General features: G+C 41.0%; 1 protein-coding gene and 1 long non-coding RNA gene across 4 annotated transcripts in view; one reads left to right on the forward strand and one right to left on the reverse strand.

The window, feature by feature from the left end:
• LOC142141199 (uncharacterized) overlaps positions 1–11,310 on the reverse strand; it is a 48,300-nt gene extending 36,990 nt beyond the window's left edge. Inside the window, exons 1-2 of the long non-coding RNA XR_012688627.1 lie at positions 11,235–11,310; positions 10,376–10,462 (exon numbers count right to left, since the gene is read on the reverse strand). This is a non-coding gene — a long non-coding RNA (uncharacterized LOC142141199). The remainder of the gene's footprint in view (positions 1–10,375; positions 10,463–11,234) is intronic.
• Positions 11,311–62,833: 51,523 nt separating this feature from the next.
• TBC1D9 (TBC1 domain family member 9) lies at positions 62,834–111,352 on the forward strand. Of its 3 annotated transcripts, XM_075199432.1 has the most exons (21): positions 62,834–63,712; positions 71,286–71,396; positions 72,791–72,909; positions 76,725–76,953; positions 77,997–78,258; positions 79,609–79,816; positions 81,710–81,916; positions 83,811–83,981; positions 85,402–85,552; positions 85,638–85,852; positions 93,788–93,905; positions 94,618–94,903; positions 95,059–95,188; positions 95,522–95,620; positions 98,166–98,234; positions 98,656–98,896; positions 104,837–104,902; positions 105,149–105,235; positions 107,815–107,889; positions 107,996–108,096; positions 109,459–111,352. In XM_075199432.1, the coding sequence occupies exons 1-21, from the start codon at positions 63,589–63,591 to the stop codon at positions 110,164–110,166; spliced, it is 3,777 nt and encodes a 1,258-aa protein (XP_075055533.1). In that variant the 5' UTR covers positions 62,834–63,588; the 3' UTR covers positions 110,167–111,352. The 3 variants fall into 3 exon arrangements, with proteins under 3 accessions (XP_075055533.1, XP_075055542.1, XP_075055550.1); XM_075199441.1 differs by lacking the exon at positions 107,815–107,889; XM_075199449.1 differs by lacking the exons at positions 71,286–71,396; positions 72,791–72,909.
• Positions 111,353–144,179: the final 32,827 nt, after the last annotated feature.

Consider the following 144,179-nt stretch of genomic DNA (forward strand, 5'->3'; position numbering starts at 1 on the left):
TGTCTAAACACAATTTTTGCGGCTACTTTGTGGCCACATTTTAGAGATCAACTGTTCAAATGTAACATAGGCGTCATACTTATATACAGTCTTACCAATGAGAACCACGTCTAAATATTTTGTGTCTTTTTGTGTGGATTTCTATATAATTTGTAAACTGACAAATAATAAATTATATTGTTTTCATGGATTCCATGGCACAAAACCAGCATTGCAGTTTATGAAAAACTGCTGATGTGCGGTTTTTATTTTGATAAAGTGCGCGGTTTGAAAAAAAACACACAATTTAAATTGTGGTTTAATAAAACCTTGATACACCCCTGTCCCTGTGTTTATGGGGATTTATATAATACTGATTTGTGTTAAAGGCTTCATTTCCCTCACCACCTCAGGCAGGAACATTATCCTCACTTTATTAGGTACAGGTTAGCGGGAGAATGGTCTTGCCACTACAACAATGTATGAAGAAGAACCTGTCGCTCATCACTAAAATGATATTCAAGGACTGGGTGCTCTATTGCAGGAACTATGTCCTGGATGACATATTAAAGATGAATGATTTCCAGCAGAATTGATGGAAAGACCATCATCATCTTTAGTAACTCTGGAGCACCAGACAATCTGTATAACAAATCATACAAAAAATAAATCATACATAGAAAAAGAACAAGAGCATATGAGGTTGACGGAGAAGGTGTAGACCTGAGACAGAGGGTAGAGAGGATCCTGCTTATGAGAGCTCACAATTTTGAGGGATCATGGTGATCAAACTCTACTGAGGAGCTTCTGGTGCCATATTTAATGCCTCTAATGACTGAGCTACTATGTTCATATATATCTGTCACACATTGCACCAGTTAACCTGCATTTTGGTCACTGTTCTTACCTGTTTCCCTTGGTTCTCACTCTCTGCATTCACTTGCTGGTCTGAACTGAGTATACGCACACCTGGTCTTTTCAAAACATCCTGCATTCTCTTGATTGGCTAATGCCTGTCAGCTCGGTCTGTTTAAAGCACCTGCTTCTCTACCAAGTTGCCAGATCTTCAGGTCTCCTTACCTGTTAGGACGCTGTTGTCTCTGGCTCCTGTCTGCACATCAGTATCCTGTGTTACCTGTTACACAATCAAGAACTGTGGTATTATTGCAAGAACCTCGTGCCTCATCATCAGTTCCATCCTTGAGGATAGGTCTGATGATGAGGCATGAGGTTCTTGCAATAATACCACACTCTTTCCAGGGATCTCAGTGCATCACTTCTCTGCAGTTCACCACTTCTCAGTTGGTATTCTGTGCTACCTGTTCCATGATCAAGATCTGTGGTATTGTTACAGGAACCTCATGCCTCATAATCAGTCCTGTTCTCAGCTATTCGTTTTCTAAAGAACCACTCCACAGTTCCATCTCATCCTGCTCTAATCCCCCTTAGAGTACCTCGATCTGTGGCTAGAGAGCAGCTAAGTCCATATTCCCTTGCAGGCATCCCTGGCGAGTACCTCTCTACCATTAGACTCCGCACCTCTCTGGGGGTAAGTCTGTCTAGAGCTGGGCTTCAAGGTCTACTCCAAACTCAGGCTCTGCAACAATATCCTTTGTGGCTCGCAATGAAAGCAAATAACTGTGTGGGGATCTAAAGTATCAGCAGGTAGAGAGACAATTTTACAGGCCCCCATCTATACACCAGCTAAAAAATAATTGAAGACGTAGAAACACTTTCCCAGGTTAAGTAATCATATATACTATAAGTAATCCATATATACTATCACATAATTATTGTCCATTGCATTTTGATTTGTTTGTAAATAGAAAATATACATGTAACCCCCTGTCACTGTGTGGTGGATGGTGCAAAGACAACCTCCTTCAAGCCACAATAATTTGGGCACCAGACCATCTCTATCACAAACTGAACTCTTTATTTACACTTCTTTTCCTCCAGCACGATAATCATAAGGGTTGCAGCAATAAACATATACAGCTCCTTACTCTCTCCAGCCCAGTACTTAATGAGCAATATGAATATGGTTGCAAGTATATCTTCTTCACAGTTCTTTATGTTATCTAAGACAGTTCATATGTTTCCTACACTTCAGCACTACATACTTCACTGTAGTTCCCCCTTCTCTGCAGGGGCATTCATATGGATGCTAACAGGTAAACATTTCCCATGAGCGGGCAGCTTCTCCTCAATGCAGTTCTGGCACACGCTGTGTAACTCTCAGCTGCAGCTCACCCCTCCTCTGCGAGGATGATTTCTTCCTCGGGCTTTGACACTTCTCTCTGCGTACTCTCAGCCCCTGGCTCTGACACTGCCGCTACACTGCCTCTTGCCGCAAACCTCTCTCTAGGGTCTCTTCTATGCCCCCCCTCTCTCTTGAGGTTCTCTTTATTGAAATGGGATTCTCCCACTCACTGGGATTGGGGACTCCTCCCCTCTGTAGATGCAGCCACACTGCTGGTTTTATCACACTACATAGCGGGTTATCCTTGTCACAGTAGTTCCACAGTTACAGTTCAGCCTCTGTTTTCAGTATACACATGCATGAATCACCGTAAAGCTTATCTCCAACACACATGCAGCTCTTATATCCCATAATGTATGCATGCTGCCACTTACAGCAATCCCCCCTTCTGTCCAGGGGTCTCTGCTCTGGGGACTCTCCCCCTATTCAGGGCACACATTACTTGCCCTTGTGCAGTCACTATAGCAACCAGCCTGAGTCAATTCTCTCACACTTGCCAACTCTCCTGGAATGTCCTGGAGACTCCCAAATCAGTTCTGCATATTACAAGCACATTAATGTTTAACAAATTAATTTCAGTCAACTTATTTACGCTTCAATGTCAGGGAACATTTACAGAATAAATCAAGTTTTAGTTGATCTCTACAATCAAGTGAGTTAGGTCCCCCCCACTAAAACCAGATATTTAAGATGATAATGTGTGCAAAATATGTAAAACACATCTACCATTACAAACTGTCTCTGACCATTTCACCCTAACTTTGCATAGGATTGAGCACCACCTGCTTCTCTCTTCTTAGCTAAATTCATATGGACAAGTAATTGTGTATAATTTGCCTCTTGCAGACAGTGCTCCAGGTACGTTCCAAGGAATTCAAAGACTTGTGGATCCTTCACACATATCCACATTTCTCAAGCGTTAACACCAAAGTCACTTGGAAAACATGTTAAAAATGCATCACTAAAGTCCATCCAAATTGTCGGATTGTTCCACTGCAGAGTAACCTAAATGTTTCCCTATTTATTTAATTTGTCATCAAAACGCTTCATTAATAAAGCTGAGGGTGTGAATACTTAAAGGATGTGTACACATTATGTGAAATGTATTTCATTAAGCTCAATTAGAGCCAAATAATACGTTATACAATACATTAATCCTTACTTTAGACCCCAATTTCTGCTCTGTTTACATTTAAATACATAATGTGCTCTGACAACAACCTAGCCCCTGTCATCTGCTAGATATCAATAGTCAATTTGCGATTGAGCTACAATTGTTGGACATGCTACTGTATACATTAGGTACACTCTACTAGAGAGTATCTAACACACTATAGCAACGAGACAGGGCCTACCATTAAAAATATTGATTGATTGATTGAAGTTCACAAAAGGAGATAAATCAAGAGTGATAAATATATTTATTTACTGTTTTCTCTATTTCATTGCTCTTTGTTAAAAAAAATGTATTTTAATAATGTCTCACTGATTTGAAAACATGGGTATCTTACATGTCTGTGCTGGTGCTCTTAAACCCCTGAAGAGCTGAAATTCAAATCACAAGCTGCATCTTCTAAAAATAGTCCAGAGAAATGTCAGCTGAATCAGCCAGGATGTGATTAATAAAGAGCCTTCTATGTGTTCTCAAAACGGCAAACACTGGGGACTTCTGTCCTGTGTGTTAATAGTAATTTATGTCAGTGTCAAAACGCAGTCCAATTATTTACTCACTTAAGTCACAAAACTGTATGCTTTAATCCTTTGCCACAGTAGTTATGAATGCATATTACTGTGATGACAAGTTCGCATGACTATAAAAACATGTTTTTAATAAAAGAACAACAAAACATGTTTATTTCATAATAGTAATGCAGTGGCTAGCAGTTTACACCCATCAAGCACATAACAAGCCTCTGCATTTTGTCCTAGACTGATATTTTTAACTGCTTTATGAAACCACAACCTTTAAGTGCATATACACTGCTAATGTCATGAACACAGACACTATTTTAGATACTTATGTCATACAAAATATTTGCTTCTTGAAAACGATGCTACTCATGCAAGTGTCATAAGAGATTATTTTTGCTGGTAGGTGCGTTCAAAATGCCTCTATAATATAAAATGGAAGAAATAATTTGTCAAACAAAACTGCTCTGCATACTTTATAAAAACATTCATACAGACCAGAGGTGCAAACCCTGTGAGTTGAGGACCAAAGTGTGGTCCCAGATTCAGTTTTAAGGGTCCCCTGTGTGTTAGATATGCAATACACACTAAATGGAACTGCATCTTTTTAGATTCTGGAACAGTAACACTTGAGCAGAGATGAACAAAATGTTTAAAACTGTTCTGCAGAATATTCATTCCGCATCTGTCCTCAACATTTTGCATGTTTTGTGACAGAAACTGCTCATAATTGTTCAGTGTGGAATTCCCTCTTTCATTTTTGTTCTATCTGGACCTTTCCCGTATTGGTTCCGAGCCGTATCATGACGCATCACCTTTCAACATCCTGCCATCGTATTTGCTTTTCGCTTCTACCTGTGTTACTCCACCTGGGTTTAAGTCAAAGGGCTAGATTTACTAAGCTGCCGAGTTTGAAAAAGTGGGGATGTTGCCTATAGCAACCAATCAGATTCTAGCTTTCATTTATTTAGTACCTTCTACAAAATGATAGCTAGAATCTGATTGGTTGCTATAGGCAATATCTCCACTTTTCCAAACCCGTAAATACACCCCAAAGTCTTTTCTCAGTCTAACCCACATTCTAGTTAACCATCCCATGTTGATATCATTTTAAGATTTTTTCTTTGTTTGTTTTCTTTGTTTGCATCTTAGACAAATAGATGCTGTAGTAGATTTCCTACAAATACAAGCAGATGTAAACAAGAGATGCAGTTTCTGTAAAGGGAATAGATTTGTTGCCAATTCAGAACCAATGTTAAGATCTGTGGGTTTATTTGACCTGAGTAGATTGCTCAAGCCTTGTACAAAAGCATCCTCTTCCTAACCTGAAGTGTAGGTATCATGTTGCGGGCACAATTAAAGGGAGTGCAGCTTTTGCATGCCAGCAAAAAGATACTTTACACATTAAAACCACTTAATGAGTGAAAAACTGGGGGACAGTGTAATGGAGTGAGGGAAAGATTTGCAGAGAAGAAAAGCTACACTGGGAAATTCCTATAGATGCGTCTCTTGGTAACAAGAGAGGTGCTGAGCAACAGGTCTTGGCATGAGAGTAATAGTGAGCGCTGGAAGAGTACTTAGAGACTAAAGGACCAGTTTGTGACGCAAAATGGCGGCATTTGCAAAATATATGGAGCCAGTGCGCTTAGTTTTGCAGAGCTGTGTAAACAGGAGATTCACTTTGCAGAGTGTATTTATTGAAATGAAATACAGGGGTGCAGAGGGCACAATTTTAGGAGTATTCTTTGTTGTGCACAGGCGTGGATGGTCATTACTACTCTACAAAAGGGCGATCAGTTAGCACCTAGCTCAGAGCTAGGGGTCTTCAGGGCCTGTCGTATACTTTTGATTGGTCTAATTTTGTGCCCCCAGGTTGCACTTCATTAGGCAAGAGCATTTCAGGGTGCACTCCAACCAACGTGATAATAAGCTTTACAAACACAAAAGTGACACAATTAATTAAAATAGGCTAATATCCCCTCACTCATATGCTTCATGTAAGCCATAAAATAAGGCTAAACTAAGCAGTTATTCTAGAAAAATAGAACCGGTTTATTTAGTGAAAGGTGCGGATGTAAGGTGGAAAGAGGCTGGACTTTGATGTGATGTTAACACTTTTGCACTCTCAGATTTTTCTGACCCTTCACACCTAGACGCATTTGTAGTTTGCAGAGGCATCTCCGAGAGCAGAGGGTAACCATGCATCCTGACGTGCTGAGCGGTTTATACAAACGTACAGATGCAAAACCAAGGTGCTTTGCTGCGCGCACCGAGCGTGCTTTGTAAATAGGGCCCAGTGCATATCATATAAGAAGCAAATCCACACTATTTCTGCACAAATTTCTATAAATCTTGGGTGAGCAAACAGGAAGTTTTAAAGATGAGCAGGTGAGCTTTACCTACCGCACTCACTATAAGTTACTTAATGACAAAACCTGAACTGCAAACTAACCACTTCCCTAACCAAAAACTGTAGTCCTAGTATTGATTTGGAGAAAACAACATATATTGAACAATAGACTTTAAAAAGTGTTTTACAGCTTGGAGTCAGATCTTTTTGTAATTATTATTTCCAATTATACATTCTGGATTATTTTACTATCACTTGTTGTGTGTGTCACTTACATATTTTTTTTTACAAATTTATAAATAAAAATAAAAATGGGTGGTCAAAATGCTGAATACAACAAAATGTACGAATTTGGGGCAAATAGCAGATAGTAGATACATTTTGTCTGGTTGAAAATAAAATGGGTTTGAAACACCGTTGGGAGAAGATTAATGTTATGCTGGTAAAAGTATAACTTGGTCTTATTTTAGAGAATAGTGCAAATTGGCTATGCAGAGAAAAGAAAGTTGACTTTGAGCATATAGGGCCTGAGTCATTAAGGAGAGCAAAGCATAAAAAGGAGTAACTTTGCACCTGGGCAAAACCATGTTGCATTGGAGGGGGAGGTAATGGAGGGGGTGGTAAATTTAAAATGTGGGGATGGATTTATAGTTGGGGTAGAGCATGTCCTAGATCAATTTTAAATTTCAGTGTGAAAATAAAGCTATCAAATATTTGTGTGCTACATTAAAAAACGCCAGTATTTATGTGCAAAATAATAAACTAATTTGCACCCCCTGCATTATAACATGGTTTGTGCAGAAGCAAACTTACTACTTTTTTTGTTTGTTGTGCTCTTCTTAATGGCTCAGGCCCATAAACTTTATCGAAAGGTGCACCAATGCCTTTTGGACCGTGTCCTTCAAAAGTCATAAAGACCCATAAAAAGATACATTGTTTCAGCACAGATTGGGACTGGCCAGAATCTACTTCTAAAGCAGAAAAGCTAAGGCTATTAACGTTAATTCAGGAAGAATTACAAATTGAAGGAGGTTATTTCCCATGAGAGATCAGTACTCTCATCAACTGAGGTCAATGTAAGGAGCAATATTATGTAATGTGGAGAAGGAGACTACTGGTGCTTATTTACAAACTTTTGAGAAATTAAGCTTTAAAAAATATATTAAAGGAAATAATGGTAAACCCATAGTGGACTTAACACATCTTTTCTGGAAGGAACAATTTGTAAACTGACGTGTCTGGGATGTGAAGAAGTGGGTGCTGTTGGACTTTCGAGGATACTATTCGCAAGATAGATACAAATGCTATAATCTTCCTTGTATAGCTTTATTTTTCATTTCTGAACAGTAGACCTGATTGTCTGAGTCATGTGCCTTGAGGATTAGAAATAATTCTACTTTCAAGCAATAAACCTCAAAAAGTTAATGTCAGCTGGTTATCTTCTGCACAAGTTTAAAGGGCTGCTAGTACCAGCAAAGAGCCAGAAATGTGGACACAGACATTGGGTTTTATTTGGTTAGGTCAACTTCAGGTGAACAGAGATTAATCCGTTTCTGAGAAAAGCACACCCTTCTGAGGATAGAGAAATTTTTTAGTAAGGCAGATTTGCTCCTATACAGAAATAGATAATTTCTCTGCCCATATATTTAAGTTCTTAATGATAGTAAAAATGGTCTTTCCTGCAAAAACAAATTGGTCTAAGAAAAACACTTGTAAATAAAACAGAGTAAGCAGCAGATTAATTTGAGATATTATGAGAAATATTTGTTAGACATTTGGGAATTGAAGACCCAATGGCATTTGCGAATGGTCATTTACCGTATGTCCAGACTCGATTTAAAGCTATTGCTGTGGACTGGGAAAAGATGCATGTTAATGAGATTGTAAATATAGTCACATATTGCATGGATAAACGAGTCTAAAGAAACAGATGCTGAAAAGAAACTCATGGATCTACAATGCAGTGAGTGACCATGCACATGAGGGCTGGGGAAGGGAGGGGAAAAGGCAAGGTAGGGGAAGGTAATACAGCACAGACAGACAGCACTTGGCTAAATAAAGGCAGGCTATTAATGGAACTTTTTTTTGTGGTGAAGCCAGTCATTGGATGGCTCAATACCCTCACCACTAGAATGAACAGCAAGGGAGATTCTTTTCCTGTTTTCCATCTCTGATACAATACTAGTACTGACTAGATCGTGAGAAATAGGATATCCTATCTGCCCCATCAATTCCTGTAGATCAGTCAGGTCCTTACAGGAGTTAATGATCTTTGAAAATAGACTCTAACAGAAGTGCCTCTTTGTGGTCACAACATACTATTAGGTGTGAGAAATTCTCATAGCTACGCATGTAATGATAACTATTAATCTAGCTAGACCCTTGTTGAGGGAGACACATCCCTTATTTACTTATGCAATTATTGTCCTAGTACAAATTACTTCTAACTCACCTTTTCTTCCAAACAAGAAGCCAGGTAAAAACACCTACTGGTTTGTCCAGGACCTTAGAGCGATCAGTAATATTATGTTACCCATTTTTCCTGTAGTACCTAACCTACCATTTTTCATAGTACTCTCCCAGAAGCTAAATATGTTATGATTCCTCTGCTATGCTTCCTTTCTTGCCCACCCTGATAATTATTCCATTTTGCTTTGACATTGTGAAAGAACCATTCTTTTTTTCCATATCTTACAGATTTCGATTATTTTGTCCTTCAAAAATGTTCTCTGCTGATCCACTATGAGGATGATTTACTTCTCACTTCACCCTCTCTTTCAGCATGCAAATTTTATTCCCTGTAATTGCTTACAAACCTTGTTCCAAAGGGTCATAACCATTGTAAGCGAAAGTTGCAATTGTGCTTACCTAATATTTATGATTCAGCACAAGATAAAAGTGTATGCCGTTCTCTTACCCAGGTATAACCACTTTACTCATGACCACTCATTTGCCTGTTGAAAGCTGCTGATCCGTGTTCTTCTTTGTGTATTGAACATCCACATATCTGAGAAGCTTTAGAAAATTCTCTAGTAAGTACTGCCTGCCTGTATCCAATGTTACCACCACCTCATTAAATGAAAATTATCATAGTTACAATATACCAAGTTCCCAAGGTAGTATTTAGTATGCTCATTCCAGTATACTGCATGTCCCATCTTGTTCTTTTTACTTACCATTCCTGGGTGAAGTTTGGGCCACACCATTTGTTGGAGTTACATGCAACCTAAAGGGGTGTGGGATGAGTTATGGTTGCTTCTCTTTAGAAAACTCATGCCTATCATATATACTGTAATGTCTAACACATATATCCACTTGCCCACCACATAAAATCCCAATGACCCCCATTTACTGCTCTATGTTCAGAATTAAAAATCCCATGCTACAATATTTATGCAATAGTTGCCTACTCTCCCAGAATGTCAGAGAGACTCCTGAATTTTTGGGAGCTCTCCTGGACTCCCGGGAAAGCAGGGCAACCTCCCGAATCCTGCCAGCTTCATTGGTGAAGTGGGTGGGGGTGGGGGTAATTGTGTATTGTATAACAGGGGGGTGGGGCCTAATGACACTATTATTGTGCCCACGCCCGCAAGACACTGCCAACGTTAGAAATCTCCTAGAGGGGTGATCTCCAAAGTTGGCAAGTATGATTTATCCCCATGCCACAATGTATATTTCCATATTATCATACAGCTGCATGCCACATAGTATAGCTGCATTCCACATTAACAGCTCCAGGACAGTTCAATGCCACAAAAGATACAGGTATGCCACCATGTATAGCTCCACCATATAACCACATGCCAGAACAGCCCCACAACATATTATAAAACATTACGCCAGTATAAAATATACCCACTATACAGTATGCTCTAATGCCAGAATAAAGTATATTCCAATAACAACATAGTATTCTAAATGCCAGTGTAGAATATGCTCAAAGCAAGTATACTTTTTTAGATCAAGTTAAATACTTAGTATGCTCCATGCCAGTATACAGTATAATTAATTCCAATTAGTATTCCTCTATGCCAGCATACAGTATTCAGGCTTGCCAGTCAACATTTTGCCTCAGCGGCCATAATTATACTCACTGTATCTTTGTGAAGATCGGGCTGCTCACACTCGGCAGAAATTTAATTTCACCTAACTTAAATAAACGCTGATATGTCTAAATGTGCCTGTGAAAAAAATAGATTTAATTTTGGGGAGTGAGATGACTGAAATGAGTTAAAGGGATGACATTCCTTGGTTTGTGGAAGGGTGAAAGCTATTTTCACCCTGCAAAAACACAATTTTGCACCAGGTCAAAGCTGGTGGAACCTGGTTGTTATTCTTTTCTTTTTAGGCGCACTTTGACAAATAAACATTAAAAACACACAAATACTACATATTAAAAACACAGTAGCGACATCCCTTCACTCTTGTGTTTAATTTAAGACATAAATGAGGCCAAATCGAACAATATTTTAAGAGAAAAACTGATTTTTTTTTAAAGTGTAGTGGTTGTAAAGTGAGAGGAGGTTGGGCTATAATATTACACATTGAGGTAACACCTTTTGCACATTGCACCCCTAAACCTAAGTGCAATTCCAGTTTGCCTAGGCCTCTCCAAAGACTAATAACTAGGGGGTTCAATTGAAGTGTGCTGGGCAGACTATAGGAGCACCAGTGCAAAACCAAATTCATATATTAACATTATGTGAATGCCCCACGCTAAGCATGGTGCACTAAATAGTTACACCATTTTGAGCAGAAATGTATGATAGAAATAGTCCAAAAATACCATACAAACATATAAGGTCCTCTGTTCATATTGCTATATATTTTTCAAACCTATTATAGTCATGTTCATGCTTTACCTTGTTATTTTGGGATAGGCATCATATTGTTTATTCAGTACTTTCGGTAAGGGATGTAAGTACAGCACTATGAAGAAATGACAGCTTTTACCTGAAGTATACAGTTCTCTTCAAATGTCTTAGTTTTAAATGGGACAGTTCCTATTTTTTGTGGAAAATCCCTTCTTCCTCTTTCCATTCAAAAAGTCCCATCCGATTTATGCATGTTGTCAAAGTCGTATAATTGGATGAAAGAAAGTATATTGATTAATATTGTTTTACAGTGCGATTGCGAAGCGTACGCCACGTGTTATGGCGCAATCGCACGATAAGTCACGCACGCATACACTCGCACTTACACAGATTTCATATTTATAATAGTTTCAATCCACAGTTGTTTATGAGCAATTGTTATTTAGTTTATAGTTACATATTGTAATGTTATATGTACATATTAGTGATATTTAGAGTTCAGGTCACAGGAAGCATGCCATGTTTGGTATCATTCTAATCCCCTATTTATCCGCAGTTGTCCGGTTCATTCGCCGAACGGATCGCACATTGCGTGCGCTAGTTATCGATGATAGGGAATAAATGATTACAATGATATTGTCGGTGTAATGCTAATAGACCAGTTTGAACCAGTTCTTGGCGGGAAAACTAAGTATGCATCATCTGGAGAGCTGACTGTTACACGCCGGTCCCATAGCTAGGTACTGGCGTTGTGACTTGCCCTTTAAGACCTATGTTGGTGCTTGCTTTCGCTTCAGAGTCTCTACCTGTCCATAGGTGTTTCTCGTTAAATTGATTGGGACCTCCTTCTGAAGCCTATTGGTCCTAGAGGACTATTTCAAGTTCCCGTAATCATGGACTCATTGTCTGATCTTCGTGTTACTCACACTGCCGTGGGTTCTGGCTGCATATCTGACCTTTTGCCTATCTGCTGGATACTATCAGTGGCCGAAGTTACCTGTCATTATTGCTCTCCATCGGCTCCGCTGTATGCCAGTTCATGGTTCATCTACAAGCTGAAGTTACGTGGTGTCATTCATCTGCACACAGAACTATTCGTGAGTTGTCTGCTACACCTGCACTCATGTTGATTGGCTCCAGTACTATTCTACTCAGCTGCCTATGTTGCGGTATGCTTTGTTGAACTACAATCAAGTTCTCTTGTCATCTGTGGTTCTATGTCTGGCACGGCTATTATTATTCTGCTAATTATTATTGCTGGACTGTTTATATGAATATACTGCTAAGCCGGGAGCCTCTACTTCAATACAAGTTTTGTGCATTACTAGCTGTCATCTAATTGTGATGAACTCTTGCTTACCTGTTAACCGGATCTCCTGTGACCTGTAGTTCTACGCTCAGTTTGGATTTTGTTATCACGCTGTACTTCTAGGCAACACCTTCTTGCTTACCCAAGTTCCTGGATAGCATATAAAGTTCTTTGTTCCGCTATATGAACTATTGTGATACCTATCACCACCTGCTAAAGTGAATCATATTATACGTTTGGATCAGCCAAGTCTACATACTATTCTCATCGGACTTTTAGCTGTGTCAGTGGTCACCTTCATCTGCTGTGTGTTTCGTGTGGGATCCAAGTGTTCTATTACCATCTAGCGTTGAACTGTTATATTGTCTATTTTGCATGCTGTTGCCATTGGTTATCAACTGAAGTGCATCTGTGATTACGATTGTATTTTATTATAACTGCTGTTGTATCTTCTATCAATATATCAAGTTGCAACACACTACCATCGTTTCTGTTATTGTTCCTTGTGATGCTCTCAAGTTAAGAACTTCAATTCCACTGTGTTCAGTCTCCACCACCCTCTGCTATCACCAACTTAGTAGAGGCTGGGGATCCATAATTATCCTTAGCCGTGACATTGATCCCCACCCTTGGAATGCTGACCCCCACCCTTAGAGGGGTTGTTTGAACTGACCTATGGACTGCATTACACTGGACGTTCCTGGAGTCTGAACCTATGGAAACATGCCAAGTCATCTGTTTTGTATTTACTGTAACACCAAATGTGTATATATACTGCTCCCTAGAATCAGCTAAGCAGTTACTCTGAACACAGTCTTCAGGACTGAAAGACTGTAGCTGGACCCAGCAGAGCGCAGCATCCGAGGCATATGTATGTATGTATGTATGTATCATGTATCGGCTGTACTGTACTTACTTATTGAACTGCTAAACTTTTGCTTTTGCTAAATAAATTGCTTGTGCTTTGGAACCACACAAATTGCATAGACAATGATTATTGGAAAACGATGAAATTACTTTAATAATGTGTAAGCAAAATAAATTTGCTCTATTGACTCCCAAACATTTTTATAATGTAAATTAGTACTTGAGTATCTATCAATCTATAGTTAATATTGGGTAAAGTTTACTAATTTAACATTAATTTTTTACTTACCTGCGATGCATCATCTAGTTTTTGGGTCCCCAAAGCCTCCAATTGCCTCACATTGATCTACTGTACACACAGGCATGCACATCCCTGATTCATCAAGGAACGCAAAAGGAACATAATGTGTGTGTTTTTAAAACAATACGCAGATCCATATTCAAGGTTAAGCGTATGCAGTTAATAGGTTCCGTAACTAATCAGTCCCAGGGTCTTTCAGGCACTGCTCTCCTCTGTGTCACGTGCACGGATCAGGTGATCCGGGCTATGGGCATTAGGGGCCTCGGGCCTGATTCATTAAGGATCTTAAATGAAGAGGATCCTTATTTCAGTCTCCTGGACAAAACCATGTTACAATACAAGGGGTGCAAATGAGTGTTCTGTTTTGCACAGAAGTTAAATACTGACTGTTTTTTCATGTAACACACAAATATCAGCTTTAAATGCCAGTGTACAAATAAGCTATCAAGTATTTGTGTGTTACATGGAAAAACAGTCACTATTTAACTTATGTGCAAAACAGAACACTCATTTGCACCCCTTCCATTGTAACATAGTTTTGTCCAGGAGACTGAAATAAGGATCCTCTTCATTTAAGATCCTTAATGAATCAGGCCCCTCATTTACATTTAGAAGCAAAGCAAAAAAAAAAAAGGAGCAATTTTGCTCTTTGACCAACCATGTTGCAATGCAAGGGGTGCAAATGGATTGATGTTGTTTTTTTTGCAAGCAAGGAAATTACTGTCTGCTTTTGCATGTAGCACACAAATAACGGACAACTTTATTTTGGCAATTGAGAGCTGATATAGGACACTCCCTTCCCAATTCTAAATCTGTTTGCATATTTTAAATTTGCCTCCTCTGCAGAGCAACATGGTTTTGCCAATGTGCAAATTTGCTCCTTCTTTTTGCTTGGCTTCTGTTTTGTCTGTGTATATCGTTTGCAATAAAGATTCTCAGATGTGATCGCAGTAGTTCCAAAGCACATGGGTTTTATTTGCAAAGTATTACAAGGCAGAGTTTGGCATACATACGTTTACATCTGCTGGCACTAACACAAGCTTTTATCAGAACAGTCTGGTTTCCAAAACCAGAGGTGAACAATTTATTCCCTGTAAAGTTGTAACAAGCAGTAACATCACAAAGATACACAGTTACTGTATTAAGGTCCACATTCAAAGGTCAATGGGTCATGACCTCCCAAGAACTCGACGTGCCATTGGTTGATTCCTCTGGTCATTGTTCCTTGAAGTGGCTAGGTGTCCTTCCTCAGGCTCCCGCCTCTAGACCTGTTTATAGTGGTTCTTTTACGACATCTGTGAGCTTGCTATTTGGTGTATGAAAAGTGATATAATTTATAACTAGCGTTCGCAATGTGCGGAGCTACATAAATAATACCGGAAATGTTCTCATGTAGTTGCGAACAGAATGATACCAAACTTGAGGTCATTTAGATGTAGGAAACATTAATTAGCCTCTTCACCACTTAAAATTTTATATTAAAAGATAGAAAAATACTTGAAACATATTTGAATGCTATGAAAATAATTACGTTGGGTATAAATCGCATCGCAACTGATTGTAGCGTACAGAAGTGATTGATTACCACCTTTGTCCATTTATTAAACTTTAACACTCCCCACAGTAAATGAGTACCTAGATACACTCATGCTATCACAGTGACAGGATGTCAGTGCTGAGTGAGTGCAGTAGTGTTGCCTCCAGTGCAGATGGGACCCCACTCACATGCTAGTTACAGCAGAAAAGAAGGAGCGTTATGGGGAGTGAGAACCGTGTTAGTGACGTTATGTGATAGTGATGTCACATATGTAGCGGAGAAAAAGAGTACCAACTGTTTAGAGTCTCCTCTGCAAGCTGCCCTTTTAAGGACACATATTCAGCACAGCACCAGTTTGTGTCCTGAGAGAACAGACTCCGTGATGACGTGGGTGGTTTCTGCCTGACTAGCTGAATGGCTGGTTAAGTGTCATAGCTAATACTCACATGATTTTCATGTGGGTGGCACATGTTAAATAAGATGGCTGACATGTGTGGGCAGTAGCAGGTGACATGTGAGGCTACTTGGTACAGTGTATAGCATGGGCAGGTCACTTACACCATGGATGTGATTAATTATATGTGTGGGGTCAATGAGTAGTGGTGTACAAAGTGGGCACCCAGTCAGTGGTGAAAATATGGGGTCAAACAGTGAGTGGTGGCATAACGGGAGGTATACAGTAATGTAACAGAGCACACAGTCAGTGTTAGTGTAATGGGGATGAATATTGAGTGGTAGCACGTGTTCGGTGCACAGTTAGTGGTGACATAATGTGGGCACAGTGAGCAGTGGCTATAATATCAGGTACACAGTGAGTGGTGGCATACTGTTAGGAGGACACATTAAGTGGTGACAATGTAGGGAACACAATGAGTGGCAGCATGTCTGGGGTGTGCTATGAGTGGTAATATAATGTGGGCACAGTGAGCCAAAGCTATAATGTCAAGCACAGTATGTAGTAGTGTACTGTTATGGGTAGTGAGTGGTGACAATGTGGCAGGATACATTAAATGGCAGCATGTGTGGGTTACAATTAGGGATGAGCGCACTCGGATTTATGAAATCCGAGCCCACCCGAACGTTGCGGATCCGAGTCGGATCCGAGACAGATCCGGGTATTGGCGCCAAATTCAAAAGTGAAACTGAGGCTCTGACTCATAATCCCGTTGTCGGATCTCGCGATACTCGGATCCTATAAATTCCCCACTAGTCGCCGCCATCTTCACTCGGGCATTGATCAGGGTAGAGGGAGGGTGTGTTAGGTGGTCCTCTGTGCTGTTTAGTTCTGTGCTGTTTAGTTCTGTGCTGTTTAGTTCTGTGCTGTTTAGTTCTGTGCTGTTTAGTTCTGTGCTGTGCTGTGCTGTGCTGTGTTCTGCAGTATCAGTCCAGTGGTGCTGTGTGCTGTGCTCTGTCCTTCTGAGGTCAGTGGTGCTGCTGGGTCCTGTGCTGTGTCCTGTTCAGTCCAGTGGTGCTGTGTCCTGTGCTCTGTGCTTCTAAGGGCATAGTTATTTCCCCAATATTCCCCTGTGTTTAAAAAAATAAAAAAAAGTTTTTTTAAAAAATACCAAAAACTACTTTAATATTTTTTAATTACCACAAAATTTGCACAACCAATCCTGCAGTATAAGCCCATTGGTACTGCAATATTACCAAGTTCACACATTCAGCAGTAAAAGTCCAGTGGTACTGCAATATTACAAAGTTTACACATTCTGCAGTATCAGTCCAGTGGTGCTGTGTCCTGTGCTCTGTCCTGCTGAGTTCCGTAGTGCTGCTGGGTCCTGTGCCGTGTCCTGTTCAGTCCAGTGGTGCTGTGTCCTGTGCTCTGTGCTTCTAAGGGCATAGTTATTTCCCCATTATTCCCAAGTTTTTAAAAAATAAAAAAAAAGTAAAAAAAAATAAAAAATTTTAAAAAAAAAAATATATATAATAATTATAACCAAATTTGCAAAACCAATCCAGCATTATAAGTCCATTGGTACTGCAATATTACCAAGTTCACACATTCTGCAGTATCAGTCCAGTGGTGCTGTGTCCTGTGCTCTGTCCTGCTGAGTTCCGTAGTGCTGCTGGGTCCTGTGCCGTGTCCTGTTCAGTCCAGTGGTGCTGTGTCCTGTGCTCTGTGCTTCTAAGGGCATAGTTATTTCCCCACTATTCCCAAGTTTTTTAAAAATAAAAAAAAAGTAAAAAAAAATAAAAAATTTTTTAAAAAAAAAAATATATAATAATTATAACCAAATTTGCAAAACCAATCCAGCAGTATAAGTCCATTGGTACTGCAATATTACCAAGTTCACACATTCTGCAGTATCTTGTGCTACATATAATGGAGACCAAAAATTTGGAGGATAAAGTAGGGAAAGATCAAGACCCACTTCCTCCTAATGCTGAAGCTGCTGCCACTAGTCATGACATAGACGATGAAATGCCATCAACGTCGTCTTCCAAGCCCGATGCCCAATCTCGTAGTACCGGGCATGTAAAATCCAAAAAGCCCAAGTTAAGAAAAAGTAGCAAAAAGAGAAACTTAAAATCATCTGAGGAGAAACGTAAAGTTGCCAATATGCCATTTACGACACGGAGTGGCAAGGAACGGCTTAGGCCCTGGCCCGTGTTCATGACTAGTGGTTCAGCTTCACCCACGGATCTTAGCCCTCCTCCTCCTCCCCCCCCCTACAAAAAATTGAAGAGAGTTATGCTGTCAGCAACAAAACAGCAAACAACTCTGCCTTCTAAAGAGAAATTATCACAAATCCCCAAGGCGAGTCCAAGGGTGTTGGTGGTTGTCAAGCCTGACCTTCCCATCACTGTACGGGAAGAGGTGGCTCGGGAGGAGGCTATTGATGATGTAGCTGGCGCTGTGGAGGAACTTGATGATGAGGATGGTGATGTGGTTATTGTAAATGAGGCACCAGGGGGGGAAACAGCTGATGTCCATGGGATGAAAAAGCCCATCGTCATGCCTGGTCAGAAGACCAAAAAATGCACCTCTTCGGTCTGGAGTTATTTTTATCCAAATCCAGACAACCAATGTATGGCAATATGTAGCTTATGTAAAGCTCAAATAAGCAGGGGTAAGGATCTTGCCCACCTAGGAACATCCTCCCTTATACGTCACCTGAATAACCTTCATAGTTCAGTGGTTAGTTCAGGAACTGGGGCTAGGACCCTCATCGGTACAGGGACACCTAAATCCCGTGGTCCAGTTGGATACACACCAGCAACACCCTCCTCGTCAACTTCCTCCACAATCTCCATCAGATTCAGTCCTGCAGCCCAAGTCAGCAGCCAGACTGAGTCCTCCTCAATACGGGATTCATCCAAAGAATCCTGCAGCGGTACGCCTACTACTGCCACTGCTGCTGTTGCTGCTGTTAGTCGGTCATCTTCCCAGAGGGGAAGTCGTAAGACCGCTAAGTCTTTCACAAAACAATTGACCGTCCAACAGTCGTTTGCCATGACCACCAAATACGATAGTAGTCACCCTATTGCAAAGCGTATAACTGCGGCTGTAACTGCAATGTTGGTGTTAGACGTGCGCCCGGTGTCCGCCATCAGTGGAGTGGGATTTAGAGGGTTGATGGAGGTATTGTGTCCCCGGTACCAAATCCCCTCGAGATTCCACTTCACTAGGCAGGCGATACCAAAAATGTACAGAGAAGTACGATCAAGTGTCCTCAGTGCTCTTAAAAATGCGGTTGTACCCACTGTCCACTTAACCACGGACATGTGGACAAGTGGTTCTGGGCAAACGAAGGACTATATGACTGTGACAGCCCACTGGGTAGATGCATCCCCTTCCGCAGCAACAGCAACAGCTGCATCAGTAGCAGCATCTACAAAATGGCTGCTCATGCAAAGGCAGGCAACATTGTGCATTACAGGCTTTAATAAGAGGCACAACGCTGACAACATATTAGAGAAAATGAGGGAAATTATCTCCCAGTGGCTTACCCCACTTAGACTCTCATGGGGATTTGTGGTGTCAGACAATGCCAGTAACATTGTGCGGGCATTAAATATGGGCAATTTCCAGCACGTCCCATGTTTTGCCCACACCATTAATTTGGTGGTGCAGCATTACCTCAAGAGTGACAGGGGTGTGCAGGAGATGCTTGCGGTGGCGCGCAAAATTGCTGGACACTTTCGGCATTCAGCCAGTGCCTACCGCAGACTAGAGGCACATCAAAAAAGCATGAACCTGCCCTGCCATCACCTCAAACAAGAGGTTGTGACGCGCTGGAACTCCACCCTCTATATGCTGCAGAGGATGGAGGAGCAGCAAAAGGCCATTCAGGCCTACACAGCCACCTACGACATAGGCAAAGGAGTGGGGATGCGCCTCAGTCAAGCGCAGTGGAGACTGATTTCCGTGTTGTGCAAGGTTCTGCAGCCAATTGAACTTGCCACACGAGAAGTCAGTTCCGACACTGCCAGCTTGAGTCAGGTCATTCCCCTGATCAGGCTGTTGCAGAAGCAGCTGGAGAAAGTGAGGGAGGAGCTGGTAAGCCATTGCGATTACACCAAGCATGTAGCTCTTGTGGATGTAGCCCTTCGTACGCTTTGCCAGGATCCGAGGGTGGTCACTCTTTTAAAGTCAGAGGAATACATTCTGGCCACCGTGCTCGATCCTCGGTTTAAAGCGTATGTTGTGTCTCTGTTTCCGGCGGACACAAGTCTACAGCGGTGCAAAGACCTGCTGGTCAGGAGATTGTCCTCTGAAGAGGACCGTGACATGCCAACAGCTCCACCCTCATTTTCTTCCACATCTATGGCTGCGAGGAAAAAGCTCAGTTTTCCCAAAAGAGGCACTGGCGGGGATGCTGATAACATCTGGTCCGGACTGAAGGACCTGCCAACCATTGCAGACATGTCTACTCTCGCTGCATTGGATGCTGTCACAATAGAAAAAATTGTGGATGATTACTTTGCTGACACCATCCAAGTAGACATGTCAGACAGTCCATATTGTTACTGGCAGGAAAAAAAGGCAGTTTGGAAGCCCCTGTACAAACTGGCTCTATTTTACCTGAGTTGTCCCCCCTCCAGTGTGTACTCGGAAAGAGTTTTTAGTGCAGCGGGGAACCTGGTCAGTGAGCGGCGAAGGAGGTTGCTTCCTCACAACGTTGAAAAAATGATGTTTATAAAAATGAATAATCAATTCCTCAATGAAGTACAGCACTGCCCTCCAGATACTACAGAGGGACCTGTGGTTGTGGAGTCCAGCGGGGACGAATTGATAATGTGTGATGAGGAGGAAGTACACACTGTAGGGGGAGAGGAATCAGAGGTTGAGGATGAGGACGACATCTTGCCTCAGTAGAGCCTGTTTAGTCTGTACAGGGAGAGATGAATAGCTTTTTTGGTGTGGGGGCCCAAACAAACCAATCATTTCAGCCAAAGTTGTTTGGTAGGCCCTGTCGCTGAAATGATTGGTTTGTTAAAGTGTGCATGTCCTATTTCAACAACATAAGGGTGGGTGTGAGGGCCCAAGGACAATTCCATCTTGGAACTTTTTTTTTTGCATTATATGACCAAGCAACAGTTGTTTGCCATGTTCAAAAAGTAAAACCAAATGTAAAAAAATTCAAGAAATTAAACCAAAAGTAAAATGCCGTGTCATAATTTAAAACAAGAGGTATTGACGTGCTCTAAAACTACTGTATTGTTGTTTATATTTTATAAACACTACACTTGAAAGCTTGAGTCTTTCAATAGAAAAGTAACTGTCCATTGCACGAATATTTGCAACAGGGACAATTTTAGGGTTAAGAAAGTCAACTAATAATAACACTTCGACGCTGTGTGTCTTTATAAACACTACACTTGGAAGTTGGAGGAGGTATTGTGGCCCCGGCACCAAATTTACTACCGGGGCCACTCCACTGTGCAGTCCATATTTAGGTGTATCAGATATTAAACAACGGTGACAGTTGATGCCCAATTTTTTAATTATATTGTGGCCTCGGTACCAAATTGTGTACCGGGGCCACCCCACTACGCAGTCCAGATACTTGTTTGGTGGAATTCAGACCAGTTGAGGGTTTTATTATTATATTGTGTGGACCACTCTATCTATACCACACTACAACTCTATACCACTCTATTTCCTACTTTAATTCTATTTCATACTTTAATTCTATTTCCTACTTTAATTCTATTTCATACTTTAATTCTATTTCCTACTTTAATTCTATTACTAATTAATTACCATAAAGAGGAACAAAATAAACCAATTTTACCAAAAGTATAATATGACTTAGACTTACAAACACTACACTTTAAAGATCGTGCCTTTAAATGAAAAAGTCAGTCTTCATTGCACGACTATGTGCAACAGGGACATTTTTTTGGGTTTACAAAGTCAAACAATAACACTTCGACCCTGTCTGTCTGGGGTCTCTCAATGACGAATTGTCTGTACCATGTTTGGAGGAGGTATTGTGGCCCCGGTACCAAATTGTGTACCGGGGCCACCCCACTACGCAGTCCAGATACTTGTTTGGTGGAATTCAGACCAGTTGAGGGTTTTATTATTATATTGTGTGGACCACTCTATCTATACCACACTACAACTCTATACCACTCTATTTCCTACTTTAATTCTATTTCATACTTTAATTCTATTTCCTACTTTAATTCTATTTCATACTTTAATTCTATTTCCTACTTTAATTCTATTACTAATTAATTACCATAAAGAGGAACAAAATAAACCAATTTTACCAAAAGTATAATATGACTTAGACTTACAAACACTACACTTTAAAGATCGTGCCTTTAAATGAAAAAGTCAGTCTTCATTGCACGACTATGTGCAACAGGGACATTTTTTTGGGTTTACAAAGTCAAACAATAACACTTCGACCCTGTCTGTCTGGGGTCTCTCAATGACGAATTGTCTGTACCATGTTTGGAGGAGGTATTGTGGCCCCGGTACCAAATTGTGTACCGGGGCCACCCCACTACGCAGTCCAGATACTTGTTTGGTGGAATTCAGACCAGTTGAGGGTTTTATTATTATATTGTGTGGACCACTCTATCTATACCACACTACAACTCTATACCACTCTATTTCCTACTTTAATTCTATTTCATACTTTAATTCTATTTCCTACTTTAATTCTATTTCATACTTTAATTCTATTTCCTACTTTAATTCTATTACTAATTAATTACCATAAAGAGGAACAAAATAAACCAATTTTACCAAAAGTATAATATGACTTAGACTTACAAACACTACACTTTAAAGATCGTGCCTTTAAATGAAAAAGTCAGTCTTCATTGCACGACTATGTGCAACAGGGACATTTTTTTGGGTTTACAAAGTCAAACAATAACACTTCGACCCTGTCTGTCTGGGGTCTCTCAATGACGAATTGTCTGTACCATGTTTGGAGGAGGTATTGTGGCCCCGGTATCAAATTGGGTACCGGGGCCACCCCACTATGCAGTCCAGATACTTGTTTGGTGGAATTCAGACACGTGGAGGGTTTTTTAATTATATTGTGGCCTCGGTACCAAATTGTGTACCGGGGCCACCACACTACGCAGTCAAGATAGATAGATGCGTATTGCGTATCATAGATAAAGTACATTCAGTGGTGTGGGGCAAATTGAAAAATATTCAAAATGCACTGACATTATCAAAAACAAGAGGTTGTCACACGCTAAAACTCCAACATGTATATGATGGAGAGGATGGAGGAGCAGCCGTATGTGTAGTGTAATGCAGATCTGTTGAAGGTTTTTTATATATTTTATTGTGGTGCCCAGTGCCCACTCCTCTACGCAGTCCAGGTACAATTATTGGTGCGAATCATAAAAGTTCAGGGTTTTTAAGATATTGTGGTGACCCACTCCTCTACGCAGTCCAGGTACAATTATTGGTGCGAATCATAAAAGTTCAGGGTTTTTAAGATATTGTGGTGACCCACTCCTCTACGCAGTCCAGGTACAATTATTGGTGCGAATCATAAAAGTTCAGGGTTTTTAAGATATTGTGGTGACCCACTCCTCTACGCAGTCCAGGTACAATTATTGGTGCGAATCATAAAAGTTCAGGGTTTTTAAGATATTGTGGTGACCCACTCCTCTACGCAGTCCAGGTACAATTATTGGTGCGAATCATAAAAGTTCAGGGTTTTTAAGATATTGTGGTGACCCACTCCTCTACGCAGTCCAGGTACAATTATTGGTGCGAATCATAAAAGTTCAGGGTTTTTAAGATATTGTGGTGACCCACTCCTCTACGCAGTCCAGGTACAATTATTGGTGCGAATCATAAAAGTTCAGGGTTTTTAAGATATTGTGGTGACCCACTCCTCTACGCAGTCCAGGTACAATTATTGGTGCGAATCATAAAAGTTCAGGGTTTTTAAGATATTGTGGTGACCCACTCCTCTACGCAGTCCAGGTACAATTATTGGTGCGAATCATAAAAGTTTAGGGTTTTTAAGATATTGTGGTGACCCACTCCTCTACGCAGTCCAGGTACAATTATTGGTGCGAATCATAAAAGTTCAGGGTTTTTAAGATATTGTGGTGACCCACTCCTCTACGCAGTCCAGGTACAATTATTGGTGCGAATCATAAAAGTTCAGGGTTTTTAATATATATTGTGGTGACCCACTCCTCTACGCAGTCCAGGTACAATTATTGGTGCGAATCATAAAAGTTCAGGGTTTATAATATATTGTGGTGACCCACTCCTCTACGCAGTCCAGAAAGATACCTTGTTGCAACGTTTTGGACTAATAACTATATTGTGAGGTGTTCAGAATACACTGTAAATTAGTGGAAATGCTTGTTATTGAATGTTATTGAGGTTAATAATAGCCTAGGAGTGAAAATAAGCCCAAAAACTTGATTTTTAAACTTTTTATGTTTTTTTCAAAAAAAATCCGAATCCAATACCTTAAATCCGAACAGAGACCTTTCCTCAAGTGTTTTACGAGACAAATCCGAACCTCAAAAATAACGAAAATCCGGATCCAAAACACAAAACACGAGACCTCAAAAGTCGCCGGTGCACATCCCTAGTTACAATATACAATACAGAGGTGACATAGGGATTTATATAGAAGTGGACACATTTGCACTTCAAACATACATAGGAAACAATGTACATAAAAAAGCATATGTACCTGCAAATATTGAGACAAAAACTAATTATTGTTCCATTTGTAGAACTATAAACATATATATAAAAGCAAATAGAGCCAGAGAGCTCTCTATATAATAGATAGATAATAGACTCATTGTCGGTGACTTGCCTGCTCATCACAAGCAGAAATGCAGTCTTATCTCATGATGAGAATGCCCCCCCCCCCCCCCCCTCAAACACACTTTTGCTAAATTTGTAAAAGTGTGTGGCTACAGTATGCAATGTTAGAGTAAGAAAAAATCAGGCCATATTCCATAACCTTTATTATGACAATAGTTTCCTTTTCATACACTGGTTCACTACGATGGAGCTACAGATTACATGCCCTTTGTTTTAGATTAGTCAAATTGTGGTACACTAGTATTTAAAAAAAACAAAAACCCAACCATAACGGAACCACTAAGGAAAGTTAAAGCAATATAAGGTTATTTATTATTCTTTCCACTGTAAAGGTTACGGGTCCTCTCTTTACTATTATACGCGCATATGTCATCTTGTGGCTTTTTACCACATGCATAGAGCACCAGAACTCAAAACAAAAACAATCGATGTACAAGACTAACAAAATTAAAGGGCACTTTCCAGGGCTTTTCACTTTGAGGTATACCTCACCTCAATAACATGTTTCTGTTTTTTACTCTTTTCCTGTTAGGTTAGAGGTAGGAATCTGTGTATTAATATATATAGAAAAACATCTAACATTGCTGGGGATGGGGAAGTGGAACAAACATGTAACTATAGCAAATGTTTCAATCATTTTAAATAGAACAGGAGATGTTGTTTTTCTGATTAAATAATGCATTCAATGTACCCACATGTCATGCAAAATATTTTGTCACAGATATTTAGCTATGTTAAGAAAATAGTATTCTTAATCATTAAAAATTGTGTATATTTCACAAATTAAATGCCTGTTATAGTCTACAATATATGACGAAATAAGTAATAAGTGTATTAATCAGTAAGAGAGAAAGAAGCAGTGGCATGGTGCCAGTTATTAGTCCTTTATCCCCTTGTCTTATGCTTTGTGAGGTTTAAGTGTAAAAGGAACCTTACACATGGGAGTTTAATAACCAGTTTTAATGGAGGTTACTGGTGCAGTAACATATACAGATGACGTACCAGGGGACATAAGGAGCCCATAGCAATATTTTTTTGGGTCCAAATCCCCACTTCCACAAACCATCCTGTAAGGAGATTTGTGATCAGACCCGCACCCCATTGAGTAGAAAACGCTGCGCTTATATGTTGTTTCCCTGACTTAGCAAGTTCCTGACAAGCAAACGCTGATTTGTTCTGTGAGTGTTGTCAACTGCATTCACAGAGCAAAGACGAGCTTGTGTGCCAGACTATTAGTACTTATGCTCCCTGCTGTGTGCAGAAAAAAAAGCACAAAGTTTCCTAGTCTATTGTACATTGGCGTGCAAAGTACCCAAATGCCCATAGCCTTAGGGACTTGAATCTCACTGGTCCTCTGCACCTCTGTACCCTATGGATTGCTATGGCCCTTGATGTTGAATAATCGGTCGCCCGACCATTTGGAATCACACTCCTTTATTAACTCCTGCATCACACCACTGGGTTCCAGCTCTCAAATATAACAGATATGTATATTTCAAGCTGACCCTCACTTGCCTTGGAAACTGTCACTGAAATTGCACTGTCTTTGCTAGGACTCTTGTATCTCCATTTGGGTATCCTGTCCCAGTGGTCTGTCAGTAGTCAAACAGGCAGTAACGGTCTTAGTGCATTTCTGCCATAACTCTCATTCTATACATAGCTCCACACAGCAGTCACCGAAACCCGAAGCCCCCTCTCTTGTCTCAGGCTAGTTGTACACTGCATCCAGCTCACTACCTCTACAGTCTTCATGTAGTTCAGTGCTCAAAGTGAAATGTGCAGTTGACTCGAACAGAACTCCTGAAGGAAACTCAAATAGTAACTGTCTGAAATGTATACCAGACTTGGACAGACTCTTAATTAAGCTAACCATAGGGCCCATGTTCACTAAATAGCAGCCAGTCAAAAGGGTGCCACATATGTTTTTTGTTATTTTTATATTGTACCTCAAAAAAAATATCTCCTACATGAGACATTAAGCAGTCTATTAATTGAAAAGAAAGCTGTTCTATTGTCAATGATAAAGGAATGGAAAGATAAATAAATAGGTTCCATTCTGAATTAAACAGACAGCCCCCAGCTCTGTGTTATAAACAGATCTGCAGTGAATAGTTTAAATGATGTAGCAGGATACAGGATTTGCACTATGCAATAAAACTTGAATAGGGTAAAAATGTCTGGACATGCCTAGTGTTGGCCACATAGGGCCTAGGGGCTATCCTACAAAAACCATATGTCTGTGTGGCATGTGGAAGTAGACAAGATACATGAATGAGCAGATGCATGGAAGAAAGCAAGACATGTTATGGAAGACTTTGAGAGGTAAGCAACAAACACGGGGATAACATATGAAAGAAATGAGGTTTGGGGAGAGCAGGCTAAATGTATATTCAGACAATAGCTTTTGTGGAAGCAGATAAGGGTTAAGGGGGAATAAACAAGAGACATGGACAGCATGGAGAGACAGGGCACATGGGGAAGCAGACATGGCACGTTAAGTGGCAGAAAGAGGACATGTGGAAGCACATATGGCAAACAAGGGACCCGGGGAGACATATATGAGTGGACAGACAAGGAGCAAGGAGGAAAAGACAATGGGGAGGAGATAATGCACATAAGAGAGCAGATGAGGGACGTGAGTATACTTACAATTACAGAACATTTCTTTCAGTCATTCAACACAATCCTGCCCTGAGTTGCCCCACACTAACCCCACCCACTAATTTATACTCCAGTGTTAGTGTGGCATTATTAGGTGTAAGAATGTGACAGGATATCAAGCGCGTACTTTTTCTAATTTAATTTTTCTCCTCTTTATGAGAAAACAAACCAGGAGCATGGGTACATATACAGTAGAGCAGGCAAGGACATTGGAGAGAAGCCAATGGACATGGTATATCAAACATTGCAAGACAGACATATTATTATGTCAGCCCACAGTCAAGAAAGCTAAGATGGTAGAACTCATAGAGCATTGTACATATAACCCATTTATCTTTGTTGAGGTCTGAGTCTATCTTTGTTACGAGTTAAAGAGTAAAGACAAAGTTAACACAGGGTTTAAAAAAGTGTTTATTGTTACTTCCAATTTTCATGTAAATAAAGCAAACATACAAACCCTTAACTAAAACCATTCAATATCCATTAAATATTAATAGAACAAAAAATCTTAATTAAAACCTTAGTTATCGGATATGCCTGCATACATAACATATAAACCAGTATATAATAGTCATGATCTGCCTATAACAGTACCTGACACTGAACAAATAGATAGTAAACTTATGAGCCTGTTCCGAGCTTCATATTTATTCATAAAGTAGAAGTTTGTGGTTCTTTTTGGATCCCAGATATCTATGAAAGCAATTCATATGTACCCAGAACTAGATAGCTTGTCGGCAGGAGCACCAGATGCAAAAATATTCCAAGTAATACCCCATTTGCACTGCCTAAAAAACCCAGGTTTTAGCCGGAGCGAGCTCCAACGACCCAGGTCTAGATTCAGTGTGAAAGCGGGCCAGTGCCAAATCCCGTGTCTGATGACCCAGGAATTAGACCCGGGACTTTTGCATGGTTATTTCCGTGTCAGTCCCGGGTTGCCTGCAGTGTGAAGGGTGCGACCTGGGTTTTTCAACTTGAGTTTCACCGAACACTATTGAAGAGTTAAACAAAAAAAACCCAAGAAAAATCATTGTCACAAGAAGAGCCAATCAACTCCTCTTGTGATGTTGCTAGGGAGACCCGGGCAGACCCGTGTTCAGTGTGAACACGGTCTACCCAGTAAATTTCCGGGTCCAAGGTGCAGTGTGACCTCTGAGCTGGGATGCTCTGTGACATGGCAAAAACCCAGCTTGAAAAACCGGGGAAATTGCAGGGGTTGCAATGTGAAAGTGGTATAACAGGATGAAAGAAATGTGCCCACAAAATACAGAGGATACAACACTTTACCCTGGATTGTTTTGTGTGTTATCCTTATTAGACCTTACTTCTTATCTTTTGGATATGTACTTACAAACATGGAACATACAGACTTACATGAAAACATGGGACACACACAGGAGACACACAGAGAGACACATAGCATACTTGCCAACTCTCCCTGAATGCCAGGGAGACTCCTTGAAATAGGGGTGATCTCCCTCACTCCCTGAAGAGTCTGGCATTGTCCCTGATGCTGAACCAGTACAAGATGTGGTTGGGTTTGCCATCTGTGGCATGATGACACAGTTCAGAAATTGTGTCCTATGTCCATGTATTGATGCCTATGGAGGTGGCCATTTTCATGGAGACCAAGATTTAATCAAAGACTGACAGGTAAGACAACATGACTTCAGTAATGGAGCCAGAAATGTAAAAGACACTTCAGTCTCTAGAGATTCATTAGCTGCTTTTCTTTAACACATAGTTGCCTACTCTTCCAAGAATGTCTGGGAGACTTCCATATTTCTGGGAGACCTCCTGGGCTCTCGGGAGAGCAGGGCAACCTTCCGGTTCTCAGTCCTGCGATAGATAAGTGGTGGGGGGCAGGGCTTAATAGTGCAAATGTTGTGTCATCTTAGCCTCGCCCCCTGTTGTAATTGGCCAAAATTATGACAGTCGTCTAGGGGGCGGTGCAGAAAGGATGCAATTTGTCAAGTCCCGCCACCGCACGCCCACCTCCCCCGGGATCTCCCTGAAGCCAACGAGGAAAAGTTGGCAAGTACGACACATAGACCTGCCTATGTTCTAAGATATAAGCTGAGAATGGTGTTCAGGAATGAAGAAATAAACAGTAGAACTCCTGGTTTGTTCATTCTGCTGAGGGGAAGTTCCTAAATAATGTTTTGTCAGAACATCAGTTTCCGATGAATTAACTATTGTACAGTGTATTTCTATATAGTGTTAAGTTGTAAGTTATATATGTGAAAGCCAATTTGCATCGGAGACAAATTTGATTGTGACAATTGATCACCAAGTGGTAATTTAAAATGAGCAGTAAAAAGTGCCGGTATATGATAGGATTGTATACTGGCCCAGTTCGACCATTTGTACCACCAAACAGCTGCAATGTTATTGTTGTTATTATTATTATTATTATTATTATTATTATTAACATTTATTTATACAATGCCGGCATGCTCATCAGCATTTTACAATTCTGAACAAGCAATGTAATAAAACTGGACTGGGTATTAAGCATTAAGAGAGCCCTTTCTGTAAACGTCTAAAACAAAATAGGAGTTAGTTACAGTGCCACATAGTGGTCCTGCCAGACGGCAATGGGGGCTATGTGTGATCCAGTCATACAGCAATGCTAGTTAAGAGGTCAGAGGATCAAGAAGTTTTGAGTGAACTTTTTAGAGTGGTGGTAATCAATAAAGTTGCTTAGGGAGTTTAAAAAGATGGCTCAGGAATTTAAAAATTTGACAAAAGCTTTTTCAGGGAACACTTGAAGGTGTGTAGGCTACGGGCATCCAAGATGAAATGACAGAAGGAAATACAGTAATATGGCCAACACAGATGTTAAGAGATTCTGAGGAGGTAAATACATTTTGTCCTCATAGGAACTTCTTAGGTTTCCAAGATAAGTGGTATAGATAGAGAAGAGGAGAAGGCCGCTTTCATGAAAGCCAGATAATGGGAATGGTCTTGATCTCCGCTAGAAACACAGCTTACCCCCAGAGAGGTGCGAAGTCTAACGGGGGAGAGGTATTCACCAGGGATTCCCGCAAGGGAATATGGTCTTAGCTGCTCTCAACCGCAGGTCGCGGTCCTGTAGAGGGCGCAGAGCAGATAATGCGCAGAACCAGCAAGTAGCTGTTAGGCAGAATAGAAATTGTAGTGAAGAGATGAACTGCAGAGAGCTGGAGCACTGAGGTCCACACAGATGTATAACTCTGGAACAGGACCGCTGATGAGCGATGCTCTGCAGTGAATCCACAGGTCTTGATTGTGAGGAAAGCTGAACCAATAAGGCGTTGAAATGATGAGCTGCAGAGAGCAAGAGCACTGAGATTTACACAGGTTATAATGCTGGAACAGGATCAATGATGAGCCATGCCCTGCAGTAAAGCCACAGGTCTTGACTGTGAAATAAGCTGAGCCAATAAGGTGGTGAAGCGATGAGCTGCAGTGAGCAAAAACACTGAGATCCACACAGGTGTTATAACGCTGGAACAGGATCAATGATGAGCAATGATCTGCGGCGATAATGCTGGGAAGCAATGAGCTGAACAGGTAATACTGGGAAGCGATGAGATGCACAGGTAATTCTGAGGACCGCTGATCTGTACAGGTATTTGCCGAGTAGCGATGAGCTGCACAGCAACTTGCTGAGAAGCAGTGAGCAGCACAGGTATTGCTGATTAGCGATGAACTGCACAGGTAATGCTGAGTAGCGATGAACTGCACAGGTAATGCTGAGTAGCGATGAACTGCACAGGTAATGCTGAGTAGCGATGAACTGCACAGGTAATGCTGAGTAGCGATGAACTGCACAGGTAATGCTGAGTAGCGATGAACTGCACAGGTAATGCTGAGTAGCGATGAACTTAACAGGTAATGCTGAGAAGTGGTGAGCTGCACAGGTGTTGCTGAGTAGTGATGAGCTGCACAGTAATTCAGGTAAAGGTTCCCAGGGTAGCGCATGCGCAGACCACTGGGCAAAATGGTGTCCGATGATAGAGGGATGCCAGGCTGAACAGCAGACAGCGGTAACCAAGGGAAACCAAAGCTCACAATGATCAACATGGAGCAAACTGGTGAGATGCGTGATGGTACCCTCCCCCCCTGAAAACGGTGGGCACTGAACCCCTAAGATTTTGATTTCCTGGGATTTTTCTTATGAAATTTTTTCATCAGAGCTGGAGCATGAACATCGAAGGCGTCGATCCAAGAACGCTCCTCGGGACCGTATCCCTTCCAGTCAACTAGATATTTTATTTTGCCTCGCAAGATCTTAGAATCCAATATCTGAATACTGTACAACCGGAGGAGCTAAAGTTGCCGAAGTAGAGGAAAACTGATTAATAATAAGAGACTTAATGAGAGAAACATGGAAGGAATTAGCAACCCGAAGTAAATCTGGTCATTTCAGCTTGACACTGGATTAATCACTTGGAGGATTTTATATGGACCGATATAACGGGGTGCAAATTTCATGAATGGGACTCGAAGACGAATGTTCTTGGTTGATAACCAAACTTTGTCTCCCACTTTCAGTGGAGGTACTGCTCGGCGTCTTCTATCCATGGCCTTATCTGTGTGGAGTTTGTATGTTCTCCCTGTGTTTGCGTGGGTTTCCTCCGGGTGCTCCGGTTTCCTCCCACACTCCAAAAACATACTGGTAGATTAATTGGCTGCAATCAAATTGACCCTAGTCTCTCCCTCTCTGTCTGTCTCTCTGTGTGTGTGTGAGTGTCTATAGTAGGGAATTTAGACTGTAAGCTCCAATGGGGCAGGGACTGATGTGAATGAGTTCTCTGTACAGCGCTGCGGAATTAGTGGCGCTATATAAATAAATGATGATGATGATGATGATGATGATGATAACCAAACTTTGTCTCCCACTTTCAGTGGAGGTACTGCTCGGCGTCTTCTATCTGCAAACCGTATATATCAATGAGATGCCTTCCTAAGACATTTGAGAGTCCGTTCCCATATGGACAAGAAATCTCGGTGGAGTTCGTTGACAGCTGGAACTTGAGTTGGAGAAACGGTCTTGAAGCTGGGTAGATTAGGACGTAACCCATACACAATAGAAAACGGAGTGAAGCAGATGAGTGTAAGCAAATAAAAGTCTCTAGGGGCCTGATTCATTAAGGATCTTAAATTAAGAGGTATCTTATTTCAGTCTCCTGGACAAAACCATGTTATAATGCAAGGGGTGAAAACTAGTTTTCTGTTTTGCACATAAGTTAAATACTGACTGTTTTTTCAATATCTCTTTGAGAAATAATTGAGCAAGCAGCGGAGCTGAAGGCAAACCAGTCAGCAGAATAAAATGTGCAATTTTCGAAAAGCGGTCAACAACCACCCATACAGTATTAAATTTCTTGCATGGCGGAAGGTCTGTCACAAAATCCAAGGAGATATGTGTCCAGGGTTTGGAAGGAATTGAAAGTGGCACAAGGGAACCAACTGGAGACTGACGAGGAGTTTTTTATGTTGCGTACAGATTTGATAGGCTGTCACAAATTGTTCAACATCTGCTCTAATAGTAGGCCAACAATAGTTTCGGGAAACTATTTCAAAAACTTTGGCCGTGCCCACGTGACCCATAAATCGGGAACAATGATACCAGTGTAGAAGTTTTTGTGTTGGTTAGGAGGTACAAAGCTTTTCCCCGTAGGAGGCGTTAGAGAAGGAGACACTGATGAAGCTGGCAAAAATGTTGGTTCCAAGATGGGACGATTAGTGATATCGGATAGTCCTGGTTCACATGAAAAAGCTCTGCACAACGCATCTGCCTTCTTATTTTTTGATCCTGGTCGAAATGTAACATGCAAGTTAAAACGTGAAAAGAAGAGAGACCAACGAACCTGTCTGGGATTCATGCATTGAGCTGTCTGAAGGTAAAGTATATTTTTGTGGTTAGTAAAAACCATCACAGGGAACAATGCTCCTTCCAACAGATATCTCCATTCAGTCAAAGCCAACTTCATCGCTAAATGTTCCTTATCCCCAATTGAATAATTCTTCTCGGCCGGTAGAACTTTACGAGAGAAGAAGGCACATGGCTGAAGTTGTTTTTCTGGAGGAAACCTCTGAGATAATACTGCGCGGACTCCAACCGCTGAAGCATCCACTTCAACAAATAATCGTAACAAAGTATTGGGTTGTCTTAATACTGGAGCTGTGGAAAAAGTCTCTTTGAGGGCATGGAATGCAGATAATGCTGAAGTTGGCCATGTCTTGGTATCTGTCCCTTTCTTAGTGAGGGCAACAATCGGTGCCACAATCGAGGATTAATTCTGGATGAACTGCATGTAATAGTTGGCAAATATCAATATTACATTTCAGTGTACAAATAAGCTATCAAGTATTTGTGTGATACATGAAAAAACAGCCAGTATTTAACTTATGTGCAAAATAGAAAACTAATTTTCACCCCTTTCATTTTAACATGGTTTTGTCCAGGAGACTTAAGGAAGACATTTCTTGCCTAAGTTCCTTAATGAATCTGGCCCAATGAGTAGAAGTCCACTGAACGAAGAGTGGCTGTGTCAGGAACACACAGGAACTCCAAAAATCGAACAATCAGCTGGTTTGACACTACCCATCGTGGAGGTGCAGAATCTAACATGACTTTTGTATTCACCAGGAACCCCTGCAAGAAGGTATGGGCTTCATTCCTATAACTTGTTAAAATAAGTCGCTGTCCACCAGGCCTATTGCCTAGCAATGGCAACCAACATTCTGATCCTATCAGGGGCAGTTGGTGTTGCCTCATACTGAACTAGTTGTGAAGTAATGGCAACCAGCGTCTTTTCGTGCTACTGCCGACGTCTAGCATGTTGAGTGGCAGCATCAGCTGCTAAGCAGTTTTTATAATGTAGGTGCTGCTTGTAAGGGTTCATTCGGGCTTTCTCTCTCTCTCAATGGTCCCCAAACAAATAAAAACCCCTTTCTGTCTGTCACTTGTGCTGGTGATAGTTTATCCGAAGTTAGGGTGCTGTGAATACTAAATTGTTTTGACTTGCTGTTGTAACGGTCTGTACCTAGGATTTGTTAAGGGCAGAATAGTGTGAGATGCTCAAATGTTAGAACCACTTCACGAGATGTTCACCATTAGCAGCCCCCTTTCCGAGAAACTAGTTATATTCCACAGTTGTTGATCTAGCACTTGCCCGGTGGAGTGGACAGAACATGGTAGGAGGTAGTGAGCAACCAGCATGTAATTAGCAGAACTCAGAGCAAGACAGGCAGGGGTTAATGTAGAATAATCTGGCACTTGCCCGGTGGAGTGGACAGCTCATGGTAGGAGGTAGTGAGCAACCAGGATGTTAATAGCAGAACTCAGAACCAAACAGACAGGGGTTACAGATAGGCCTAGGTCAGGAGCAGAAGAAGACAGCAGTTCCTTTAAACAAGCCAGAGGTCAGGGCAGGTAGAGATATGTGAGCAAATTCGTTTAACAAGCCAAGGGTCAGAGTGGCGAAGAAAGCAGAATTCTATAAACATTCCAGGGGTCAGGGCAGATAGAGCTATACATGCAGATCTGTTTAACATGCTGGCTGAGTATATGGATAATGACAGCAAGAGATCAAACATGCAGCGGTGCTACTGCACAATTACACACTTGAGAGCCCCAGGCATTGTTAACTGACAGGGAAGGAATACAGATAACGGATCAGGTATGCAGATGAGATCTTATTTCTTAACAGGATTCTGCTGTTTTCTCCTGCCCTTGACCACTGCCTGTTTTTTGGGATCTGTTATTGACCTCTTCCTGCTCTGACCTTGGCCTGTTTACTGGATTTTTCCCTGAACTCTGTCAGCTCTGACCTTAGTCCTCATTACCAATATTTCTATTATATGCAGTTAGCCCTGAACTCAGCTTGTTTATTGACCCTACTATTCTAGACTGGATCACACTGTTCTCACTACCATCTCCTACCTCATTCCATGATCTGTCCTCCTCATTTAACAATATTGTGTTTAATAAGCCTTTACTACCATGAGTTAAGACCTGGTAGGATATGAGTACTTGGAACATATTGCATTCCTTGGAAAGGTAGCTGTTATAGGCAAAGACTTCATGAAGAAGGTTCTAGGGTTTTATTATCCCAACCAATTTTGCCATAACAGGATGACTGTAGGTACCAGGAATACACTGGAACATATGGAATTACCAGGAACACACTAGAGCAGATGTAATAATCAGGAAAGCACTGGACCACATGGCATTTCCAGGAACAGGAGACTATTTCCAGCATCACACTGGATCAATAATCACCAGGAGTACACTGGTTCAGGAGCCAAGTCTGCTAGCACAGCAAAAAAAAACTCATTAACTGGCACCTTATTGCAATCCCAGCTAATTTAAATAGAGTGGAGATAATTGGGGGGGCAGAAGGCTGAAGATAGTAGATGGAAAGGAAAGGGTTTATAAGGAATGGGCATGCGCGCACACATGTCCGAACAAACAAGATGATGGCCGCCATTCACAAGGGGTATCAGTGTCACTGAGGAAGGAGCAAGCCTTTGGCACCACCTGGGGAGACTCAGGTAGCGCGCCGAACTCCGGTAAGTTCACCTGAAGGTCTGGCAGATAGAGTAGTTTGTAAGCACAAAGAGACTGCAGATAATCAATAGGGATTTTGAAATCAATAAATGCACTTTTTTGGGTTATGCCTTTTACTATTTATACTGTTTAAAGGTGTTTGGGGAGACAGGCAGTGGTTCTCCTGGGTCAAACATCTCTGTTCCCTGTAATAAGGACAGAATCATTTGGGTGGGGGCCCTTAAAATGACAAATGTGAGTTAAATACAGTTAGCATATTACACAGTTGGGAGTTACACATTCCCAGAGTAAACAGTAAGTTAAGGTTAATATAATTCTCAAAGTGTTTTTATTATTAAGTTTTAGGGCTAGATTTACTAAGCTGTGGGTTTGAAAAAGTGGGGATGTTGCCTATAGCAACCAATCAGATTCTAGCTGTCATTTTGTAGAAAGTACTAAATAAATGAAAGCTAGAATCTGATTGGTTGCTATAGGCAACATCCCCACTTTTTCAAACCCGCAGCTTAGTAAATCTAGCCCTTAGTATCACTTTAATCTATCAAGATAAGAGTAACAGCTGTACTTTTAAATAGGCTTTATGCAGCATAATGTATATAGGCATTTATATAACACACCAACTAACCATGTAGAGTATCTCATTAATACGTTTGATTTGTTGTGATTTTTCTAATCAAACAAAAAATGGCAGCAACAGCTGGTAGCCACCCCACACATGTCTGAGACAGGATCACAAGACACTAAAAACCAGCTTTCCTTCTGAGTTTGGCCAAGATCCAAATAAAATCATGATGTTCTATGTAAACAGAAGCTGCCACCTTGCTCCGTCTCCATGACTACAGGACAGCACAGTAAAAGCTCAGCAGAGGAGAGACACAGGAAAGACAACACTGTGGAATATATTTAATTAAATCCTTCAAAAGAACTAGGAAAATCCTTACTATTTGCAGAATCATTGGCAGTTTCTCAAAAGTAATAAATACAGATCTTAACAATCTGTCTAGTTTATTCTGTATTAGAAGAGACATTATATAAACAACAATTTTCAAATTGCCATAGGTGATTTTTATTATAAGGGGTACCACAGGAGGAAGGGCTGGTGAGAGGACTGTGATTATATCCGGGATTTTTGCCTGCTCTCTCGGGAGTCCGGGAGAACTCACAAAAATTCGGGAGCTCCCGGACATTCCGGGAGAGTAGGCAACTATGATATATATATATATTTCTTTATTTATATGGCGCCACAAGGTATCCGCAGCACTGTACAAAATACAAAAATACAGTACAGACAGTATACCAGGGTACAACAGTACAGAGTAAAACCAAGACTTCAATATCTCCAAGCACAGCAAAAACAATGGTGTAGGAGAAGAAGAAATGGTATTGAGACAGACGGGAAGAGAGCCCTGCTCGTAAGAGCTTACATTCTAAGGGGAGGGGAAACAGATAGCAGGCACAATAGGAGTCAGCAAAAGGGATCATGCGCAAGAGGAGTGTCATAACGAGAAGCCACTGCATGCACTGAGAACACCCACTGGTATTTGCGCCACTGAACCAGAAGGTGCAGAGTCTAACGTACCCCTGGTTTTCACCAGGGACCCCCGCAAGGAGGTATGGGCTTGGCTGCAAGGGGTACGCAGGTCGCGGTCACCTAGACAGTTACCAGCGAGGTGAAGAAGGGTCAAGAGGGTCCGGGTGGTACAACGGGGAGATCCAGAAGCGAAGCCAAACAGGCCGAGGTCAGGGGTCACAAGAATCCAGAGAATAGTCAGCAAGCCAGAACACAGGAACTAGGAGAATAGTCAGGATAGCTGGGTCAAACCAATAGAATATGAAAACCAGGAACGCTGGAGGAAACAGGCAGACCATTATGGAGACCTGATACTCTGGCACTCTAATGGTGCCAGAGTGAAGTTAAATAGAGGCAGGTTGCAGCTGAAAGGAAGGAGGGGTAACATAGCGTCCCGCTGCCTAGCGACAGGACGAGGCACACATGCGCCCGACACCAGGAAGCCGGCCAGGGACACTGCATGCCTGTTGCCTAGCAACAGGACGCCCCCAGCCGGAAACGTCATGTGACTCTCCCCGCTCTGTGGGAGAACAGTGGGGATGGCGCCTGACAAGGAGACAGGGAAGTGGGAGGAAAACAAGGAAGGAGAAGGTTATGTGGATGGCTGGTAGGCCTTGAGAAACAGATGGGTTTTGAGAGCCTGTTTGATGGTGCTAAGATTAGGGACAGACCGATGGAGGGAGGGAGAATTGTTTGAATCATGTTATATACATATTAAGGATGAGCGGGCTCGTATTACCGAAATCCGAGCCCACCCGAACAGTGCGGATCCGACGGGATCTGAGCACTGTTCGGGTACTTCCGGCCGCCAAACAAATCCAAAATGAGGCTATGACATCCAAGTCTCGCGTCGGATCTCGCGAGACTCAGATGGCATAAATGCCCCGCTCGCGGCCTCCATCTTCATTCTCCCTGCGCTCACTGTCGAGGGAGGTTGATATCCTGTGCTCTGTTATTATACTAATTTACTATAGTCAAGTGGTCCTTTGTCCAGTGCTCTGTCCTGCTGAGTCCAGTAGTACTTTGTCCAGTGCTCTGTCCTGCTGAGTCCAGTAGTACTTTGTCCAGTGCTCTGTCCTGCTGAGTCCAGTAGTACTTTGTCCAGTGCTCTGTCCTGCTGAGTCCAGTGGTGCTTTGGCCAGTGTCTGTCCTGCTGAGTCCAGTGGTGCTTTTCTCCTGAGTTTTTTTGGGCTAAGTCCATAGTAATTTTATAATTATAATAAAATCTTCTAAAAATTTAAAAAAAATAAAAATAATAAAAAAATAATTAAAAAAAATAATTAAAAAAATTATTTAAAAAGTATAAAAAATATTCTAAAGCAATATATTCCTGCAGTCCCAAAAAATAGGAACTGCAATCTATATTACTACATTTACTCTTTCAGCAGTCCAAAAAATAGGAACTGCAATCTATATTTATACGTTCACTGTTTCTGCAGTCCAAAAAATAGGAACTGCAATCTATATTTATACGTTCACTGTTTCTGCAGTCCAAAAAATAGGAACTGCAATCAATATTACTACGTTCACTGTTTCTGCAGTCCAAAAAAATAGGAACTGCAATCTATATTACTACGTTCACTGTTTCAGCAGTCCCAAAGTGTGTGTGGTTTAGGGGTACGCTCTATTGTGCTGCATATAATGGAGTACAAAAATTTGGAGGATAAAGTAGGGAAAGATCAAGACCCACTTCCTCCTAATGCTGAAGCTGCTGCCACTAGTCATGACATAGACGATGAAATGCCATCAACGTCGTCTGCCAAGGGCGATGCCCAATCTTCAACACCTGTGGCTGCGAGGAAAAAGCTAATTTTTTCTAAAAGACCCGCTGGCGGGGATGCTGAGAACATCTGGTCCGGACTGAAGGACCTGCCAACCATTGCAGACATGTCTACTGTCGCTGCATTGGATGCTGTCACAATTGAAAAAATGGTGGAGGATTACTTTGCTGACACCATCCAAGTAGACATGTCAGACAGTCCATATTCTTACTGGCCGGAAAAAAAGCCAGTTTGGAAGCCCCTGTACAAACTGGCTCTATTTTACCTGAGTTGTCCCCCCTCCAGTGTGTACTCGGAAAGAGTTTTTAGTGCAGCGGGAAACCTGGTCAGTGAGCGCCGAAGGAGGTTGCTTCCGCAAAACGTTGAAAAAATGATGCTCATAAAAATGAATTATCAATTCCTCAATCAAGAACAGAACTGCCCTCCAGAGACTACAGAGGGACCTGTGGTTGTGGAGTCCAGCGGGGACGAATTGATAATGTGTGAGGATGAGGAAGTACACACTGAAGGGGGCGAGGAATCAGAGGATGAGGACGACATCTTGCCTCAGTAGAGCCAGTTTAGTTTGTACAGGGAGAGATGAATAGCTTTTTTTGTGTGGGGGCCCAAACAAACCAATCATTTCAGCTACAGTTTTGTAGGCCCTGTCGTTGAAATGATTGGTTTGTTAAAGTGTGCATGTCCTATTTCAACAACATAAGGGTGGGTGGGAGGGCCCAAGGACAATTCCATCTTGCACCTTTTTTTTTTCTTTGCCAGCTCGTTTTGTGGGGGTCCAAACAAACCAATCATTTCAGCCACAGTTTGGTAGGCCCTTTCGCTGAAATGATTGGTTTGTTAAAGTGCGCATGTCCTATTTCAACAACATCAGGGTGGGTGGGAGGGCCCAAGGACAATTCCATCTTGCAACTCTTTTTTTGGCATTATGTGACCGTCCAACAGTCGTTTGCCATGAGCACGAAGTACGACAGTAGTCATCCTATGGCAAAACGGATAACTGCGGCCTTAACAGCTATGTTGGTGTTAGACGTGCATGCGGTGTCCGCCATCTGTGCAGTTGAATTTAGACAGTTGAAGGAGGTATTGTGGCCCCGGTACCAAATTGGGTACCGGGGCCACTCCACTACGCAGTCCAGAAATCTTAGAATCAGATATTAAACTACGTTCACTGTTCCTGCTACATCAAAAAAGCATGAACATGCCCTGCCATCAACAAAAACAAGAGGTAGTGACGCGCTTGAACTCCACCCTCTATATGCTGCAGAGGATGGAGGAGCATTAAAAAGGCCATTCAAGCCTACACAGCCACCTACAATGGGCCATGAGTTTGTGCCGCCCACTTGTGTCGCTTAGCTTAGACATCCAGCTACCTCGGTGCAACCTTTTGGCCTAAAAACAATAGTGTGAGGTGTTCAGAATAGACTGTAAATTAGTGGAAATGATTGTTATTGAATGTTATTGAGGTTAATAATAGCGTAGGAGTGAAAAAAAAACAAAAAACTGGATTTTAGCACTTTTTAAATCAGAACCCAAAACCCTAAATCAGAACCAAAACCTTTCGCCGGGTGTTTTGGCAAAACAAATGAGAACCCAAAACCTCAAGCTAATCAGAACCCAAAACCCAAAACACTAAAAGTGGCCGGTGCACACCCCTAATACACATATATATATATATATATATATATATATATATATATAGAGAGAGAGAGAGAGAGAGAGAGAGAGAGAGAGAGAGAGAGAGAGAGAGAGAGAGAGAGCGAGAGAGAGAGAGATAGAGAAGGAGATTCCAGAAGACCACTGAAGGTGTCCAGTGCTATCTGGCACCAAAGTTCTAAAAGTCAACTGGGATTAGGGGCTAGATTTACTAAGCTGCGGGTTTGAAAAAGTGGGGATGTTGCCTATAGCAACCAATCAGATTCTAGCTTTCATTTAGTTAGTGCTTTCTACAAAATGACAGATAGAATCTGATTGGTTGCTATCGGCAACATCCACACTTTTTCAAACCCGCAGCTTAGTAAATCTAGCCCTACGTCTCATTCAGGGGTGTACCTATAATGAAGCAACCTAAGGCAGCTGTATAATGCAGTATATTGATGTGAAATAACTAAAAAATGCCAATTTTCTTGATGCAAAAGTCTGAATTATTCATCACATTGCTGATAAATCGAAGAAAGCTTAAATATTAAAATATGCGTCTTGTAATGTTTATAGTAGTTGTATTAAGAAGGACATCATTTTAGTTGCCACTCCCAGCTGCAGAATAGCTAATCACACCCCTGGTCACATTATACAGGCAGAACATAAATGATATAATAGAGTGATACTGGGTATCTGTGGAAGGAGCATACACCACAATAGTCTGCTCCTGGTCTTCCAACGTATTTTTTAATTGCGTTTTCAATAGCAACCTGAAAGCAAGACCAGAATGCAGAAAAAAAGAAAGAGCACTTAAAAAAAAAGAAATATGCTTTATCAGACACTTTTGCAAAACTGCATGCAAGAAAAATCTCTTTATATGGACACATCCTATGGCTGAGTACAATACAATATTGCTTCAGCATCTATGTTATAGTAAGGTTGAGCTGCATAAAGGTTTCATCTTTCAGATAATATACATTGTGTATGTGCCTCCCCACAGAGATCAATTAACCTATTTAATATGGTATCTAAGCTGGATTCAGAAGGTAGCTGAATCGGGGTCTGATCAAGGGTCCTAGCTGACCTAGGCTAATACTCTCGTAGCGCCCCCTCGCATTCCAACCAGGCTAATACACAATAGTTTAGATCTAATGTTTATGTTTCAGTGTTTTCATAACGCTGCTCCACTTGGCTTTTTAAAAGGGTCACAGTAATTTTTGTCACTCATTTCATTTTCATCGAAATCAGAACTGTTTAGCAGAACGAAGGCGTGAAACGGAGACGTTCCTACTCACTTATCCTCAAGCACCCCCCCAGGGAAGACTCATGGGGCTAGATTTACTAAGCTGCGGGTTTGAAAAAGTGGGGATGTTGCCTATAGCAACCAATCAGATTCTAGCTTTCATTTATTTAGTACTTTCTACAAAATGACAGCTAGAATCTGATTGGTTGCCATAGGCAACATCCCCACTTTTTCAAACCCGCAGCTTATTAAATCTAGCCCATGGTCTTCAGACTTAACCATGGGAAAACTTCAAGATTAAATCCTTACTATATTTTTCTTTCATGTTTTCTTTTTACTTTGGTGAACATCTATTATCTTATGTTATATATTAATTTAAGTTTAGTCATCTCCCTGTCACAAATTTGAACCCCCAAAAATGTTGCAATCCCCAAGAGCCTCACGCCCTAGGCTGCTGCCAAGTCAGGCTATTGGATAATCAGGTCCTGGAGTGAATTCTAAGCAGCATAAAGATGCTAAATAGATGAAGGACGTTACAGTGTTGTTATCCATTAAATGGCACTGCTAGTATTGTGGGCATATCTTATAATCAAAATACCCCTTCAGCAAAAAATAAATACAGTATTGAATAGACCTATGTATATGAAATGAGCGTGCTGGATAAATGTAAACAAATCCAAGAAAATATCTTAACCTTACTATGCTGTCAGTTTATGACTCAATATAGAACAGACCTAAATGATCTGTTTGAACAATTGAACAACAGCATTTGTGTGGAAACAGAAGCCAAGGGGATGAGTTGTGTGGCATGAGGACATGTTGCACATTGACAAAGAAGTGCTTCTCTAGGCGCACAATGGGCATACTCACCTACTCTCCCAGAATCTTTGGGAGGTTCACAAAATTTGGGAGTCCTCCCGGTCTCGTGGAATAGTGGGCATCCTCCCAGGCCTTGGTGGAGGTAGCGCAATTCATGGCATTGCACAGTGGGAGACGGGGCTTGATCATACATCATTAAATGCATGATCAAGCCCCGTCTCCTACTGTGTAATGCCATGAATTTTGGAATTTCATAGCAGGGGGTGAGGCCATAGTGAAGCAATGCTTCTGCACCTGTCACCTGATCTCCCCTCTGAGTTCTAAAAGTCAGACTATGGGTAATGTGATAAAAAGTGTCACACACAAAATATGTGAAGTCTGATATCCCTTTATTCTCATGATATGATAATGTATGCCATGTGAGAGGCTGAAGCGAGTAGTATTTAGGAAAGAGAAAGTAGACGTACACCTTGATGTACGATGGGTGGACCATCCAGTTGCAACAATGCAAAATCAAGTTGTTTTGCCATGCGCATCCAATGCGCCTTATAAATGAGACACAGTTTTTTTGTAGAAGTGTAATAGTTACTACTATTTTTATCTCAGTATCTTAAATATATGGTTTATATAAAAAATGGACTATATCACTAGTTTACAGAATAACACAAAACAGACTACTGGCTCACCTCTCTGTCCCCTATCCTTCCATTCACCTCCCACCTTTCCCACTACATTCCCCCACACCCACATTGTCTTTTGGCAATTCACTATATGGTATTTCAGAAAACAGGCCACAAGAACCATACAAGACATGTTTTGAATGCTATATAAAGCCTATTTTTTTTAGTCTGTCTTTAAAATGTTACAATTCTATACAAACTTTGTAAACTGTTTTCTATTGTATTGTTTCCTGATTCTTTGTATAACTTGTACCCTCTTGTGTTTGCAATCTCCTAATTCCTGTACCCTGTAAACCATAAATAAATATATTAAAAAAGTATCATAAATTACTGAATGCTGCATTTTGTTTCATTGCTCAAGTATTTCTCTTCAGAAAACCTTGGTGTGAACTACCCCATAGAGAAGAATGTGTTCTAAATGTCAGAAAAATCATTTTAAAAAAAAAGCAACAAGACATATGCTTAGATTAGCCACAGGTGAATTGATTGAGTCATGTGTTCACACAGGAAGATCCTTACAATAGAGTCTGGTGTGATCAGAGGCTTTTTTTTTTTTTATACACCCCCTTCAAGTACTCGCTTCATGTCCTTCCCATTCTCCCATTTTAATTGATTCAGTAACTTATGTTTTATGCCCCAACACTAAAATGATTGTATATCCAAAAAGAGCATTCTTGCCCAATTTTTTGTGGGACACTGAGAGAGCAAATCCTTACTTTCTGCTGCAGAGAAGAAAAGGACATGTACGGATGGATGGGGTTATTGGTAAGAAAGATTAATAGCTACTAATAACATGAGAAAAGCGCATCATCTATAACCACATTATATAGGTAGCTCATCTGGCTATCACCAATACGGTGATTCGGTTATGTCATAGATTATGTATCTGTAAGAAGATACTTCTATTGCAGTAAGCAATGCGAAAAAAAACATTGTGTGGCTTGAAAATATTTAAAGAAATGTCCAGGTATTGTAAACCTGTTCATTGTATGGAAGATTAATTGGTATATAAGGACTTGCTGATTGGGCAGTAACCTAGCCACATTATATATATATATATATATATATATATATATATATATATATATATATATTAATTATTTATTATACCTTTGTGCTCAGGGGGAACATTGTTTGCTTGTCAGACTTTGTTAATTAGATCCGTGTGAAGCATATTATAAATTCAGTATAGTGTGTGATGTTAATGTTTGTATTCCAACAAGTAATGTGGTAATCAAGCTTGCCAATATGACCAACTTTGACAATGTGATAATGTTCTGCTCATGTTTCTCCCCCCCATATATTTATTTTACAAATGCAGTAACATTGACTGAATTAATTTGTGTTCCTTAATTCAGCTCATGTCATTATAGTTGGAAAATAGGTGGAGAAAAAACAGCAGGAGACCATTATGTAATGGGTCATGTTGGTGGATCTTCTCATTGCCCATCTTCAAGGGTACTGTTTTAGAATGTGACTCTTTGCCTTACCTGTAAATCTATTTGAATTGTCATGTTTTAAGGGCCTGAATCTTAGCTCAATGCATTTACACACATGAATTAGTTAATGGCTGTCGGAAAGAATCATGAACAAATTGCTCTAAAAATGATGGTCCTTGTTAATTATAGTGGCACCATTTGACTCTGCCCACTTGTCAATTTGCTTATCACTGTGTTCCCACCATCTCTGTAGCATCTACTCTGTCTGCAATCATTGTGGTAATCCTGCAGACACAGCCTGTTAAGTTAGCTCCCCCATCCCCTGCCTGTTCATAATATTCACCCTGTGTATCTCGTCCTGGTAGTGGCCAGCAAGGGGCTCTCTGGCAGAAAGGAGAGGGGGGGAGTTGGGATTTGGTTCAAGATAACCAAACCCTCCTTGGAATTACAGGTTGGTGGAGACAGGGGGCACTCATATAACAGGTATTGGGAATTGCATAAAGGCATTGCGATCATAGATCCTGGTGCAGGAGTCAGTGTGACTCTAGGTCAGTGTGAAAAAAAAACCAAAATACAAAAAACAGACCCCAGAAGATTGTACATGCATGATTTCCAAGTCTTGCTCAGACCCACAATTTACACTGCCAAATACTTGCACAAGTGTACATTGATATCTGTGATATAAAAACATATAACCATGACATTTGCTGACTTTACTTATTTTAGATTTTTTTGGGGAAGTATACTATGCTTGGCAAGACAGTGGATAAGAAATAAAGACTTCTAAACTATAAAAGCAAAATTGAGAGGGGGTGAAGTTTCGAGTTTAAAAGTAAATAGCCCAAATGTAGTTACATTTTTTTATATATATTATTATTTTGAATCTATAATTTTATTTTTATTTATGTATAATGTAGCAGTGCAACAAACATGTACACCACACTGTGTACCATTGCTGCAGCCTTTCGTTGCATTACTAGGCTGCCTGCGCAACTCCCTCACAGAGGAGAGGTGGCTTTTTGTATGGGATAGGAAGACAAGGGAGGTACTGTAAATAGCTGCAGTACTTCATTATTACAACATGCTGCTTCCAAGGTGAATAGAGAACACATTTAAATAAAATTTGTATTAAATAACAGGTGTTTTAGCTTCACTGGAGAAAAAGGTGATTGTTTTACATAGTGTGTATGAGGCCTCCTGGTCATATAATCGGTTACACTCCTCATATTACTTTTCTTTCACAGTGAAAGTCAGACTGAAAATGTAGCTGGTGTGTACGGGTAATGTTATTGCTAGAACCCTATTAGGGCACTTGTGCTATGTAAGCGGTGTCAGCGACGTTGGTGGTTAATATTAAACTACAAGAAGCTTTAAGACTTTACCAATTTGTTGGTTTTATTTCAGAACTTGTAAGATGATATATGCATATATACATGCAGCTCCAGTTATACACATCTTTACAGTTCACCCGTCACTGGAAGAACCTGCTGAGCCTATCTGGGCATGCTCAGTGCAACGATGCTGGAGGTTGCCCCACTTCTAGTCTTCACTAGATCACACGGGACACCATTATTGAGATGGGAGACAGTGTAGCGCTCCATATCAGTGGCGCAAGCAGGGGGGGTTTCTGGGTCTCCAGAAACCCCCCCCCCTCCGCTAAAAAGTGCCCTACATATCCGCACTGTAGTATACAGCAGCCACGGCGCTGTCTAAGAAGCGTCCGCGGCGGTGCTGTACTGTATACAGCACCGCCGCGGACACTTCTTTGACAGCGCCGCGGCTGCTGTATACTACAGTGCAGCCGAAACGGAGCTGCGTGGAATGGTCTCTAGGATTTTTATTTTTTTTCGGAGGTGGAGGAAACCCTCCCCAGAAAAATCCTCTGTGCGCCCCTGCATATTAACATAATGTAACATTAAGTTAAGTCATTGTTGACCCCAACATGGTTTAAGGGAGATGCCTCTTAGTGAGGATCTTACTGAGAGAAAGTATCATTATTACAATACCGAGGCACTTTTTGGTGGTCCTATACATTACATTTACATAAACGCAAAATATCATACATCATACCTGCCTACTTTTATTTCCAGGAGAATAGGCAAGTATGGTATACATAATATCATGACTGAACTGGTATTTTGATTTTGGCACTTAGCAGTGTGGAAGCCACTGGGACAGTGTTGGCTAACCTGTGAAACTACAAGTCCCAGCATAACTTTCCATCAATAAGCTGCTATATATTGGCTAAGCATGCTGGGACTTGTAGTTTCACAACACCTGGGGGGTAAATGTATCAAGCTGAGAGTTTTCTGGCGGGTTTGAAAAACCAATCAGAGTTTAGCTATCATTCATTTAGTACATTCTACAAAATGATAGCTAGAATCTGATTGGTTGCTATAGGCAACATCTCCACTTTTCAATCCCGCCAGAAAACTCACAGCTTGATACATTTACCCTCTGGAGTGTCACAGGTTAGCCAACACTGCACTGGGATGTAATATAGTGTTTTAAATAGAAATCTAATTTGCATGTTTAAAAGACCATACTGAATAAATCACAGGTAGCCAGTAAAACTACTGCTGGTATCTTAACTTTTTTGTTTTGTTTATTGTCAGTTGAAGAACATTTTCCTTGAAAAAAATCCAGTTAGTTAAAAACCATGTGAATTGTACTTCAGTATTTTCCCTTTATATTCTCTCCTCATTATTATATCTACTTAAGGTCTACTGAATCTGTCTTCTACCCTTCTTTGCACTGAATAGCAGACAATAGTTATATAAGCACACTGCACCTGGAAATTATCTCATGACTGACAGCCTCGTTAACAAATCCAATCCATTTATAAAAACAAGGGCATTCACTAGTCACCCATGACCTGACAATTATAACCTTGTCCAATACCAATAGGTTGGTGAGATATTGGACCGAACATTTATTGAGAAACAAATCTATGCAAGTCCAAACATACAAGTTTTAGGGGGGAGCAGGGGAATATTAATACTAAGGATGAGCGGACTCCGCAAATCCGAGCCCACCCGAACAGTGCGGATCCGACAGGATCCGAGCACTGTTCGGGAACTTCCGGGCGCCAAACCGATGACGCGAGACTCGGATGTCATAAATACTCACCTTGCGGGCGCCATCTTCATTCTGGCTGTGATCACTCGTGAGGGAGGTTGTAGTTAGGGAGCTCCTGATCAGTTTAGTGGTTCTTTGTGCTTTGTCCAGTGCTCTGTCCTGCTGAGTCCAGTGGTGCTTTTGTCCTGGGCCACTCCACTACGCAGTCCAGATAGCTGTGAGGTGTTCAGAATAGACTGGAAATTTGTGGAAATGATTCTTATTGAATGTTATTGAGGTTAATAATAGCGTAGGAGTAAAAAAAAAAAAACAAACGGGATTTTAACACTTTTTATGCTTTTTTTAAAAATGAATCAGAACCCAAAACCCTAAATCAGAACCAAAACCTTTCGTCGGGTGTTTTGGCAAAACAAATCAGAACCCAAAACCCGAAACAATAAAAGTGGCCGGTGCACACCCCTAATTAATACCCATATTTTAAATAGCATACACCACTTCCAACCAAAAAAGCTGAGCACCCCAGGCAGTTAGAAAGAAGTAGATTGCATGACACATTTAGAGCCGGTGAGGATAGCCGTATACCCTATGCAGAATATATTATTTAATTTGGCGGTATCTAGTACAGGAGGTGGCCTCTTTGACACTGTTCATTGCATGCCCCCACTCCTAATCATCCAAGTGTCCAAGGTCTTCCTCCCATTTAACTTTAAGGTCCGTTAAGTCTTCAAAAGTAAGACAAAGAAGAACTTTGGTGCAAAGAATATTGTTTCTGTGGCCTATCTGACAGCGCCAGACTTTGAGAGGGGCCTGATTACATATAATGGTGAGGCCCCATACGGAGTCTGCAGAGGATGTCGGGGCCCTCTTTCTCACTTTTATTTTTTTATTTTTATATCATTTTAGAAACTTTTCTCACTTAGCCATACATAAAGCATGTACCTATTCCACCTCCAACACCTCTTTAAATTGTTGCCAAAATGACAACTGCCAAATCCTTTTTGCTCAGCATAATATCTGCTACACCTAGCCCCCAGACCTCTTTATTAGGCTGGGTACACGCTACAGGGTTTTCAGCGATTATCGGGCCTATCACCCGATAAATGACAGTTCAGCCACATATTGCGTTCGTGTGTACACTGCAATGATGAACGATTATCCTTCCAAAGCACATCATATCATTTCATTCCATTTTAAACTGAACTAAAAATCTGGTTCAACGATGGAACAATGTTGTTCCAGTTCTGCAGTGTTTGCACTCGCGATCAGGATTTAACAGGGGCATATTTACTAAACTGTGGGTTTGAGATGTTTCCTATAGCAACTAATCAGATTCTAGCTGTCATTTTGCAGACTGTACTAAATAAATGACAGCTAGAATCTGATTGGTTGCTATAGGCAACATCTCCACTTTTTCAAACCCACAGCTTAGTAAATATACCTCTTGATCTTTTCAGCCAATGGTTATAACAGATGAAGAGCACAGATCTAAAGGTAAACCTTGTAAAACGTGTATAGCGTGTACACATGAATTGGCATGCTGATCAGGGACACTTTTTTTTATTTTCTTAAATCGGTTATTGGTAACATCATGTTATACATAACGCATTGGGATAAAATTTCTGTAGTTTGTACCCAGCCTTAGTTACTCACTTATCTTCATGACTCTGAAGAACGCCAGTGCATGAGCTGCCTGATATATTGTTACTTCGAAGCCAGACAAGCAAACTTTAGACAGGCTTTCCTAAATCTTTCCCAGTACCTCTGGTGTACTTGGACGATTGCTATCTAGGGCCATAGTAAGTCTTTTCTATCTTGCACCCACTCTCCTTACATTAAACTGCCTAATTACATCTGGCCAGTCTAATGACTGTAAAAATAAACTACCTGTCATCCTAACAAATGAGGATGTCTGGGTTCCTCGACCCCTCCTCAAGGGGGAGTACTGTCACGAGCCGCGGCTTTACTACGAGCCGCCGCGTCTCGCTTGTTCTCTCTGCCACTCGTCCTGACCGTCGTCATGACGACCGGGACGTCACTTCCACCTCTACCCAGCCGTTGCCACAGCAACGGTCGGGACGCTTCTCCAGTCCCTGTACGTGTCCCGGCAAGACACAAACAGCCGGGCGTGTGAGTTAATTAAATTCTATTAGCTGCGCACATGGGTAGTTTTGTTATTTTGCAGCTGGGTTCCATTATCTGTTTATGGAGCTTGCTAATAAAGGGCCACTGTCAGTATTTAAGGCAGGGAGGGCTTAGCGTCTCTGCTGGTTATAGCATTCAGTTTCCTGATTGCTGACCTGCTGCTATTCTATGTTCCTGTAATCCTGGATAGACCTTTCTGTGTATGACCTTTTGGCTTGTTTATTGGTTTGTGATTCTCTGCTGGTGACCCTGACTTCTGACTGTGAGTCGGATATCCTGTCTTTCTGCCGGACCTGGACCTCACTTCGCTGCCTGCTTGTGCCCTTTCACCTCGGCCTGTCCCTGATTCGTTTATCTCCTGCTGCCGTTCCCTTGCTGCACTACGGTTTTAAACCATGAGCTTGTATTACGCAGATCATAAGACCTGGGGGCATCTGAGTACCTGTGAGCACATCAAGCTCTACGGGAAAGGCGGTTGCTATAGGCGAAGACCTCTACCACCTGTTCTACAAGCTTATGACAACAACCGTTAGCCATGACATTATAAGCGGCCAGTGACGATTTCCATGAATGAAACCAGGACGAATCCATTTCCAGCTCAGGTGCTGGCTGGCCAGACTCAAACTTTATCCCAAATGGTCCAAAGTCTGTCGCACCGCTTATCTGCGCAAGAAGAAGCCGCCCGAACCTCACGGGTCACTCCGGCACCTACTGTGGAGCCCAAGCTGAATTTACCGGACTGATTTTAGGGGGACAGAAGCTTGTTCCGTAACTATAAGGAGAGCTGCGAACTTTATTTTCGTCTATGGCCTCGCTCCTCCGGCTCTGAGCACCAGAGAGTGGGTATAGTAATATCGCTCCTTCAGGGTGTACTTGAAGCACCTACTTCAAGTACACTCCTTTCTGTGTCTTCTCCTACTATGGAAGCTGCGGAACCTAAGCAGCTAGGGGCCTATCGCCTCTCTCATGAGGAAAAAGTTAGGAGACGTACCTTAGGCCTTTGTTTATACTTTAAAACCAAAGGTCACCTTCTATGTTCCTGTCCCAACAAGTCGGGAAAAGAACAGGCCTAGAAAATGTGGAAGAGGTTCATCTAGGTCTGCTGTTTATATCTTCCAAAAATGCTTTGCTAGTTCCTGCTCATATTATTTTCAGACCACATTCCATCGCCATCTCAGATATCTGTTTTGCCAAGTCTCTTGGGATCCCTCTCATGAAAATTAACACTACAATCACTGTTTGTGGTCTGGTTGGAGGCCCTTTACCCAGGGGCAGGATTTCCTATAGAACTCTGCCATTACAACTAACGGTGGCTTCTCTTCATTCCGAAAACCTGTCCTTTCATCTCATTAAATGCCCTTTCATTCCACTAATTCCAGGTCATGCCTGGCTCCATCTTCATAACCCAGTTATTGATTGGCGTCCAGGAGAGATTGTTCGCTGGAGTTCCCATTGTTCTCAAAATTGTTTGATATTATCTCTTCGGTTTCTGCAGCCCCTACCTGAACAACTTGCTCTTCCTTATCGTGAGTTTCAGGATGTTTTCCAAAAAGGCAGCTGACTCTTTGCCTCCACATCGTGACTTTGATTGCGCATTTGATCTAATTCCTGGATCCAGGGCTGCCAAGAGGAATTCAGGGCCCCGGTACAAAATGTTCATGGGGCCCCCCTTATAGTCGAGTATGCTAAAAAAAATTGCGCCACCTTACGGCGGTGCAAAATTTTTCTTAGGTGTGGTCATGCATTTGGGGGCGTATCAAATGTGCCATTGGGGCATGGCTAACACATCAAAATCACTAGGCTCTGAATTCGCCGTAGCGTCACATATGTCCAAGCACTTCTGACTTTCAGGACATCTAGCATCACAGTGTAGTATAGAAAGAATGCAGTGTGTACACAAAGAGTTCAGTCTTGGCCTGCACCTTACATTGGGCAGAACACTCACCAAAAATTGGCATTGTCCCTACTAGAATCACAACATTTCACATACTGTCCTGCTCTCTCCTACCTGTTCTTCTCACTTTCACCACCTGTGGCTGCAGGTTTCTTTTAGTTGCGGCTTGTCTGGATCCTGGAATGCTGGGGGCCATATTTGGAAAAAAATGGCTACATTTAGATAATTCCAAACAACCCTGGCGTTAAATCAATACCGCCCACGATTAATAATTTGGCCTTCCTCCAGCTCAAAAATTACAATAATGTGCCCCTTCATCATCGCCATGCCTTATGATCACACTGCGCCCTCCTTGCTCCTTTTGCCCCCTTCACCTGGCTCCCCTTCATTACACTATTCTATGCTGCTCCGCCCCCCCCTTTTTTCAATCCCACTGTGCCATGCCTCCCCCCCCCTTTTTTACCCCACTGTGCCATGCTGCCCCCCGTTTTTTTACCCCACTGTGCCATGCTGCCCCCCGTTTTTGAACCCCACTGTGCCATGCTGCCCCCCGTTTTTGAACCCCACTGTGCCATGCTGCCCCCCGTTTTTGAACCCCACTGTGCCATGCTGCCCCTGTTTTTTTTGAACCCCACTGTGCCATGCTGCCCCTGTTTTTTTTGAACCCCACTGTGCCATGCTGCCCCTGTTTTTTTTGAACCCCACTGTGCCATGCTGCCCCCCCACTGTTTTCCTCCCTTCACTTACCTTTTCTTCTCTCTTCTTTCCTGGTCCTCTCTGCTCCTCTCTGCTCCATTCAGACTGAATGTCGAGCGTGACATGATGACGTCACGCCCGGCATTCAGTCTGAATGGAGCAGAGAGGAGGGACGCCGGTGCCGCGATCACGTATGTTTATTTTTATTTTTTTAACTACCCTGCTCCCCCCACCAACGACCGAGCGCCCCCCCCCCTGCAAAAAAACAAAATAAAGAAACCAAAAAAAAAATCGTTTTGAAAAAATAAAACTTTTTTTTAAAAAAAATACCATCGGCGCGAGGGCCCGGGCCGGGCTCCCTGGCATGCCCGGGTCCGGGTAATTAGTACACGCTCTCCCCCCGTCTCGGCGGCCCTGCCTGGATCTAAATTGCCCATAAGAAGGTTATACTCTGTATACTCTATACTCTCTGGTCCTGAGACTAAATCTATGCAGGAATATGTGGAGGAAAATTTATAGAAAGGATTTATTAGACCGTGTAAATCTCCAGTGGGAGCTGGTTGTTTTTTTCATATCTAAAAAGAATGGTAGTCTACGCCCGTGCATTGATTTTCATGGCTTAAACAAGATCACCATTAAAACCACTTATCCGCTCCCACTCATCTCAGTACTGTTTGACCAACTTAGAAACGCTACTGTCTACACCAAGATTGATCTACGCGGTGCATCAGGAATTGCGATCAGTGGGAGACGGCATTCAACACTCAATCTGGCCATTATGAGTACTTGGTCATGCCTTTCGGCCTGTGTAATGCGCCCGCTGTCTTTCAAGATCTTTTCAATGAGGTTCTCTGTGATATCCTTGGACAGTTCGTTGTAGTATATTTGGATGATATCATGATTTATGCTCAGTCTCTGCCACAGCATCGACTCCTTGTCAAACAGGTCCTTCTAAGACTTAGAGAGCATCACCTCTTTGCCAAACTTGAAAAATGTGAGTTTGAAGTTCAGAAGGTGTCCTTTCTTGGATATGTAATCTCCCCCGACAGATTCTCTAAGGATCCTAGCGAGGTTCAAGCCATTCTGGAATGGGTACGTCCCACTAATCTAAAAGCTATCCAGAGATTTCTCGGCTTTGCAAATTATTACTGAAGATTCATCCAAGCCTTTTCTGATGTTGTGGCATCCATTACAGCGCTCACCTGCAAAGGAGTGGATCCCAGTAATTGGCCATCGGAGGCCATAGATTCATTTGCAGACCTATAAAGGGCATTCACCACTGCTCCGGTCCTTAAGCATTCCAATCCTTAGTTACCATTCATACTGGAGGTGGACACCTCAAGCAGGTGCTAGCGCTCTTCTGTCCCAAAGGGACCCATGCAACCATAAACTGCATCCTTGTGCTTTCTTTTCGCGCAAATTTTCTGTTGAGGTTAACTACGATGTAGGCAACCGAGAACTTCTGGAAAAAGTGGGCCTTTGAAGAGTGGCGACACTGGTTGGAGGGAGCTGTTCACACGATTTCAGTCTTCATTGATCACAAAAATCTTTTGTATATTGAAACTGCTAAACGGTTAAACTCCTGACAAGCTAGATGGCGTTATTTTTCACTCGTATTAAGTTTGTCATAACCTATAGACCTGGATCCAAGAATACCAAGGCGGATGCTTTGTCTAGAAGCTTCGTTCCTCACCAACTACCTGCTGGAGAACCGCAGTCCATTGTTCCTTGCATTCTTCATGCTGGTTTGACTCAAGACCTAGGTAATACCATTCATCAATTCCAAAAATGAGCTCCTTCTGAAACTCCTGCAGGGCGCCTATTTGTTCCAGTTCATCTACGAAGAGCAGTCCTTTCTGAGGCCCACGAGAACAAGTCTGCTGGGAATCCGGGTATCTCCAAAACGGTTAAGATACTCTCGTGCTCTGTTGGCCTTCCTTGTCCTCGGATGTCGAAAATTTTGTTCTTACCTGTGAAGATTGCGCAAAAGACAAAACTTGCAGAAGCTGTCCACCAGGTCCACTTATGCCTCTGTCTACTTCTATAAAACCCTGGGCACATTTGTCAATAGATTTTATTGTGGATCTGCCCTATTCTTCAGGAAACAACACTATTTGGGTAGTAGTGGACCGTTTCAGTAATATGTCACATTTTATTCCATTGACCAAACTCCCCAATGCTCAGAGTCCGGCTGTGCTCTTTATACAACATGTTTTCCGTCTTCATGACTTACTTATTGATATTGTTTCTGACCGTGGCTCCCAATTTATTGTCCAATTCTGGAAGTTCATCTGTAGCCTCCTTGGGATTAACATCAGTCTCTCTTCAGCCTACCCTCATCAGTCCAATGGACAGACTGAAAGAGTCAACCAATCTTTGGAACAGTTTCTACGCTTTTATACCTCCTCAATTTCAAGGTAATTGGTCATCTTTGGTCCCATGGCCCGAATTTGCATATAATAACTTGTCATTCCTCCACTCGTACCTCTCCGTTTTCTGTAATTTCGGTTTTCATCCAAGGTCCAATTCCTTGTCCTCTCTCAACCACTCTGGCCTCCTCCCGGAGAAAAGTTCCACAGCTTCGCATCTCAGGATTGTCTGGAGAAAAATCCACGCTGCTTTGTTACGGGCCTCTTTCCAGTCTAAAATATTTGCAGACCGCCATCGAAGAAATTGTTCTTTTAAAGTGCGTCAAAAGGTCTGGCTTTCCACTCGTAATATCAGGCTTAAACAACCCTGTAAAAAAAAACTTGGCCCTAGATTCATTGGACCATTTTCTATTGTTAAACAGGTCAATCCTGTTGCCTTCAGGTTAAAGCTTCCTCGTTCTCTTAGGATTCCAAACACTTTCCATTGTTCTCTCCTGAAGCCTATCCCTGCATGCAAGTCTGGGCTCCGCTACTTATGGAAATCTCAGCCTGTTATTTTTGAAAGCCATCAAGAATTTGGAACTATAAGGAGTTATCCTTAATTGTGATATCCTTTATGAAACAAAAAATTGTTAACAATTTTTAATAGTAATTATCAGTTGGATAAAAGCAGAAATATCAAAATGTTTTGTTCTGAGTTAATCAAAGTATATATTAATGTTAATTTGATGTGGATCTTAAGGTATTTGTGAATATTCATGAAGTTTGTCAGACACAATTGCAATTCTGATTTATTTTGCAAACGTATGTCTTATGATGCTGTCCATCCTAAACAATCACAACAATTATTGACACTTTAATAAGTTAGTAATAATGTATGTTATTCATTCACACTCTGATTTTGTTCAACTGTAATGTTGGTCCCAGAGCTGCTAATGTGTCACATTCCTATAATGTTAATCCCAAATCTCTGTGCTATTTGTGTGTATTATCACTGATGATGAGGGCTGCTTACAGGTGCTTCAGTGTAACTATATGTCCACTCTAAATTATACTACATGTAGAATAAACATCTCATGTGTTTGTTTTCTGTGCCACGATCAGTCAGGGTTTCTCCAATCTGGCACTGTTATTGCCTTGTTTATGCTGCTAGCAAAGCCCTTCTAATAATTCACTTTCTTAGTGTTGGGGGCTATTTGTAGCTAGTACTGTGTAGTGGTATGGCTGCCGTATTAGCATTATGTACAGTGAGAGCTGTACTTTTATTTGACAATGCCAGCGTTAGCCCTGATTATTCACAGGCATAATGACTTATGCCTAGTATATAAAGCTCCCTAACAAAATCCTAATTCAGCTGGTAAAAGAGCATAGAAGACTGAGAGCGCGTCCTCTGACATAAATTTTGCAATTTTTTTCAAGAAGATATTCAATTAGGATTCGCGCCGACGATTACACGCGGAAACACGGGTCCTGATACTGCAATGTTGCGGTAGCGTAATGACACTTTACCCGCAATCACGTGGGCAAGAATTCTAATTGAATATGACCTCTGTGTGTCAGAATGGGTGGTTTGAGTATCTCAGAAACTGATCTCTTGGGATTTTCATGTCTTTGGGGAGAGTGATGCACAAGCAAAAAGTCTCCAGTGAGTGGCAGTTCTGTGGGCAAAAATGTCTTAATGAGAGGGGTCTGAGGAGAATGTCGAGACTGGTTCAGGCAGACAGGAAGGTGATACTACCTCATATAATTATACATTACAATAGTGGTATGCAGTAGAGTATCTTTACAGTGTACACAGGCAGCCCAACACTGAACAGTTGGATATTGAAAATACAGTCCCCTGGCCTGATGAATTTCAGTTTCTGCTGTGAACTGCAGATGGTAGTGTCAGAATTAGGCATTAACGACATGAATCCATCCTGCATTGTGTCGACAATGCAGGCTGGTGGTGGTGTAACTGTGTGGGGAGTGTTTTCCTGACACACATTAGGCTCTTTAATACCAATTGAGCATTGTTTAAATGCCACCGCCTGAGAATGGTAGCTGATCATATGCATTCCTTTATGGCTACAGTCTACTTGTCTTCTAATAGCTACTTCCAGCAAGATAACCTATCCTGTCACAAAACACACATCCATGTATGTGATGATGAGATCAGTGTATTCCAATGGCCACCACACTTGCCAAAACTCAATCCAATAAGACACCTTTTAGGATGTGGTGGGACATTCCTTAATCTCTAAAGAATGTTTCCCGCACTCCAGTAGAATCCATACCAAGACAAATTAAGCCTGTTCTGGGGGCAAAGGAAGGTCTTACCCAGTATTTGCACCTACATTGCTTGCGCACAAAAAATAATAGATGCTACAACACAGCACAATTCTAAAATTGTGCCACCTCAAATGCAATTAATATGAACCCTCATAAAATGTCCCACTAGGAGTCTCTGTGGACTTCATTTACAAAGTGCAAAATTATATGCCTTGATATGCTCAGGTGTACCTAGATTTTTGCAAATATATGGATTTGTGAAGCAAGATGACGGGGTTTGTTGAGGAGCAGAAGGTTGGAACTGGTAATGGGAGAAGTTGGATGGAGTGTGTATCGTGCTTCGGTGTCCAGCAGTGAATGTGATGACAAAGAAAAATACCAGACACAAACCTACCAAAGTCCGTGGATAACCACAAGAGTGCCTGTGCAGTAGAAAAGCGAAAGCCTTCACTTCTGCTCCACGGCTGGTGTCTGTCCTCCCTGAGCTCGCCTTAGGACACCTGCGTTACAGCAGATGGCTGTCTTAAAAACATAACTAGTCATTGTAGAGATGTTAGGTCTGTACCATCCACTACACAGAAATGTCAGTCGCCAGTATCTGCTTTATTATTGGTGGCTGATGCTGCTAAAGATTTCCCCACCAATAGCTACAATTGTTATTCCGCTACCTTATGTATCAAGTGTCCCCCGCACCCCTTAGATTGTAAGCTAGTTTGGGCAGGGCCATCTTTACCTTTTATTTCGTGTCACTGTATGTAACTTTTATCACAATACTCTCAATGTACAGCTCTGAATGATTGGTGCTTTATAAAGGATAAGGAATAGAATAATATCAACCCACCCCAAAAAAACACAACCAAGATACATGCAACTCAGAATGAACACGTAAATACACCATTTTGAGGAACACATTTAAAGTGTACGTTATGGGCGTAAATGCATCCAACTCTACATGGTGTACATCCTTATATGTGCTGAGTGACACAGCTTGGTGTGCATCCGTTGTAAGTTTGGAGCCCTGCTTCTCCCAGCTGGCCTCTGCCTATCCTACCCGTATTTGTTTATAAAGGTCACCTGAGCCGGTCACTTATGATTGAGTACAGAAGGCTGTATATTGATGCTGTTCATAGTAATGCACATTCCAAATGTAAAGATTTTATACACTAAAAGTAGGGACAGTATTTGAAAAGTAGGATGGAAAGATGTCTTTGCTGAACTTTGTTATTATTAACTCACCATATTCTTGGTAGACTAGAGAGACTAAATAAAACTAATAATTCAAATCCACATTGATGTAACTAATAGTCTCAATGATATGCTGCAGTGTGTTTCTATAGTGTTGTAAATTCTTTGCCAAATGGAGTAAGAGCCAACAAAATGTGAAGCATTGTAGTTAATGTGAGTATGATGTATATGGTTTTTTTGGTTCACTAATTTTAATACGAATTCTCAAAACATGAATTATACAAACATTTGCTGATGCTCCATTTTTCTTTCATAACAATAAATGAGTAATCGGATGATCTGGTCACTACAGAGACATACCTGGATGAACTTTATAGCAGAGTTGTAAATATTAATGATTACACCCTAGGCAAAATCTGAATAACTTAAATGGGAAATGACTTCATAATGACTACATGATATTACCAGAAACTGGTTAAAAATACCTAATCCTTCCCTCTATTTAACCATTACTACTGTTGGAATAAAATAAAGAATGTTACATTCTTCATTTTGTGCTCCATGGATTTAGTGGGTCCTCCAATGTGAATGGGCAGTTCCCGGAGAGGGACTTTCACAACCATAGTGCTAGTGTGAATAAAGACTTCCAGAGAAGGAGATGCATGGGAAAATGTGTTGAATTACTGGGGAACAGGTAAGTCATTTTTTATTTTTTTTTAAATCTTTCACATTCCACCCCTACCCCTGTTATCTGGGCTGCATACTATATGAAGACATATGAGGATATATGGTGGGACTATTGACTGTAAGAGTATGTTGGCTATATGTCAGGATGACTGATGTATAGAGGCTGAAAGACATTTGAATACATTTGGCTTTTTCTTTTCTTTTTTTTGCCAAAAGCATAAGTGTAAAGCAAATGTAATGAATCAATATCACAGTGTTATGCACTAATCTTAACAATTTGCTGGCTTACAAATCAAGTCAGACTAATGTAATTCCATAGTGTGAGAGTGAGCTGATTTTATTCTTGACCATTGTTAGGGCTGACAGCTAGTGTCATAAACTTGTAGAACAAGTCTCGGAGAAGCGTTCCAGTAAATGCAGTTTGGGTTCTATGGCCGGTGCCAGAGTTGCTTGAGAGGCCTTGGCGGCTTCCTCTTGGGCGGCCAATCTGAGTGAGAGCTCTTGGACCACCTGCAAAATATTCTGTATCTGCCCTGCAAGGACTTGGGCCGGACTGAGATCCATCACGGATTCACCAGTATATATTTTTTAGGCCGGTTATAATGTTAGGGCTGATGTCAAGTGTCATAAACTTGTAGAACAGATCTCAGAGGTCTTCACCGATAGCAGCCGCCTTTCCCTTAGAGCTGAATGTGTTCACAGCTACTCGGATGCCCCTAGGTCTTTAGCTCAAAGTAGTACAAGTATATAACCTTACAGTAGCGCAGGTGATGGCCAGGTGGTAGAAACAGCAAAGTCCAAACGGGGTACATCAGGCAGCGGTAGTGTGGTCCATATAAGGGTCAAGGCTGGCGGCAAACAGCGTATCCAGGAAAAGCCAGAGGTCAAGGTCACAAGCAATATAGCGGAGTTCAGAAGCAAGCCAAGGGTCATACACAGCAGAATCAATCCAAAAGTACAGAACAGAAGAGCAGGTAAGTATGCTAGAAGCAGGAACTATAACCGACAGGGAGGTTAAGCCCTCCCTGCCTAATATACTCAGAGGGGCCAATCACAACCAGGTAAGTGATAATAATGTTCCTCAGCTGGGAGTGAGGTGCGCACGCGCCCGGCTGGCGGTAAAGGAGAAGCTCCCCGTTGTCATGGTGAAGGCCGGGGCAAAGACCAGAAGACGCCCCGGTCATCATTACGACGGCCGGGACGCGTCCGTGAGGCCGGAGCGAGTCGCGACGGTGCCTGAGCCGCGGCGGCTCGTAACAACCATCTCATTGCAAAAATAGTATTAAGTATAAATAAACATGAGGATGGATTTTATTGAACTGAAAGTTTATTTTATTTTCACATCTTCATTTAATTCAATATTTTTGCTCTACTGAGGTTACGTTAAACATTGACCATACATGACAACATAAACGTTGCATTAAGCTTGTCTTGCCTATAGGGGATGCATTGTTTGTTTTTTTCAGCATGAAAACATTTTACAAAATAGTGATTTAAAGTCTTTAATATATAAAAATGTATTTTGTAAGTAATATATACATCGCCTCTTCTTTCTGAATAAGACCAATACAGTATCTGCCAGATCCTTTGTTCAAAAGCAAAGCAAGCAATAGAGAATATTTCTATGTAATATGCTTATTTTCTTTCTTTTTTTTTTAACCTCCTTCACAAAATGTGACATTGTACAGATCTCTCTGCAGATTTATGTTTAGAAACCTCATGAGAGAACTGTTCTTGCACACAACCACTAGCCCTCCTGATTGGCAGATTTAGTAATGGGGGTAGTGTTCTAATAGAGTTCCCAGCCCTGTGATCTAAAAAGTGTTTATAAGTTGAACAAAGTTTTTGTACAATGCAGAAGCACTGGTGATTCCACTGCCACCCTCAGGGACTTCCTTCTGTTATGTAGGTGAGGGATATTCATTATCAACATAATCAACATTTATTTATATAGCGCCAGCAAATTCCGTAGCGCTTTACAATTGGATATTGTGTGAGATAGCTAAGTCACCTGGCAGCCACTCCTACACCGTTCAAAAGTAACGCTCAGGTTTATGTGATCTATGTCGTCCTGTCAACCCAACAGCTAATTATACACTTAGGTAAAGTAATCTTTCTCTGTGTTGCCATGACACCCTTAGAAACTACAGGAAACACTGGTGTGGTGTTTTTTGTATGGAATTGGGCTTTTGGGATCAGGTAGACCGTGATTATTTCTGCCACAGAAGCCCTATCACTTGGCACTTACACCTGCCCTGTAGCTAGTGCAAATGATACGATTAAAAATCACTTACGAGAGAAATGACCAGAGCTCGAATTGAATGAATGTGTGCGTGCACGTGACCTCAGCACGCCCTTACTGTACATTGCCTACACACCTTCCCTCCCCTGTTTCGCCCTTTAAATCGTAGGCTGTCGGAAGTGTAATATATATTGAACTTGAATTGCATGCACTTGCGCTCACCGGCGTAAAGTCAGTTACGGAGTATGCAATTTCATGTAAAATACGGTGAGCCACGGGACTTGCATCCAAAAATGAATTAGGCTCTGAATGTATATTTATAGAAACCTCACTTAAATTTTGACCCAAGCCCTAGATCAAATCTTCAATAAACTAAACCTTTTCAGTATCCTGTAAACATTAGAAGACTCGTAATAAAATAAGGGGTTATATTTTATGTGGTGAAGTAATTTCATGAAAGTAACAAAGCATAGAATCTCCAGGGTTTGCCCCAACACCCCCACATGTATGACACCCATATATTAAATATTTACTCTGTTATACAAGAAGGCCCTACAAAACAGAACAGCTGACTAAACATGCAGTTTGAAACTGTACGAAATAGTTATGTTCTGGTGAGATACAAACTTGGCAGTAAAAGTGCTAAAAAACAATATCCATAAAATTTAGACATTTCTAATCCCTGAAATGTATATGTATAATTATCCAGGGAATTTGAAAGTAACCACAAACAATTATACAATAAAGGAGAAGTGTTTTGATTTCAATACTACCAAAAGAAACTACTAAACTTCATGGAGAAGGAAAAAATTGTTTTAAGTATTCTTAATTCACTCAACTAAAATTTTTACCAAAACTGGCTCAGTGTGAAATCATGGAAACAGGCCTGGCTAGAGATGTAATCTATATTTTGTCTTTATACTAGACCAATACTTTGTTTGGTTACTTATTTATTTGGGATTGGACTGAAAAAAAAATCTGTTCTGCCAATCTAAATTCAGGCCTAATTTGCATTCTAAAATTAAGTAAGAGGTGCCAAATTGATACAGTATATCGCGTTTAAAGATGCTGAAAGTGATAACTTTAAACTCTGTTAAATTCTAAGCATAATCATTCAAACTGAAATATTGCTAAAAACCCTTAGAATTTGACAGAATTCTTGAAATTGTATATTTAATTTAACTAGAAAACATAATTATTTACACCTATGGTGCAATCATCTAAATGTAGATATTAACTTACTTGATCTTTAGCTGAAACGGGATTAAAAGGTCTGTTTGTAAAATGTATGAGATTATTACAATTCAACCTGCAGAGTCTTGTCAGAAAACTAAGCACCCAATTCCCCCCGTCACCCCACCCAGGCCAGTGCTGTATATATAAATAATAACACTCTGCTCGCTGCCTCCAGCTCTCAGATGCTGATGTCATTGCTCTCAGCTTGGCTCTGCCTCCCATAAAGCTGTTGTGTCATCTCTCCTCCCCTTCCATTCCTCTGTTATGATTACCGAGCTGGTAATACAGAGCTGTACTGGCTGGGTGATGACTCTGCTTTCTTGTCCTGTTTGGTACCATGGACAGTGACCCTCCTCCTATTCCTGGCACTTCATAGCCGGAGCATCGTCCTGCCGCTAACCATCTGCCATCCTGATACCCATATTGCCTGTAACCTGCTGCCTGTATGTGGATGTGAAGAGCTGGATCTCTCTGCATTGCAACTATAGCAGAACACTACTGTCTAGCCCTAGGCTGCTTCCCCCATCTGCCTCTATTGTCAGCGATACATTGGAGGACACGTCTCCCATTCACCGTTCTATCGTATCGCCTGATAGGTTGTTAAGCAGTGAAACCCTAATTCATGTATGGACTCATTGTGCCCTGGTTGATCTGGGAAATATTTAAAATTTCACAAATGTCTGATCATAGATGAAATCCCCTTGGTGATGAGTAATCCACTGGTTCCCTTTTTGTGTGTGTGTCCTGGGATCTGTCTGCTGATCAGATGAGAAAGGTGTCCTCTCTCCTCCCACCTCCTTGATGTGCTGAGTGCTGGACCAGAAAGACCTTGTTATTGATTGGGGTCACAGAGAGGATGCTGCTGTTCATTGGACTCCATCCACTGTTTTGACATTTACTGATTATGACCAGCCTTCTTTACTGCCCTTCATATCAATGGCGTGTTCCTGAGGAGAATAACACAGCACATCAATAGCACTGTCCCGTTTGCCCCTGACCATGTGGGTTAATCCGGAGGAAGTGCTGCTGGCAAACGCCCTGTGGATAACGGAGAGGGCCAATCCTTATTTCATACTGCAGAGGAGGAAGGGGCATGGGACCAGAGGAGGAGGGGGGCTTGCAGGTAAGAACTTCACAGTACAGTTATAGAAAACTAAATATAAGTGTCTTCACAACCTAAAATAACCACCATATTTTGAAAGCTTCCAAAGTGTGAAGTGAGGGAGAGCTATGAAAACTATAGCAAAATATACAGTACAATCAGTGTAATTTTACACTGCCTGGGGTAGCATGTTTGTTTATTTACAAATATGTAGATACTTATTTATTTTTTAGACAATACAGACAATGATCTTCTCAGTTGAAAGGAACAGCACTATTTCCAGGTATGTGAGTGTCCCCAATCCTGTGTTGCTTTATAGTTAAACATTTTATTTTATTTTTAAGTGTCTTCCATTTCTGTTATTAAAAATGACTTGTATTCGTTCTAACCTCTCTCCCAGGTAGAGTGGGGTGGGAGGAGTCGCCTTTCAGAATACAGGTGAACTGATAAGGATTTGTTTTCCTCATTGATATGGTTGTTCTTTACAGTACTGAACCATTGAACATTTTTCTTGATAACTCTATAGTTCCAAAAGTGGCAAATTATATAATTATATTCTTTTATAGTTAATAATAATTGCATAATGCGTTCACTACAGTACATTTGTCACTAGTTACATCTGACATATCTTTCTGTGATACATGATGTATATTGTATTGCTTTTCTGAACCCATTATTGAGAATTCTACAGGCTTATTGGGGGTATAGGGCCAACTCTGCAATTTAGGGTAAAACATCCTCTATGTAATCCAATCAGATTGTTGCAGACCAATGGGCTCTGTAAACAAGTGCGGGAGTCCTAGGTACATAGATCCAATCTGATCATATTGCGATTCTAGTCCATGTGACACTTGGTTGACCACCATAAATTAGTCATTGTCTGACTTGTTTTTATTTTTGTTTATATTATTAGATCAACTCAGATTGGGTTGTCATAGTTTAAGGTGAAGCCACAGGTTGTGAAATCAAAGCATATAATGGTCTTTGTTTGGGCACCATCTAAGACAAATAAAACATTGAAGGTGGCTTGTGAGTGGCAGTACTGCTAGAAATGTTATGTTGAAGATAAACTACCAGCAGTGTTCTCTGTATAATCTGCAGACCTGCTGATACCTGCATCTGGGAGAAATCGTTCTCCCACACACAGCACTAGATAGGCCTGAGCTCCCCATTTTGCAAACATTTGTTTTTTGTAAACATGTTTTTCTGTAAAGTAGAATTGCTCCTAATTCTTATGTTTGTTTCTGAAATCTCAAGTTATTCTGATTTATTGGTTAAAATCCTTCCCCAGTCAATGCAGCAACGTTTACTACTAAGTGTTTCGTCTCCTAAGCTTCTTTATGTTTTATATATCGTGCTTTGCAAACTCCACTAGTCTCATGGAATGTTATATATAATGGTAGTTTCCAGTGATTAAAGACTGAGATTATAGGATTACTGTTAGTTACTCATTTACCACTGACACATGAATTAATAGATGCAGACAGGTAGCTGGTTAGATTTTTTTTGGGGAAAAATTATGAAATATATGTAATATTCTTTCTATCCAATTATTATGCAGTATAGGTTGCAGCACTGAGAACTGTCCCCTATAATCCTTGTATAGTTTCATATTTCATCTTCCTGTATAATTTGATTTTAAATCCCACCTGTTTATAAAAGCCTACACTTAACCATTTCACCATGCTGTATATCTCGCCCTCTTTTATCCTTCATCTCCCAGTTGTGTTCCTTGTCTTCAGGTCCCCGTTCATTAGCTTACCCCCATGTGTCAATAGCTTGTCTGCCTTTCTCTTTTTAGATTGTATGCTCTTTTGAGCAGGGCCCTTTTTCCCCCTGTTCTCCTTACCTATATCTTTTTTTTTTTTTTTTTTTTTTCTCCAGGCTATCAGTAGCTGTGTTGTGAGTTGTAGTGTTTATTTGTTTACTATATTGAACTGTTATACCATGTACTGTCTTGTTTGCCCTCTGTACAGTGCTGCAGACCTTGTGGTGTCTTTTTAATAAAGATTACAAATATGGATAACTGCAATTTGTGGGTAAACAAGAGTGTCTATGCAAGTTGCTCAAAAACTACACGATCTATAGATTTACCTAAAGTGTGGGGGTTATATGCTCATAATTTCTATGTTGATTCCCACTGGCTGACGTGTATATTGTTTCATTCTGTCCCCCTGACGCTAGCTCTGTCATGTTGTCTAATTGGTAAAGATACTATTTTCCAAAGGCTTTTCATTGTATTTATTTTTGAGTGTAAATGTATTGCAAATTACCACCTATATAACGCACTGTGGCTCACAGGACTGCTTGTTTATTGGAACTGTTGAGATGGTCTGCAACAAACCATATGGCAGCATTCAGTGAGCAACTTTTGCATACTTTTCTGAATAGAGCTGGTATGGCAATAAAGATCATTCACACTCCTCCGCAAAATATATATTTGCTTCCACATTAAAACAAAGATCGTGCAGTTATTTTACATTCTATAGTGGTTTTAGAATGCCGTAGTGTTCTGGAGCTGTGAAATCTTTATGTAGCTATATGATATTAGTGGCAAGTGCCTCTCCTCAGGGAAACCATATCTCTCTTGGGGGCATTTCACAGGTTCAGAATGTTTTGACTGTCAAATGTAGCATTCTAAACCACCCATAATATGTAGACAGGAGGCACTATATATACCCAACATGACATGAGCACTGGATATACTTTATAATAGTTTCATTGAGCTTTTAAATACTCTGCTTTAAAGTGGATACAGCTATGTATTTAAAATATAAATGACACATTTACTGTATTACAGTGATCTAAATTCAGTCTTTTATAGGTCTAAGCTTGGCTATCATCTGGCCAGGTATGAATTGTTCATGAATAGTAAAGAGATTGTGAGCACTTTGTGTACTGGCAGAAAAATCCTGACTGTGCTCTGAGAAACATTTTGATGATCTCGGTCAGTAGGAAGTTTGACAAATTCCAGACTAGTGTCACATGACCATCACTAGTGTCACATGACCATCACCATCACAGGACAATAGGTTGGCACCAGGGGATTACAGCAATGTGCTCTACACCTGTGTGCTTGGTTCTGATATTGATGGTTTTTAGTTTGAGCATCTCCCTAGTCCGACTTCACATATCCTAAGAGTCAGATTTGCTTCATGGCAATTTCTTCTGTCCATTTAGGATTTTGCATGACCCTCTTAACCATGTACTAATTTTTGGCAATGTGTGAAACGTTAACAAAGATGGACATTGTGGATGTGAACAAACCTACAATGATAACCATACTACAAAGTGCATGAAGCAGGAAGGTGAAGGCTCTGCTTACTGAAACCACATGCTGAACCTAGACTGGACACTGTAACTGGAAATGGGTTACTGTGATCTGCAATTCTATTTATCTAAAGTAGTTTAGGGATCACGTGTGTGTGTGTGTGTGTTTTGACATTTTATGGCCATGTGCTCAGATGACAGTTCACTGTATTACGTGACACTGGTTGTACAAGTCTGGTGTATGTAGCTGAGCATGATTATAGTTATGTCATGTTGTGGAATGACCTCATACAAACCGGAAACTATTATGTTGCAATGATTTTGTATCAGAGCACAGTGAATCATGGACGTGGAATCTGCAAGAATTATATATGTGTAATATGTTTTCAGTAGTAATGTTTGTTTCAACTAAAATAAGTTTAACTAACAAAATAACCCAAGCTTTAGCTTTTATGTGACCATTCCTGTAGGCCAATGTTGGCTAACCAGTGACACTCCAGGTGTTGTGAAACTACAAGTCCCAGCATACCCTTCCAGCAATACACTGCTATATATTGGCAAAGCATGCTGGGACTTGTAGTTTCACAACACCTGGAGTGACACAGGTTAGCCAACACTGCTGTAGGCTATTGGGTAGACTAGAGGAACGATCAAGAGTGTGGCAATTAGTTTAATACCAAAAAATGCAAAATAATACACTTAGGTTTCAAAAACCCAAAGGCTAAATATAGTTTTAATGGCACTATAATGGGAACTACTGAGGAGGATAGGGATCTAGGAGTCACTATTTTAGGTGACTTAAAGCCAGGTAAGCAATGTAACAAAGCAATGAAAAGGCAAGTCAGATGCTTGGTTGCATAGGGAGAGAAATTAGTAGCAGAAAGACGCAATAATTCCACTATATAGGTCATTAGTACAGCCATATCTCCATAAGGATATAAATATATTAGAGATTATACAAAGAAGGGCAACTAAAATGGTGCATGGCCTACAGCACAAAACTTACCTGGAAAGACTAAAAGATCTTAATATGTATAATATATTGCAGAGAAGGGAAGGGGGGGAACATGACAGAAACTTTCAAATATATCAAGGGTTTTAACAAGGTACAGGAGGGAAACATTCATCAAAGGAAGAGAAGTATTACAGCACGAGGACATGCACTGACACTGGGGGGAAGTAGGTTCAGAAGAAATCTGAGGAAAAACTACGTCACAGAAAGGGTAGTGGATAAGTGGAATAGCCTCACATCAGAGGTGGTAGAGGGTAATACAGTACAACAAATTAAACATGCTTCGGAAAGTCATAAGGATATCCTTACAAAGACATAGGGATTAAATAGGAGTGGAGGTTACCATTGGTTGAAAAATGGGCAGACTAGATGGGCCAAGCAGTCTGCCATCAAATTATATGTTTCTGTGGTTAATTAGCTCCTCAGAAATGAGCCTTCATTATGGGGTACATAAATAATTACTGAACTTAAGCTCTATAAACATAGAAGCACAGCTAGAAAACTGTGGTTTGAACTTTTGCCTTTTAATAAAAAGTAATTGATATAAGAATACATGGGACACTATTGTTTTGTTTGGGGTTTTTTTTTCTCATGAAACACCACATGCTGATTATAAAACCCTCGGCAACGACCTGCTGATGGTTACTAACAGCTCAGTTTGTTTTTTTTGTTTTTTTTTTCCCTGGTTCATCTGATGACCAAAAACATTATCTATGTGAAACATGCACATGGGAACAGTGCTATGGTGTAAATTGCCATGACGGCAACTTTTCAAACCTCCAGCAGGTACATAGGGTATCTCTGTGATGTTGGGCAGGTCTTATTGCGCCCTTGATATTAAGCCTTTCTATGCTTTAGGTTGATGTCAAGTTTGTGAATTTTACTAGCATTTTTAACACTAGTACAATGCATATAAATGAGTCTGAAAATGTAGCTTATTGTTTACAGTGAACCCATACCACTTGTGTTATTTATATTCTGGAACATTGCTTGCCCCAGACATTTACATGTATGACATCTGACCACATTGGGGAAGCCTGGATCATCTCAAATTACCTCCCAAACGTAGGTAAAAAAACAATATTGGCAACATGTCAAACGTGCTTCCTCTTGACATGCGGTTTCACTGGTGTGTGTTTGTTTTTTGTTATTGTTAACTCAAAAAAACATGCCCTACCAGTGTATATAATGCCTAAAGCTATTCATGTGTTTCCATGGAGATAAGTGATCCCCATTGGCCTGTATATAAAATAAGTGTAATCTAATAGGCCAGGCCTGATGGATATTCTATATTTTTAGGCATCATGAATGAACCCTAATTTAGTTATGTACCTCATTGTGGGTCCAGTACTGCCTTCCAGTGCCGTCTAACATTTGCAAACTTGCATAGATTTACATCTTTTGTAAATTATGTATCTTCCCCTGTATAGTATGGACTTACTGGTGTAAGCGCAAAGTCTTATAAGATAATGTCATTTCTGAATGAAGAGAATTATCGTAATGGTGAATGAATCTTACTGAAACGGTGCTAAAGACTCACTTTATTCTACTCTTAACATTTCATAATACTTCTAAATTTGTAACCTCTATAATACAACCAGTGTGTGCAAGGAAGTCATCTGATAAGCCTATAAAGCAACCGATGTTTAGGAAGTTAGGGGTCAATATAAATTTGGTAGATTTTTGGTGGGTCTACTTTGTGTCTGGTTGTTGAACCGGACATAGTTGTATAGAATGCATGAGCTGATTAAATGCAGGTTTGTACGAGGATATTCCCTATATAGGTCAGTGCTGTTTAACCCTTGCCACAGATTCCAAGATATAGATGAAGGATGTGGGTGGGCACTATGGAGGGACTGTAAGGACTTCTCAGAGTGGATGTGAAACTACATAAATGACAGTGTGCAATATAGTACAAAGCAATGTTAGCGATCACATTGAAAATCAACCAAATTGATACTATGAAATAAGCAGGAGGTTTGTATTCAGGCATTCTGTTCGTATTGGTTCTATGACTAATGTCTTCAACTACTGTGTCTTACTGAGCCACGTTTATTCCACTTGGTAAACTAAAGGATATTTGTGTCTTGAGGCATCTACTGCATTTATTTTGGTTGGGTTTATTTTCAGAAGGAAATGAATGGGATAAAAAAAAACTTGACCTTGAGTTTACTAATCTTGGTTACACATCAGCTAAATGCCAAGTGTCACTTGTGTCTTTGTGGATTCATTCAACGTACCTACTTCTGTTGCAGGGTTTGATAAGATGGTCTGATGTATGGATACATGATTCCTTCTCCTCCCATGTGTCTAATTGTCCCCTACATTTCTATCATTACAGCATTAGCAATGATTATTACACACTTCTAGTGTCTTCTGCTGTTTATGATTTCTAACCAGAAGTTGCCTGTATGTCCCCTCTATGCACAAAGAAAGTGTTTGTTTGTCTTTTTTTTACAGAACATCTCAAGAGTCCCTCTTCTGGCAGCTGAAATATTACTAGGGGGGTGTATTAGTTGGGCTATTTTTCATACAAAATACTAACATTTAACCATTCATAGTATAAAAATTTAACTAATGGAACATCCTGTTTAATGCAGGAAAGGATAAATGCGACCTCTATCTACTTGAATAAACCAGATTGATTTTAGCAGTTTGTCCAGGTAAACATGCAGATTATTAAATTGGTGCATAACGTATAATCTAAGTGAGTGAGTGGTCCATAACTGTAATCATAAACATGCACGATTTCTCCTAATTTTCTATTGGATATCTGTTCAGGATTAGCATTGCTGCAACAGGACACTTCAACTAGCAACCAGGGGAATGACTGCTCCAGTAAACATGGGTACATGAGCGAAGTGAAGGGCAGACTGGTGTGTTAGTGGTAGGGGAATCCGTTATTACCAGTCGCCAGGATTGTGAATGCTCAAATTCATAAGCTCCTGGGTTCTCTAAATAAAAAAAAGGGGATTAATGCACATGATGTACATAGTCACTAGTTAGACCACATCGTTTTGGAACGCTTGATATAAGAAGCAGTCGAGGGGGTTCATGCTTTAATATAGTGATTACATTATAAAAATCTAACAATGGATTAGGTGTCTACATTGTAATTGTATCGAACTATATAATTAGTAGAGCACATTACAAAGTGTTGCACTGAGGGCTTGCTTGGCCTGTTTCTGGATCACCCTAATTAGAATTTCTGAAAGACTGCATCTCATGGTCTGTGCTTTAACATTACTAATTATACATTATTATTATCATCCTGGTCTTATGTGCACAAACCACTTTTGGTTGATTTTGCAGGTTTGCTGGTTGGGACGCTGGATGTTGTGTTGGACTCAAGTGCCAGGGTAGCACCTTATCGCATCCTGTATCAGACTCCCGATTCTCTCATATACTGGATAATCGCTTGCGGTAAGCAGTTTCATCATGTTGCTTGTAAGGCGATGCTCCTCTCTTGGTATGTGCTGCATTCACTGACTCTTTAAAACATTACAATAAGCAACCAGTTTGGAAGATAACATGAGGACGTTCTCAGAAAGCCCCTACTCTGGCTTGTAATGGTTGTGGTGGTTTGCATGCAAATGTGCAGTAAAATATACCATTACATGTAATGATTTTTTGCCTATTAATGTTTTTCCCTGGGACATGGCATGCGGCGCCATGCTCCTTTTGTGTGTGTTTAGCACGTGTGTGTGGTGGGGTTGTCCTCATAAAATCGCAGGAAAGGATAGCAGCAAATACTAAACACTCTTTACCGCTGGCAATAAGGGTGTTCTATATGCAGGTCATGGTGAGCGACGTGTCTGCAGCAGACAGAGGAACCAGACATTGATATACATGCAACATATTGCAATCCCCAGAACCACTTTTTGATACAGCGCAAGTTGTTTCGTGAAACACCTGAAAAGTCAGATGTGTCCATAAAAGGAGTTGCTAACTCTGATAAAACAGATTGCACAGGACTGCACGTTCAAAAACACTGACCATATGTTTAGCTATTGCATACTAAAGGGGACTAAATACAAGTAGTTGCAGGAAAAACTACTCCTAGGGGGGTATACTTACTAAACTGTGGGTTTGAAAAAGTAGAGATGTTGCCTATAGCAACCAATCAGGTTCTAGCTATCCTTTTGTAGAATGTACTAAATAAATGACAGCTAGAATGTGATTGGTTGCTATAGGCAACATCTCCACTTTTTCAAACCCGCAGTTTAGTAAATATATCCCCTAGACTATCCAATCCAGAGAAGGCATTAATAATGCCATAATGTTGAAGCATCAAAAGCTAGTATGAAAGTGCTGGAGTGAGCTGCACAATAAATAAACACTATTGTAGGGCACACTGAGACACACAGAGCAAGCAGTGGGGAGATGAATGGCGAGGGATAAGTTGCAAGTCACATTCTGGTGCCTGCACGTAATGCAGAAACTGCGGACACAAACGTTATAATGAGGATTGCCCAGACAGTTGGATTAAATTAGCAAGACGTTATGAGACAAGGGAGGTTTTAAAGCCACGTTTAATGCATAACATGGTACTCTGCCATGGAACGATTGACTGCATGATGCTGCCACTCCCAGGTGCATAACAGAGGCTGTGAACTCCTCCCAATCAAGGTGTAATATAGGAATTGTAACCATAGCAATGTAACCAGTGCCAGTCAGTATATGTAATGTCCAAGCCAATGAGTTGGTTTCACCTGCTCATGACTATAACCATAAGAATGCATTTCCCCATTACTTGTGTTTGCTCACTGCAAGCTGTTGAGCGGAACATCTGATCATTGTGCTTCTCTTGTGTACAGGGGGTTCTCGGAGAGAGGTGACTGAGCACTGGGAATGGCTGGAAGTGAACCTGCTGCAGACTCTCTCCATTTTTGAAAATGAAAATGACATTACCACATTTGTTAAAGGAAAAATACAGGTAGTTTAATCTACATGACCAGTAATATTAGTTGATTATTTTTTTAATTTTTTTTTTTTAACATAAGGTGCTTAGAAATTTTAACGTGGCATAGTTTGTTTTGTCAGGAGCCCATAATTTATATAAAGACAATCTAACCCTATTGGGAACTGTAACTAGTGTTTGTTGCCACATATGTGGCCAGATAAAGTTAAAGTCTCTGTTATTGGCTATCTGAGCTCTGTGTGTGTGTATGTCTGCAAGCTTACTATATCTGTGAATTCCTGTAGGGGTACATACACCAAATACATGAACACAAGCACATTCTGGTGACTGCACGTAATGCAGAAACTGTGGACACAAACATTATCACGATGATTGCCCAGGCAGTTGGATTAAATTGGCAAAACACTATGAGCTGCCAAAATACATTGACACAAGAGAGGAGTAAAGTTGTAACCAAGTTTCGTGGCAGTCAAAATCTGCAGTGGAACAGGCCGTTTCATAGAGGTGCCATTTTCCGGTGATACTATGTTCGAGATGCGCTTTTGCATTGCCATTTAGCAGAATGTCATTCTGCACTGTATTTGTGAATTTCACCTCCTGCTGGGACTACAACCTATTCATCTTGTTCACTTATCCTGCTGCGCTCATTGTAGCTCTTACCTCTAACAGACTGAAACACTGCAACATAAATAAATACCTTCCAATTTATAGCACAATCCTCAAGAATTTTTAATAATGCCTAATGTCACAAAATGGATGTACAAGCTCACAAACTTCTCTAAATACATATAAAATTTGCACAAATGTACACAGACTTGCAGCCCACTATATCTTAAGTTACTTCCAAAAATTGAAATGGGAAACAGTGGCATCTAATATTAATATCAACTTGTATGTACTGTTACAGTTCTTGCAACTCCACTGCTGTTTACATGGGGCTTTTACAGTGGAGGAGCCCCATCCCCACTCAGCTGCTGGACCATAAGCAAGCTGTACCCCATACTACCATGGTAGATCCACACCTGAGTGCACCTCTTCCTTCCATTTACGTGCCATTAAACTGATACACATGTGGATGCACTGATTTTTGCTTTTTATAATATATTTTATATTATATTGCTCTATATAATATACGTTTTTGTTCTAAATGTCATAAAAGTTAGTCCAGCGACTATAATCAAGATAAGATGTCTACTGGACATAAAATTGAATTATGTTTATTAGTTATAGTTTTGTAGGTCAGTATAGCTGGTAATTGGATTATATTCTGATCATGTCAAGCGATGAAATGTTTGGTAGATGTACTTATTTTAGTGTTAACAAGCCAGACATCTGATGAACCTACAGTTGCAAGATGCATTCCCTGGCATACAGGAGATCTATCTATTGACCTATATACACCGATCAATCACTACATTTAAAACCAATGAAAAGTGAAGTGAATAACATTGATTATCTTGTTACAATGACACCTGTCCATTGGTGGAATATATTAGGCAGCAAGTGATCAGTCAGTTCTTGAAGTTCATGTGTTGGAAACATGAACAATGGGCAAACCTAAGGATCTGAGCGACTTTGACAATGGACAAATTGTGTTGGCTAGGTGACCGGGTCAGAGCCTCTCCAAAACGCAGGTCTTTTGGGGTGCTCCTGGTATGCAGTGGTTGGTACCTACCAATAGTGGTCCATGGAAGGACAACCACTGAACCCACAACAAGATCAAGGGCGCTCAAGGATCATTGTTGCGCGTGGGGAGTGAAAGCTAGCCCGTCCGGTCTAATACCACAGCACAAATTGCTGAAAAAGTTAATGCTGGCTATGATGGTAGGTGTCAGAACACACAGTGCATCACAGCTTGCTGCGTAGCTGCAGACCGGTCGGATTGCCCATGCTGACCCCTGTCAACTGCTGAAAGTGCCCCCAATGGGCATGTGAGCACCAGAACTGGACCATGGAGTGATGAAAGAAGTTGGCCTGGTCTGATTTATCGTGTTTTATTTTGCATCATGTTGACGGCTGGAGGTATGTGCATTGTTTATCTGGGTAATAGATAACACCAGAATGCACTATGGGAGGAACGAAAGCCAGTGAAGGCAGTTTGATGCTCTGGCCAATGTTCTGCTGGGAAACCTTGGTTTTGGTACATAAACCACCCTAGGGGGTGTGTTTGTCGTTTGCTGTCAGTCAGCCCAGAAGGGATGCAGGTTCTCGGATGCTCAGGATAAGTGGTTCCAATTTTAAGGATATGGATGTGCCTGGGTGAAATTGTACCCATTTATTGATATCGAGATAAGTGACCCGCACTGTGGATTGTCATTTTAAATAGTTGTCCTCAGTAATAATCAATGTAATATATAACTGTTTCACTAAAATTGTTGGCTCCCTTCACTGTTATCTGTGTTCTGTGGCTTTGGATCATTTTATCAGTGTAATGTTTAGGAGAAATTAAACTCGATTTACATCTTGGAATATATTAAGTGTATTCCACTATAAACCACAGTTTGTAAAGTTAACACTATAACTTCACATAAGCTTTTCACACAGCAAAAAAACAGCTAGGGAAGAAAGCGCTTCAAAAAGAAGCGTACCACAAAGCGGCAAATAGTGACAGAATCAATACAAATCACACAGACTTCTATGGTACACTTTTTTTTTTTTTTTTATTTATTTTATTTATTTATTTATTTATTTTATTTTTTCAATGAGCTGTTTTGCTGCAGGCCCTAAATGCTGCTTGCAATTTTTTTTAAAAGCACGAACAAACATATCTGCTTTGTGTAACACCCTTTAGGCAAAACCATTTAATTTCAAGAGAAAACCTGATGAGTGTTCACGAAGCAACACTGAAACCACTGTTGGCTAAACTAAGTAGAGTATATTTAAGATTGTTCTTCAGGCAATCTACTTTTTATTTAGACAAAGTGGGCCAGATTAATCAAGGAACGTAAATGCCGATTTTGTGTATAATCTGCAAACTTGATCTGCGCATGCCCAGAACCGGACCATGCACAGCCAAACGCAGCAATGTTCAATTCATCTTCGTACACAAAGGACACTTACTACAGCTTATGATTTCTGGGAGTGAACGGGCCGCGGAAGGGGCGTTTACCTGTAGTCAATGTACGTTAAGGGCGTGCCAAACGTGAGTGCACACCGCCAGATTCAATTCATGCTTTGCATACCTCAAAGCTTGTTTTTCTGCCATATCGCTTGCTGTAGCTACAGGACAAGTCTAAGGCCTGAGCACTAGTGATAAGTCTCTGATGCATGCTATAATATGTGTTTGAAATCAGAAGCAGCTGTAAAAGTGTATTATGTTCAGTAGACATTTAAGAACATCCAAATTTTCATGGAGAAAAATATATATATATTTTTTAACTTTTAATCATCCCTATATTAACAGGTGACATTAACTGTTTGGGGTTTTTTTTTTGGGGGGGGGTTCCTGGTTTTATTTTGCATGGTTATAATCCACATAAGTATTGGACGTATCCTGCAGTGTCTTGTGTAGTAGAGTTGATCAGACCTACATCCAAATTCATCAGCACATGTATCTTCAGATCTGCTCCTTGTTGAATTCAGTTTATCTTAAAGCGCTCAGTATGTGTGCCTTGAAGAATCAGACCCCATATGTTTGCTCGGAAAGCATTTGTCACACACATGGGTGATTTTAAAACCTATTTGCTTGGCTCAGTCAATTGAACTAATTGGTTAATTAAAATGTAATGAACATATGTAATGATATATCAAATTGTTATAGAAATGATGGAAAATAGAGTAGTTTCCTGGATTTAACCATGGATAATTGCCGGTTGCTTTGTTTTCTTTAGGGAATCATTGCTGAATATAATAAAATCAATGGCGTGAAAGAAGATGATGATACAGATAAGTTTAAGGAGGCAATAGTGAAGTTCCACAAGCTTTTTGGCATGCCAGAGGAAGAGAAGTTGGTAAACTACTATTCCTGCAGTTACTGGAAGGGCAGAGTACCCCGGCAAGGATGGATGTACCTAAGCATCAACCACCTTTGTTTCTATTCTTTTCTGTTGGGGAAAGAAGGTAGCGTGAATAGAATTTTATACTTCCCTCTCGTTTCCAATATATTGTTTAAGACACTTTATGTAAAGTCATTTTTTGCTAAACAGGAATTGTATATATTAACAATTGCATATAATATTTGCAAATAAGCTCATAAAACACAAAATGTTGCTAGATAATTGGTTCTAACACTAACCCTATGCCTATGTAGCTGTCTCCGATTTTGATGATGAATTAATGTGGCCAAGGGGTACTGGACAATCCCACTACAATTCCTGACCTGCAGTTCCTCCCAGTAAACAGTCTCTGCTTTAGAAAAGCATGTTATGTACAATGCGGCAGACTCGGTACAAGCTCTTTCAGTGGTCATGGCTTGAGGTGCAATGTGATATTTATAATTGCAGAATATGATGCACAGATTTAAATGTGTGTACTGGATTGTTATGGTCCTATGGCCATAGGCTAAATGTTTTAATTAACAGCTTTACCAGATTGATTTCTAGAGATTTTAAGACTGTACAGCACAATGTGCGGAGAGAAGGATAATCATATATCACTCAATATGAATAAAACAAGTTATTTAAGTTGTGTATAGATATATAGCTGGTGTACAATTATTTTAGATGAAGTGCACAATCCAGCACCTTTCACACACTGTCAATGATGCCATTCACTTTCAGCTATTCTGCAATGCTTTTGTACTACAGTGAGGTGGGTGGGATTAGTATGGTGAGATCTGGCACATGCTTTGCATAGTGGGGGGGGGGGGGGGCGATATCATGCTGTATGCTCTGTAGGTAATAGGTATATTTGTGTACAGTAGGTGTCTCTTACCGCTGGCAGATTTTAATCCTCCTTTAATTATTTTTAAGAGTTATGTAAGGAAACCTTGAAAAATCTGAAGGGTAGGTTTGGAATATCCTAGCAAAAATGCAGAAAGCTGCTCAATCCCTCTTGATCATGTTATCCGGCTACTACAAACGTTTGAATTCATCTTTGTGAACCAGACTAGGCAATGACTCAGCAATGTACTTGCTGCTGATATAATGTTTGTCTTTTCTCAGCCAAGTTGGTGATCCGATGGGTCGATATAACACAACTGGAAAAAACAGCTACTTTACTTCTCCCGGACATGATTAAAGTCAGCACTAGGTCTAGTGAACATTTCTTCTCTGTATTTCTCAACATTTTGGAGACTTTCAAGTTAATGGAGCAGCTCGCCAATATAGCAATGAGACAGCTCCTGGATAATGAAGGGTTTGAGCAAGATCGATCCCTCCCGAAATTAAAAAAGAAATCTCCCCAAAAAGTATCTGCATTGAAAAGGTGAGTCGAAATTTCAACAATATATTACCAGATGGACTGGAGCTTTAATATACCTTATTTCTTTAGTACGTCTGTGGAAATGATCATCTATGTAGAATGTGTTTGGCCCTTTTGTTTGTTGTAGAAAATACGTAGAGCCCTACAGCATGTACATCCCAAAGGCATCTCCCTCTGACTATCACTTATTACTATACATCTTGTCAAATATCTGTTGTACCCAAATAAGGAGCAACTACATTTTTAAAGTGGTGGGAGTATTGCATCGAAATCTGACTGGTTGGCTGTGGTGCCTGTACACACTGCTGCTTTGATGTAGGGGCAACAAACACATGATGAGCCTACAAAAACAAGGGATACTACTAGATTTTCTAAGGGTCCGGTTAGAAAAAGAGAGGCCCTACAAAAGACATTTTGCATAAGATCTCTAATGGTCTAAGAAGATATCGACCCACTCTTACAAAATGAGGATTCTTTTTCTTTAAAGAGAGTTGCTTGATTGCTTGTCATTAACATCTCCTGAGCCAAATAGAAAATAAAAACTAACCCAAAAGTATAATCGTATCCACATCCAAACCCGTGAACCTAGGCGGAGCTCTAAAAACTATACTAACTAGTTCTGATCTTTCCTTCTCAAACTCTAAAAATATAACGCTCAAAGGTAATAATTTGAGCGAGGAGAAACCTAGAGATTAGCTAATACTTGGTAGACTCATCTTTTAAGATACAAATGAGAGTTTCTGCTTGTATTTGGAGTGACCCCCACACCCTATTCTAAGTTAACTCTGTTCCTTTACATGTAGAATAAAATGCTTATAAAGTCCAGTGTTGGTAAAGGATTTCACTGGAGGGACAACTGCTGTAGTACTAAATAGGAGAAGAGGAGCTTATATTAAAGCATTTTTTTTAAGACAACATTTATATTTGTACATTACTTTTACTACATCAAAAGGTAAATAAATATTGTAAAAACAATGAAGCGCAATTTAATATTTATAAAGTGAAATATATAACTGGGTGGCGGAGGGCAAATATAGGTCAGTAACTTGCAACAATAAAAACCTGAGCAACTGTACTGCTTGTTCCTGAGCCCACTAATAGTTCCAAGTTCTAGACTTGCATAGCATGCATATTGTGTATAGTGTGGTTCTTTTTGTTTTGTTTTTTTGTTGTTGGGATTATTTTTTTTTGTTTTTTTATTTTTTTATGTAACCAATCCTACATTATATAACTTTGACATATATGGCTCTTTCTATAAAAACAAGGTGCACAGCACTTGTCTAAAATCTATAACATTTTATTTGATAAAGAACTTCATGGTCAGGCTTTATAGTATGTATAAATATGTTACAGAGATTTAGATGCTCGAGCAAAGAGTGAAAGGTATCGGGCCGTCTTCCGTCTTCCCAAGGATGAGAAGTTAGATGGACATACAGACTGCACACTGTGGACACCATTCAGTAAAATGCACATTGTGGGACAAATGTTTGTCTCCACAAATTACATCTGCTTCAGTAGTAAAGAAGAGAACATATGCAGTCTGATCATCCCATTGCGGGAGGTAGGTGTCTCTGCCTTCTTACAGAGTTTAAGTTGTTAATGGTACACTGAGGATGAGCCACTCCAAATGACTCGTTTTTTTTTTTTTTTGTTTTCTTAATTTAATTTTGCTTAATCTGTGTAATTTTTGTTTTTCACACTCTAGAAAAATCTGTGTATAAAAGTGCAATTTTTGTAAAAAAAAAAATTCTGCCCCATTTTTAATACAAGTTTCTTGTAGTAATTTATGGTCTTCTAATTATAATTCCTTATTCAGCCAAACTAATAGATCTCCTGGATACAATAGTAGTTCGACAGCAGCTCCCATTACCTCTTACTTTCAACCTATTTTGTGTATTAAATTGTTGGCATTAAACCCACATATTATGGGTTTAATCTGTCTTGTGGTGGAATATTTTAGAATAATTAATATTTATCAGTCTGTGAGTTAACACCGTTATCAGTTTAATAATGTAGTTCAAAACATTGCACATCAGCTCTGCGTTGAACAATACGTTGGAATTTATTTCCATAACAGTAATGCTTTAGAGGCCCTGTATAATTTAATACAATACAATGAGGTTACGTTTTTATAACCAATTTTGGAAATGGGGCCATGTAATTAATTTAAAAAGTTAATTTTGATAAAATGCTACCTTTTAAATCATGCTAGGCTTATATACAGTATGTTGGTAGTTTTGTACCCGTTATAGGTATCTTTTTAGAACAAAGGTCTGCAAGGATTGATTTCATAATTATACTTCCCATTTACAGTCCAAGTGAGATGTTTCTGCAATCTCTTAACGGAAATCATATAACAGAGTTACAACTTTTAGTATCTCCAGCTACCAACAAATTCATCAAATTGTGCACCAGGCATACACAACCCTCTGTTTGCTTAATGCGGTTTTAATCCCTACACTCGCTTGTCTGCTGTGGGTGCAATAAAGCTCAAAGTAGATTTCTGGCACAGATTGCTTGCTAACTTTTTACAGAGCGGTTATTGACTACTTGTCTAACCTATTACTGATGGTGATGACGAGACCCAGTTTTATGACTTTCATCTTTTAGATGAGCAAGATTAGCAATAGCATCAGAATTCTTATTATGAGGTCCTTTGCCAGAAAATCTATAGATTTAAAGTGGATGGCCGCTGACACTCCTAACCTAGACATGAAGTTTAAAACTACTATTGACATAACTTACAAATGTAGTGGATGTCTGGATAAATGCAAAAAAGTGTGGGATTGTTTGTGTTTTAGATGTGTTGGACGATTTTAAAAGTTAAAATTTTCAAGAAGCGAGTTTTCCGTTTCAAAATTATGGGAGATCTAAGTTTTAGACCTTATCTGACATACTGGATCAGAATTTAGTAGACCCTGTGTTTTTGTGGCCATATTGTAACTATTTTTTTGCTACTTTCATTCATATGCAAGAAGGAACATTATATTTGTTTTATTTAGATATTTTGTGTTTTATTTAAATGAAGCCTAATAGCAAATGTGATTTTTGCTATCAAAACAAGTGTTAACAAACTTTTCTTGTACTTCTGACCTGGCTGTGTGGGTCCAACCTAACATCAGGGCCTTTCCCACAAGGAGAGGGATTCAGTCTGTGTTCTATCAGTTTATAAAGAAAACTAACCCTGCAGCTGTAGATTTGCACAACAGATAAAACATGATTTTTAAGCAGATGTACACAGGTATCGGACAGACACATAGACAATGTTTTGACACACTGTCCATGTAATGCTGATTAAATGCTGGATTCCTTAATCTCTCATACTCCTGTAACGTTGCCTGTATCATGTTTTACAATATTTGTTCAGCTGATGACTTTCATGTTCCAAATGTTTTCAGAGAGCTGCCAGTTGCTCCATCCTCCCTTTGTACATACCTACTTTGTTCTTCTGTAGGTGACCATCGTAGAGAAAGCTGACAGCTCCAGTGTGCTGCCCAGCCCGCTGTCCATCAGCACCAAGAACAGAATGACATTCTTATTTGCAAACTTGCGGGACAGAGACTTTCTTGTGCAGAGGATATCGGATTTCTTGCAGCAAACTAGCCTGAAAATATACATGGACAAGGACATCTCTGGTAGTGACAGCAGCATGGACGAGGAGGTATCTGCTATGAACAGAGTGTGTGTGAAATGCCTAATGCTGTGCACTGAGCTTCTTGTGGAATGCAGTGTAATATAATAAACATGTAATACAACATTGCATCATACAGGGAATATCGGGCATAATAAGGGGGTCTATTTAGGAAATCTATTAAGTAGCTTTTGGCAGTAAAGTTATAACCTCTCGGGATTTCGTTACTGGTATTTTTCTATGGGACCCAGTGGAAGCTTCTAGTCAACGTTGGGTTGCTGGTGAGCAGGGAAAACACTTAGCTGCAGGGGGGAGGGGGGGGGGGTCAACGCCACGGCAGCTGCTTTATGTGCAGCTGTGATTTCCAGCCATACATATTGAGGGCGACTGCGCTGTGGTCATAAATAGCCTTCTAAATCTTGTCTGCAATTCTGATTCTGTTATGATTTTATAGTCATTGTTTCTCTTGTTACTGTAATGAGGGTGCTAATTAGAAGGGCACTTACAATGTAGCAGCTGGTGCATGTTTGTAGCAACAGAGATCAAGCATAGCAAGCTTATATTATAGGGGCTGGAAACTTTCTTTTTTTTATATTTAGAAAGAAAACCTATTTACATAAAGGACATGATATTGGCCTGGTCTGATTTTTATTTTAATCTACGAAAACTGCTCTCCGAATAAAGTAATATATGTATGAAAGTGTTTGCCTTTGAGGTGGTTACATACTATAAAGAGAACTGTTATTATAAAAATAATTTCCAGTCCTCTACTTTGACTATAAATACAATCGGCTCACTTAGGCAACGGAGCGCCTACAGTATCGATGGCCTCTGTATTTTTTATGCTGTCTGTCGCCTCTATGAATTGCATGACATGATACCCTAAAATTCTGAAAGTTTTTATTTAACAGGTATAGTTCTGTTTCTTTGACCTGGAAACCACATGACCCTTTCCTGTGCTCTATAAAATTGTTACTAAAAAACATTAAAAAAAAAAAAAAGTTATGAGGGCTGAAGGGCCTGGTGACTAAATTATACTGTATAGTTGTCTTTATTGCAATTGTAGGATTCATTTACTCTTAGGTGGAGAAAAAAAACACGGGTGGGTTTGAAAAAGTGGAGATGTTGCCTATAGCAACCAATCAGATTCTAGTTATCCTTTATTTAGTGCATTCTACAAAATGACAGCTAGAATCTGGTTGCTATAGGCAACATCTCCACTTCTTCAAACCCGCAGTTTAGTAAATCTAGCCCTTAGTATTTTAGCTGCTGTTACCTCTACATATGTCCATGCATGTTGTGACTTTACTTTACTGCAAGTCATAGGGCTTGGCAGACCTTTTAGGTCCACATCAGAAATTCAAATGTCAGGGTGGGTAAATGGTAAATCCAATTGATGAAGTGTGTGGGGTCATCATCCTTCTGTGCTAAGGGTGCTCTTCCGGCTGATTGGTCAGATTGTCACACTTGGTTACACCCATGTACCTGCTGCATATAGATCCATGTCTGTGTGAGCAGTTCTGGAACTTTTTCCACCAGGTAAATGATAACAATAAAGCAGGTTTGTAGCAGGGGTAAATAAAAACTGGAATCCAAGAACAGTGGGGGATCATCATTGTGAGTCATTAAGAGAGCGCAATAGTGCTTGCATGCTTGAGCCCTTCATTTTTAGTATCATTTATCCTTACTTGAAGGTTTTGTGTTCAAGAGGAAGGGTGGGGGTACAAAAAGAGTCCTTAATTTTTAAAGGTCAGATAGCATAGTAAAGAATTTTTTTTATGCTCTCCTATCAACCTGTCTTTGTTGGGTACCCCAAAACAATTCTAGGTTGATTTAGTTATATTGCAAGTGGTGAAAATGTCTTTATATATACAGATGTGTATTATTATTTTTTCAATTTTAAATGTGTAAACGTATTTTACAGGTTTACTCGTGGGCCAGCAGTTTTGTTTCCTGCAGTCCTCCGCAAAGGTTCAGAGCAGAAGCAGATGGGAATCGACAAATAAACTTTAATGGCAATAGTGCTCCAACAGCCACACAGACACTGATGACAATGTATCGCAGGAGGTCACCAGAGGAGTTCAACCCTAAACTGGTAATCAGCAGTGCACCACTAACATAGTATAATTGTTACAGATGACTGTACAGTACATAATGTGAATGTGGCAGAAAGAAACCCTAGTTTTCTCATGCTGGGCAGTGCACTGGTGGTAATGATTCTCCCATACCCAATCAGCACATTAACGTCTCTGTGAAATGTCGGTTATTGCTCTCGCTATAATGAGGCTCAAACCAGTGCTTGTGCCGGTTTTCAGTGAAGTGAGCAGCTACAAGACAGTTTATATCCTATTTAATTGTGGGCCCTGTGTTTCTCATTTGCATACATTGTAGTCCCTTAACTTTATTTCTAATTATCTATCCACGGTGTTTGAAGCTTGGAATTGCTTTACCTAGGCAGCCGTTGTTCTGGTAACCATTAAAGGATAACCTCACCAACAATTTAAACATCCTTTTTTGAAAAGTTTAACTCGGAAATACACATTTAAAATAAACTATTTTCCATTGCCCCACACTCAGAGCCAGCACAATCTTTACAGGTTTAATTCCCTCTAGGACAGGTATTAGATGTATCCTTAAGCTGGAGTGAAGAACAGTCAGATACTTGTTTATAGACCACATCCAGAGCATGCATTAGTGGGTTAAATTATTTCAGTGAGAGAGGTCTACACCAATGAAAAGATTGCAATGTTTGCTTATGACATACAAAACAAAATTGAGGTTAATTGTTGAATTGTAGTTGGTGTAACTTTGTCAAATAGTTTTCACTGATCAAGAGAAGAATACAGCATATAACTTGGTTATCCTTCAATAATAGGAAGTTTTTATATAATTGTGTTACGTAATGTTCATCATCATGAACATTTATTTATATAGCGCCAGCAGATTCCGTAGCGCTTTACAATTGGGAACAAACCATAATAAAACAATACTGGGTAATATATACAGAGAGGTAAGAGGGTCCTGCTTACAATCTATGGGACAATAATTTGATACACAAGGGCACATGCTACATCATATTGAATATTTGTCCAGCTAGAATGCAAAAGTTACATTTAGTCGGCTGTTTGTTCAGTCACACTATATTGGTCAGAGGGTTGTTATCTTGTTAGCTGTGTAGAGGATGGTAATAGGGTGATAGGGAGATTAAGAGGGTGGTAGAGGAATATTATAAACTTGTCTGAAGAGGTGGTTTTTAGAGAATTCTTGAAGGTTTGAAGACTAGATGAAAGTCTTGGGGTTCGAGGGAGGGAATTCCATAAAATGGGTGCAGCCTGAAAAAGTCATGTAACCGAGAATGGGAGCAAGTGAGGAGATGCATGTCGGTGCAATTTTGTTGATGGTCTTGTATGTTAATGTTGGCCTTAGTTCTTCAAACAATGTTTTAAAAATACAAGTATTTCTGTTTCAGTAAACATATTTTTTCTTTTTTTTTTTTGTTCTTAATTTCATGAAAGGCTAAAGAGTTTCTTAAAGAACAGACATGGAAGATGCACTTTTCAGACTATGGCCAGGGCATCTGCATGTATCGCACACAGAAGACAAGAGACCTTGTACTGAAAGGTATCCCAGAGAGCATGCGTGGGGAGATGTGGCTGCTGTTTTCTGGTAAGACCAACGACCACACACCAATGTACAGAAATACATGTTTTGTTTTATCACTTGACGATTAAACACTGCTTAACCTTATCAGGTGCTATCAATGAAATGGCAACACATCCGGGGTATTATGAAGAGCTGGTGGAGAAGTCCATGGGTAAATATAACCTTGCCACGGAGGAGATTGAAAGGGATTTACACCGTTCCCTCCCAGAACATCCTGCGTTCCAAAATGAAATTGGAATCTCTGCCTTGAGGAGAGTGCTCACTGCCTATGCCTTCCGAAACCCAAACATTGGATACTGTCAGGTAATTTCCAGTACACCCATCAATTGTGGATTACTAATGTCTGGAAAACAAGCAAATTGTTATACTAGAACTCCCAGCTACATTTTATTTTATCTCTGTAGCGTTCTTTACCTCTTCATCTGGAAACCTCTCCAGATCTGCCTGTGTGTAAATATAATGTATAATCTACAGCACAATTCCACCTAAGCTATGCCGCACCTCTGAGGCAATCCCAATATGAATCGGCCACATCCTACTCATGATCAAACACTTTTTTGATGCAGATTACTTTTTGTATTTGAATTGGTGAACAAGACCTTGCAAGGCATTGACTTGCATTAGTGATGCTTTGGAATCTATTCCAATTTTTATGATCTCCTCATGTTCGTGTGGGTTTTCTTTTTGTGCTGTGGTTGTATGAATGTTCTTGGTAAACAATTAGATTGTAAGCTCCACTGCTGGCACTCGGCCTCACCTTATTGCAGCTGAGTGGCTCACCGTAAGCTATTCAGGCATCTGATCATTTCGGGAGGACGTCAGACCAGAGTGACGGCATTATTACTACAACTTGATGGGGGAGCAATTAATGTAGTCAGAAGCAGTATTAAACATGTTGCTTTCTAGTTTTGAAACTACGTTCCTCGGGGTGCCTGGTGTGCTGGTGCTTGTAGTTCCACAACAGCTTTATCCTGCTGGGGCTGATGATAGGGGAGGTAAGTAAATCAACTGGTATTGTGAAGACTAACAGGGGAATGCCATGAAAAAGGGCTTTTTTGGCAGGGAGATGAGCAGGCGGAGCCCCAAACCAGTACTTTGCATGGGGCCCTTGGGGTTTTAATCTAGCTCTGATTTATAATTACTTGTGACATTCTAAAAATTCCCCAGTGACTGCACACGAATATGGAGAATGAAGGGGTAATGCAAGTTTAATTCAACCGTGTGCTCAAAATATAGTACTGGGATAACACTTAGAACATGAACACTTATTTACAATGCAGCATTACCTACAATAAAAATCTCCCTTTATTTGGTATACGGTGACTGGTCCTGCTTTCCTGTAGTTACCATGACAGTTTCCATTTTGTCATGGTCATGGCTCTTCTAAGTATCTTCATGCTCATTGCTTTACATGTTGTACAACAAGCCAACATGATCTAAGGCTTGTCAAGATTATTACAGGCATCTCGTAAAATCGCTCATTGGGCTACATTACAATGACTTGCAGTTATCAGATAACTGATCGCCTCTATCATTTGGAATGACGGGCAGCACGGTGGCACTTCTAGGTGCTAACCACTTAGCCGTTGTAGGGTGACCATTGCATTGTTGTGTTTGTCGTTAGCACTTCTGCCTCACAGCACTGGGATAATGAGTTCAATTCCTGACCATGGCCTTATCTGTGTGGAGTTTGTATGTTCTCCCTGTGTTTGCGTGGGTTTCCTTCCACACTCCAAAAACATACAAGTAGGTTAATTGGCTGCTATCAAAATTGACCCTAGTCTGTCTCTGTCTGCCTATGTGTGTGTGTATGTTAGGGAGTTTAGACTGTAAGCTCCAATGGGGCAGGGACTGATGTGAGTGAGTTCTCTGCACAGCGATGTGGAATAAGTGGCGCTATATAAATATGATGATGATGACAACATAAATATAAATGATGATGACATTTTCAGTGGTTTTTACTCTTCAAATGCTAGGAGGGGACCTGAATATAAACCCTTTACAGCTATTCTGACCTGTTCTTTCACCAGCATTTCTTCCACGGTTATCTGCAGAAACTGATGGCCGTGAGCATTTGGAGGTCATCTGCTTGTATTTACATACTGGTGAGCTTTACCTTACACACTACAGAAATTTCCACCAACTTTTTATGCCGAGTGATTTTACTTGCAATCGATGTTCCGATCGCTCGGTCCATGGACTGCATACACACTAGCCTTGTTTAGGACCATAAAGGGAAGAGCGGACGTTCCTTTAGCGACTTTTTACAGCCATGTTGTCGTGAGCAATGATTGCAATTTCGTACACACTGAAGCAACATTTGCGGGGCATGTAACGAGATACCAAAGACATTAGCATAAAGGGGCAGAGCTTTCGCTATAGTTAACTCCCAAAACAGCATAAAAACAGAAGGCTACACTGTCTCTTCATTCATTCCTATTTGTAAACCTACAATGGCTACAGAAGTACAAGAACAAGCAACTGCACTTTTCCTGCTTGCTGTGGCAAGAAGACTGCAGGTACGGAACCAAAGAGAAAGAAGGAGAGCGTAGATCTTGTTGGAGCAAAGATTGGTTCAAGAGGGGAGACGGGACAACAACCCAGATGACTTTAAGAATTTTCTTCGTATGAATGGTTCCACTTTTGAACGAGTGGTCGTATGTCGGCTGATTGAGCCGATTATTGGACGAAAACTGTGTACTGGGCTTAAGGCAATAAAGACTGCAGGGAGAACAGCCTGATATCTTGGTTCTCATGGAGATGATTGCATCACTTTACATGTAGGCACAAAACATGTTATGGCAAGTCTAGAGCAACCTATATGAGTCTGCTCCCCTGATATGCACTGAAAGCAGGTTGTGCTGAGTTGACAGTAATCTCACGACATATAAGAAATCTGACTCTTCCAGGATGTGCATTGTTTTCTGGGGAGGGGAACATTGACTATTGGGATTCTTGCAGTAGGGAGGAGGAGCAGCAAAGGACTACCATGTGGATTACTGTAAATTTTAAACAGTGTCACGAAGTGTCATTTAAAGAAGTGATGACCTTCACTACTTCGTTATTTGTGTAGGTGCGTGCACATTTCACATGTTTTGTCACTTAGCCACAACAGCAACCTGCACATAGTATTTTATGTTTGCGGTTCCACCCAAAAATGCTCATGTTGGAAACTTTAAACGCGCTACACAGTCCAACCTGCTATCCCTTTAGGACCATCTCCTTCATCACCTCCAACATGTCAGCTTTTCTGGTTTTTCTCTTAAAATACCACTTTGTTTAGCTTTGTTATGGCTTCAAACAATTATGAGCGGAGATTTGTGTTTTTTTGGGGTTTTTTTTTTTTTGTTATATTTGTCAAAGAGCATCTAGAGATTTGGAGCTGCAAAATACGCCCCATTGATAGTTTTGGAAGAGGTAATTGAAAAATTAGGAATTTTACAGTGATAAAGACTGTCCACTCCCCCACAAAGATGGGCTTGCCCCTGTAAATTCAACTTCTCTGCCCCTTTTATATCCTTCACATGGTCTCATTCTGCAAAACAAAATCTCATTTTCGCATATGGAAAAGCAGTCTCAACATGACAGAGAAATCCCTGGTCTGTCCAACTCCTCCCATCAGATGGGTGCAGACTTACACCCTGCAGCCGTAACAATTTTGTCTCACAAATCCCATATTCTTTTCTGTGAAAACTGTGCAGTAATAGGTGTGATGTCATAAATCGCCATTTGCACATTGTTTTGTACATGAGCCTTGGCTCGAATCTGATTGGTTGCTATAGGCAACATCGACACTTTTCAATCAGATTCTAGCTGTCATTTATTTAGTACATTCTACAAAATGATAGCTAGAATCTGGTTGCTATAGGCAACATCGCCACTTTTCAAACCCGCCGGAAACTCTGCTTGATACACTTACACCTTAGTGTTGGAGAGGACTGTGTCAGCTTAATAACGTCCAACGTTCCTACATATCTGTAAATGTTACTTCTATAAAATACAGTTTTAGTACTAATGGTCCTTTTATGATTTTTAATTAATAACTAACAAATGCTCTATACAACTTGTCAATAATAGGATAACTATTTGTAAAGGGTAAGACATACTAGAAGACATGTATGTAGCAAAGTGTCAATATTACACCTTCAAAACGCTGACCCTTATTGGGCATTGTTTAAACATGTTCTTTGTATGTCGCAGAGCTACGTAGATACATTCAGTAACAAGATATGTTTTAATTCTACCTAAAACACATTCAGAAGCTGTCCCACAAATGCTTTCTGTGGGTGTTTGAATGGAGCAGTAAGCAGTTTTGCTTTAGATTTGGTTTCCTTTTGTGGTTTTATTTTCCTTCGAATTAGATGACTGCAGGCAAACAATTTTTAGTCCATGACCCAGTTGTACAAATAAAACAAATTGTACTTTTTTACATAAAATTTTCCATTGTTTTAGAAGTGTATCTGTGTAGAAAGCACACTGTGTGGAATTAATGGAGACCTTTCTACATGATAAAAGTAAACGTGTCTCTATTTATTGTTATTAGTCTGTCTGAAATTTGTTGTGGAATTTTTCTGACTGATTTAGAAAAAGCTGATAAAGATCGCCCCAACTTCTTTAGTAGTCTTCCATGCCTTTCCATCCTATAATTCCCTCATCTAAAGATCCCATATACAGCATCAACACAGAATGTGCTTCCTGCTGGCGAGATGCAGTTACTCTGTGTTGACCACTGCTCACTACCCCAAGAAGGACTCAAGCCAGACATTCTTCTTGTCTTAATGAAGTGTTTTGATGATTTAATTAGTATTATTTAACAGCATTACAGAAATGGCTCTATGTACTATAACTGTTAGCGTACACTTAGGGGTGGAAGAGTGCAAAACCAGGCCCCATAGTAAAACTTGTGTAGGGGCCCAGCGATTGCGTTGTAGCGCACCAAGCCACCTCACTCTGATCATGCATGGTCCAGCTCATGCATCCATTGTGCATGTGCTGATCAGAGCAGAACCCTACTCTGCTCTTTTCAGAGCAGATGGGGCATCAGGGAGTACTATGTGAGCCTGGGAGGGGGGATGCCGCTGGGCCTCAGAGGGGACAAGGGCACCAGGCATTGTCGGGCCCCCCTCACCTCCCAGCCCTTTGGCAGCTGCACTGCCTGCACCAGAGTCGGATTGGCAGTAGACCTTACCAGGGCTTTTCCCGGTAGGCCGATGGTCTGGTCTGATGAGGCCGGTATGGAGCCAGCCTTATGTATCTTTTAATCCCCATCCGAATTGTGCCCATTTTCACCCGGCAGGGGAGCAGGTTCCCTGGGGAAGGCTGGACAGCCCGGGCTCATTGGGGGTTGCCCCAGCCAATTGCTCATATCTAACAGCAGATGTGTAGGCCAATCACAGCAACCTCAGTAAGACACTGACTCAGCGATGGGACCAATCATTTGGAGCTTGCAGATTTGTAGCGACTAATGAGATCGGTCTACATTGTGAACTTGACCTTATTAGCCCCAGCATATGTGCAGGAGGTGGAATTAATGATTGGTTTCCTGTACTGTAGCTGTATAGCTGCTGTGATAGGCCTGTGCCACACTTGTCATGTTTTTTAGGGATTCACAAGAAAAGGGAGAATTGGCTGGGAGAAGGAGAGAGAACAATATGGGGGGAAAAGAGGGAGAGCTAGGATAAAATAGATAGTACAGGGAGAGAGATCTAAAGGATGAATCAAAGCACAAGGGACAATGGATAGTTGGGGAGAAAAATGGAGAGCTGAAGGTAGTATGCTTTTTGGTAGGGGGAGGAGGGCTGGAGTAGAGACCTTCAGTAGAATAAAGTGCTTCCACTGGTGACAAGTCAGGTGTGCAAGTGTAGAGATTATGGCTGGAGCAGACCAAGTGCAGCGCTGGAAGACAAGCAACCAACAGCCTTGAGGTTAGTGTGTGAATGTGTAGAGCACGTACATAGTTTTGTAAAAATAAAATGAAAGATGCAGTTTAAATTTTTATTACATCTTACACTATGTGACTAAGCAGCACTTTTTGACTCTACCGTACCTGTAAATAGTTTCTTGCTGGCCTATTGTGGCAATTTTCTTTTTGCTTTGTCCCTGAATCCAGCATTTGGAAGCCCTTCTCTAGAAATCTTGTGTTTGCCCATGTTAGCAGAGAGCATTTTAAGACCGGCAGCCTGGCAGCTAATCAGAATGTGACAGCTGCGTTCTGATTTGCTGTTCTGCTGTTTCTCATTACATAGCATGGACTGTGGACCTCTTAGTCTCGCAAGATAAGAATTACCTCATCTCATGAGACCAATAGCTAGATCAGACTTCTCGCTTCCCCTTTCTTGCTTTCTATTTTGTCAGTAACTAAAATGCTCTCTCTATTGTATGACAGTGACTAGGGTGCTCACATCATTGTATGGCGGACAATTGAATGTTCTCTGTATTGTATATTGGTCATTAAGATGCGCTCGGCATTATAGGTGGTCACTGGGATACTTTGTATATCTTATTGTATATCAATCGCTAGGATGCTTTCTGTATTGTATATTTTATCACTATTACTGACCAAATATGAAGCAAAACGGTATAATACCTGCTTTGTCTTTGCAAGTGAGTATTTTCGTTTCTTTAAACAAGAAAACATTTATTGAATGTTTGATGCTAGTGTTTCCAAGTAATAAGTTATATTTAAAGTTTATGTGGTTTTTCTTTGTGTTTTTTATATTTTTCCCCCAAAAGAGATGCTGGGCCTGATGCATTAAGGCACTATGCCACAATGGATATGTGCAATATAAAGTCCCAACTGAATGCACAGACATAAAAATAAAAGTATTCAATTGTCACCTGTTAATATAGTCGTTGATCAAAAAACATTAAAAAAGTTGCTTTTTTTCCATGAAATTTATCATGTCTACTGTACATAAAATGCATTGTTACGGTTGCTCTTGATTGTATAAACATGTTCTAACCTGCATACGCGACTGTCATCACTATCACTCAGAACTTACACCTGCCCTGTAGCTGGAGCAAGTGATACGACTGAATCACATGCCTTAAAGATGCTTGAGCTTGGCATGCCCTTACTGTACATTGAGTACGTGCATACGCCCTTTCTCCTTCCCGTTCCACCCATGAAATCGTAGGCTATTGCAAGTGTCCTTTGTGCTTGAAGATGAGTAGCATACGCTTTTGTTCTCTGGTGTGTAGTCCGTTTCACAGAGAGCATTGGGAGGGTGGAACCTCTTCTTGGGGATAAGGGCACAACCACCAGCATTGTTGGGACACCTTTAAAGTTTTGGGTACAGGTAGGCAGAGCAATTATCTTTTATACTGATATTGAGAATTTAGAACCAGTGGGAGATTGACAGTGGATGAGACCCCAGTTAGAATGATACTATGTATGCAGCACTCATGTAACCAATGCGTGTCCTCTAACTGGTGTGCTGCCTACTTGTGTTTGCACCACCTACTTGAGTGTTCGCCTCACCTGCCATTGCTGTGACTCCACCTACTGTTGCATTGACCTCAACTACCACCAATGTGGCTAGGGCTAACGGTTTGCTACCCCATCTACTTTTGTATTGGCCCCGCCTACAGTTCATTTGGTCCTGCTTACGTGAGGTCACTTTTAGAGCATTGCCAGAGCCACTTTACCTTCCCAATCCGCCCCTGGCCTGTGCACACAGTAGTTCTTCCAGTGCATTAATTGTTAATTGCCTAATGTTTCTGCAGCTTAGGCTGCTATACCTGGTATTCATCTACTTAATGGGCTTAAAGCCAACTACCCTTTTCATTGTAAAAAGCAATAGGACAAGATGTTTTGATAGCCTAGACACAAACTCCACCTATTTCCCCATCAAATGTCGGCAACCTGCTCCCACTGGACTTTTTATTTTTAACGAACAATGTGCAAATGTGAATAGCAACCAATCAGCAGTTCTCGTTTATCGATCTACTGCAATTTAGACATTGGCAGCTAAAGTACAAAAGTGCGGAAGGCAGCCAGTAAGACATTTGCTTTCAGAGTATGGAGAACGTGTGGTTTGTACTGGTATTGCACACTACCCTTCATCCAAGCATTTGCTGCATTTTCTGCCTACCTCCAACCTAAGAATTCAATATTAACCTTTTACACAATTACCCTTATCCCAGTATCTCAAATACACACACAGTACAGTTATGAGTATTATACATAAGGATTGTGTATAATTAAAATATGTTTGACATGTGCACTTTTCCTTACAGGCTATGAATATAGTTACTTCCGTGCTACTTCTGTATGCCAAGGAGGAAGAGGCCTTCTGGTTGCTTGTTGCGCTCTGTGAACGTATGCTTCCCGACTACTACAATACCAGGGTTGTCGGTGCGTGGTCAATCTGTTCTAGTACTTTGGTGTGAAGGTTAACTTCAGTCTAGTTATATTAGTTTGACTTCTAGAAGAAAGGTTCTGACAAGACATTGTTTCCCTTTTTATTTCATCCGCGTAATAAAGTTAAGGCATTAATGAAAAAAAAAAAATTATTTCCTGGGTTATTCCTTACATGTTTATCCATGGATCGTCTTTAATAATCTTGATGTAGGGGAAAAAATAATTTTGAATGTTAAATGTCTGTGTAAATTGCAATGTACTATTGCTGATAAAATGCTTACATCTTCATAACTACAGCTATGGTTCACAAAGGAAAGGATAGACTTGTATGCCTTTTATGATTGGCTATCCATTATCAAATCAACTGACATGTAATACAGTAATAATAATTGAATGTTATTTTACACTATGGGGGGTATTCAATTGTTAGCGTTAACGGGAAAAAACTAGCGCTCAAAAAATATTACCGTTTTTATACGGTAATATTGTGCGAGAAAAGCGTTAATACGGTAGTTTACTCGCGGAATTTCAGCTCGGGAGCGGCGAGCTGAAATTGAGCGAGTAATTATCGTATTAACGCTAAGATTTTTTGAGCGCTCGTTTTTCCCCGTTAACGCTAACAATTGAATACCCCCCTGTGTGTGTGTGTGTGTAACTATGGATGGGAACAGGTAGATGTCTACATTAAAGCGCTTTGTTTTACTAGGAGCCCTTGTGGATCAAGGAGTATTTGAGGAGTTGGCCCACGATTATGTGCCTCAGCTCTATGACTGCATGCAAGACTTGGGTGTGATCTCCACCATCTCCCTCTCCTGGTTCCTCACCCTGTTCCTCAGTGTAATGCCCTTTGAAAGTGCTGTGGTAGTTGTGGATTGCTTTTTCTATGAAGGCATTAAAGTCATATTCCAGCTCGCCCTCGCTGTGTTAGAGGCCAATGTGGACAAACTCCTAAACTGTAAGGATGATGGAGAAGCGATGACTGTCCTAGGAAGGTACAGTATTCATTTTACCTTTCTCTCTGCAACAGACTTTCTAAGACCTTAACTATTGAATTCACAGCCAAGACTTACAGTAATCATAGCACGTTAAAAAAAAAAATTAGGTAAAAGGACAAAGCTCACTTATATTGTTTTTTGTTTTTTTAAAGGTATTTGGACAGCGTGAGTAACAAAGATAGCACACTACCCCCAATTCCTCATCTCCACTCCTTACTCGCTGATGATGTGGAGCCTTACCCAGAGGTAGACATATTTACTGTGATTGCTGCCTCTTATCAGGTAGGTTCCAGTGTACACTAAACTGTAGAGTTTTAGATAGAATGTATCTCTATATCAATCTGTTGTGAATTTGATTGATACTTTTAAAGACAAATTAATAGCTGTACAGTTAGTGATTTTACAGCAATGGCTTATTTAGAATCATTTGTTTTAAAACTTATTTTTTAAGTCCATGAACAAAAACTTCAGTGCAAAAGAAAATTGACTACTTAATCATCAGATGTTATTTGTTAGATTTATCTTTAAATATTTATGATGTTTGCAATACACATAAAAAATTGACATATCAACCTGTTTGGTATTATTGTCTTTTGTTTTATTTTTCCAATGCAGAAATTTGGAACAATACGAGCAGACCTTATAGAGCAAATGAGATTCAAACAAAGACTTAAAGTCATACAGACCCTTGAGGACACCACAAAACGAAATGTGGTAGGTGCTTTACAAAGGCTTATAGTTTAACAGTATTTTTTCTGCTTTGATTGTGTTCCTAGTGTGTGTGTGTGTGTGTGTAATTTACTTTATCTTACTACAATAGAAATAGACCAAACCTGTATCTGCTTACTCCATGCTCAGCCACATGTACCATCATCTGTGCAGTGTAGACCCATAGATAAGATTTGTAGAGACAACAGACAGAAAACCAATGTCTGCACCAGGGCTGTGTAGCTGAACTGATGTATTTATTGTTGATGGACAATACCACTCATAGACAAGTAAGGGTGTAATTGCATACTAACCAGGCTTGGCATGTGCAGAGCAGGGACTGTTGTCTTAAGTGGTTCCCAGCCAGGCCCTTTCTGTAAGCTTGTAAGACCAAAAAGGAAAAAGCATGAAGCCACCAGAGTTTCCCAGGTAACTTGCATCAACTAATGGATTACCCCAGCTTCTTATCATGAACTTTATTAGCAGCGTTCCTGTTTTCCTGTATGCAATTCATTGGTAAAGCAGGACCACACTGTTCTGTGATAGAAGCTATTCTACTTGCTTGAGGGTGTCTGGATGGAAACAATACAGCGTGGCTGACATCAGTAGTGTAGACACATGAAGGGATAGCTTTGCCAATAAGGTGCATTATAGAACTGAAGGAGGGATGTTCTAGAGGGACTAGGCCAATCTGACCACTGCCATAGACAGGGGTCACTAAACGTTAAGTATGCATTTTTTAGAACTGCAGCAGACAAGGAACAACATAAGTTGTACCTGCTTTGCCCACACTACCCTACACAAGAAAAGAATAAACAAGGAAAACTTAAACTATATATATATTTTTTTAAAATCTGTTATGTTAATGGTGTGAAATGTGCAGCAGCATTGAAAAGTTTTTGAAATGGACAAACCATCTTCTAAGAGAGAGAATATACTTGTAGTATCAACCTTGCATGCATTTAACCCGCTTACATTATAGCTTTCTAGTCCATATACAAACTGAAATTTATTTGACAAATGTGCCAATATAAGAATATACTGTTTGTCCTCTACATTCTAACTTCTCCTGTTGTAATGGCTGGTATATTTTATAGCTGTTAGGGTATTGGAATTTTAATATGAGGCTATTATATCTCAGGGGATGCAGAATATAATTGCAGCTCTCATTCAAATATGGGCACTGGTTCCCCTGAGATGGATTGCCCCTTGTTTTATCAAGTTTAGCGCAAACCAACTGCAGTCACATATAGTGGTTCATCTTATAGGCCCACCCAAGATTTATGTCCTTCCTGACTATTGTTTATCCTGGGCCCATCTCTCCTCTAGGGAGGAGTTTGAAAAATGTTATATATCAATGTCGAATTCATAAAATGAATTTGATAACATCCTTGTTCTCAACTTAATTTTATGAATTAGCCATTGATATATAACCTTTTTCAGTCTTGGAATGGTCAAAACAAACAGGAGGGTTAGACTGTAGCCCCCTTTATCGAAGGTTTCTTGGTAATGTAATAGCCACTGACCCCCCAACAATTGGCCCTGCTAGCATTATGCCTGAAGGGGGGAAACACTTTAAAGGGGATGTCCACTAATGGACAATCTTAATACACCCAGTCCCTCTCTGTGTAGCAAATCGGGAGTCTCCTCTGAAAATTTTGAAAAATAAAGATGACATCCACTCTAAAAGTGAAAACTGTGTGGTTATATTTGCTCCCCCTTCCCCAGAAATTTCTGTGTTTTACTTGTAGTGCAGAATGGGTCCAATTCATCTTGGAACACAATGTGAACGCAATTTACGTTTTTTTAAGCCTGACAGAAATAGCTCATATGCCCATATGCAAGTACAGGCGGATCTCAAGAGACGTTTATATTTTAATACAGGTATAGGTAAGCGATGGCTACAGTACTTTCCATATGCGGACAGACAGAATACACTGCAGGATACGCACAATGCATATGTGTAATATAAAGTCCCGTCAGAATGCTTGGACATACATTAACAAATGAATACTACAATTATTAATAAAAAATGTGGGTTTTTTTTTAACATGAAATATATATCGGGATGTTCTTAATCCCTAATATACATAAAATGCATCTGTCATCACTATCAATCGGTACTCGAGATGCCGAAAGCTAGATTCGAACAAATGTGCGTGTGCTCAGTCTCTGCACGCCCTTACTGTACGTTGCCTATGCAAGGCCCCGTTCTGACCATTAAATGTAGGCTGTTGGAATTGCTATTTGCATTATGGCAGAAATTAGATGCACTTGCATTTCTGAGCATGTGCAGAGCGATTTCATGAAGATACTGTCCGCAACAGGACCTGCGTCTGAAGATGAAACGGGCCCAATATGTCAACTGACATAGCTGGAGACAGTAGAGCAGGGTGTCTACGTGAAATCTTAGTGGACCCGTCAAATAATTGGTTCATCTGGGAAAACGAGCATTAGTGCAATATTATATGAATGATTAAATGCTGGCATATGATCTGTATTAGATATGTTTACATGTCTATTGGTAATAAAACCTTTTTTTCCCTATTAGGTTCGCACTATTGTGACTGACACTGCGTTCACTGTTGACGAGTTAGAAGAGCTGTATGCACTCTTTAAGGTACACATAAAATATTCGCTTAACGAGAGTAATTTGACGATTCAGTTACTTTGTTCTCCTGTGGTCAGTCCAATTATTGATGGTAGAAAGAGGCCACCTGCAAACACCAGTGTAAATTATTCACACGTCGCCCCTTAATCTCAAGATTTTGTTTAACAGGACAACGCATGTTATGTTCTTTAAATTTCATCCATATGTAAAAATAAGTGCACCAAGCCCACATTTCGAGAGGAACACTCAGCTCCTTCCAACAGATGAGGCTAAATTGTGCACCCCCCACAGATGTCATCATCTTGATAAGCAGATCTGTGCGCTTCTCCAAAAACTGGCGTACGAATAAGCACATGACCTCACAAAACGGTGCTGCATAGGTACATTTTTTACATTTGTAATTGATCCTGTAAATATCCTTTTATTTCAGGCTGAGCACCTGACCAGCTGCTACTGGGGTGGTAACAGCAGCTTCATTGAACGTCATGACCTTGCCCTTCCTTATCTTGAACAATACCGCATAGATTTCCAACAGTTTAAAAGCTTGTTTGTCCTGCTCTTCCCATGGGCATGTGGTGTGCACACAGATATCATGGCGGTCCGTCTCTTCAGGCTTCTAGATGAAAATGGGGACTGTTTGATCAACTTTCGAGAGTTTGTCTCTGGGCTAAGTGAGTATAATTTTGGAGAGAATGTCTTTTGGACTGTTGTGAACAGTATTGCATCACATGTTCATGACTTTTATTTAGTTATGACTTTGCATCACTTTTACTATAATGTAACTCCTGAAACAATTTTTGCTTGCACCAGTACTGCCAATTTGGGGATCTCTTATCTTAACTCTAAGTCATAAGATTCAGTGTACAGTATAGATGAGCCTGTTGCAGAGATACGTCCGTTATTTTGAGGAGGGACTCAGGGCCAATTTTTCTTTTAATGTTTTGGTTTTGTTTTTTCATTACATTTCCAATTGAAGTATGTCTAGCAAAAAAATAATCCCTTTGGGCTGCTTCAGGAAAGATTTTGAAGTTTTAGTAAAGAGGGGTTTTGGGATGTGATTTATTTAAACTACATTTATTTTAACAATGTGTATGCATATTTATTGTTTTACAGGTATTGTTGAACTTAGGGTTGTGCAATAGTAACTGGCAGCTATGGGCATTCTGGTGCTTGTAGTTCCACACAACCACTGGCTACTTGCTGAGGCCAGTAGGGTGGCATATTACGATTACCCAGGGTTGCCAGGAAGAGCTCTAGCGCTATTAAGCATGGTTTTATGGGAGGATGGCGGGTCAGCCTAGGCCACTAGCCCCATGCTGAACAGATTGGTGATGATCCTTGATATTTTTTAAAAGAAAAATTGTGGAAGGGGGGAGAATGTGTTGCGTTTGTGTTTTTGTTTTCTTAAAAGAAAAACAAAAAACAAAACCACACTCAATTTTCCCAGTCAATCAATAGGGTTTCCAGGGCTTTGACATCTGCTGGTAGGAAACAGAACTGCATAAAGAAAACGCATATAACAGACTGTGTAACACTGAACTAAATAACATACCTGAAGGTTTTAAGTCTCTACTTTGGGCCGAGTCATTAAGGAACGTTTTTTGTGCGTATCGTACGCAATTCCCTTCTGCGCATGTCCAGTATGAGGACAACCGGCAATCAACAAAAGCAAGTCTGCTGCGTATGCCAAAGGAAATGACAGTTGCGATGGTCTATGATTTTGGGGATTGAATGGGGGGGAAGGGGTGTGTGCCTGTACTTAATGCACAATGTGGGCGTGCCAAACTCAAGTGAATGCAGCCGCGTGGGAATGTAGCTCTGCGTCTGACAGTTTCTTGATTTTTCTGCCGTATCTCTTGCACCAGCTAAGGGGCTAGTCTATGTCCTGGGTCAGTATCGTATACATGCTATAACATGTGTCTGCCGTATCTCTTGCACCAGCTAAGGGGCTAGTCTAAGTCCTGAGTCAGTATTATATACATGCTATAACATGTGTCTGCTGTATATAAATTACATTTTTTACAGTTGCTCCTGATTGCAGACATTAAAGAAAGCCTAACTCTAATGTTTGTCTATGGGATAAACTTATAAAAAACATTTTTATATAATTTCCATTTCTAATCATAAATAACTAGATTGACAGGTAACATTATTTTATGTTTTTTGAGATTTCATATTCCACATACACATTGTACGCATCCCGCAGTGTCTGGTCTTGTAGAGCAGAGTGAACCTACACCACTAGTCAACACCACACATATCTTGAGATCCGCTCCTTGCTGACTCCGGGAGTATTTACGAGCCGTTTTACGTGCCGCTGATAACTGCACGATGTGCTCAGTGTGAGTGCCTAATGACTCAGGCCCTCTGTACCTATCTGGAGTAAGCTTGCGCAGATCTGAAATTGAAAAAAAAAATGTGAGTGTGAACATATCTAAAGTACACAATTGACAAGTCAAAATGTCAACATTTAAAAATACCACAAAATGATATAGTGAAAGCAGCATTGGTTGCACTGTCTGTACTGCAGCACTGGGGCCTTGGGTTTGAATTTGACTAGGATGCCATCTGTCTGGAGTTTTTTGTTTTTTTTCCTTCCCATGTTCGTGGAGGTTAATCGGCTATTAACTAAATTGGTCTGTGTATGTATGCATTTGTGTTGTGTGGTAGAGAAGTTGGACTGTAAACTCCACTGGGGCACGGACTAGTGTGAATAAATAAGCAGTTGTGTGTATTTATTTTATATACATAAATTAAAATGTAATACACAAATAAAAATGCAAACTGGGAATCAGCTGTTTCATTTTATAAGGTATGAGTGACCTCTAGTGGCCAAAGTTGAATTTTGACACTACACTCAGTGGCCACTTTATTATACCTTTCTAGTACTTCTGTTTGCACCCAGAACAGCCTGAATTTGTTGTGGAATAGATTCAAGAAGGTGCTTAGATATACTGGTCCATTTTGACATGTTGGCATCATGCAGTTGCTGTAGATTTGTTGGCTGCACATTCATGCTGCAAACTTCTCGTTCAACCACATTCCAAAGGTGCTCTATTGCATTGGGATCTGGTGACTGTGGAGGCCATTGGAGTACACTGACTTCCTTATCATGTTCAGGGAACTAGCTTGAGATGACATGTGCTTTGTGACATGGCATGTTATCTGCCTGGAAGTAACCGTTACAAAATGGGTAGACTGTGGCCATAAAGGCTTACTCATGGTAAGCAACAATATTCACATAGCCTGGCATTTAAACTATGCTAACTGGTATTAAGGGGCCTAATGTGTGCCCAGAAAACACTTCCCACCCCAGGATTAACCCTTTCTGCAGCATAAGCCTACAGACTCCCAGAAAGACTATTTGTCTCTCTTTTAACAATCCGTGTCAAACTGTCCTTTTTGCCACATACCCCTCCCCTCATTCCCCTCATTCACCAAGCTAGGTGATGCAGATACTGTTGGGAAGGCATATTTTCGGCAGGGAGCATCCGCATTGTTATACAAAGCTCCCGGTTTGTGCGCCACGGTAAAGTGGAATGGCTGCAATGCCAAGAACCATGGGGTCACTCTGACCTTTTTTTGTTTTACATCTGCGGTCCGTCCCCTGGGAGGAAATGCTCTTGTTCTACAGTCGTATACTTCTTCTCCTTAAATAGAAGCTTGCGACTAAGATTCAGGATTGGTTTCTACACCCCATTCATCTTTTGTGAAAGTACTGCACCCAGAGCTTCTCCAGAAGCATCAGGCTACAGACAAATTCTTATTGTGCCTCCGCCCTTCTAATCCTCCGTTTTAAAGTACGATTAAAGTTCTCCATCAGCCCTGTTAACAGGTGATAGAGCGAGGTGCAGTGGGTTTTTACGGCAAGTAATTGACTTAATTCTTTCATTAATTTGGATATGAAAGGAGTGCCCTGGTCAGTTTGTATTTCTTTCATAATTCCCAGCCTCGTATCATAAAGTAGCAGCTCCTTGGCCATAGCACTTGTCTTGATATTACACAACAGAATGGCTTATGCATAGCATTATCAAGAATCATTAAAACATACTGAGACGATTGTTCCATCCGACCCACCAAGTCCATACCTACCGTTCACAGGGGACTTGCACCACCGGAGTAGGAATCGAGGGGGCCCGGGAATCGGGTCTTGGAGAAGTTTTCTGAAATACTGGACCGGACAGCCAGCACCTTTTACTGCCCTATGTATGTCCTGCCAGTAAAACCATTGCCACACTTTCCCAGTTCTTATCTTCTCCCAAATGACCCCCTCAAAGCTGTGTGTGCATGTGCAGCTTTGAAACCCAAAGAAATGTGTACCTGCGCTTTCAACAGTTGATCAACATTTTTCTCTTGAACCCCCACTCTCTACAATAAATCCCAAAAAAACATGGTACACCTTCTGCCAGCCTTGCAGTTTTCACTACTCCATTAACTTCAACAGATTTAAATGTATTTTCTCAGGTAGCATCATTAAGCTGATTCCTGGCAAATTCTTGTAACGAAATGAGCCTTGGAATGGGAGACCAGTTCACATTTAGTGGTACCAAAGTTTCCACTACAGTGTCACCAGCTAATTGATTGTATTGGCTGTTCCTTTCGTCTCCTGGAGCAAGACTTGGGATAAGTAGCAGTCGTGGACCTGTATTCAAAATCCATAAACGATCGTTCTGCAGTCTCTTTTCCCAAGTCCAGTGAGAATTGAACAGGGTACTTTTTAGGTTGGACTTAGCCAGTGTATAAGCTGCTGATGCATCCAGCCAGATCCAATCAGCAGGGGGAAAGTCTAGCCCCAGGATAAGGGGTACGGTAGCTTTAGGAGTATGGCAGCCACTACCTTAACAGTTAAGGCTTTTAGAGGAAGCGGAAGGCAAGTCCTTTCATTCCTTGTTGGTTTCTCCATGAATGCATAGCCTTGCCTCACCTTAAGCAATCTCGTCGTCACCTTTAGGAACTACAGAACTGGAGATCAATGTCCACTCGCTACCCGAATCCACCAGGGCCAAAACAGCATGTTGGTTTATCAAAGCGGTCAACCAAAATAGCAACAGATTTCCCATGGAGGGAGACATGATACTGTAACTAGGGAATTCGGTACCCAGCCGGGCAAGTAAACAATCCAGTGGTTCCTAACGGCTTGAACATTTAGCACGGAAACGCCCATGTTCATCACATTCACAGTATTTAGGTGGAGAGACTTTTCTTCTGGCTCCGTCGGCAGTAGTGTCAATTGTCAGTGCAACAGCTTTGGATTCCCCTCTGGAGCCTTAGACATGTGTTGCAGTGCCGAATAACTGTCTGTCGCTGTACCAAGCTCCTCATAAGACTGCAGATACACTTGTAGCCCCCACCTCTAAGCTCCGGCAAGCCCACAGACATTATATTTGCTAGAATCTCCACCATATGGTCGATGAGTTGGCATCTGTTTGCAACCAGTTCTTTAACGCCTTAGAGTTCTGTTAGCTGCATTTGGACTGCTTTACCCTTGAGAAAACTCCAATCATGGAAGCGCTGAGCTCTCGCTCATCCCATCACTCCTATCCGGGGCCAAAATCTCAGCCTTTACTTGCTGGTACTCATAAGCTTGTTGGTCAGACAAATCAACATAAGCCTGCAAAGCTTTGCTGCTCAAATACAGCGACAGTTTTTCTGCACAGACTTTCCAGGCCAGTCAAGCTGTTCTCGCAAAGGCTAAGACAGATGCTTCCACATTATCAGAGGACATATTTTGCAACACAAACGCCCCAGAAATATCATGAACCTGCCACGTTCAGCAATACTCCCTGCTGCTCCTGGTGTGTAGTGGCCACATTCACCAAAGCCCTCAGAAGATCCTCCATAACAGTGTCTTGCCATGTAGGAAAGCAAACTTTTGCTTCCCAAAGTATAAATTAACAGTTTTACTTGTGATAAAGGTTTGTCGTCTGTAAATCACACATGCAACCATCAAACAATTTTATACATTTGTGATTTAAGGTTTTGTTTTAACTATACATTTTCCACTTTTGCTACAAATATATTTGTAGTAACCAGATTTTACATCGCTCGCCCCCCTGGGTTTGTTGGCTGGGTGGATGGCAGGATCTGGCTGTCCTTTGGAAATCCCACAATGACACTATTGTGATAAGCACGGCAGACAGATGATGATCACACAGTTTTGCTGAACTTTATTCAATAATGGTAAAAATCATCAAGAGGTGGTGGTCCAGCAAAACAAAAGAAAGTATTTACAATTTCGTGCAACCATGCTTCTGGCTAAACATCCAGTCTCCTCACTAGTCACCGGACAACTAGTTCGGCATCAGTCGCCCAGCCCACAACACAAAACCAACTATTTATGCTTCCACCCCAGTACTAACACTACAGCAGAAATTAGTCCCATCCGTGTCTTCCACCTGTGTAATTGTGTTCTGTGTGCAGAGGAGTGTAAAGGATTATCCCTGTCTGCAGCGTGAGGCTGCAGACTCCCACAAAGACTATTGGTTTCTTTTTTAACAATCCCTGGCAAACTGCTCTTTAGTCACAATAGGTAAACATCTAATTTTCAGATGTTCTAAACAAATGTACTGTTTAACCTTGATGTCATTGTAATGATTGTTGGATGTCCTCAGGTGCAGCCTGCCATGGTGACCTCACAGAAAAACTGAAGCTTTTGTACAGGATGCATATATTACCTGGTGAGCTCTTCAGAGATACTAACAATTAGATAAAAAATAATTTTGAACTTCTGTTGTTCAAAGTAAGAACTTTTTGTTTCTGTTAATTTTCTATTTATAAAGCAACTTAACCTGACTTCAGTCAGCTGTTAAAATAAACGTACAAGTGATATTGCACATACTACATTATTAGACACAACTCATCATGAATGAGCAAATTGCAGCGACTCATAACATTTACTAATAATGCATTATTAACCATTTCAGAGCTGTCACCTGACCAAGAAGAGCCAGATTCTGCTTTTGAAGCCACACAGTACTTCTTTGAAGACATTGCTCCGGAGTGTAGCCATGGTAGGCCAAAGATCTGTGGAAATGTTGTGTACTGTGTAATGCAATCCTGACATTAGTTATGATTAGCAGGAATCAAAACCTTTAATCACTTTGCCACAACATACTATTTGTCTGCTCGTGAGGGATCTGTAAGGCTTGTTTTGTGGTCCTGTTTTAGCAGAGTGGCCATGTATTGTATAAGCCAATTAAATGGGACGTATTAACACACAAGTGTCATCCTATGTATAAAAATAAACCTGGCCAGCACTGTGCATATTTCTGCATAGTTTTAAGATTAAAAATACATTATTATTTAAACATTTTTTTTTTTTTTTTTTTTTTACAATATTAAAATAAATGTTTTGTAAAACATGATTGTTATTTCACTCTCCAAACCTTTTCTCCATGTATTGGTGTTGTGAGAGATGCCTTACTGATGAAAGGTCATTCGTAAACATAAGTAGAAGCCACAACTAATTAAGTAGCATTCAACTTTAAAAAAAAAAAAAAAAAAATTGGTAGTAAAAATATCAGACCATGTTCTTAGTGAAATTATGTTATTAAAATATTGGCAAAAAAATACCATAGAAACTGCATGTGCTTTTAAAGTATTTCAGTTTTGTCAGAATTCATTGAGTAAAATCATTGTACTAAATATTACCTAGGGTCTGGTGTGCCTCTCCCTACCTGATGCACTCTCCTTATCTCCCAATGTCTATCAGTCCAGTTATGCTTTTCTCACTTCTGCTGATTGGGACATTCCTATAAGCATTGCCCCTTATCAATAGGACGCTGGAGGGGGAGGGGCTTTGACAACACACCTACCTGTTTTAAACAGTTAAGCAGCAGAAGCGAGGAGAGAACTGATGCTACAAACCAACAGTAATATCATAAAATTCTAAGCATTGTTCATTTTAAATTCACAGCTAGAAATGTAAACTCATTAAGATTTAAAGTAATACATAAAACACTTAAATATTATCTGAGTAGAAGTATGATTACATTGTCATGACAATCTATTGTGAACGAAGAGGTTATCCATTTAGAACAAAAAGGACAGGGTGACAAAATGTAGTCCAAACATCTTGCAGTCATCAAACTAACATAATAGAAATTATAGAACATGATTGACACATGAGGATGGTTGTATACAGCCATCATATTAAGGCAGCCAAATTATTTGAAATTATATTGAAACCTGAAAAACTACCTAAAGCAGCACTAGGACCTAATAAAAGATGGCAATGAGTGGGGGGATGGAAGAACCAATCAAATGCCGCAATCAAAAAATTGCCACTTATCATTGGCCATCTCACTCACACCCCCCTTCCCCCTCTCCTCTGCTATTATAAGTTGGTTTACCAAATAAATTTTCCGATTCTTAGTAGTGCTTCTAGTAGTGTATGTTCCAATGCAGTCCCAATTGGAGCTAGAAAATTAACAGATCTAGATCTCTAAATCGTTAAGGAGAAAACTACAGGTGGTAAGAGTAGAATCAATAGGGTGTGACTGTATTAATAAAGCAGATGCTGGGCTTTAATTTATTATTTTATATCTGCCCTCCTAAAATTATTGTGCCATCTCAGATGAGTATTTATTTCATCAAGCAGAGATGTTTATCTTCATAGCCCTGAGATATGACACCGCCCTGCTGCACTCTCTGTATTGGATATGATTTGTATATAGAGAGCAGCTTTGTTATATCCCAGGGCAACAATTTCAGCCATGTCTTGATAGCATCAGTAAGAAAGGCTGTTGTGCTACCGCAGTGTTGAAAAATGGAATTGACAAAATATTTTGTAAGGGATTATTGGAATTCTTAGGGGCCCGATTCAATTCAGCCATGTAATTCTAGGAATAACACGGTGCTAATACTATTATCTTCAATACAGTCATTTTAACCTGTATTTCTGCTCGCAGCAGCGAGCAAAAAACTGTGTTAAAATTGCTGACCTATTACCATAGTAATGATAGTGCACTAGGAATAACGTGGCTGAATTGAATCAGCCCCTTAGTAAATTAGATGGAGGTCAAAGTCCAAGATGACTCCATGGGCTAAATTTATCCAGCTGTGGATTTGAAAAAGTGGAGATGTTGTCTATAGCAACCAATCAGTTTCTAGTTGTCATTTATTTAGTACATTCTACATAACTAGAATCTGGTTGCTATAGGCAACATCCCCACTTTTTCAAATCTGCAGTTTGATAAATTTACCTCCATGACACTGACATTAGGAATTAGGCAAGTCATCTCTCAAAAATTGAGGGAGTTTCAGGTTCTACAATTAGGTCTACACCATATGAGAAGTCGGCTTTAATTAGGTCATTTTTATTATATAGATCAGAATAGAGTAATAAACATTAAAAATAATTGCATAACATACTATAAACTTCAAACCTAGATAGTTTAGTCTTATTTCAGGCAGTATTTCCTCATTCACACACTTGAAGCCTATGTATCTTTCATTCATATTCTGGTTTGATGTTATGTCCATTTTATAGCTTATTTAGCCACCAATTCTGTTGGTGAAATACATTTTTGGTTATACCTTAGCAAAACATCTAAGAGATGGTTTTTTCATTTCATATGTTATCATTAAGTTGCTGCGCTTGAGTCCACAAACAAGAAAACGTCAGAAGAAGGCTATGTTGCAGTCAGTCTTAAACCGGCTAAAGGTAACACCCAGCCGTCACCATGTCCGTGTTGTACTTGTTGTAGAGAACGTAGCGCTATCATTGTAACAGTAATATCACATTCTTTTCTGTGTCGATTGTTCTTTAGTTAAGAGGAGAAGTCAAGAACATCGATATTATATTCGAATGTGGGCACAGGAGAGCAGAGAAAGGCAAAAGGCTGCACAAGAATTGCCCAAATTAAACCAGGTAATGTAATGCTTTAAATCTCAAATCTGTCAATAGTGCCAGACATGAAGGGGGTGATCACTGTCCGATGTGCCAGGAGTTGGCTATTGTTGAGCAATTGTACATATATAAAGTTTTAAGCTCAAACCAGTATTCAGGCAAAATGTGTTTCTAGCCTCCCGCTAGATAAGTCCCTCCAGCCTTATTTCCCAAGATGTGCAGAGCTTCTCTTATAAACTGATCTGTGGAAATAGATTAATCACATACAGACTGTCTCTATCTTCAACTGCCCCAGACCTTTTAACATCTGAGAAAAAGGCAGTAAAAAAACCTCCTGCCAAAATAAATGGTGCCAAATACTACAAAGGGGAAGGAATCTATCGCAGTACTCATTTCTGTATGGATGCTGCATCTAGCACTCTAAATTTGAGTTCCTTGTTTGTTAACAAAGTGCATCCAGTTAAGACAACTTTGTCTAAAATAGTCAGATTACGTTTATGTGGTTCAGTGTTGAGTGCCTTGCAAATCTATGTCTTTTGGAACAGAAGAGTAACAAACTGTAACCTGGCAAAGAATCTGAACTGTACAATAAGTGCAATACAGAAGGTGTGAAGCATCTATTCTAGGCATTTCCCTTTTAATTATGCATATATGCAGTTGACCCCTAGCAATGATCTACCCCTAGCAATGTGATAATCTTAACCATACTCCGTTTTAGAAGAAATTTAGTTGGTGACCTAATTTGACTTAAGAAGTAAGCCTTGCAGGCTGCCAGGGATACAGATAGGATGATGGTTAAATTATATTTGAATAGCTTGTATAGAAATCTTTTTAAAAAGCTATTCTGTAAAATATAATGGAAGTATTATTTTAAGACTACATAACTGCAGGTATCAATTCAATGTTTTTTTTTTACATCTTTGAGAACGCCTGCAATTCAATGTTTTTAAAAACCTTCTTAATGGGGGTATATTTACTAAACTAAGGGTTTGAAAAAGTGGAGATGTTGTCTATAGCAACCAATCAGATTCTAGATGTCATTTTGTAGAATATACAAAATAAATAACTAGAATCTGATTGCTGTAGGCAACATTTCCACTTTTTCAAACCTGCGGTTTAGTAAACATGCCTCCAGGACTAATGAAGAAAGCGACACATATATTTACATGTCTGGTTACTGCCATTGGGGTGAAGTTTTAATCAGAGGTAAAGATCAAAAGGAGACCCATTTGTAATTGCAAATACTAATAAAGCTAACCTTGCTTTGTATGTTCTGGCTTTCTAGATGTAAACTGAGTTAAGTATTGGAGTACTTCATATTACATATCAATACTGTGTGCATTTAAAATAAGTATTAATGGTATGTTGTCTTCCTTGTTGTAGGAACAATTTATTGAATTGTGTAAGACTATGTACAATATGTTCAGTGAGGACTATTGGGAGCAAGAACTGTACCACGCCACAGCAGCAGTCACCAGTTTGCTGCTTGAGATTGGTGAGGTGGGCAAGCTTTACTCCACCCAGGATACAGAGACAACTCCCAGTAACAGCTGCAAGGAGACTGCTGTGAGAACTCATGAGAAGAAACCTGTTCAAAGTTACCAGTATGTGCAGGTAGGAGCTTTCTCCAACAGTCCTGTTCCCAGTGACACTGCAGAAGATCTTCACTCCGATCAGATGGAGGAGGTGAAACTAGAAGACTCTTCTCCTAGAGACAATGGGGCCTGTACATCAATGCTCATATCAGACGATGAGACAAAAGACGATAGCTCCATGTCCTCTTACTCTGTGCTGAGTGCCGGATCACATGAAGATGACAAATTACAGTGCGAAGACATTGGCGATGACACCGTCCTTGTGCGCAGTCATCATCCAGCTTCAATGCCTGCCAGTAGTAGCCTAGACGGAGACTGGTCCATTACGTTTGAACAGTTCCTCGCATCTCTCTTGACAGAGCCAGCCCTTGTGAGATACTTTGACAAGCCAGTTTCCATAATGTCAAGAATCACTGATGCAAAAAACATCCGAATGATGGGGAAAACTTTACCTTATACAAGTGACTATGAAATTTCTACTACTATCTCTGGATAGTAGAAAACCTCCATTGTTGCTTCAACAGCAGCTTACTGGAAAAAATCAGGCCAATGATTGGGCATAAACTCTTTTTAATCTTTTGAATGAAAAAAAAAATGCACAATTTTACCAATCACCATCTAAATGACTTCTAAGGATATCATGGATTTTAAACCAAAATTTATAAAGACAATGCCATGATCTAGGTATAAGTCCAAACTATTTTAAGTAAAACATGAGGGATTTTTTAATATCATAAATATACTAACCTAAAATAATTATAAAATGTAAATGTTATTATGTAACCTGTGTAGTAAAAGACTGTATTGTGGGTATGACATGTTGTAAAATCAGAACTTGTCCTCAGTATGATCCACACTGAAATATTGTATTTCCTGTTTACTTTTAAATACTGTAAATTAGTATTCATGTGAACTAGACATCTATATTGCTATATATTTGGTCAGCAGGAATGCATCGCCACTTTAGTATATAAGATGCCAATCCTCCTCTGAGCTAGTGTTTGATGTATTTGAGAACCTGCACTTTGAATACTCCAGGAGCAGAATTAATTTGACTTCATCAATACCATTTAAGTCATCTGAAAATGGCAGCTTTCTGCATCCTCCGTTGCTAAACTACAGCTGCTCCAGGCAGATGTGATCATCTCTGCCCGCATTGGATGATGAGGTTGGTGCTGGTTCATGTGATGGTGAGAAATTGTGATGATATTGGCCCATAGTAACTGTAGGACATAATGAGGCAAATCAATGTGGAGTGCAGAACGTTGACCATAAATGACCTATCTGTTTACATAATAGCATGTTATGTGTGTAATTTTATAAAGTGTATTATTTTTAAGATACTTTTTTAATCTGAGTTGCTGGTATCATATATAAATTTAACCCTGTAAATGTTACAGAAAAGTAGTGGTGAACTGATGCTGCTGTTTACAAGATGTAAATAAAGGGGTTCATTTCACGACATGGAATATTCTCAGACTCGCCCATGGTCTTAATGCAGGTCTGACATGTTCCATTGGCTGAAGTAATGAGCCTCTGTCTATACATTAAATGTAGATAAGTTACTAATTTATGTATGTATTTATATAATGTTACACAGTATACATGTTTACTTATTGAAGAAATACATCTAGGACTTGCAAAATACTGAAATGGAATCAATAAAATGCAAGGATCCCTCCGCTGACGTTTACAGTCTGTCTGTGATGATCTACAGAATTCTGCTAACCACAAATTGCAATCCAAGCAGATTAGATCACTGCAATTGGTCCACACACACATGAAGGACCATGTTGCACAGATCTGATCAGGTGGCAATGGTGCCATACAACTGGATTGTAATGGAATTTTTCTGCACATGCTTCCCTAACAATTTTAAGGTTCAACCCATAACTTCACACAAGTGCTGTTGGGGGAGGATGAGGGGGGAAAGTCTTTCGCTGATCTGATTTTTACCATGAAATGGACAACATTGTACATAACAGAAAATGGCAATTGTACATGTTGTATTAAAGGTCCTTCAAAAATGTTTGACATCACCGTTAAATACTATGCAATATATATTAACCCAGACCCCATCACTACATAAGTCTCCATCCCATCCCCACCGTATATACATGACATTACCACAGTATTCCATACAGAAACAACATTATAATGAGCAAAGTGAGTAAAAGTTCAATACAGCCACCATAGGAACATGTACACAATAACAGGGTATTAATCAGCCACAGGTAATAAGACAAACAGGCAGTGAGTTTTGGGCCAGCGCATTGGTGGTTTCTAATTTTTGGTAAATCTAATGGTTCAAGTCACAATGTTTATCCTTTTTGTAAGGTACTATTACATTAATACATATGTATATCACATCCTGTGTATGCAATGAGAAAAGTACCATTTCAGTAACCATTCTACACCCAACCCTGATCAGACCAAGGACATAACTAGCCAGACCCAGACCACACAATAACTGGAGGGATCAGCAGCACAAATGTTTGTGATAACAAGGACAAGCTCTTATTGTTTTTCTGTTTAACCCTTCACATTGTCTGATAGCAGGGACAGAAAAAGCCAGGCACATAAGCTTCACATGGCAGCTTTCCATTACCATCAGATTCACCTGCACGTCTGTGCATCCACTTTCCCGTTGCGTTGGAGGGAGAGTAGATATTATTGTTCCCCTTCCATTAATGTGGGAATCGTAGGAACACACAAAAGGTAAAAAAATATAAATGTACATCAAATAAAAAAATTAGATACTACACCTCCTTGTAGCAAATTAAATAGAAGTCACCTATTTAAAGCTGATAATTGCAACCAGTCCTCCTAATTATGTATAAAACTGCATGGACAAACAGCAAATATCAGGTAACAGTGGGTGTCTGAATACTCATATTACCTACACCAAGCAATCTAACCCATCCTTTTGCCCATCCAGCGTGCTCAAAGCCACCCTACTGTAAGAATGGACAACTCGTCACAAATATACCTGCCTGTCAGTTATTCTGTTTACAGCAATGACACCATTTTATGTGAGGACACCTATCCTCTCTGAGACTTACAACCTACAAAAAACAAACCAAGTCGACAAACAGGGGTTTTGGGGGCAGCAGGACAGTTTTGTACTGCAATGGTCTAGTTTTCCCCTGGCTTTCTTTGTATGAATATTTGGCAAAGCAAGTAACTGTCCAATACAGTCACCACATGAACATGTACACAATAACAGGGTATTAATCGGCTACAGGTAATAAGACAAACAGGCAGTGGGTTTTGGGCCAGCATGTTGGTGGTTTCTAATTTTTGGTAAAAAATACAAACACAAAGTGTTGTTGTGTTTGGGAAGCTGTGACTCACATGTGGTTTAGGAACAATACATGTATGGTAAGTTATTATTTTATTATTATTTATAAGGCGTCACAGATTCCGTATGCGCAAGTACCAAATGGATGAGGTGTTATGTCGGCAGCACAGACGAGTGTGAGTAATGCTATGGGGACTCGCACAGAGTGCAGCCAAAGACATGACGGGACGGACGAGGGGCAGGAGACATACGTGAGACAATAAGTAGAGAGGACCCTGCCCGTGAGGCCTTACATTCTAAAGGGAAGGATGATGAGAGACAGTAGGACCAACTGGGAGAAAAAATTTAGATATCGGACGAAGAAGAGGAGGTGATGGATATAATGGTTAGGAGATGGCATGATAGGCAAGCTTGAAAAGGTTAGTTTTGAGTGAGTGTTTGAAGGACTGAAGGTTGGGGGAGTCTCAACTCAGATGGGGTAGGGAGTTCCAAAGATTAGGGGTAGCACAGCAGAAGTCTTGGTGGCGAGCATGGGAGGAGGGAATGAGGGGGAAATTGAGGTGGAGGTCAGAGGTGGAGCAGAGTGGCCGGGTAGGTATGTACCTTGAGACAAGGTCAGATGTAAGTGGGAGAAGTGTTAGTGAGGGCTTTGTAAGTGAGGGTAAGGAGTTTGAACTGAATTCTGAAACAGATAGGGAACCAATGAAGGGATTTACGCAGAGAAGAGATGTGGTGGGAGAGGAAGATGAGCCTAGCCGCAGCATTCTGTATGGATTGAAGGTCAGAAGTGCGAGAGCGAGGAGGACCAGTAAGAAGGAGGTTGCAAAAGTCGAGACGAGAAATTATAAGTGAATGGACCAGGATTTTGGTTGCTTCCTGAGAGAGGAAGGGACAAATTTTTGGAATGTTACAGAGGCGGAAGTGGCAGGATTTGGTGAGTGACTGGATATGAGGGGTAAAGCGGAGGGCTGAATCAAGGGTGACTCTAAGGCAGCGGGCTTGGATGACAGGAGAAAGAGTGATGCTGTGAACCAAGAGGGAGATATTGGGAGGGATAGCAACATTGGCAGGAGGAAAGATGATGAGCTTGGATTTGGAGATGTTGAGTTTCAGGAAGCGCTGTGACATCCAGGTAGTTACAGCAGAGAGACAGCTAGATACCTGGTTTAGGATAGTGGGAGAGAGAGGTCAGGGGAGGAAAGATAGATTTGCGTGTCATCAGCATAGAGGTGGTATTGGAGGCCAAATGATTGAATTAGTTTACAAAGATACAGTTGTGAGTGTAGCCTGTCAATTGTAGCTAGCTTTATTTTCTTGAACATATTGAACAAATGAGACTTTTATTCTGTATTTGACATCACTTTAGACCAAATGTGTCTTCCTATTCCTGCATTCTGCCTTCAGTTGTCGAGTACTCTTGTACAGACCTTTGCTTGTCCTCGACTACACCTCTTCCTGAACCCTTTACTTATTGCCTTACTGTGTACCGAACTTGGCTATTGTTGACCATTCTTTATGATCTTCTTGTGGCCTGCCTTCCTTACTGCTACTGGACTCCTATTCAGTCTTTGGACCATTAGAGACACTTTCAGTGACCGATCTATATGGATGTATGGTATAGATAACTGAGACAAAAAGTTCCAGTCAACTATAGTAAAGCATAGAATGGTAAACAATAGCAAAGGGCCTCTTAGGAGCAACACCGCTAAATAAAGAAGCTACAAACAGACTTATACATACATTGATTAGGCTAACAACATTAGAATAAAGCAAAGATGAGGTCAAAGCTAAGCTGCAAGAAATGGAGGGGCTAATTTGTAAATCTGAGGCATAGCGGTGGACATTGATACCCAGGAAATTATAGTGGTGGTAATGAAAATCTTCAGTGTGATATTACAAAAATGTCATGATTCTAGATATCAGACCAGGAGCATGGAGATCTCTGCGCTAGAAGCCCCCACACAAGTCTTGTGACATCTGCATGATGCATTACTACCCCATAAAGGAAGAGATCATTTGAAATGTTAGGTGATTGGGGAATCATTCCTAAATCATAACTGCAGTGTAAATATGGTATATTAATTGAATCCATTGATAAGTTAAACTACTAAAGTGTAAAATGTGTATTTGATGGATCTGCACATTCCAGTGTGAGAATATAGGAGTGTCACCTGTGACCGCTTCAAAGAGCCCCTGCTGCGAGATATATTCTGACTGGGGATGGAGTTTTGACACATGAACAGACTTTTAGGGACCGCTCAGCATGGTGTCTGTCTCAAAGAGCCCATGTGCTGACTTGGCTATATGTGATATAGACAAAAATAATTTAGTTTTTCAAATATGCCACTTAAAATCAATAAAAGTAGTGATCAACCACATATTCCTCAGTAGCATGATGAAGGGCACCTCATATGTCAAGTTAAGAATTCTGCTCCACAGAGAAGTTAAGGAAATGAGTGTAAGCTCTACAAGTACACTGTATTTAGACGTGTTTGTTATCAAAAGATGGACAAATTCATAGGGGATTTATTAATAATAAAATTGTGTCTGTGTGATGCTCCACAGAAAAGTTAGGTCACATAGTAGAATTGGGTAGTAAATCAGACAACATGCAAGTGGTGATTGAAAAAAGTCACAGACCACAACCCCCAGGAGGTGGGAAAGTGTAAAATTGTCTTTAAAAAGCTGAGACCAGTTACAACAAATTGTCAGTCTTTTTAGAAAATCAATCCACATTGATAAACTGTCCATCTTCCTAGCTGAATTCCCACGGCACAGATTATACAACTCATGTAAGTTAAAATAAAAAGGGTTACATTCAGAGTATTAACTGTTTTGCTTGTGTATGTTATGTCAATGTATTGTTTTTTTTTATATTTGAATGCCCTGTACTTTTATATATTAAATCGATAATTTAATATGTGGCATCCATTAGCCTGTTAAGAAGAATATAGTTTGACCAAGTTAACCCTTTGAATGCCGATGTGTGATTTGTTGATACATTTTATTAACAAGCTTAGTGTGTGCTTGTATTTACATTTGTGTAACAGTCTGTAGGTGTGAAGTTAACCCTTTGTTTGCTGGTGAGGGCCTTGTTAGCCTGTGTTAGCTAGACGCCTTGTGTGCCAATGTGGGACAGTATATTGGGTTACTATTGCCCGTATTCAATAGGTGGTGGCAAAACCTGAAGTGTGTGGGGGTGTGAGCGCTGTTTGGGGGCGATTCAGTAGGTCTATAACCTATGGGATAGGTAGAGACTGGAGTGCTGAAATCGTGTGCAATCTCATACAGCAAACACCCAAAGTCACGGCAGCTGGGATCGTGTTCATGACAATGGACAACACCTGAAGGAGTTAGATCCATGTCCTGAGACCTATGAGAACCATTTCTTTGTTGTCCTAAAGACATAAGTTATATGTTTAATAATTGCCTTTAAAATCTCAAAGTAGTTTGTTGAAGTAACTTCATTGTTGTCCCCTAGATATAAAATAAGTGATTACAACAAACCCTTACGCTGTCCCTATTTGTGTCATCCATACTATTTAAATCTCCAACACAGCACTAATGGTTGAATAAGGCATTGCCTGTTGTAATTGCTGTCCATCTTATAGTTTGATATTTAGAGTCCTACATGTGTCAGAGATTAACAGATAAATCTAATCTGTTATCACCTTTTCCCCCCACATTCTTTTTATCTACTGCTGTTACTAAGTCATGTGACTACAGTCTATACCCATGGTACCCAGGAGAAAATGTTCACTTTAAAAATGTATACACATTTATTTTTTGTTGTTTACCATCTCTCTCCTTGCCCTTCTTACATGCCCACTGCTGTTCCTACTCCACTCATCCCAATTAGAAGACTACATCATATCTGTTGGATTATTCCACAAGCCCAGGGTTGCAAATTTACTATAGTTGATAAATATATTTTCTCCCAAGGCATCTAAGAGTGAAGTGCTAAGTATCCTTTCTTTTACAGTGAAAGGGATAAAACACTAGTTAGAATCAACATAGCCTTTATACAAGAAATCAGTTTTAAGCAGAACTAGGCCGCCTCAATTTAAAATCATCATGACGATAAGGCATTTTATAGCAACAGCCCTGAGAGTACAGCTAAAGCAGTAAGTGTTCTCCAAATGCCTTTGACTGATTTAGCAAAACAATCTTTGAGGAAATTGAGATGTATTTTGGTGAAGGGGAAGATATTAACCATATATTTATTTTTGTTAGTCTGTATGTTCTCATCCAAGGCCAGCTGGCATCCATGGTCAAAATGTCGTATCAAATAGAGATTTTGGCAGGATGGCATCCTGTTAGTATGAGGCAATATAAATTGGGCATTGTACCCCATGCTAGATTCCGCCGACAGCACTCCTAGATTGTCTAGCTCAGAATGCCATATGGTAAGGCAATTGTCCCATTATTACTAGCCTGTTGACTCCCGGAGGCTCCAACATCCTGAGGAGAGGGAATACAGGGACTACACATCTTTTGCACACTCACTCAATATACACAAAAATAGATTACTTGTTTATCAGCCACTGGTACTTATAACTAGAGATGCTCACTGACCCTCGTGTTTTGGTTTTGGATCTGCATTACCTTTTGGATCTGTATTTTTTTAGAAAAATTGCTAAAATATGCTAAAATCACATAATTTTGCTCTTTTTTGATCCTACATTATTATTAACCTCACTAACACTAATTTCAAGTTAATTTTGACCACCTCACAGGTCACAATATTATTTTCATACACTTTCAAACAAAGATTGCAGCAGTTCATGTCAGTGATAAGAAAAAGGCCATTGTCATTCCTGGGCATAAGACCAAAAATCTACCTCTTATGTGTAGAATTATTTTTACACAAATCCTGACAACAGTTGTCTAGTCAATTGTAGTGTTTTTAAAGCCACAGTCAGTAGAGGTAGGGACCTTAACCATCTAGGGTCCTCATCCATGTTACAGCATTTGAAGCGAGTTCATGGAAAGCTGTTGGGAAAATCAGAAACTTATGTTGAAAAAATAACAACCAGCAGTCCAGCATCATCTACCTCCCTTCTCTCATCTAGATCCCAGCACCTGCAATCTACACCCCCGACACCTTCATAATCAATCACAAGTGATGGGAGTTAGTCCTGCATCCAAGTTGCTAAGGCTAGATGACTCCTCCACTAACCATGATTCCTCTGAAGAATTATTGAGCGTTAGTCCCGCTGCTGCTGCTGGATCTTCAACCCAGAAGAATACTACTAGTAGTTTACAACAATTGACTGTTAAACAATCCTTTGCTAGAGAAAGTAAGAAAGCTTTCACCCAGTTGCAAAGTGGATCACAGACGCCATGGGGACTATGCTAGTATTAGATCTGCGTCCAATGTCCACTATTAATGCAGCTGGTTTTAGACAGTTAATTGAGGTCTTCTGTCCCTATTACCAAATTTCATCACAACACCATTTTACTTGAAAAGCTATTCCTCACCACTACCAGAAGGTTCGTAAAAATGTAATTATTGGGCTACAAAATGCCATTCTACCCACTGTACACTTAACCACAGATATGGGGACAAGCGGAACTGGGCAAACTAAAGATTATATGACTGTGACAGCCCACTGGGTTGGTGATACGCCTTCACCAGCAGGAACAGCAGCAGCATGTACCCAAGTACGTCACATTTTTCAGAAGTAGGCTACTCTGTGTATCAGCGGCTTCACTAAGAGGCATACAATTGACAATCTGTTACAAAAAGTAAGGGATGTCATTGCAACATAGCTAATTCTGCTTGGACTCTCTTGAGGATATGTGATTTCTGATAACGACACCAATATTGTTAGAGCATTACAGTGGGGGGAATTCCATTACATTTCTTGTTTTGCTCACACAATTAACTTGGTGTTGCAGAACTTTTAAAAAATGACATGCAAGAGATGCTATTTGTGTCCCGAAAAATTTAGGGTCATTTTTGGAAATCTGCAACAGCATGTAGGAGAATGCAGCAGCTGCAAGAAGACTAGAATTTGAGGGGAATGTACTTTAGTCCAGCGAAGTAGTCACCTGTGAAGAGAGTTTACAAATAGATAATTGATCTAATATGGCGCTTCACTAAGTGTGCAGCCTGGTGCATGTAGTGGAGCATCCACTTCTCTCCACAAGGAGAGAAACTTTATAATATATTAACATACACTTGGCGCGCACCTTTTCACATATAGGGAGATGTTAATTCCCCTTTTTAGTTCTATTCCACCTGTGAAGAGAGTGCAGACACGGTTAGCTTGAGTCAAGTGATTGCCTTAATTATTATTATTATAATTGAAGGATAAAATAAAACAAAGCAAATATGCGAACTATATTGTAATTGTAGATCTAGGACTTAATTCGCTTCGCAGGATCCAAGAGCTATCAACATCTTGTAATGACGTCTCCTTCTTCAGTTTCTCTGGCAACTGCTTCTCGGAAAAAACTTAGCTTTCCCAAGACACCCAGTGGAGATGCAGATGAGTCAGCACAACATTTTGACATTTGCTCTGCCATAAATTGAACTACAAATTCCATGAGGAAGGCCATTATCGGCAATTACATCAAAGTACACAGACTTCTGTGATGGTGGATTCCAGCGGGGATGAATTAGTATTGTTTGTGGAAGATGTACACAATGATGAGGGGGAATATGATGACAGTGTAGATTGCAGGTGCTGAAATCTAGCTAAGAGAAGGAAGTTACCTGATGCTGGTATGCCTGGTAATATTTTGGGTAGAATGGCATGTTGGCAATTTTATGTTTTTCTACAGTGAACTTTCACCTTTTTTAGAGAGGTTTTTTTTCTTTAAAAAGGTACAAGCTTTTTATTTACATTTTTGTTTCCCTGACTTAAAACCACTATGCACTTGAACATAGGCTTTAGCACATGAGGTAGAGGGATTAGTATCATCGTGACTGAGACTAGAGAGTGACAACAACAATGTCACCCCTGCTGTTTCTGTATGAGCTATGGCACAGTACAATGTCACTGGAGATTTTAAGAACACTGACAGCCCTATTATTACAATTTCTGTTTCAGCACTAAACCCTGCCACCTCTCCTGTTTCTGAGTGGGCTATGGTACAATAAAATGTAACTGCAGATTTAGACCAAGCCAGCCAGGCCTATAATTTCTATTTCAGAAATTACAATTAGCAATGGAGCTCTTCTCTTTGTGTGTAGCCTATATAGCGCAGTAGAATTTGCCTGCAAATTCAGAAGACAAGCCTGCTTGTCTTCCTATTCATCAATGACTCTTAGCAATGGAGCACTCCTCTTGTTTTTTGCGCAATCTTCACAGGTGCGAACAAAGCTCTCAACATCCGAGGACAGGGAAGGCCACCATACAGAATGTGCAAGGATTTCAAGGGTCTTGGCGATACCCGGATGCCTGGCCGATTTGTTCTCATGGGCCTCAGAGAGGACAGCTCTACGTAGATGCACCAGAACAAAAAGGCACCCTGCACGTCTTTCAGAAGGGGCTATATTCTGAAATTGACGCACAGTGTTTCATAAGTCTTGGGTCAACCCAGCGTGAATGATGGAAGCCGGAATAATAGGCGGTGGTTCACTAGTGGGTAGTTGATGAGGAAGAAAGCTCCTGGACAAAGCATCCGCCTTTATATTCTTAGAAACAGGTCTGAAGGTTAGGACAAAGTTGAAACGGGTAAAGAATAACACTCATCGAGCTTGTCTGGAGTTTAACCATTTGGCAGACTCAATATACAACAGGTTTTCATGATCAGTGAGGACTGAAATTGTATGAACTGCTCCCTCAAGCCAGTGACGCCACTCCTCGAAAGCCCACTTGATTGCCAGAAGTTCCAGATTGCCCACATCGTAGTTGACTTCGGCTACAGAAAACTTGCGTGAAAAGAAGGCACATGGATGCACTTTATGATCACCGGGGTCCCTCTGGGATAGGAGAGCAACAGTGCCTACTTTAGAGGCAGCCACCTCCAGAATAAATGGCAACTGCGGATTAGGATGCTTGAGGTCTGAGTAGTAGTGAATGCATTCTTAAGGACTTCCAATGATGCAATGGCCTCCGGTGACCAATTAAAGGGATCCACCCCTTTGCGGGTAAGAGCAGTGATGGGAGCCACTAAATCAGAAAAGGCCTGAATGAATCTCCGATAGTAATTTGCGAAGCCCAGAAATCTTTGGATTGCTTTCAAATTCGTGGGACGTACCCACTCCAAGATGGCTTGGACTTTACTAGGATCCATAGAGAATCCATCGGGGGAGATTACGTATACGAGGAAGGACACTCTTTGGACATCAAATTCGCACTTTTCCAATTTGGCAAAAAGATGATGCTCCCTGAGTTTTAGGAGAACTTGTTTTGACATGGTTACGATGTAGAGGGAGAGACTGAGAATATATCAGAATGTCATCCAGATATACTACTACGAACTGTCCCAGGAAATCACAGAGAACCTCGTTGATTAGATCCTGGAAGACTGCAGGCACATTACACAGGCCAAAGGGCATGACCAAGTACTCGTAATGGCCAGATTGAGTGTTAAAGGCCGTCTTCCACTCATCGTCCTCCCTGATGCGTTTGAGATTGTAGGCGCCACGAAGATCAATCTTGGTGTAGATGGTAGCATTCCTTAGTTGGTCAAACAGGACAGAGATGAGCGGGAGCAGATATGTGTTTTTGATGGTGATTTTGTTCAGACGACGAAAGTCGATGCACAGGTGTAGACTACCGTCTTTTTTGGACACGAAAAAACACCCCGCTCCTACTGGAGACTTTGAAGGTCTGATGAACCCTTTCCTCCACATAATCTTGCATTGCCTTAGTTTTAGGACCAGAGAGGGAGTATAACCTTCTTTTGGACAATTTGGATCCTGGAAGTAGATTGTAACAGATTCTGGATACTTCTATTACTAATCTTGATTAGCGCTGGCTTACCTGAGGTGCGGAGTCTAATGATCTCCCCGGTGTTCACCAAGAACCGCCGCAAGGCGGAGTGGGCTTCGCTACCAGGAGTCGCAGGTCGCGGTCCCCAGGTTCGCCCCAAGATGTAGTACAGCGGAGTGAAGCGGAGGTAGCGGAGTCAAACAAGCCGGTTCGGTACTCAGGAATGGAGTCAGGCAGAATCAGAAGGCAACTCGGAGTCAACAAGCCAGGTTCGGTACACGGGTCACAAGAATAGGAGAAAGGTCAGAAAGCCGGGTCGGTACACAGGGATAGGAGAGCCAGGGAAGTCAAACAGGCAGAGATCAGCACACAGGAAGACACTGCAATCCACGAAGAACAGGAGTCAGGAACAGGTAAGTGTTGCTCTGACACTCAGCGAGTGTCAGAGTGAGGTTTTTATGCTGAAAGGGATTCAAAATCCCCGCCTCTGGGTTGTGGTCATGTGGTCCTGGATGCGGAAGTGCGGCTTCTTGGACGGAGCGGCGGGGATCAGGTAAGTCCGTTACAGTACCCCCTGCCATAAAGGTGGACTCCGAACACCTAATAGGGTTTCAAAGGAAATTTTTTATGGAAGGATTTAAGTAGACGGGGAGCATGCAGATCAATGGCTCTTACCCATGAGCGCTCCATAGGGCCGTAACCCTTCCAATCCACCAAGAACTGTATGGCACCTTGAACTTTACGAGAATCTAGGATAGTTTTAATCTCGTATTCGACTTGATCCTGATCCACAGCAGGAGTAGGAGTTCTGGATGAGGTGGAGAATTTGTTGGTTACCATCGGTTTTAACAAGGAGACATGAAAGACATTGGGTATGCGTAAAGAGGGAGGCAGACTCAATCTAAAGGCTACAGGATTAATAATCTCAGAAATAGCGAATGGGCTAATAAACTTGGGAGCAAATTTTTTACTGGGAACCTTTAAACGAATGTTCTGGGTGGATAGCCATACCCTGTCACCGACTGAAAAACTTGGAGTATTTCTTCTCCTTTTATCATAGAATTTCTTGGAACGAGTGGTTGCTGTCTTTAAATTTATCTTGGTCTGTTCCCAAATAGCGGAGAAGTTACGAAACTGAGAGTCCACCGCCGGAACTTCAGAAGATGAGATTTGAGAGAAGGTGGGTAGCCTAGGATGGCAGCCATAAAGAACAAAAAAGGGGGAGTTAGATATGGCCTCATGGAAATGGTTGTTATGGGCGAACTCGGCCCAAGGGAGAAGGTCCACCCAGTTGTCTTGGTTACTAGAGATAAATATTCTTAGAAACTTCTCTAATTCTTGGTTGGTTCTCTCAGTAGCCCCATTGGACTGGGGATGATATGCGGAAGAGAAGTCAAGCTTAATCCCGGATTTATTGCAAAAAGACCGCCAAAATTTTGATATGAATTGTGATCCCCTATCGGAGACAATATGTTGAGGACAGCCGTGGAGGCGAAATATTTCTTTAATAAAAATATCGGCTAAGGAGGAAGAAGAAGGAAGGCCTTTAAGAGCAATAAAGTGAGCTGTTTTAGAGAAGCGATCCGTGACCACAAGCACCACAGTACAGGATTTGGAAGGAGGAAGGTCCGTGATAAAATCCATGGAGATCTGAGACCACGGGTTATCAGGAATGGGTAATGGGAGCAAGCATCCATAAGGCTTCTTCCTAGAGGTCTTGTGTTGAGCACATTTGGAACAAGCAGCAATAAATCTCTTCACATCCTCCAGCAAGGAAGGCCACCAGTAACTTCGGGACAATAAGTCCCAGGTCTTGCGAATGCCGGCATGCCCAGAGAAGAGTGAGTGATGAGCCCAGTGAAGGAGCCGGGTGCGTAGATGTGGCAAGATGAATGTTTTGCTCGGAGGCCAACCCTTTTTCAGGTGTGTAGCTGCCAATACTTGACATGGATTTACAATGAATTTATTATCTTCTGAGGAATCCATGTCGGCTGGATCAAAAGAGCGAGATAAGGCGTCTGCCTTTGTATTCTTAGATCCCGAGTGAAAAGTGATGTTGAAATCAAAGCGTGAGAAGAATAAGGACCACCTTGCTTGTCGAGGGTTTAGACATCGAGCAATGCGTAAGTAAAGCAAATTCTTATGGTCGGTATATATATATATGGTGATAGGAAATTGCGCTCCTTCTAGTAGATGTCTCCATTCAGAGAGAGAGCCAACTTGATGGCCAGGAGCTCTTTGTCGCCAATCCCATAATTCCTCTCAGCAAGTAAAAAGCGACGGGAAAAGAATCCGCAGGGATGAAGTTTTCCAGAAGTGCTTCGCTGTGATAGTACGGCTCCTGTGCCAACAGAAGAGGCATCTACCTCCAGGACAAAAGGACGTGAAAAATCCGGCTGTTGAAGAATAGGTGCAGATGAAAAAAGAGACTTTAATAATATAAAGGCTTGGATAGCCTCAGTGGACCAAATACCAGCATCAGCAGATTTGCGGGTTAATGCTGTGATGGGAGCCACGAGAGAAGAGTATCCTTTGATAAATTGACGATAATAGTTGGAGAATCCTAGGAAGCGTTGAGTGGCCTTAAGGCCCGAAGGTTGGGGCCAGTCAAGTATGGCTTTCAATTTCGTGGGATCCATCTGTAGACCGGTGCCAGAAATAATATATCCCAGGAAGGGAATTTGTTTCTGCTCGAAGGTGCATTTCTCCAATTTGCAAAATAGATGATTTTCTCGGATACGAGAGAGGACCTCCAATACATGAGTGCGATGGGATGCTAGATCTTGAGAAAAGATGAGAATGTCGTCCAAGTAGATGACTACGGATTGGTACAAGAGGTCTTGAAACAGCTCATTCATAAAGCCCTGAAAGATGGCCGGGGCATTGCATAACCCGAAGGGCATGACCAGGTATTCAAAGTGGCCGTCTCGGGTGTTGAACGTCGTCTTCCATTCATCCCCCTCCTTAATGCGTATGAGGTTATACGCTCCTCTGAGGTTAAGTTTAGAAAAGATGGTGGCACCCTTAATCCGGTCAAATAATTCGGAAATCAGTGGCAGTGGATACCGATTTTTAACGGTAATGGCATTCAGGCCTCTGTAATCAATGCAAGGGCGGAGGCCCCCATCTTTCTTTTTTAAGAAGAAGAAGCCAGCCCCAGCTGGGGCGGCAGACTTGCGGATGAAGCCCCTTTTTAGATTTTCTTGGACGTACTCCTCCATAGCCTTAGACTCCGGGAGGGAAAGGGGGTAAACACGGCCCCTGGGAATGGGTTTACCAGGTATCAGATCAATGCCACAGTCCCAGATTCTGTGAGGGGGAAGTCTAGTGGCTTTTTGTTGACAAAAAACATCAGAGAAAGTTTGGTATGGTTCAGGCAAAAGAGTCACAGGAAATTCTTGGGAACGTCTGGGACTATTCGGAGGAACCACTCTCTGTAGGCAGTGAGAGAAGCAGGACTGTCCCCAGGACAATATGTGATCTGATTTCCAGTCCAAGGTGGGGGAGTGGAGACGAAGCCATGGGAGTCCTAAGATGACTGGGTTGGTAGATCTCTGAATTACTAGAAAAGAAATCTTCTCCCGATGAAGCGCTCCTATCTGAAGCAGTAGGGGAATAGTGCGTACCAGAATGGACCCCTCAGGAATTCTTCCCCCATCAATGGTCATCAGAGAGATGGGTTGTTCCAACGCTTGTGTGGGAATAGCGAATTGTTTAACTACTGTGGCAGAAATGAAATTTCCTGCGGCTCCGGAATCAAGAAGAGCCGACAACGGGAAAGTCTTTTGTCCTACCTGAAGGGAAATGGGAATAGACAGGCAATCATTACTACTGGGAACTGACTGACACTGAGAAAAGAGGCCCAACGATACAGCTCCAGAACTCGTTAGGCCCTGTCGTTTCCCGAGCGTTTAAAACAAGAACTCAGAAGATGGCCGCTCTCTCCACAATATAAACACAACTTGTTCCGAAATCTCCTCTCCCTTTCTTCGGCTGACAGGCGGGTCCTCCCCAGTTGCATGGGCTCTTCAGGAGGAAGAACAGGGGTTTGGAAGTTGGGAGCCAAGCGAATCATACTACGCCGAGACTGTTCCTTCTCGGAATTACGTTCCTTGAAACGCAAATCAACTTTGACACAGAGGGAGATAATATCATCCAAAGACGTAGGGAGTTCCTGAGATACCAGCTCGTCTTTGATTCGGTCTGAAAGGCCCTGCCAGAACGTAGCTACTAGGGCCTCATCGTTCCAGCGAAGTTCAGAGGCCATAGTTCTGAAGTGGACCGCATACTGTCCCACAGACTGGGTTCCCTGGCGGAGACGTAATAAGCTGGAAGCGGCATTGGACACCCTTCCTGGCTCATCAAATATTTTCTTGAAAGTGGATAAAAAGACACTGAAGTTATGTAGAATGGGGTCGTCCCTCTCCCATAAAAGGGGAAGCCCATGCTAAGGCTTGCCCGGACAATAACGAAATCACATAGGCCACTTTCGTTTTTTCGGAAGGGAAGTTCCCTGGTAGAAGCTCGAATTGTATGGATCATTGATTTAAAAATCCTCTGCAATACTTGGGGTCTCCATCGAACTTGGGTGGGTTAGGTAACCGTAACTGTGAGGAAGAAGCTGCTGCTGCAGCCTGAGGTACAGGGGCCACTGCCGGCCCAGGTGATCCACCAGCCACTAGGGTGTTCTGGACAACATCTAACCGAGCAGATAGACTATTGAGGAATTTTAAAAGTTGCTCTTGGTTAGCTTCTTGCTTATCCATCCTTCCTACTAAATGCTCCAACAGATCTTTAGCTGTGGTATCCATGGTCAGAGCAAACTGTAACAGATTCTGGATACTTCTATTACTAATCTTGAATAGCGCTGGCTTACCTGAGGTGCGGAGTCTAACGATCTCCCCGGTGTTCACCAAGAACCGCCGCAAGGCGGGGTGGGCTTCGCTGCCAGGAGTCGCAGGTCGCGGTCCCCAGGTTCGCCCCAAGATGTAGTACAGCGGAGTGAAGCGGAGGTAGCGGAGTCAAACAAGCCGGAATGGAGTCAGGCAGAATCAGAAGGCAACTCGGAGTCAACAAGCCAGGTTCGGTACACGGGTCACAAGAATAGGAGAAAGGTCAGAAAGCCGGGTCAGTACACAGGGATAGGAGAGCCAGGAAAGTCAAACAGGCAGAGATCAGCACACAGGAAGATTGGACACTGGAAGACACTGCAATCCACGAAGAACAGGAGCCAGGAACAGGTAAGTGTTGCTCTGACACTCAGCGAGTGTCAGAGTGAGGTTTTTATGCTGAAGGGGATTCAAAATCCCCGCCTCTGGGTTGTGGTCATGTGACCGCCTCCGGTTGCGGTCACGTGGTCCTGGATGCGGAAGTGCGGCTTCTTGGACGGAGCGGCGGGGATCAGGTAAGTCCGTTACATAGATCAATGGCCCAATCGAAGTCTCTGTGTGGAGGTAAAGAATCAGCCGCCTTCTTAGAAAACACGCCCTGGAATTCACGATAAGCAGAAGGCAGTTGTTCCGGTAGAGGCTGCAGAAGCCGAAGAGACATGGCCAAACAGTTTTGAGAACAGTGGGTACTCCAGCGAATAATTTCTCCAAGATTCCAGTTGATTACTGGGTTATGGAGGTGAGCCAGAGATGACCCAGAATTAGCGGAACGGAAGAGCAATCAATGAGGAGAAGGGACAAGGTTTCGGAATGAAGAGACCCAACTGTAAGTTGTAATGACGGAGTCGTGAAGGAAATCCTGCCTCCGGGTAAGGGACCCCCATCCAAACCACAGACAGTGATAGTAGAATTCATTTTCATGAAAGGGATTCCAATGGACTTGGCAAAACTGATATCCAAAAAGTTCCCAGCGGCACCACTATCAATAAACGCTGAGATGACAGAGGAATGTGATCCGCAGGAAATGTGAGCGGGAACTAGTAATGCATTTTTGGAAGAAATGAACTACAGACCTAGATGAATTTCTTACACATTCTCCAGGCCTAATCTTTTCCCGACTTGTTGGGACAGGAACGCAGAAAGTGATCTTTGGTTCCACAATATAGGCAGAGGTCTAAGTTGTTTCTCTTAGTTCTCTCTTCCTGGGAGAGGCGACAGGCCCCTAGCTGCATAGGCTCCACAGCTTCCATATTAGGAGGAGGCACAGAAAGAAATGTACAGGTAGTAGGTGCTTCCTTCTTAGCTCTTCTTTCCTTGAGACGTCTATCAATTTTGATAGTGAGCTGCATAAGTCCCTCCAGGGAGGTAGGTAAAGGGTACTGTACCAGGGAATCCTTAATTTGTTCCGACAACCCCAAACGTAACTGGCTGCGTAAAGCTGGGTCATTCCACTCACTGTCAGTGGACCAGTGCTGGAATTCGGCAGACTATTCTTCCGCAGAGCATCAGCCTTGTTTTAAGGATCTGAGGTGGGCCTCAGTGGAGGCCTCCCGATCCGGGTCGTCATACAGGAGGCCTAAGGCTTCGAAGAAGGAATCCACTGACCTCAGCGAAGGACTGTTAGAAGGCAAGCTGAAGGACCAGGACTGCGGGTCCCCCTGAAGTAACGAAATCACTATACCCACTCTCTGTTGTTCAGAGCCAGAGGAGCGGGGTCGAAGACGGAAGTAAAGTTTACAACTCTCCTTAAAGTTACGGAACAGGCTTCTGTCCCCATAGAATCGGTCCGGTAAATTCAGCTTGGGCTCCACGGCGGGAGCTGACGGGTTTTGCTGGACTTGCGCGGCTCTGGTGGCCTCTTCCTGAGCAGACAAACGTTGAACAAGGTTCTTGACCACTTGAGAGATGGACTGGATCTGACCTGCCAGAACTTGGGCTGGAGAAAGGTTCACCCTGCTTTCATCAATGGAAGCGAATACTCCAGAAGTTTATGGCCGGTTATAATGTTTTGCTGACAGTCAATAAACAAACTTAAAGAACTAGTTGGCGGAGGTCTTCACCTTTAGCAGCTGACTTTCCCATAGAGCTTTATACGCTCTTCGGTACTCAGATGCCCCCAGGCCTTATCTCCAGATGTAGTGTGAGTTTGTGATACAAAACCGTAGCGGCAGGCAAGGAGGCAGCGTAGATGGCAGCGAATGGTCAAACGAAAGCCAAGGTCAGGGGTCACTTGCAGGCAGGAATAATCAGGAAACACGCCAAAGGTCAGGGTCACGAGCAATATAGCAGGGTCCAAGGCACAGGCAAAATGAATCAGGGTCACAGGCAAAGAGGCATATCCAAGGTACAGGCAGGGGTCATACACGGCAAAGACAATCCAAACAGGTAGACTCCAACAGCACAGGAGCAGGTAGCAGGCAGAAAACTGGAAGCTATAACCGGCAGGGAGGCTAAGCCCTCCCTGCCTTAAATACTGACTGTGGCCAATCAGAGCCTAGCTCTAATAATCACCCCCAAGCTATGCCTAATTAAATATAGGACATTAATTATCCCACAGACTAGTGGGTTACTTGCACACACGCCAGGTTGCGTCCTGTTGCTGGGACGCGGCGCTCACTGTTACAGCGCCCCGACCGTTGCCTAGGAAACGGCCGGAACGAGACCCGGAAGTGACATCCCGGTCGTCATAGCGACGGCCGGAATGCAGGTAAGAGAGTCACGGCGGCTGGGCAACGCCGCGGCTCGTGACACATATAACATCTAATACACACCCCACTCCAGATTAGAAACAACCTGGGATCAAAGCTCTGAGAAGATAAATGACACCATATGAGGTGTTCTTTGTTGCCCTACAAGAATACGATCTCCTATATACATAAAAATACTTTTGGAGAACACTAATGGCTCTTTACTTTGATACACAACAGCCTGAAAAAGAAAACAAAGGGTAGACCAATTGTCAAAGATTTTCAAAATGTTTCATGTATGTTCTCCAAGCATAGCAGTCAGGGCCGGATTTACCGCTAGGCAACCTAGGCACCTGCCTAGGGCCTAGCGGCTCTCGGGGGGCACAACTGGGGGGGACAGGAGCAATTTTTTTTAAACAAAATCGGCCCCTCCCTCGACTCGCGGCACCCCCCCCCCCCCCCCGCGCACGACTCGGGGGAGGGGGTGGTCGGGTGCCGCGAATCGGGTCCCGGCAGCCTCTTCTCCTCTCAGTGTCTCAGTGATAGAGAGAGGAGGAGAGGCTGCCGGGACCCGAAGAGCGATCACGTGACTCTTTTTTTTATTTTATTTTTTTAAATCTGGACTGACCGAGGAGGAGCAGCGCGCCGGAGAAGAAAGGCAATAGAAAGGTAAGTAAAACAACGGAGGGACAGAGGTGGTGATGGTGAAGGGGCACAGAAGTGGTGATGGGGATGGGCACAGAGGTGGTGATGGGCACAGAGGTGGTGATGGTGAAGGGCACAGAGATGGTGATTGGCACAGAAGTGCTGATGGTGAAGGGCACAGAGGTGGTGATGGTGAAGGGCACAGAGGTGGTGATGGTGAAGGGGCACAGAATTGGTGATGGTGATTGGCACAGAGGTGGTGATGGTGATTGGCACAGAGGTGGTGATGGTGAAGGGCACATAGGTGGTGATGGTGAAGAGGCACAGAGGTGGTGATGGTGAAGAGGCACAGAGGTGGTGATGGGCACAGAGGTGGTGATGGTGAAGGGCACAGAGATGGTGATTGGCACAGAAGTGGTGATGGTGAAGGGCACAGAGGTGGTGATGGTGAAGGGGCACAGAATTGGTGATGGTGAAGGGCACAGAGGTGGTGATGGGCACAGAGGTGGTGATGGTGAAGAGGCACAGAGGTGGTGATGGTGATTGGCACAGAAGTGGTGATGGTGAAGGGCACAGAGGTGGTGATGGTGAAGAGGCACAGAGGTGGTGATGGTGATTGGCACAGAAGTGGTGATGGTGAAGGGCACAGAGGTGGTGATGGGCACAGAGGTGGTGATGGTGATGGGCACAGAGGTGATGGTGAAAGGGCACATGTGATATTGTGAAGGGGCAAAAGTGACAATGAAGGGGCACAGTGTGATGATAGAGGGACAAAAGTGACAAGAGCACATACTAGTATTTATGCGTATTACTTTTGCAAACAACTTAAGTAAGTATTTCTGCCCTGACTTCAATATTTATTAAGTTGTTTTGACCCAACTACTTAAAAAAAACGGGACTGCTTGGTAATTATTTAGGGGTGCCTTTTTCTGCAGCAGGGTGGCCTTGCTCTTTTCACATGTTAGGTACGCCCCCAAAGATGCAAGCCACGCTGCGCGGCGGCACATGCTTTCATATCTACTTAACTATAGGGGTATATGGTAGGCATGCGGCGGCACATGCTTTCACTTCTACGTAACTATAGGGGTATTTGGTAGGCTGCAAAAATATAGTGCTATGGATTGTTTCAGGGAGGGGGCCCAAAAACAGTATCCTGCCTAGGGCCCTATGAGGTCTAAATCTGGCTCTGATAGCAGCTGTAGAGAACCATTTCCAAATTCTATAAGGGATTATTCCAGTCCATCCCCTGTTACCACTCTTTTATGTGTAGTCCCTTGTCTGTCTGCTGCAGATGGTTATTTGCATAATATCGTGTAGTGAGCATTTACTGCCAACATAAAAGTTGTTATTTTTGCATGCCTTCTGCCAGGATCTCACTGAGTTGCAGACATATTCAGTAATATGATACCTGCATAGTAGAGACCGAGGAAAGCACTACCCCCGCTCCTCAAGCAACATAAAAATGACCCTTAATAAAAAGGGAGGAAAAGTATCATTTCTACCTACAGAGGATATGATGTAAGTACTATACAGTTCAGGAACTCAATATTCATGTCATGTAAAGGGAACTAGCCTATTAACATTTAGCAAATATTTGCAAATTGAGCCTCTTGCCGGTGTCATTGAAATATAATTCTATAGGTGTACCTTATTTCTTTTGCGTAAATAACAGTCTTTGTACTCACCATCAGAGTTCATTGGACTTCGTTTAAGGTGAACTGATGCAAGCTGTATAGCTGTTATTTGAATTACATTAGGACTATTTGTATATAGTGACCTTTTCACTCCACATGAAGAAGTGCTGGAGACCTATAATTTAAATAGTGCTTTCATTTTTTGTTCAACTTCAAATGACATTGATATTCCATTTACAATAATTAACAGTGAAAGTGCTGCCATCTTCTAGAAATAACAGATGTCATTGACCCAAATCTCCTAATGACTGGGTTGTCCTCAATTTGAATCAATACCCGTGAAATAATGTTTGCTTTCTCCCAATGTGTGACGCTAATGAAAACTGGTGCAAAAAGATACTGTTGCTCATATGAACCAATCAGATTCTGTTATTTTTCCAGTGCAATTTACAGAAATACGATTGGTTGTTTAAATGCACACTAAGGTACTCAACTCATCTCTATGGATTCAGTTCCTTATGTCTGGTTTGTACTCCTAGATGTCTGTGGTCTATTTTACCTGCACAGAAGAAGCATTTGACCTTTCATGTGAATTCTGACAAATAGTCATTAGTAGGAAACTTTTATTAAATCAGCCCTCACATCAACAATATGCCTTTGACCAAAGTTCAAAGTGCAATTAGGATATTTGAAGGAAAATCTGTTGAAAGAATACTTATTTACCAATAATCCTTTCATCCCCAAAGATTTTGGAGCATGGAAAATCATCTGTTGTTACATCATAGCTATAAAGCATTATATATGTATAGACATATGAACCAAATATATACACTATATGGACAATCAGACCTCTTGCCAGAGGTTATTAAATCAAGCAACTAGCCATGCAGTCTCCATTTTCAAACATTTGTTATACAAAATGGGTGATTCTGAAGAGCTCAGTGACTTCAAGCGTGGTACTGTGATAGGATGCCACCTTTGCAATAAGACGATTCGTGAAATTTCATCCCTGCTGGATATTCCACAGTCAATTGTCAGTGATATTATTAGAAAGTGGAAGCGTTTAGGAACAACAGCAACTCAGCCATGAAGTGGAAGACCATGTAAAATCACAGAGCGGGGTCAACAACTGCTAAGGAGCATGGTGCGTAAAAGTCTCCAACTCTCTGCTGATTCCATAGCTCAAAGCAAGGACTACAAAGGTTTGATGAGTTCAGTGTGGAAGAACTTGACTGGCTAGCACAGAGCCCTGACCTCAACCCCATCAAACACATTTGGAATGAACTGGAACTGCGAGTCAGGCCTTCTCATCCAACATCAGTGCCTGACTCATAAATGCTCTACAGAATGAATGGGTACAAATTCCCACAGAAATACTCCAACATCTTGTGGAAAGTCTTCCAAGAAGAGTGGAAGCTGTTATCACTGCAAAAGGGGAACTAACTCCATATTAAAGTATATGTATTTGAATACAATGTCATTACAGTCCCTGTTTGTGTAATGGTCAAGTGTACAAATACTTTTGTCCATATAGTGTATATAGAACTCACCTTGATCTCTTGGTGCAGTGCCTCCATCCGAATCTTTATGGGAGTCCTAGTGGTAGTAGAGGATTCGACTTCTGCCAAGGAAGAATTCAGCAAACCGCTGTCCGACTGACTGCATGCACTGCAATAAGAGAGACACACACACCTAGGCTGAGAGCAAAGCCATCCGGCATGTTTTGTACTATAAGCTGACTAAGTATTCCTTTCAACTATATTGCTAAGGCTCTTTTATATGTTTCTCACACTAGGGACTATGCATAACACATTCTCATATATTTCATATACTAGTAGCACTGACCAACACCTTTGTTTATATTTCTTTCAAGCACCTACATCCTTTTAATATGTTTCTTACGCTAGCATTTATACATAGCCTTTTTGATACATTTCTTACACTATGAGCAGAATACAGTGCTTTTCTTATATTTTTCTTACACTAGGGGCAGTACATGACACCTAATCATATGTCTTATACTTGTAGCAGGACATAAAGGGGGCTAGCTATGAAGCATATTATTAGCCCAAATCATGCAGAAACTGCAACTTTAAGTATCTGTGTAATTTATTAAAGCAAGTACACTGATCACTAGAGACCATAATCTCTCCATAGTTTGAATCTGCGCGTGCACGGCCTTATGGCTGAGCATGCACAGTATATACCAGTTGGCCAAACACATCACTGGCAGGGGCGCACAGAGGATTGTCGGGTGGGGGGGGGTTTCTCCCCGCCGACCCCCCCCAAAAAAAAATTAGAGTTTCGCCGGCGCTGTCCTATACAGCAGCCGCGGCGATGTCTAAGAAGCGTCTGCGGCGGTGCTGTATACAATACAGCACCGCCGCGGACGCTTCTTAGACAGCGCCGCGGCTGCTGTATAGGACAGTGGCTACTTAGTTAGTGCAGGGGGGGTTTCTAGAGACTCAAAAACCCCCCCTGCGTGCGCCACCTACTGGGAAGAAGGTACTTCATGGAACAGACGTTTTTGGAAATGCTGTCCTGGCTGAAGAATAATAATAAACGGCTCAGAAAAATCAAAGAAAAAAACTGCAATCAAGATTGAAAGTTATCGGGGATAACTCTGATAAGTAGGGTCCTAAGCCTTCCATATACTTCTTATACTAGGAGCATTGTACTACCCTATTTATAGATTTCCTACACTAGCAGCATAGCACAGCTTCATTATAAACATATAGAATTTTATACTAGGTGTAGTACAAAGACCCTTTTATATATATTTCTTACACTAGGAACATTACACAGTCCTTTCACAGCCCATTTGTTACAGTAACAGCAGTGCACACATGGACCCTTTTCATATATTTATCTTACACTAGGAGCATTACACAGCCCTTACAGTAAAAGCAGTGCACACATGGACCCTTTTCATATACCGTATGTATCTTACACTAGATTACACTACATTGCACCATTGCACAGCCCTTTTTCTTATATTTTTTACAGTAAAAGCAGTACACACACAGACCCTTTTCATATATTTTGCATCATTGGTCGAAGTAGAAATGTAGAAGTGGTGGTATGGAAAATGTAAGTTAATAGAATTTCTTAGTTTTACAATGACGGCAGTAGGCAAAGCGGCAGTATGGTATACCAGCCCACTTCCACGGCTGTTTTATATACTAAGAGCAATGCACAGCCTCATTCCATATATTTCTTACACTAGTATTAGTACACAGCCTCATTCCATATATTTCTTAAACTAGTATTAGTACACAGTCTCATTTCATATACTTCTTACACAATGAGCGCTGCAGAGACCATTTTCACACATTTCTTCCACTATGGGCAGTATATTATTATACGGGCATATTTATATTATTATACTGGTAGTACCAGGGACGCCAAAAGCTATTTCTGAACCTGGTGGCCACTTGTTGCCCCCACACATACAGCCTTGTCAATGCCAGTGCTATGCATGATGCCTAAGGGGCTGTGGACTCCTCCTCCCCTAGACTGCAGACCTGAGCAAAAGGTGGGGGTGACTGCACGGAACAATTGGAAGCTATGGGTCCATGCAGTCATTTTTTCTCACCCACAATATGGCTCCGATAAGGATGGACAGATGGGTTGGATCACCATCCACCCGAACCATTATCTCCAAAACCAGGCCCCAGGCCACTATCTCCATCTCCTCCCCATCCTCGGCATCTCTGAGTAGAAGTGCACTACACCATTTCACATATTTCTTCCACTAAGATCAGTGCACAGTCCATTATGATATATTACTTTTACTAGGGACAGTTAATATAATCTGATACTAGGAGCAATGCACTGTCCTTCTTCATATATTTGAAATACTGGTGATTGCTCTTTTGTAGCTTCCCTCCACCATAATTCCCTTTGCAGATAGCCCCTCTATGTATCCTAAGTGATCAGATACCAAGATGTTACCCTTTCTGTAAACATCTTCCTATTCATTGAATACGTCATGTATTTTCAAGTTATAGTGGAAAAGTTGATGATTATACTAGATAATATCCAGTCTATGAACTAGTTGAAGCCAGATTATATAGACTTTGTCCCATGTTTGTTTTCTTTCTTTTCTCTGCACCGAATGTTTATTAAATGATTTTACAGATATGTGAACTTAGAACAGTCACAGTAATTATAACTATATATAGCTTAATGTAGGGAGATTAAGTGCCCAGAAATCTCAGAATAAACACAGAAAACTGCTGGTTCTTTACTTGCCTGCAGTGTTTACAGCAGTGACTGACCATGCAACTATTACTAATATGGTGCTTTCCCTCCCATGAGCCCCGGCTGCTGCTCCAAGCAGCTTTTTTCCTGGGGTTTTATTTGTTCACCTCACAGCCAAAGCCATATTTGCCAATTCCGCTTATAACAAGCAGAATTGGGCTTCTTTTTTTGTCAAGTTGCGGGGTTTTTTTCACTGCCACGGGTAGCTTATTTTTGGGCTAGGACACGTTCTCCAAGTCCTCAGGCTGTATAATTGTTTTTTTTTGTTGGTTTTTTTGTTTTTTTCTCCGTCTGTTACCATTTTGTGATTAGTGCATTCATATTTTTTTTTTGTGTGCAGTGAATTCCTCCAATGAAGTGGCGCTTTGTTGGTGGGTGGGCGGAGTCAGAGGAGGACGTGGAATAAATCAACAGGAAGACGGATCTGCAACAACCTGCTGAAATAAGTGCTGTGTCTGTACGATCGCTGCACTTATAGAGGTAACACTGCTATATAACACCCTCCCCTCCAATTCACTAAGCTGCTCATGTCAGAAGACTACTTTCAGAGCCCTATTTTATACTGTTATATCATGGGGCTGTGTGGTACAGACATAGCAGTGTCCTTGCATACATTATACTCAGTTCACGTATGTTGTGGATCTAGCCTTTTTTTTTACTTGCCAGGGCGATGCTGTGGTGTAATTATGGTTAATAAGAATCTGTGTGTATTTGGGGATGATTATTGAATCTGCAGCCATGTCTGTTTCCCCCATTTCAAAAGGGTAATTTACTGCATTTGCTTCTTCTTTTGCCATATCAGTGTAGAAATGTGTCCTCTTGTGTTTATAATTGGTTTTCTAAATGGAGATTCAGAGTAGAAATTAGTGTTATAGAAAAGGATGGCCCCCTGTAAGTTGGGCTTTTTAGGATTGGTCAGGGCTTGTTTTGGATTTGATTTTCACTAAGTGGTTGCTTGTTTTTCATTTCAGAGTTGGCAACCCTGGCCAAAGCTGTGCGACACTGCAGAGTAGAAGGACCAATCACACGCTGCAATAATGGAGACTGCAGCGTCTGACTATTCGTCCAACTCACACACCCATTCACAGTCATATTAAAGCATAGTTGCAGACCTCCTTTCCAAAAGATGTGGTGATGACTTCCATGGCGGCAAAGACAAATCACGATGCACATCACGTAATCATGCTCTTGGGCAGAACATGATGATGTCATCATGCCATGGTGGGCAGAGCTTTGTAGCACAAATCATATCATCATGCTGTGTTCTGGCCATTGTTTCTTGTTTTGGCAAACTTTGTGGAGGTAGCCAGACTCTCCTCCATTATTCAGGAGTCTCCCAGGCATTTTTTAAGAGTGGGAAAGTATCTTTTAAAGTAATAAACTGAAATGTTCTGCCACTAAGGTGGTAAAATAACTTTTCAGAGTATCAGCTGAATTATATTATGAATGTAACTGCTCCGTCACATAACATCATGAGCGAAAGCATATTTCTTCTTAGATGGTTAGTATTTCTAGAACAGATATGAAACATAACCTAGGAAATAGTTAGAAATAGTTTAGAACAGCAAAACACAATCTTAAGATCAGATTTAACATTTTTCTTTTTTTTTATTAGTTCATTCTCAAAGGATCTTGTTAAAAAATAACCCTACAAAGATTTAGTAAGAAAAATTAACAATACCAGAAAACCTTTGAACAGACTGATAACATATACTACCACGATCTTTTATTTTAGTTACATGATCTGTTTTGTAATAGTTCCACTGACTATTTCAAATAAATAAGAAATGATGATAAATGGTTTGAAGCAAGTGACCTAAACGTAAGTTGTGGTGATAGATCGTTTTATTTAAGGGTGTGCGCCGGCCACTTTTGGTGTTTTGGGTTTTGGGTTCTGATTAGCTTGAGGTTTTGGGTTCTGATTTGTTTTGCCAAAACACCCCACGAAAGGTTTTGGTTCTGATTTTGGGTTTTGGGTTCTGATTTTTTTAAAAAAAGCATAAAAAGTGCTAAAATCCATATTTTGTTTTTTTTTCACTCCTACACTATTATTAACCTCAATAACATTCATTTCCACTAATTTCCAGTCTATTCTGAACACCTCATACCTCACAATATTGTTTTTAGTCCAAAAGGTTGCACCGAGGTAGCTGGATGTCTAAGCTAAGCGACACAAGTGGGCGGCACAAACACGTGGCCCATCGTAGGTGGCTGTGTAGGCTTGAATGGTCTTTTGCTGCTCCTCCATCCTCTGCAGCATATAGAGGGTGGCGTTCAAGCACGTCACTACCTCTTGTTTTAGTTGATGGCAGGGCAGGTTCATGCTTTTTTGATGTAGCAGGAACAGTGAACGTAGTTTAATATCTGATACTAATATTTCTGCACTGCAGGAACAGTAAACGTATTTTAATTTAGCAGTACTAATATTTCTGGACTGCAAGAACAGTGAACGTATTTTAATTTAGCAGTACTAATATTTCTGGACTGCAAGAACAGTGAACGTAGGTATTGCAGTACTAATATTTCTGGACTGCAAGAATATATTGCTCTAGAATTTTTTTTATACTTTTTAAATTATTTTTTTATATATTTTTTAAATTATTTTTGTATAATTTTTTTTTTTTTTTTTTTAATTTTTTGATGATTTGTTAATAATTATAAAATTACTATGGACTTATCAGAACAAAGCACAGGACAAAAGCACCACTGGACTCAGCAGGACAGACACTGGCCAAAGCACCACTGGACTCAGCAGGACAGAGCACAGGACAAAAGCACCACTGGACTCAGCAGGACAGAGCACAGGACAAAAGAATAAAGCACCACTGGATTGATCACACAGGAGCAGGAGCACCACTACCCTACGACCTCCCTCTTCCCTGATCACAGCCCAAATGAAGATGGCGGCCGCAAGTGGCGAATTTATGACATCCGAGTCTCGCGATATCCGACGCGAGACTTGGATGTCATAGCCTCGTTTCGGATTTTTTTCCCGGGCAGAAGTACCCGAACAGTGCTCGGATCCCGTCGGATCCGCACTGTTCGGGTGGGCTCGGATTAGCGGAATCCGAGCCCGCTCATCCTTAGTTTTATTCAATAACCATCTAAAGTTTCCAAAATCTTCCTTAAAGCATAAAAAACTCAGGTTAGTTTTTTAATGTAATTTACCATGGTCGTCTATAAGAAGAATGCTGGTATATACCATTATCCTTTGTTTTGTTTTTTCAGGCTGCTATTAATGATTTATTATTCTGAACTACCATGGCAAGCACAGTCACATGGCATATGATGAAGTGAGCAGAGGGCATTTTGAATGCCATCTCTACCAACCAAAGTGACATTCTCCTTCTACCTATCTACTATCAGATGAACTGCTGAAAGCTGTGAGCTTGTGTCTGTGTAGCAGACTGACTATGTCTGTGTCTAGCAGCTATTTTTGTTTGCCAACCAGTGAGCTTTTGAAAAGGAGATAATGATATGTTGGAGAATTGCTAAGATATATTCTTCTTCTATTCTTCTTATTCATTATTATTATTATTATTATTATTATTATTATTTTTATTAATACAAATAATAATAATTTATTTATAAAGGGCCACAGAGTCCATATCTCTGGATAATTTTACAAATACAGTTATGCCATATCTAATGCAGTAAGCAAAATCATAGACATGAAGCAGTTATGCATAAGTAGCACAGATACTTGTATATAAGGTATTTAACTTGCAAATGAAAGAAAAAAATAAATAAATCTTGTGCAATTGCTGCTTTGAGGTGAAGTTTGAATAGCTTGTGCTACCTATTAGCTTAATCTAAAGGTACTTTGTAACTATTCAAGATCAAGGTGAAAACGGATGAGGAAAAAAACATTGTGAGCAGAGTACAATTGTTCAATAAATATAGAAGGCAGCATGAAGAACTGATTACATTCTAGTAAATACAATATTTCATAGGAAGTTACATTATCTGATTGTCTTCTGCTGCGTTCAGTATATTGTCCAGTAAATATGAGCCTCAAATATAGAAGTATTAACCCTTTCACTTTCTGTTCTTATTTAACACTTTTAGTAGTGGAGTCATTTTTTTATTTTTTGCATACGTCCGTCTGGTCCTTTGGCCCAAACACCGGACAAACAATGAACAAATAGGCCACTTGTGTCTGGCACTTGTGCCAAATGCCCTGACTGTAATACTCTCATGGACACTTGCCCGGTTTGTTCATTGTTTTTGTTTTCATTCCCATCTAATTATGGTATACATAGCACCATTTTAATGGCATGATATAAATTAAAATATAATACAATTGTTTTTCAGTCAAACTAAAGAAAGATAGTTTGGGACCAGGTTAGCAACAATTAAAGAGGGCCTTTTTGCCTTTTTAGGCCCTTTAGTGAGAGCATTACATTCTTTGCCAAATTCACAATAGATTTTTCAATCTTCTAGAAAATTTTAATATAAATATATATATATATATTTAAGATACTGTAGATCAGGGTTAGAGCAACTTATTGCTTTTGATCTTCATTCCCTGCCCATTTTGGATGTCCCCAGTATGTATCAGACCACCAGAATGATTACAGCAGCACAGAGTAATTAAGGAGATACAGTGACCTCCCCCCTCCTGTGATTATGTTAGGGAGAGCGGAGCTGCATGTGACACAAACAGTGCCATGATGTGAGAAAGGGAACAGAGTCAAATAGGAAACCACAAACTGAGAGATAGATATTGGAAGGAACAGGGATCTCAAAAGTACAGAGGTGATATCAGGCTCCTGACAAAATGGTTCTGGAAGTCTGTGGCATTAAATGTATCAGTATATTAAACAAATTTCATACATCCAACTTTTTGGGTTTTTTTTGTCACATTTAGCCACAAAATAAACCACCTTCCAGCTTTAAATTTTTTTAAAAAAACATGTTAGGCAATATGGTATTTTTAGTTGCAGAAAATGTAAATAGTTTGTATTTGGCATTGAAAAGATGAGTGGTCCAGTGGCAGTAACTCAATATTTATGAGGTAGAACAACCTGAAATGCCCAATATTTAATTTTACTGAAAGTTGGAACTGTCTTGGGGAAACACATTAGAGCCATAAGCTGTGATAGGTGGCTGCAGTGTTAGTGTTGTTAGACTAAAAATCCCAGCATGATCTCCCTGCTGTTAGGTACAGCTGCTCAAAGTCATGGACATTAATGGCTGCAAAACTGCACATGAGGAAACAATCCCAACACCACAACCATCTGCCAGACTGATAACACACAGATAAAACGTGTCTTCAGTGCAATTCGAAATCTTGGTGTAGGATAAAAGTATGATAATAAGTAATTTGGTGTTATGGTGATAGGAATGAATAGAGAGAGTCAATATTAGACATACCACACAAACATTAGGGACCATTTTGACAGAAGCCAATTAATCTATCAGTATGTTTTTGCACTGTGAGAGAACAGCAGAGCACCTGAAGAAAACCCACACAAACAGGAGCAGAGCATACAAACAGATACAGTGCTGGCTGGGTTTGAACCCATGGCCCCAGTTCTGTGCCACTATAATTTTATTCACTTATGCTATGGTGTGATAAGACTAGGGTCACGGGTTTGTCAGTCTTCATAAGACCTCAGATAGGACTGTGCTGTACCAGCCCCACACTGCGGCCTCTCCTCACAGTTCCCCACCAGGTGTGTCATTAGCATATTGTCATAATAAAGTACAGCTTGTTATAAAAATCAAGATACTGGAGGGTAAAAGGGCAGTTTTGTAGCTCTACACCTGTAACAAGGCTGCAGAATCAGCATATGATGGGTGTGAGGTGAAAAGAAATAAACTTCAAATGAAGAAAGATTTCTAAATTATAACAATATAATCTGCAATAGTGCTATTGCTCAATTCTTATCTACAGTAGAAGATAAGAATTGTGTATTTGCTATAAGGACATGATAGTGGATACTGCTATTAGAAAGTGATGATAAGATATTAGAGAAAAAAGAATTCCATATGTAACCCCTTGTTTACCGGCTGCGTGATGTAGGTGTATTCCCTCAACAAAACCTACTTCTGTAACACTTAGCCACCCGGATCAAGCTCAGTCTTTGTCCGCTCAGGATTCTGTGGGTGAATCGGCAGACAGGTGTCCCTGCTCTTGCATTTAATCACAGTAAAGTACTTGCAGTGCAAACACAGTAGGTGCAACGTTGTTCATTTACCAGTGTTGAAATAAATGGGCAGCAGACCCTCCCTCTAGTTGAAAATAAATAAGGTAGGACTTTCTATACATGCTCAAAACTTCATGTTTCAGCCCAGATCACTAAGTTACTTTAGGCAATACAGTTACTTGATACAAGAGCTGATATTATTGGATAGTGGGAATGCCACTGAACAACTGCTATCATCCCAGATTACTCAATCGCATAGGGATATCTTCATGTCATTTTATCATCAGCTGCACTCAGAAGACTGGCTAGTCTTGGACCTAAGGGGTGTTGCTCAAAGCAAAATCCATACTCACATTGCTCAACTCACAGATAGATCAGGTTAGCAGCCTCATATCCTGGCGGTGCTCTGAAACCATATTTCAGACTCTCATAAAATACTTCTCTCTGCATTCCAGAGTCTCCCTCTCTGTACTCAGACACTCTCATACATTGCAGCATCTCAATAGTCTGGTATTGAGCACAGTGGAGTCTGCTTCACTCAGCCTCACTCCACAGGTTGGGGTCACAAAGGGAGAAGACCAAGGGCCTGATTGATAAGGATCTTAAATGAAGAGGATTCTTATTTCAGTTTCCTGGACAAAACCATGTTACAATGCAAGGGGTGCAAATGAGTGTTCTGTTTTGCACATAAGTTAAATACTGACTGTTTTTTTCATGTAGCACACAAATACTTGATAGCTTATTTGTACACTGAAATTTAAAGTTGATATGTGTGTGCATGAAAAAACAGGCAGTATTTAACTTATGTGCAAAACAGAATACTAATTTGCACCCCTTGCATTGTAACATGGTTTTGTCCAGGAGACTGAAATAAGAATCCTCTTCATTTAAGATCCTTAATGAATCAGGCCCCAGAAACTTAGATTTCCCTGTGCCTCCTTTGAGCCAGGTTTTGTTGGGCTCTGGGTATTGTTTTACACTAGAAATCAAAGAGACTCTCTTTAAAAATGTGGGTCTCTCAATCACTCAACATGCACCTCTCAAGGCATCACACATGTCTACACATCACAAGGGGCGTGCTGCTCACCTATGCCACAGTAATTACTTAGAACTAAATCTCTGTCACTTTTATGCCTCAAAACTGACCCTCTATTGAGCCAGATGTATATTACCTGTGCTGTCCCCTGTGTAACCGTTTGGCTTGTTACTGCTCAGACATAATCTTGGGAAATCTCCAGAGTCCTGGGACACTTCCCAGAGATTAGCTGCTGGAGAAATTGCATATCCATTCAGCCCAAGTTGCTAGGATTGATAGAAAGGGACAAATAAAAACCATTGCAGAGTAGTCATGTTTCCATTCAGCAGTAAAAAGACATCAGGGGAGCCAGCTCTGAAGAACTACAAGGCCCAGCCACCACAGGCAATATCCAAGACCAACCAACTTACTGAGAGCCAATGATTTCCAGTTCCTAAGTGTCAATGACACATCCGCCATCTGCTCCCTGACCTGGCAGACGCCCTGAAGATGTCAATTGTAAGTGAACCTACAGATATACAAATTACACCCCCTGTGACCTCTCTGCCTAGGGTTATGAAGAGTCCTATGAGCATAAACTTCTCTACTTGGTAATAGACTATCGATTTGCATTTGGAATGTATAACAGCATCTCCCCATCCATGGCCAAAAGTATGGGGACACTGCCTTCTAATAAGTGTGTTTGGCAATATCAGCCACGCATACAGCCATGCATACAGCCACGCATACAGCCATGCAATCTCCATAGTCAAACATAAGCAGTTGCAGAGCTCGTACTGAAGAGCTCAGGGACTTTCAATGTGGGCTGTAATAGGATACCAACAAGCTAGTCTGTGAAATGTCTGCCCTACTAGAGCTGCCCCGCTCTACTGTAAGTGCTGTTATTGTGAAGTGGAAATGCCCAGGAACAACAACAGCTCAGCCACTAAATGGTAGACCACACAAGCTCACAGAATGGGACCCCGGAATACTCAAGACATAGTGAGTAAAAATAGCTGTGACATAATTAATGTA

Source organism: Mixophyes fleayi, chromosome 1 (assembly GCF_038048845.1).
Source record: "Mixophyes fleayi isolate aMixFle1 chromosome 1, aMixFle1.hap1, whole genome shotgun sequence".
NCBI classification, from domain to species: domain Eukaryota; kingdom Metazoa; phylum Chordata; class Amphibia; order Anura; family Limnodynastidae; genus Mixophyes; species Mixophyes fleayi.

Coding starts and splice junctions, on each gene's coding strand:
- TBC1D9 (XM_075199432.1), top strand. CDS start 63,589: ATGTGGGTTAATCCGGAGGAAGTGCTGCTGGCAAACGCCCTGTGGATA. Junction 81,917..83,810: donor ACAGCAGCATGGACGAGGAG/GTATCTGCTATG, acceptor CGTATTTTACAG/GTTTACTCGTGGGCCAGCAG. Junction 107,890..107,995: donor CAGTCTTAAACCGGCTAAAG/GTAACACCCAGC, acceptor ATTGTTCTTTAG/TTAAGAGGAGAAGTCAAGAA.